The 114,535-nt window shown below is 36.4% G+C and overlaps 8 protein-coding genes across 12 annotated transcripts; 2 read left to right on the forward strand and 6 right to left on the reverse strand.

Annotated features, from left to right (window-relative positions):
* Positions 1-1,575: 1,575 nt before the first annotated feature.
* Positions 1,576-12,119, reverse strand: rod (kinetochore component rough deal). The gene is made up of 2 exons (XM_028179296.2): positions 11,213-12,119; positions 1,576-6,718 (listed from the first exon to the last, which is right to left on the reverse strand). The coding sequence occupies exons 1-2, from the start codon at positions 11,966-11,968 to the stop codon at positions 2,021-2,023; spliced, it is 5,454 nt and encodes a 1,817-aa protein (XP_028035097.2). The 5' UTR covers positions 11,969-12,119; the 3' UTR covers positions 1,576-2,020.
* A 1,401-nt stretch (positions 12,120-13,520) lies between these two features.
* On the reverse strand, positions 13,521-19,884 carry Dbp73D (putative ATP-dependent RNA helicase Dbp73D). Its single transcript, XM_028179333.2, has 7 exons — positions 19,622-19,884; positions 18,957-19,260; positions 17,049-17,330; positions 15,961-16,138; positions 14,248-14,902; positions 13,980-14,160; positions 13,521-13,759 (listed from the first exon to the last, which is right to left on the reverse strand). The coding sequence occupies exons 1-7, from the start codon at positions 19,642-19,644 to the stop codon at positions 13,559-13,561; spliced, it is 1,824 nt and encodes a 607-aa protein (XP_028035134.2). The 5' UTR covers positions 19,645-19,884; the 3' UTR covers positions 13,521-13,558.
* A 3,008-nt stretch (positions 19,885-22,892) lies between these two features.
* Cand1 (Cullin-associated and neddylation-dissociated 1) lies at positions 22,893-40,255 on the forward strand. The gene is made up of 24 exons (XM_089727631.1): positions 22,893-23,164; positions 23,250-23,419; positions 23,883-24,096; positions 24,191-24,325; positions 25,093-25,250; positions 25,373-25,535; positions 25,979-26,149; positions 26,982-27,090; positions 27,659-27,792; positions 28,288-28,448; positions 29,287-29,489; positions 30,090-30,283; positions 30,410-30,538; positions 30,615-30,746; positions 30,935-31,106; positions 32,591-32,739; positions 33,726-33,886; positions 34,813-35,011; positions 35,456-35,575; positions 35,657-35,794; positions 37,083-37,271; positions 37,841-38,084; positions 38,879-39,025; positions 39,422-40,255. The coding sequence occupies exons 1-24, from the start codon at positions 23,123-23,125 to the stop codon at positions 39,553-39,555; spliced, it is 3,768 nt and encodes a 1,255-aa protein (XP_089583757.1). The 5' UTR covers positions 22,893-23,122; the 3' UTR covers positions 39,556-40,255.
* Positions 39,921-71,748, reverse strand: LOC114246676 (uncharacterized). Of its 4 annotated transcripts, none has more exons than XM_028179339.2 (40): positions 71,424-71,748; positions 68,687-68,799; positions 66,926-67,075; positions 65,265-65,371; positions 61,492-61,650; positions 60,464-60,601; positions 59,783-60,037; positions 59,026-59,189; positions 58,686-58,839; positions 57,100-57,270; positions 55,853-55,984; positions 54,138-54,228; positions 53,609-53,736; positions 53,341-53,523; positions 53,148-53,269; positions 52,688-53,072; positions 52,432-52,585; positions 52,038-52,361; positions 51,796-51,956; positions 51,588-51,713; positions 50,946-51,170; positions 50,392-50,709; positions 50,128-50,299; positions 49,813-49,939; positions 49,613-49,727; positions 49,378-49,536; positions 48,539-48,760; positions 48,311-48,442; positions 47,462-47,626; positions 46,869-47,024; positions 46,545-46,643; positions 45,828-45,980; positions 45,618-45,755; positions 45,003-45,154; positions 43,491-43,611; positions 43,067-43,176; positions 42,153-42,315; positions 41,969-42,066; positions 41,202-41,319; positions 39,921-40,679 (listed from the first exon to the last, which is right to left on the reverse strand). In XM_028179339.2, the coding sequence occupies exons 1-40, from the start codon at positions 71,612-71,614 to the stop codon at positions 40,617-40,619; spliced, it is 6,414 nt and encodes a 2,137-aa protein (XP_028035140.2). In that variant the 5' UTR covers positions 71,615-71,748; the 3' UTR covers positions 39,921-40,616. The 4 variants fall into 4 exon arrangements, with proteins under 4 accessions (XP_028035140.2, XP_089583754.1, XP_089583756.1 ...); XM_089727628.1 differs by lacking the exon at positions 54,138-54,228 and adding an exon at positions 54,358-55,132; XM_089727630.1 differs by lacking the exon at positions 50,946-51,170.
* A 1,354-nt stretch (positions 71,749-73,102) lies between these two features.
* Positions 73,103-78,691, reverse strand: NANS (N-acetylneuraminic acid synthase). The gene is made up of 5 exons (XM_028179248.2): positions 78,266-78,691; positions 77,319-77,534; positions 75,692-76,039; positions 74,546-74,696; positions 73,103-73,632 (listed from the first exon to the last, which is right to left on the reverse strand). Exons 1-5 carry the CDS (start codon positions 78,392-78,394, stop codon positions 73,427-73,429), a joined length of 1,050 nt encoding a protein of 349 aa, XP_028035049.1. The 5' UTR covers positions 78,395-78,691; the 3' UTR covers positions 73,103-73,426.
* Positions 78,692-78,736: 45 nt separating this feature from the next.
* On the reverse strand, positions 78,737-85,587 carry Hmgc (hydroxymethylglutaryl-CoA lyase). 2 transcript variants are annotated; one of them, XM_028179249.2, is made up of 6 exons: positions 85,407-85,587; positions 85,000-85,145; positions 84,653-84,776; positions 83,015-83,227; positions 81,873-82,061; positions 78,737-79,156 (listed from the first exon to the last, which is right to left on the reverse strand). In XM_028179249.2, the coding sequence occupies exons 1-6, from the start codon at positions 85,473-85,475 to the stop codon at positions 78,881-78,883; spliced, it is 1,017 nt and encodes a 338-aa protein (XP_028035050.2). In that variant the 5' UTR covers positions 85,476-85,587; the 3' UTR covers positions 78,737-78,880. The 2 variants fall into 2 exon arrangements, with proteins under 2 accessions (XP_028035050.2, XP_089583759.1); XM_089727633.1 differs by lacking the exon at positions 81,873-82,061.
* Positions 85,588-86,103: 516 nt separating this feature from the next.
* On the forward strand, positions 86,104-92,059 carry LOC114246667 (protein KRTCAP2 homolog). Its single transcript, XM_028179330.2, has 4 exons — positions 86,104-86,225; positions 86,308-86,462; positions 90,465-90,592; positions 91,900-92,059. The coding sequence occupies exons 1-4, from the start codon at positions 86,222-86,224 to the stop codon at positions 92,006-92,008; spliced, it is 396 nt and encodes a 131-aa protein (XP_028035131.2). The 5' UTR covers positions 86,104-86,221; the 3' UTR covers positions 92,009-92,059.
* A 1,490-nt stretch (positions 92,060-93,549) lies between these two features.
* On the reverse strand, positions 93,550-97,445 carry Rip11 (Rab11 interacting protein). The gene is made up of 2 exons (XM_089727632.1): positions 95,889-97,445; positions 93,550-95,327 (listed from the first exon to the last, which is right to left on the reverse strand). Exons 1-2 carry the CDS (start codon positions 97,281-97,283, stop codon positions 95,301-95,303), a joined length of 1,422 nt encoding a protein of 473 aa, XP_089583758.1. The 5' UTR covers positions 97,284-97,445; the 3' UTR covers positions 93,550-95,300.
* Positions 97,446-114,535: the final 17,090 nt, after the last annotated feature.

Consider the following 114,535-nt stretch of genomic DNA (forward strand, 5'->3'; position numbering starts at 1 on the left):
GGTGTTTCGCGTTCCGATCCGGCAGCCCTGGTGGTCGGGCGTCCTAGGAGTGGTGTCTTTTTTATTCTATTGCTTGGGTGGGTGGACGAGCTCACAGCCCCCACCTGGTGTTAAGTGGTTACTGGAGCCCATAGACATCTACAACGTTAATGCGCCACCCATTTTGAGATATACCTAAGTTATAAGGTCTCAAGTATAGTTACAACGGCTGCCCCACCCTTCAAGCCGAAACACATTACTGCTTCACGGCAGAAATAGGCAGGGTGGTGGTACCCACCCGCGCGGACTCACAAGAGGTCCTACCACCAGTAATTATGCAAATTATAATTTTGCGGGTTTCATTTTTATTACACGATGTGATTCCTTTACCGTGGAAATCAATCGTGAACATTTGTTAGAGTACGTATTTCATTAGAAAAATTGGTACCCGCTTGAGATTCGAACACCGGTGTATCGCTTAACACGAATGCACCGGACGTCTTGTCCGTTAGGCCACGACGACTTCAAATATCGACGTCTAGTTATAGTGTTGACCGCGGGAACTCCCTTACTCTGACCTGGTTCTGACCCCGGGTGGAGATCGGACGTCGGGTGTAAGAGTGCAGGGGAGTAGTGCGCTAGGGCCCTAAAACGTCCTTGGGTCCGCGGTCTGCTCCCAAAATCTGCAGATCGTCAAGTCCCACATATCCCGCCCCTTAAGCGCGGAGACCTCGGAGGTTCAGCCACGGCCCGAAAAATAAAGGTTTGATGAGTACGGTAGCCGAGGCAAAACTTTCAACCCTATCCATCCTAACCCAAACTTGTAGCTTAGAGACCGTCTGTTGTGCTAAATGAGCTGCTGCTACCTCAGATAGATTGAATATAGTGAGTTTCCATTATCGCCTTCAATTCGTTGTTGTTGACTTTAGTTTATTCACGATCATGGGGCTAATTTTTTAAATCAAAATTTCCATGGCTTAAGCGTTCAAAGCACCCATACGTATTTTACTATAATTTGTGACAAGAATTACCACATTTGTGAACTTCATTAATAGGAGGCACAATTTCCACCCCGTGGTTCGTCCGTAACATCGACCTGCACGACGACCTGGACCTAGAGTCCATCAGTAAGTATCCACAGTCGGCATTATATGTGTCGATAAAGCAGTACGATATGAGAATTTTCTCATTGTGGCCGTCGGAAACTACATAGCCGATCCTGCGGACCAAATGGTAAACAGTCGACGTCGTCCAAAACACGTCATTTCGGATCCTCCCGATCCACCAACGGTACTTTTAGGTACCCCAAGCACCGGTCATCGTTCTCGTCGAACCCGTCACTTGCGACGAAGGGCTCGGCGAGTAAATTTACCCACAGCCCACTGAGTTTCTCGCCGGATCTTCTCAGTGGGTCGCGTTTCCGATACGGTGGTAGGTTCTGCAAAACACGGCTCTTGCAAGGGTTCGTGTTAGCAACATTAGCAACGTCAGGTTTGAGCCCCGTGAGCTCACCTACTAATTAAGGTTACGCTGATATGGTCTCTCTAGCTATCAGATGAGGTAAGAAAAAAAGCAATTTCCAAAAAAAAACACTTATTACTTGGTACTTTTATTCTGATTATGTAATAATAATAGGGGTAAAATGATGATCACGTTTTGATATCGAGGATGAAAGACAGCTTATGAAAACATGCGAGAAATAAAATAAACCTTTGTTGTTTTATTTATTTAACAGTTTTGTGTAATCATAAAATATAAAAATTAGGTATAAAGTTAAAGTTCTAAATATATATTTTTTTCTACAATAACTAACAAATAGTATTCTTAATTATTAGTATCATAATTTAGTAGTTTAGTAGATATTAAGATTATGTACATTCTTAACATTAAACATAATTCATGAAGTTGCTATAATATGGTCTGAAAGTTAAGTGATTCAGTGTTACGTTTCTATGTTATTTAAAAATTGAACTTTAATATTTAATTACATTTGACATTTCAGGATTCTTCGTTATTATTATAGCATTAGCTGGAAAAGTGATTAGTTTCTGTATGTTTTTTGTGTCATGTTTTCTAATACAAACATTGCAGCAGAAACTAAATAAGAGTGTGTGTGTAAATTTTTCAAGCTTGCTATTAGACTCCTCCTATCAATTTTTAACAATTCTGGTAATCCTTGTCTCGTTTTAGCAGTCATATACGGCAAAGTTAAGCAGCCAATTCCTAAACACTTGCATCTAAAACAATGCTTCCAAATTTCTATTAAATCATCGTCTTTAATAACTGGACACACCGGCAACAAGTTTACAGCATTTAAGCATCTTTCTTTTTGAGTTTCCGTCAAGGGATAATCTGCACGTTGAAATGGTGACAAAAGAACCGCACGCCACGCCGCGCAGATAAGACTAGTAGGAGGATTACTTGCCGACTTTAGTAATAAAACTAAAACTTCATCGTACAAATTCGTTTGCAATAAAAGCGGCATTATTTCTGAAATAACTTTCGGGGTACCATATCTAGTAGCTAATTGTGTTGTTATTTTAAGAGCTTCAGTATTCCCTTTAGCTGCGTTTAGAAGTAATTCCAATGCTCGTGTTTTATCGTGCATAAATGTTGGTATAACCCATGGCATATCTACATTTTCTAATTTTGTTGTAAACAACAAGTCCAAAAGTGACATCCAAAGTTCGTCTCTGTTCCGATTAGTAACTTTAATTGCTGTTTCAATATCTGTCACACTCATGAAACATTGAAGAGCTCTTAATTTCTTACATTTATTAAAATCACTTTCATCGTCAAAAGCTATTCTAGATAAATAAATAGCTCCCATTTTTGGACAAGTGGCTTTTAAAATATATTTCGCAGTTACCAACTCCTTAGTATTTAATGCTAAATTATTTATCAACTTATTCTCCTTTTCGGATTTTCCTAGAAGACTCTCTAAAAGTTGAATCCGTATGGAGCTTACATTAATGCCGTTCTTATCCGCAATTTCATTGGCAGCGCGATTTATATCGCAGTGAACCATTTTGTCTACAAATTTAGGATGAAGATACAAAGCCTGTATTAACTGTGCAGGTTCAGTTGTAAGTCGAAGTAGTTCGTCAGAAACCCACTTTATCTTGTACAAAGCATGTCTTGTTGATAATGTAGCATGGAGTCGTTCCATTTGACGAACTGCTCGGTTAACTGGTTGGAAAGCCGCCCAACGTTGTGCAAACTGATAGCAGAGCTGTGCTGCGGCGACTTGATCGGCTCCTCGAGAACAACCTTGCAGTACATAGAATAGACAAGCCCCAGCCCACTCCATGTTAGCGATGTACCTCACACATTTATGAGCGGTACGAAGTAAAGGTTCTTCTTGGCTAATCAACCTCCATGACTCCAATTCCTTTTTATTAGAATCACCATCTTCAGAACGGACTCTGGCGGTCATCGTTTGTTTAAGGGCGTTACTGCAAATCATATCTCTAGCTGTTTGTAGGTCAGAATCTAGGGACAATAGAGGGACAACAGGCAACCATCGTTCATAGGTTTCTAAAGTGATTTCACATTTCAAGTTAGACCACATATCTTCTCTCATAAATAAATGGAAAGGTAGACGAATATAACCGATTTCTGGAAATATTCCTTTATCGGAAAACCATTCAAATTCATATTGCTTCGGACTGCTTATCCTTCGATAATCTTTCAAATAATTCAAAATTAAAAATTCCTTAAGATATTTTGTTTCGGATAGAGAGCCAGCAATTAATTTGTGTATACACAAAAAAACTTCATAGTAGTATGGGTTTATTGAAATTAAGCGTCCGTGTAATGTAACTTCTCCATTTTTCCAAAAATCTGTTAAAATGTCTGTAATAAATACTTTGCTGCTAATGTTGTCCCATATCGTCAGACATTCCTGCAACTCTTTATCTTCGTTTTGTAATATTAAACGACGACACCCATATGCATCATGGGTGACTTTGTAATTTAAGCTCCACGCAGACAGTAACGAGATCAATTGCAAAGATAAACCATCGTCAATGACAATATTTAGCGTCTGACAAATATCTGATAGTCGTTCAAAATTTATGTCCGGATTATGTTTCAAAACGTAAAATAAGATAACCTTGACATCCCAAGTTTCTTCTGTGTGTTCCGGAAGTAATATTTCGGACAAATTTATATTAAATTTAGATTTGAGTATATATTGGGGTGAGTACGCACCATTATTTCCGACTAAGTTATTATCAATGGTGAATGTTTTTAGCATTGGTGGTGAAGAAAGATAATACACAATCGTTTGTGGTAATAAATCATTCGGACCTTTCAAATTGTCCAAAATCCAACTGATATTTTGATTATCTTTTGATGTCTTCAGGAACAGTAATAAATTTAGAAAAAATACCTCGTCAACATTTTGTGAGGTGCTTAGCTTACTGAGTAACTTTTTACAATTATTTTCTCTTAATTCAGCGAATTCTTGACTTCCATGGGACGATTCAAGATCTACTACAAAGTGTGACGTCATTCGAATAATGAGAAAATCAGAGTTATGTGAATTATTATGGTCGATTTTGGAAATCATATCGAGCGATTGAGTGTTGTAGAAATTTATTAATTCATTTATATCAACAGTTGATAAGACAGGTAAGTAAATGTAGTGGAACTTCCATGCGACTGTTAAATTTTTCACCATAATGTTACTATTCATAATTACATTTAAAATGGAAAGAAGCTTTAGCAGTTGGTGCATTTGCTCTTCTCTGCAAACCATAACGACTTGAACTAAAGTATTGAAAACTTCTATTAAAAAATCAGTATTTTGTCCGTTCATAAATTCTAATAAATACGAATATGCCTGCTGAGTTCTCGCGACGTCGCTAGTAAAATTAATAATTAAATTCTCCACGAAAAGTCTAATTCGGTAACTTGAAGATATCCGACGCAACGCACGTAATGTTGTATTATGAATTCTTTTTCCAGAATTAACCGTCGTTGCATTACATAATTCACGACTCGATATTTCGTAACTTTGTCTCTGGCCAAATAGTTCAACATTTCCATACTTTTCGTAGTTAGCATTATCCAAGTTTGAGTTCTTGAAATAGTACATGGATTCAATAAATTTTATTTCGATCGCTTTAAGCATTTTTGTCCCTTTAATGAAGTCTAAGTAATTTCTTTCCAAAGTTACGTTGTTGGCAGATCTTTTGATTAGTTGTTCAAATTTCGATGTGATTGTTTTTAAAATCAGCAGTTGAGATTTTTTATCTAATTTCTGAAAATAATCAAGCGCCGCTCGAATATCGGTGTCGTGCAAACATCTGTTTATATATAATATGCACCCGTAATTTGAAAAGGGTTTTGTGAGATTCGTTATCACTTTTAAATCATTTAAATCAACTGATGCAGCCTTTGTTATTTTTTCCAAAAGTAAACTGTAATCTGTACAATTTAGTGAAAAGTTGTATTTTTTTAAGATCACTTTAACCGAAGCATAATTTAATTCATTTTGTATTTCTTCTGCTACTGCACGGTCGGAGACAGAAAGAGTGAAATCTTTTGTTATTGACGAAGCAGCTGTTGTGGCCAGTTCAAGGACAGCCGAATCCCAGGGCACTTCTAGCAACTTTAACACTCGGAGCAAACAATTTAATTTGCCACAGTGGGTATAGAAAGCATGAAGTAAGATTTTTAATCGCGTGCCATCAATTTGACCTCCGCCGCTTACGGCTTCATTTTCAATAAATGCCCGTAATATGTCGTCTAAGTCGATGAAGTGTTTCGATGCATATGCCGACAAATAATTTAGCAGAAATGACTCTAAATCTTCTGTATAACATCGTCTTAACATTATAAGGCTGACTTCACATGGGCTCTGCGAGTTAAATTCGTTAAGCAGTATATTAATTTTGTATTTGTCTTTTAATTCTAAAATATTATTAAGTTGATCCTTCAGCACGACAATACCGTCCATAGATACTGGTCTTATGGAAATTGTTTTAAAAGAAGACTCCAAAACCAGCACAACTTCATCTAAAAACTTTATAGCGATTTTTGGCCAGTATGCAGACTGCTCAAATTTGAAAACTCTGTCAGTTGTCCATCTAACAAATACATCAATATTGAAAGGATATTTTTCCAAGAGCGAAGGAGAAAAATTTTTTAGCCACATAATTATAGCTCCCATCTTTGTATTAGAAGGTATTGAGTTTAAAATGTCTAGAACATCATCACTGCTAATATTCAGGTACATTTCTGAATACTTTAAAAGACAAATAGATGCTAAATCCATGTCCATTTTTCTTAAAAATGTGATACAAAGATCTTTAAAAGACAGGTCAAACAAATTTATATTTTCATAATTATTTTGCTCTTTAAAAACTATGTACTCCATTATATCTGTTTTATTAATAAGATCATTGACTTTACTATATAAAGCGGTTTGATTAAGATTGTATATTTTTTTCTGAAGTGGATACAAAAGCGATTTAAAAGAAACATTGTGCTGACAAAGCCTGTAACTTATTTCAATCAGAAAAGAGAGATCTTGAATTTTATCAAAAAGATCGTGTAATTGATTGAGTTCTTCGATCCCATCAGTTGCTATTAGTAATGATTTTACTAACGAATTTAATTGACTCTTCAAATTTTCTTGACACACTGAAGGATGAATAATATTGTTAGACTTATCTGAAGTTATTTGATTTCCAAAATAATCTGTAGAAATGAGTGCGCTCCACACTTGAACCTGAAACAACATCGGTGGCGTTTTATTTGTCTGAAACTGAAATAATAAATCTGAATGTGAGCGTCTTGCATTTTATAGTGAATATGGCAATAATCTAATTGTATGACCTTTAGAGGTATTTAAATAGAATTATCAGGGACGTGCCATTTTAATACAATTTACAAGTATGTAAACTTTACATTTTCTACAGTCATGTCGTTTTCGGACGTCTTGTGAGTCCGCACGGGTAGGTCCCACCGCCTTGTCTATTTCTGCCGTGAAGAATTAATGCGTTTCGGTTTGAAGCAGTCGTTGATTGTCGCTGTACTGTTAAAACAGAGACCTTAGAGCTTTGTCTCAAAGCGGTTGGCGGCATTTACGTTGTAGATGTCTATCGGATCCGGTAAACACTTAACACCAAGTGGGAGGGGAAATAGTTCATCGATCTATGCAAAAACTGTATTGCGCGGACTAGCGCGTGATGAGGATCTGAATCTATATTGACCATGATGGGAGCCATTCTCCAGACTGAGCCACCAGGTCGATGCTTATTTTAGTTAAATAAAATTTTGATAGATATATTTCGAGTGTCTATAATAACATACTGTACACATTTTCCAATATATTTGTGATTAAAATATATAGTGTGCCCGAAATGCGAGCTTTGCTTTTGTATTTTAAAATAAATTTAGATATAAATATGAATGAAACCTAATACCTATCAGTTCCTAAAAAGGTTTTTGATTTTACAGTATCAGTAAAAAAAACCCCTATTAGTGAGCATATTTATTAAGAAAATATGTTCCGGAACTATAATCATTTTATGTACCTACGATATATGTACATATGTAATGGGAACTGCATTTTTTCTCCGTCCCGGAGCGGCACATGAAGTTTTTTTTTATTGCCCTTGTAGGCAGACTTGAAAACCAAGAGCAATCTTGTACGCACTTTAGTGTTCTCCATATTCTTATATGGGGCAGTGAACTCGACCATGAAGAAAGCTGATCGCGATCGAATTGATTCATTTGAGATGTGGTGCTGGCGAAAGATGCTAGGATTTCCCTGGACAGCACATCGCACCAACGTGTCGATCCTCCAAGAACTCCAGATAAAGACGAGGCTTTCTACCATATGCCTACGTAGAGTTCTGGAATACTTTGGCCACATTGCAAGAAAGGATCACGGCAGCTTGGAGAAGCTAATGGTGACTGGCAAGGTGAACGGAAGAAGACCACGAGGTAGAGGCCCGACACGTTGGACTGACCAGATCCGCACTAGCCTCGACACCACAGTTTACGATGCTCTACACTCGGCGGCAGATAGAGGCAAATGGCGTGGAATGGTCCGTAGTAAACTCTTGTTGCGAGAAGGTGGTCACGACCCTCAGTATTGAGGAAACCGAAGCAAGAAGAAGGCAGACTAACATACGGCCCACCTGATGGTGAGTGGTTACCGTCGCCCATGGACTTCAGCGATGCCAGGGTCAGAGACAAGCCGCTGCCTACCGTCTGATTCTGATTGGTATAATCTGTATGACTACTAATTAGAAGATGCGCGTATGCGTTTCCGATTTTATCAAGCTGACGCTATTAGGAATGCACAATAGCAATAAATGTAAAAACTCTATCTCCTTTTATTCGCCTCGAACTCTTTTTTACCAAACATTTATGAGATGGGCCTTCATGTGCCTAAAATTCATAGTAGGTACGCGAGTCTTAAACGCATAAACATCACTGAGTATTTAGACTACGGCGTTGTTTTCAAAGGTGTCCGGTTCCGGTAAAGCATTTATCATTGTAGAACGCCAGATTTCTGATATGATTATGTAAAACCTTCACCCACCTTTAGACATGAGATCGAAAGTCTCAATTGCAGAACAATTTTATTTGTCAAGTTTAGTTGTGGAATGTTGTTAGAAGCATCTGTTAACAAATAACGCCACAACAAAAAGTGAAAACAAACGATAACAAATAACCCTATCTAGTAGAGTAGGCAATGACATAGAATTATCTACTTTGGAATTATCTACCTTACTAGAAAATATATAATGGGAGGAACATTTACAAAGGTATGACTGCATTATAAAGCCTTATATGAGGGCGAAGAAGTGGCAGCACAGCCGACACTTGCATGACTAAATAAAACTTACAATCCCGCTTTCGAAACACTGTGATTTGTGAGGATGTAGATCTATAAGAAGATCTAGATCGAAACTCTGCACATTGGTCAACCTGATTCACTCTCAGTGCAATTAAATGTTACTTGTTTTAATACTAGCAACAACCTAAATACTACATATTTGAAGGATATTTTTATACCCTTCTTCTTTCTGGGTTAAGGAAGAATATCTATTTGTATAATTAAGTCTCACAGTTCGCATTTTTGTTTATTTTCATCTATCCTTTGAATTTCATACTGGTGATCAAGTGTATATCTGAGTCGTCTATTATCAAAGGTGGCAATCTGTGCATTTGGACAAAAAAATGTTATTGATATGTCAATACAGATTGATTTGAATATAATCGTCTCCTTCAAAGAATACGGTTCAAAACCTGCATTAAATAAAGGTTAATACTTAACCTGTTATTTATCTAAGATGTCGTTCAGAAGAGTTTTGTGACTGCCAATGGAATACAAAGTCAATAATTCGTTTTTCTGATTTACCAATAATTGTCCAAAAGTCACATTGCCGGCTTTGATAATAGTCGACTCATCTAAAGCCTTCGTCAAACAGAACGCGTACTTAGCGCGCGTCAGAGCGCTAAGCTAACGCCGCGCTATGACGCCGCGATGTGTTGTACTACTATGGTAACATACCGTCAAACAGAGCGCCAGCGCTATAGCGCTTATTAGGTATGTAAACCGGTTCGAAGAAAACCGGAGAAAAACCGGTTTTTATACATACCAATAAATACCGGTTTTTATTTAATAATACCGGTTTTTTACGCTTTACATTCACAGTTCACACCAGTGCTACCAGATCAAATATACAAGCTACAAATATAAAAAAAACCGTGTTTCAGAAACAAATTGCCGTGCCTTACATTTAAAAACTACAGTGCAATAACCACAATATGGTTGGTAGACTTTTAGCGTACGAAATGAGTACCGTGACCCAAATATCCACATATCTGCACCCAACACTCAGAAATGGCTTTCGCCAACCAGAGCACATGTTGTCTGCAAAAGTAATAATAATACACAATAAAAAAAAAAGTAATAATAATCGCTTTATCATCGGAACAGCTAGAAAAAAACCACAAACAATTTTAAGAAACCTGGTATTCTGGATTTTTTGCATTCGCGAAAACGGCATATTCCGAACGCCAAGGCGGCCGCAGTGAATATAGTGCGAATGTATATTAAGACTGAAGCCGCCACAGTAAACCACACCGAAATTGCTGGCACGTGCTAACATCCAGAAGGAGCAGGCTTCTGAATGACGCAGTGGACCAACTATGCCTCTTACATCAAAATTTTGGTTTAATACAATAGTATTAAATCAAAAATAAAAAGCTTTTTATTATTGGATAATATATATGATCTTTAAAAGCCTATATAAAATATGCTCACCCAATTAATTGTATGAAGAAAACTCTTCGTTTGTACGTAAATTTGTTTTATTTAGGGATTATTTAGCCTTTATGGAAAAAACCTAAAAATACCTAAAAAAACCGGTAATAAACCGGAGCCAGAAATTGTAATAGGTTCACATCGCTAGCGCTTATAGCGCTGGCGCTCTGTGTGATGGTATGTTACCACAGTAGTACATCACATCTCGGCGTCATAGCGTAGCGCTCTGACGCGCGCTAATTACGCGTTCTGTTTGACGAAGCCTTTAGTGTATAAGTGTAAGTGTATATGTGTATAAGTGTAGGTGTATATGTGTATAAGTTGCTACAGCCACTCAGCATTGAATATATTGATGAGAATTATTAGTATTTCAATGATTTAAGAATCAAATCTTCAAGTATGATCATAGCCCTTAATAATTTACTTTTCATTAAAATTTTACATTAATTAAAAAAAACAGGCAAAAACTAAAATGAAGCAATTACATTTAGGCTTTTAAGTTTTTAATATTGCAACACAAGAGATTGATGGAATGAACAAGAAGATGTTGATGGCTTTTAAAATCTTATTTATTACCAGTATTTTTTAGATATTATAGTGTTGCCGAAATATCCTACAACCCTTTTAACGTGATGACGTTTATTAACTTTTCTTTGATGATTGATAGTGTAGGGATAAAGTGATGATAAAACAACTTTGATTCCTTAAAAAAACTTATCAGTAATCATTTTGGAGATACTCTGATTTATGATTTTGTACTTTGGTGAGTTCTTTTTTCTATTGCTTAGATTGGTGGACCAGCTCACAGCTCAGCTGATTGTGAGAGGTCACCATCGATAAATGATATCAAAAATGCCAGAGGCACATAATCATTAATCATTACATTTTTTGCTATAGTGCAACTGTCTTAAAATAAATTTTGCTAGCATGAAAGCTTACCTGCGTTAAATGCTGTAGAGTGTAATACAGCACATCTTTATTTATAGCTAAAGGACAATAATGACCAGGAGTTTCGAATTTGTAGATAATTTTAGAGTCTTGGGTATGTATTATCCACATGTTTGACTCGTCTACTAAAACTAACATGTTGTGCCAAAAATCTACATGTTCTAATAACTGATTTACGGAAATCGTTTCTGATAGTCCCGTAACTGCACATTTTGTTTTTAAAATTCCTTTTTCAATAAAAATGTTCAATTCGTTTAACTGAAAAGTTTCATGTGTTTCAGAATCTAGTAAAAATTTACTAGATTTCTTCAAAGGTAAGCAAATTTCTTCAACTCCTTCTTCAATTTTTGCAGAAAGTTCTTCTGTGCTCCAAGGGACATTTAAACATTCACCACTTTCCGTGACGAGTTGAATATTATTTTTGATGACTACAATTCTATGAATTTTATAAGTATCGTTTATGATTTTTAGTTTTATATTCCTCCTCACATCTACGACTAGAAGATGACCGGTATTCAGCACAATCCAAAGAAGGTGATCCTTTAAAATAGAGTCTACGATTTCATGTTCTTCAGCGTGCGTTATTCCTTGATTAAGATCTTTGTTTTCCACCGATTCTAAATCCAACAATACGAAACTTTTTGGGTTTTGGAATATTGCAATTTTGGGATAAATGCATTTATTGTGCAATTGTGTTCCTTTCCTGACAAAATCACAGTTAAACAATTGCGTTTGTTCTACAAACATTTTTGTTAAATATTCTTTCACAGGACAGTGTGATATTGGGAATTCAAGTGGTAACCACGACCAAAGATCGATTCGTACATACAGTATAGGTAACAAAATATTACACGACTTAGAAATCCAGAATTAATAGAACAGTTTTCATTTTTTACTTTAAACAATTTAACTGTAGTTTTCGTAACTTTATTAACTATTTTCAACGTACTTTGTTTTCAAAATCTTTGTTTTTTTTTATTTCCTACGTACCTGCAACAGAACATAGCCCATTCAGCCAATCTTTAGGATTAAAAAATCGAAGCTGTGTCTCAAGAAGGGACATGGAACCAAAATAAAATTAATATTGATTATTGTATGAAATAAAATGGTAATAGCAATAAGATGCTATAATCTCTCAGTGAAATGTTAAGAAGAAAAATATCGGCAAACTGTACTGTGTTATGATCCTTGAGACCGACATTTTGAGGGGTATTCTTCATTGGAATCATCTGGAAAGCTAAGTGGCCTTTTATAATGTTCGGAGTTTTCAACAGACCTGTATTTTTGTCTGTATTTTTTGTGTCATAATAATAATATGTACAGTGCTCTGAGGCATGGTTTGAAATCATCGCGTCGTATTGCTATCACACCACCTGCAATTCTTAAAAGCACTGCGCTCATCCAATACATTTCAAAAATAAATTACGAACCAACTGTATTTTGAATTAACGCTCCACTATGATATTCCCCGAGCGCTTTTTTTTTTTGGTCAGGAGGAAATCGCCGGTCTTCCGCCCTCCACTGGGGTGGAGGGCGGGGCATGTCGGAGTCGAACTGACTGAACCTCCTGTCGCTCAACAGCTAACGTCCAAACCTCGCATGAGACAGAACTCATGAAAAGGCAAAGGGGGAAAGTGAAGCGTTTAGTGCGGAGCACATCTCTCCCATCACCCTCCCCCTCGGGACACCGTACCGGCGGTTGTCGGCGCCACGACCACCAGTCCTCTCGGTATTCCCCGAGCGCTAGGATATGTTCTTTCAAACAGTTTGAAAATTTTTACCAACGGCGAGTATTAGCTTCACTTGCGCCTGGCATTGCTTATATATATATCTATAAACGACTAACGCCACTCATCATGTAGCAGGCCTCGAGGCAATTTTGGGCTTTTTATCTCAATAAGCCCTAAATTGAATTAAGTCGTATAAGTTTAAATACCTATTCACATGTTATTTATTCGATTTATTTGACCTTCTGAAACACTATTGTAGGGTGACTATGTAGGTCCGAATTGTAGGGTGTAATACTCGTTATAGAATACTATTTAGACTTGGATTTCGAATTTCAAAGTGGGTTATGAAGTCTTTAAGCATCGGTAAACATTTAACACGAACCAGGACGTAGGCCCCAGGTAGTGATCACTTAAAAATAAGATTTAAAAATTAGGAACATAAATTGGACACTAGGATTAGAATAAGAAAAAATAGATCATCTGATCAAAGAGATAGTGATGTGAATATGCAATGTGGTCAATGTTATAGATTGTATTCAGCCTCAAAGTTAATCATTAAAATAATAATATTTATCTATCTAACAATATTTATTCTATTAATATAACACTATTTTTTTCTCTTTTGAATTTTACTTTTAGCACTTCTTTTAATTTCTATTGAGTTTTTAATTTTCAAGATTAGCTCTGAATTAATTTTTTCTCTCGTTGTGTTCATGGCAGATGCATAACTTTCGAATAAACGATCAATTACATCAGTATTAATTTTAATTTCCGGAATTTCCTCTTTTCCTCCTGCTTTTATAAGATCCTGCAAAAAAGAAAAAATACATAGTAACTAAATTCTTTCTATGTTTTTATCCTTTCAAGTTTAAACAGTAGTATTTTGATTGAACTTATAATGTCAACATCTCACTAACATGGGATTATTGTTTATTTTTAAAAGAGTTTGTCTCCTGGTTTAGTTGAACCCATTGTGTATTATTGTCTTTTTAGTGGAGTTTCTTGTGGATAGATTAATTGTTTGTTACCTTAAATAAGCTGATTTGACTTGGCAATAGCACAGTTACTGCTTTACCAATCTTTCCAGCTCTTCCTGTTCTACCAACTCGATGTATGTATGTTTTTATGTTCCGTGGAGGATCATAAGATATTACGTAGTTGCAATCTGGTATATCGATACCTCTGGCTAATGCATCAGTGCTGATTAACCTAATAAATTTAAAGTATGTATGAAAAATTCAGTATTTTCTAAGGAAAAAAATGTGTTGCTTAAAAAATAATTAAAAAAAAACTTACACATCAATTTCAGAGAGCATGAATTTCTTTAAAACATTTTCCCTCATTGATCTATCTAAAGCGGCTGACAATTCAGCTACTTTTAATCCTTTACAAGCCCATGTGTTTAAAAGTACAGTTAGCCTGTGAGTTGTTTCAGCAGCATTTGTAAAACATAATACTTTATCCCATTTTTGTTCTACTAAAAAATTATAAAGTACAAGAGGTTTGTTCTCTGCTTCACATACAACATAGTGTTCCTTAAGTTCTGCAGGTGTAGCATATTTTCTGATTTGGTCTTCATCTTCAAAACATTCATTAGTGGCAGCAGAAAACAATTTTGGTTGAAATAGCCCCCACTGTTCCAACTTCTCTGGATCTTGGGATAATGTGGCGGAGAAGAGTAATTTTTGGGGTGCTAATTTTTGTTTACTCACATTTTTCCAATTTAAACTCTGAACTTTCCCTGTCATCAATTCACTCCCTTGTTTGATATGATGATCAACATGGTAGAGCCAATCATTTTGTATGTTATCCATAATTCGGTCAGCTTCATCAATAACTAAAAACTTTAAATGTTGTAAATTGAAACCTTCTGTAGTCTTTAAGTGCTCAACCAATCTTCCTGCTGTACATACAATGATTTCTACTTTACTGACCCATCCTACTGATTCAGCTGAAAATAATGCGTTACATGTTAATGATTATTCATTACTGGTCAAATGTTGGAATGTTAGTTGACGCAGCGAATTTATGCTGCTATATTTTGCCAATTTTATTCGAAAATGTCGCAAACACTCTGTTCCCACCATAAACTAGCTAAAATCACAAACATGATAATTAAATTTACTTATTCAATGGTGTCACCATTGTATAAACAATTAAAAGCTTCTTTGGCGTAAGCGGAAAGCCACACGATATAAGGACTTTAGAAGTGGGCTGTGAGATCCTCTACCCCATAATAAGTAAGCAGCAAATAGATCTACAATCTAAATTCAAATTTAACAAAAATTACAGCAAACATTAATGGATAAAATCTGTTCAGATCAAATCAAATCAAAGCTGACAATCTTATGAAACGATACCATTTACATTACGGTGCTATTGACGGAAGCGTTGATAAAAATCGATATTTTATAAAATTTACGTTTACATTACATACTTAAAATAAAGCAAATATGAATGCGGTATATTCTTTAGTACGCTTTCTTATAATGTCATCTTTAGCTTTGAAATTGAGGATTCATATTTTCTTTTCTTTTTTATTATTTTTTATTGCTTAGATGGGTGGACGAGCTCACAGCCCACCTGATGTTAAGTGGTTACTGGAGCCCATAGACATCTACAACGTAAATGCGCCACCCACCTTGAGACATAAGTTCTAAGCTCTCAGGTATAGTTACAACGGCTGCCCCACCCTTTAAACAGAAACGCATTACTGCTTCACGGCAGAAATAAGCAGGGTGGTGGTACCTACCCACGCGGACTCTCAAGAGGCCCTACCACCAGTAATTACGCAAATTATAATTTTGCGGGTTTGATTTTTATTACACGATGTTATTCCTTCACCGTGGAAGTCAATCGTGAACATATGTTGAGTACATATTTTATTAGAAAAATTGGTACCCGCCTGAGATTCGAACACCGGTGCATCGCTCAACACGAATGCACCGGACGTCTTATCCTTTAGGCCACGACGACTCTAATATCTTGATATTTTGAAGAAGTACTTACTAAATCTGACAACCTCTTGCTGTTCCTGTTGAAAGGGAACTGAACCACTCAAGAGAGCAACTTTCAGATGAGTTCTATTGCAATACTTCTTAAATACTTTAGCAACTTGAGCAGCTAACTCTTGTACTGGTAATACCACAAGTGCTCGTATTTTGCAACCCACATCTTTCATTAGAAGCTAGAAAAGGAATTATACCATCAGGCAATTACACCTTTACACCAGTTTTGGTTTTAAACTAAGAGCCCTAGATAGGTAATATATCACAAGATATGCAGTAAATTGGCATTGGAGCATTAAGTTTTTTTAATATTTTTATTTATATTGACATATATATGTATCGTTAATAATTTGATTTTACTCAATTTGTGGATTTTTCAGTTTTCCAGGTTGATTAGGGAGCCCCATTTTTTTATCATTTACGTTTGTTTACCATAATCTTAGTTTGAATAAATATTCAAGTTTGTTGATCTTATACCTTTAAACGAGCAATTCTTGTATATTAATATATATAATCTGAATCTCGGAAACGGCTCCAACGATTTTCATAAAATTTAGTATACAGGGGATTTCGGGGGTGATAAATCGATGAACTACTATTTATTTTCAGAAAATGTTGTTTGATTCGTGTTTTCAATAATCAACTCTTCCCGACATCTATTGGCGAATAATAACACAATTTTTCTTAATTGAGGGCAACTAACCGCTTTAAAGACACAACAAGATGGCGTTATAAAAAAAACCAGCAAATCTCGGTCATCATCTAGTCAAATAATAAGGTCAGTAACAACATTAAACCAGTCTGATGGTTTTTTGAACAATAGTTTTTAATGAAAGAAACAGGCAACTGAAAAAGGCGTATATGCCTTAATATGTGACATATTCATCATCATCATCATGCTTTCCTATTACCCTCTGCTGGGGTGTAGGGCTCGAATCAAATTTTTCCATTTGTATCATTATAATTTGTAATATTTTTAATATAATATTTGTATAATTTTGTCATTATTATGTGACATATTAATTATCAATAATGACTTCATGACAATCAATACCTCAATATACTTTATTTGGGATATGTGAAGTTTACCTGCACTATAGGTATGACAAATGACAGTGTTTTGCCACTTCCGGTTGGTGCTGAGACGCAAACGTCACGAGGTTGAAATAATTTTGGCAACATATGCTCATTTAAAATGAATGGTACCACTTGATTTTGAACTGGGAATAGTTTTGTTATGCCTTCGCTCAATAAAGTAGACTTTATTACTGGGTGTAGCCATTCTTGTTCTTCAACTGGACAAGATAGTTCATTTAAATCTCTTGATACAACTGTAGGATGCGATAGCCAGTATGGTAATATTCTCTGCACCTGAAAATTTATTAAATAATTTGTCAGATTTCACTCTAATCTTCATGTGAGTTTAATATTTATTATATTCATGTTAATCTAAATTACTTTTTCACAAAAAGTTGTTTGGTAAACTGGATGCAGTAATACACTGGACAACCTTAGTTTGGAAAACACACAATGAGGTAGAGGATCCTTCATTAGGTTCCATAATGCAAGGTACATATTAAACAATAGAGAATATTGTATTCCAGAAGTGTTATTATTATAATTATATAATCTAACTCATCTATATAAAAATATAAATAAAATAAAAGATCTTCCAATATTAGATTTTCTGTTTTTCAGGAATTGTGACAGAAATGTCAGATTCAAAGAGTGAGCAATGAACGACCAGTGTCTTTGCTGCTGCAGAAGAATGCAGGAAATCATTATTTTATCATTAAACTATATATTATATTTGAATTAAATTTTGAAAGTTTAATCAAATTAAATGTTTTGTATGTAACTACAGCTTTTCTTCTTGTAAAAATTCTATATCTCGACTAAATTTCTTTTTTTCATTCATTATCAATTTTAAGTTCTTGGTAGACACATCGGAGAATAATATTTTGCAAATTCAGTTTCGTTACTTATTCTTAGTTTTTATTTTGTTACCGATCTAATTCTCATTTCAGTTGAATTACATTTTTTTTTTCCTACCTAAGCTGATAGCCTGAGAGGCTATTTCAGCGTAACCGTGGCTAGTAGGTGTAGGTCACGGGGCTCAAACCTGATGACGATGCTAACACGAACCCTAGCAAGAGCCGTGCTTCGCAGAATCTACCACCGGATCGGAAACGCGACCCACTGAGAAGATCCGGCGAGAAACTCAGTGGGCTGTGCCTGAGAGTTAATTTACTCGTCGAGCCCTTCGTCGCAAGCGACGGGTTCGACGAGAACGGTGACCGGTGCTTGAAGTACCTAGAAGCACCGTTAGTGGATCGGGAGGAGTTGAATTACAATTCAATTTGTGTTACCTACTTTGTGATTATCATTATTTTTATACTACTTGTTATGAGTAATTAGTAAAAAGTTCCCATTAAGGGGATATTTTAACATTTTTGACTTTATTTTAAATTGGATTATTAATTTTAATTCACCCAATAGTTTAGTCACAAAATAGGACTGGAATTTGCTCACTATTTAAGTAAGTACAGATTGGATGACAGAAAATCCTTTCCAATAAAATTGAGACTTTGAACTCATGGCGTAAGGGGCATGAAGAATTTTGTGTTTTGGTGTCTACGGGCTCTGGTAGCAATTTAGCACAAAGTGGCCATGAGCTCATACACTAATCTAAAGCAATAATAATACAAATAAACAACTAGCAATCTTCAAACAGAAACTGGATAAAATTGATTGTATTCTGATCACTCAGACTGTCACAACTTTTAATAGCTTGTTTTACTATTCATACACATTTTATAAATGTATTTTCACTACACCCTGTAGTTTATATTGGAGGTACATTTCACTAAGTGTAATTTTTTGATAAACACAATCATTTTCTTTATTAAGGTTTTCAAACTTTACTTTGAGAATAGTCAAACTTTTCAAGCTTTTTATTAAGGTTAATTTCCATGTGAATTTTATTCACCAACTCACCTTAGATTTTTTTTGAAAGTCACTTGATCCAAGAACTTTAAATTCTTTTTGTTTTTCTGCAGATTTTTTTTCTTTTGGTTGTAGAGGTGTATTTGGTTTTGGTATTTCCGTTGACAGCTCATCATTAGTAGAAACGGGAAGGTCAGGTAAAATTTCAGTTTGTTTTTCTTCTTTCAAAGTAATGACATCAGACGATTTTTTTACTGAAAATGCTTTTCTACGTTCTTCAATTCTTTGCTTCAATTGTTCTAGGCGTTTTGCTTCTTGTTCTATTATATGTGTATCATCATTCGTGTCATTATATCTGGAATATAAACTTACCTAAATCTTGAAACCTTTATTATTATGATCTAAATATATAAAGAATATCAATTTGAATTGAATGTTATGAGTGTGGGCTATTGTTGTAAGAAGTGGCCTTCTAATTATATGTAACTATCATAGGTTTATTAAAAAGAATAGTTGTTGCCTAGGAACAAGTAGTTAGTTGTGTACTCATGTAAAAAAAGGTCAGTTTAAGCATCCGAAGTTTGTTTTTATTATCAACCACAATTGTATCCTAAAATTTCGGAATCTAAATTTATACGTGTACCTATCTGTTGGTATGTTAATTGTTAGTTTTCGTTGCTACATTTTTTTAATGATAATGATAACTTGTTTCAAACCTGTTAATAATAAACAAATCCATGGTGGCGATCTGAAATTAAAGACTAAAGCTACGCAACCTCAGAACAATTATGATGAGAAATCTTGTTACGGTTTATTGAGATATTCTTTCAAAAATTTGATAAGTAATTCATTAATTTAAAAATAATAAGGGTTACACATGTAAAAACTTCATTGTTTTCAAAAACATAACCTCTAAGTACATAGTTCAGTTGATTTGATCTACTTAAGAGGCACAGGGAATATGGCCCATGTGTTCCTATGTAATGGAAAATAAATGAGATGAAGTGGGCAATCTAGGTACTCAGAATCAAAAGACTCATTTGAAAAATCTATTATATCAGGCGTAGTATAGAACTCGTCGTAGACTAAAGTATAAGATGCTCAGTGCATTCGTATTAAGCGATGCAACGGTGTTCGAATGCCGCAGGCGGGTACCTTTTTTTCTAATTAAATAGGTACTTAACAAATGTTTCCGATTGATTTTCATGGTGAAGGAATAAAGTCGTGTAATAAAAAAAATGGTGGGCATGCAACTTGAGACACGCGAAAAAAGTGTAACTTCTTTTGCCATGTGTACTATTGTGGTTTTTTCCATTTTTGAAAATCAAATCAAATTTCTTTTGTAATAGCGAATGCTGTGTATAAGAGAAGCGACCTCTTCACCATTTATAAATATTTTAAATTATATAAGTATATAAAACTATTTTTTTTAATCCTTAATTATAAATATTATTTAATTATAATATTATATATAATATAATATATACATTAATTAAAAAGTGGCAGGGTGGTGGTACCCACCCGTGCAGACTCACAACCTACCACCAGTAGTTATGTAAATTATAATTTTACTGGTTTTATTGAAGTGAAACTACTTTGGGCGCATTGAGAGTAAAATTTAACTCACGATAGATTCGTAACGACTAGAGAGAAAAGAAACAATTTAGGACCAGCGAGAGGGAGAAAATATACAGAGCGTCTCGCGAACCACACGACCTTGGAGAGAGAGAGAAAGCGAGCTAGATTGTTTTTCTTATACACATTCTGTTTACGGGCGTTGGCCACTAGATTGCTTGTTATTAGTTTTTCATTGCTCCTGTAGATGGCAGTAACATATTATCTATCTGAAATTTTATTTTTAACTATGGATTAAAAAAATATATTTTTCTATATATAATTTAAAATATATATAAATGGAGAAGAGATCGTTTCTCTAATACATAGTATTCCCTATGGCAAGAAAAAAATGATTTAAGTTTGAAAAATGAAGAAAACCGTAATACTACACACTCCAAATTTAGTTACACTTTTTTCACGTGCCTCAAGATGCACGCGAACCTTTTTGAAGTGAAAACTTCTTTAGAATCGTTGTGATTTCAAACCGGATGCAACAGAAAAAACGACAGGTAAGAGACACAAATACAAAAATGTGTAGGATGAAGCCAGCAAAGAATGAGACAAATATACATACTATTTAATACAGCGCCATCTGTGAGATTTTTTAATACTAACGTGTGTATGAAAGCTCTTGTAGTGAATTTTAATTTAGGATTATACGTGAAATTAAAATATCAATTCACAGAGGGCGCTACCTTACAATTATTTACTAATGACAAAATTTTACATATACTTAAGACGTTTAGGATAATTGTATTTTAATTTTGGAAGGTTTCACTTCTACCACGTGTGAATTGCACACATGTATTTTTTTTTTATTTGTAATTCACAACAAATGTAATAGGATAATTTTGTTTATTAAAAAAAACTCATTCATCAACAATTGTATTTATAAACATCCTAATTATATTTATTTCCAATTAACAACAACTTACTTCTACAATCTGCATATTTGAAGTTATAGTAATAAAAGCAGAAAATAATGATAAATTATTTTCATACTTGGCGCTCAATATACAGGGTACCAGAAAGAATTCATAATCCTGAAACACCTCATAGTAGAGCTATTGGGGAATAAAAATAAAAAAAAATCATAGTAATGGTCTCGATGCCTTTGGCTCGTAATAAAGGTGAATGAAGTTAGCCCCTCAAAAAATTTTTTTTTTCCTATTTTATACTTATTTTCTATTAATTCGTTTGTTCATCATTTGTTCATGATTGTTCACTGTTAATAATTGTTTGTTCTGCATTTATTTATTTAAAAAAAATATTTAAAAATATACCTACAAGTTAGCCCCTCTAATGCAATTTTTAATACTTTTTCATCCTTAATGACTCGTAAATATTCATTTTCGATTGTTCTTATATAAAACATGTTTGTTCTCTTTCGAAATTACTCGTTTTTTGTTTAATTTACTATTTTTATTAGTTGAATAAATGTATGCAAAATATGTGTACTGCGCATGCGTTAACTATAATGCCTAAACTTTCCACACGGTTTTAATCGTGAAAAAAAAAACAAATATAAATCCTGAAGGAGCAATTAATTGGTATACAGTTTAATAAAATAAATTTAAAAATAAATAAATGAAGTAATGTGCATTGGCGTTAAGTTAGACCAAATATATTTTTTCCATCCTCCTACTTATTGTTATGAAGGTATAAAAAAGATAGGGAGTTCACATAGGTAATATAAACAAATAAGTAAATATGTTCATTATTTATCTTTCAAGAGATAATATAGGTATACATTATAATAACTTTTTTACACAGTCGAAATTATATTCCTAACATTAGTAAAATAACATTTTAATACGATAGGTAAGAGGATGGAAAAAATGTATTTGGTCTAACTTAACGCCAATGAACATTACTTCATTTATTTATTTTAAATTTTTTTTAATTAAACTGTATACCAATTAATTGCTCCTTCAGGATTTATATTTGTTTTTTTTTCACGATTAAAACCGTGTAGAAAGTTTAGGCATTATAATTGACGCATGCGCAGTACACATATTTTGCATACATTTATTCAACTAATAAAAATAGTAAATTAAACAAAAAACGAGTAATTTCGAAAGAGAACAAACATGTTTTATATAAGAACAATCGAAAATGAATATTTACGAGTCATTCAGGATGAAAAAGTATTAAAAATTGCATTAGAGGGGCTAACTTGTAGGTATATTTTTAAATTTTTTTTTTAAATAAATAAATGCAGAACAAACAATTATTAACAGTGAACAATCATGAACAAATGATGAACAAACGAATTAATAGAGAATAAGTATAAAATAGGAAAAAAAAAATGTTTTGAGGGGCTAACTTCATTCACCTTTGTAATAATCTACAGTGAGTACCATAGATTATACACTTAGTAGGTGAGTACTGTTCAATAGAGGTCTGTGTACCTAGAGCAAAAGAAAAAATTGACAAAAAGGTCTATGGTCACATAAATGAGGTTTTAGTTTTACCTAGTTTTTTGCAAATTTTTTCTCGTGTGAATTAATGTTGATTAAACTGTTCTCAACTAATTAGCTCTCGTTAGGTCTTAATATTTTTAAATTATTTTTGGAAGAGACACTGATAGGATTTGCACAATGGCTAATGTGTCGTATCATATAGCACATCTTCTTGAGAAGGTAAGCCGGTTAATTTGTTAACTAGTTCAATGTTTTCATATCTAATAAGCTCGCATTCATTGAGGATTTTCTATTTATTTCGTAGATGACATCCAATGATAAAGACTTCAGGTTTATGGCCACTAATGATTTGATGACAGAGTTGCAAAAAGACAGTATCAAGCTCGACGATGATTCTGAAAGAAAGGTAGTAAAAATGCTTCTACGATTACTCGAAGACAAGAATGGTGAAGTTCAGAATTTAGCTGTGAAATGGTTCGTTTGATATGTCATAATTCCAAGCACAATAAATCTGAGTATCAATCCTGCATGTGATTTAACTCTCAATTTTTTAAGTTCTATTCAAACTACTTATGAAAAAGTATGGTAGAAGATAAAATTTCAATATTCGTTGTCGCAGATTTTTGTCATAGTTTTATGAAATTAGATAAGTTTCCTTTACAAAGTCGTCTAATAGTCTCAGTTGTTCTGTACTTTTATCGGTGTTAAATTTGTAAAACTACATAACTTTTTTTCAATTTAAACCAAATTCACTTAGGTATTTCAACTTTCTCATACAAAAAAAAAATATATGTTAATCTTTTGCTCTATTGCTGCATGAAAGAAGCACACACCAAAATATAGACTTTCCTGATGATAATATTGTTATAGTCATAATTTTATAATACTGTATACTGATATTAACAAACCAGTACCCTTGACAATAATTCACTTTCAGCCTCGGTCCTCTTGTAAACAAAGTAAAGGAGTATCAGGTGGAAGGTATAGTTGATACACTTTGTGCCAATATGCTTTCGGATACTGAGCAGCTAAGGGACATCAGCAGCATTGGATTAAAGACTGTAATTTCTGAACTCCCACTGGGTTCCAATACTCTTGCTGCCAATGTTTGTAAGAAAATAACTGGTAAATTGAGTAGTGCTATAGAAAAGGTACAGTATAGATGTTTAGATATTTCACTGGATTGTTCAATTTATTGCTATCTTCAAAAAATAAACATGTCATTATTCTTATTAATTTTTTCAGCAAGAAGATGTTTCAGTTCAACTTGAAGCACTTGATATTCTTGCTGATTTATTGAGCAGATTTGGTGGTTTATTGATATCATTTCATCCTATGCTGCTCAATTCACTGTTGCCGCAGCTTGCATCTCCCCGTCAGGTATACAAGTAACAATGAAAACACCTGTGATCCAATTATATATTATTATGTATCCAAAGTTTGTAGGCTAACTTTTGGTTGTCCCGATATTTCAAAGTTAAAGGAGCCTACAGGAGCAGCTGTTGCTACCTTCATTGTCCCATTTGGACTCTTGATTATTATGTTTCTTGGTGGTTGGTCATACATTTCGCGAACACTTTATTGTTTACTATCAACATATAAAATAATAATGGAAATATGTAATGTAATAAATATTAAAATAAAATGTTTCATGCTGATAATAATTATATAATGCAATAGCAAGTTAAAATTTTATTTAATCAAATTATAAAGGTTTTTTGTTTTGTGAGCTGTGGTCAACTCTTACCAAAAATGAAGATTTAAGGAAACCATAAATTTATTTGGAAAGACAAGTAATTAACTATCTTAACTACCTATCTTACCTAACTATCTTAATAGGTAATTTGTAGCTGTTATGGGTTAGGTACTTTGACTGTGTGTATTGTTAGCAGACATCTCAAATATACCAGTTTGAGCTATGGGTCAATTTAGGGACAGTATAAATTCAAACATTGAAGCTATGTCTTTTAGTGGGTGGCTGCATTCACATCCTAATATCTTTCAAACTCGTAATGACATAGAATTAGGTAGGTGGTGAGCTATCACCTAACGATATAGTCCATTACAAAAAAGTTATGAAATATACAGCAAAGTATGAATGTGTACATTGATCCAAAATTACGTAATATAATATTAAATAATTCCAGGCTGTTCGCAAGCGCACCATAGTTGCGTTGTCACATTTGGTCATGTCTTGCAATGCTTCGCTTTATAACAAGTTAATAGACCATCTACTGGAGGGTCTGAGCTCTTCAACTTCATCAAGTGTCAGCCGAACACACATACAGTGCATTGCTTCTATATGGTATGTTGTGAGTTAATTGACATTGTTGTTCATTCATATTTTAATTTTGCAGCATGTGTAGGATCTAGGCAAGAAAAATTATATTAATTAGACTAAATTCTCTTGAAATTTGTTTATTTTAGTCGTCAAGCTGGACACCGATTTGGTGAACAATTGTGGCGTGTGGCACCATCAGTTTTGGAATATTCAAAAGATACAGATGAAGAATTACGGGAACATTGCTTGCAGGCTCTTGAAGCATTTGTCCTCAAGTGTCCTAAAGAAGTCCAACCACATATACCTACGGTAAATAGACCTAATTGGATTTTTTTATTTTCATAGCATATATAGATGAACAAGCTCAGGGGTCAACCTTGTGTTGTCAGTTATTGGAGCTCATTTACGTCATGTACATGTACATTCGTACAAGAATGAAGCTTTGAGACAGGAGGTTTAAGTCTTAATTGCATGGGATAATAGTTGTCCCATCCTTCGAATCAGAATGTATTATTCTTTCGTTACTGTAACAAATTTAGAAAAACCTTTGAAAACCTTTACATTTTTACATTGTTGTAGGTTTTTTTCTCAAGGTGCCTCTGCTAGTGTAGGTTGATGGTTAATAATGCAAAATTGTTGTTGTAATTTAATTCTATCTATTCAAAGTAGTTCTAGATGCATGTTAGATAAAAGCAAAGCATATAAAGATAGATAAAACTTCAAGATCTAAACTGATAACTATTTTGTTTAAGATAATTGATCTATGCCTAAAGATGATAACATATGATCCAAATTACAACTATGAGGATGAAGAGGGAGTGTGTGATGATGATGAAGAAATGGAAGATGACACATACTCACCTGATGCGGATCCTGAATCTGACTCTGAAGAGTATTCGGATGATGATGACATGTCCTGGAAAGTATGTAATAGAAATAATGCAGTTATCACTACTTTATTTTAACAGTGTATACTAAATATGCAATTGTAATGTGTATTAAATTATTTATGGATGAACTCCATTGCTGACTATCATGATGGGGGATCTTTCAAAAGTGGGCCTAGCATGTTACAATTCATAGAACAATATGAGAAACAGATGCTTTTTGCAAATATACAAAATGTCCGAAGGTCTGAGGATAAGGGATTCTCCAGCGGCGACTATTCAAATTTTCACAACAGAATAGCATACAATCAAATAATAATAAAAAAATCCGATTTATTGTAAACATCATTCATTATTATCTTTTAATAGATTACAGTTCATCATCTGGCTTATTAGTTTAATTCAGTTTTCTTTTAGCTGTCTTTTATTTTGAACCTTCTATTTTGGCCTTGTCATGACTATCTATCTTATTTAGGCGTATATGTAAATAGTAACTTTCTCATTTTTTGATATTGTTTCAAGTGATTTTGATTTTGTACCTCATATTATTATGCGTTTGAGTGGTGTTTTCTTCCTTTTTCGTGAGTTGTAAATGTAATTAAAACTTCATTAATGGTTTAATCTCACTTTTCTTATTGTCATTATAAAATTTCCGTCGTTTCGAATACCTTACAATTTTTGTGGTTACAGACGAGATTAAATAGTAAAAATAGTTTTAATTATTACTTTAAGAGTAAAAGTTGAGGATTTTGTTCTTTTTGTTTATGATAACTTAATGACATATAGTACTTTCAACAAATGAGTGTACGTGACGGCATTCATTGCTTCATGCATAATAAGAAATAAAAATTAAGATTTATCTTTTCAGGTGAGACGTGCTGCAGCTAAATGTCTTGAATCTGTGATAGCTACGCGTCACGAGCTCTTAGCCGAGATGTACCATACAGTTTCGCCAGCTTTGATTGCTAGATTTAAAGGTAAATATATTATCTGATAGATGTATCGTCTATCTATAGACTAATAAAAAATGAGATCAAAGTCATCGTCTCAAGAATAAGATGTGCGGGGTAGCGATGCGACCACGCCGGCACTTACATCTCGCTGAGATTTACCAATTATCCTAATAAAATACGTACTTGATTTATGTTTGCAAATGACTACTTTTTTACCGGCAGTAGGACCTTTTGTGAGTCCGCGCGGGTAGGTATCACCACCCTGCATATTTCTGCCGTGAAGCAGTAATGCGTTTCGGTTTGAAGGTTGGGGCAGCCGTTGTAACTATACTTGAGACCTTAGAACTTACATCTCAAGGTGGATGGCGCATTTACGTTGTAGATGTCTGCGGGCTCCAGTAACCACTTAACACCAGGTGGGCTGTGAGCTCGTCCACCCATCTAGCAATTAAAAAAAAAAGACTCCCACGCAGATGGAATCTTATCTTATAAAAAAATCAAACCCGAAAAATTTAGAATTCGTGTAATTACTGGTTGTATGTAATTAAAAGGTAAAAATCTTAAATGTAATTTAATATCTTTTTACAAACAGAACGCGAGGAAAATGTGAAGTGTGATATATTGAGCGCCTACACAGCTTTACTGAGAGCAACTCGACCTCCACCAGCCTTACAACTCTCTGGGACCCCGGCTGATAACTCACCACAGGCTTTACTAATTCAAACGGTTTGTACTATTTGATCTTTGAGTTTTTTTTTTATCCTACCTAAGCTGAGCCTTGAGAGGCTATTTCAGCGTAACCTTAATTAGTAGGTGAGCTCACGGGGTTCAAATCTGACGACGTTGCTAACATGAACCCAAGCAAGAGCCGTGTTTCGCAGAATCTACCACCGGATCGGAAACGCGACCCACTGAGGAGATCCGGCGAGAAACTCAGTGGACTGTGTCTGTGGGTTAATTTACTCGTCGAGCCCTTCGTCGCAAGCGACGGGTTCGACGAGAACGATGACCGGTGCTTGTGGTACCTAAAAGCACCTTGAGAAATAGTGTTTGCTTTTAACACCTTTGTCTTGCATAAATAATCAACAGGACACTTCTGAGATTATTTAAATAAAGAGACCTATGCTCCCACGTTGCCTGTGGTCGGTGGAGCATAAATTGTGATATTTCATGTTGATCGTGTAAGTGAAGGCACGGCTGTAAGTGTACGCGTTTGTCCAGGTGAGCAGCATAGTGCGGGGCGCGCTACGTGTGATACGCGGGCGCAGCGTGAGGGCGCGCGGCTGCGCACTGTCGCTGCTACGGGAGCTGCTCGCTGCGGCGCCGGGTTGTTTGTACGACCACGTGGCGCGGGTGGTTCGCGCTCTCACACCAGCTCTCCTGTAAGTCTACTGTAGCCCTCTGTAGTGCGTATAGTGTAGGAGTGTGTCTAGAACAGGGGCTCCCAAAACCTATTTGGTCTTCTGCCTACTATGAGAATAAATTATTTTTTAGCGCCCCCATTTTTTCATCTACTTAAAAACCACTATAGCGAGAGCTCAGTCGGTGTCTAAGAGTCCTCTTAGTTGAAATTACACATCGCCCCCAAAGCCTCTACACAATGCCACGTTTTTTTTTCTGGGTCTCTTACCGCCTCCCTTTAGACCTGCAGCGCCGACAAGGGGGCGTTATCGCCCACTTTGGGAAACGCTGTTCTAGAAGTATCGTGAAGTGTTGATTATTTAATTTTATCAAATTACTTGTTTTTTTTTATTATTGCCCTTGTAGGCAGACGAGTATACGGCCCACCTGATAGTAAGTGGTTACCGTCGCCCATGACCTTCAGCAATGCCAGGAGTAGAGCCAAGTCGCTGCCTGTTTTTTTGTATCAATATAAGTTGACTATTTGAGTTGAGCTTTGCCTTCTCGAGCACTTTCGAAAAGTGTATTGAAGTATATAAAATCTTATCATTTTGCGGAGGATTATTGTTAACGATTATTAGAACGACTTAGGCAAAAAGTGGAGTATTCAACGGTTTACCTATTTTAAAGGATGGGGTGGTGACTGGGGTGGCCAAATCGTTCAGATCGCAAATTATTACTCACTGGCAATTCTCATATTAATTATAGTGCTTTTGCTACTTTTTAGATCTGATATTAATTTCATTAACGACTCTCAATATTGTATTTGAGATTTTTTCGAACATGGTAAGGATACATGGAAAGATTGTATTCATGTAGGGACAAGACCACAGCATCATCGATGAAGATCGAGACGTTAGTGTTCATTGGTTGCCTGGTGCGCGGGCAGGGCGCCGGTATGCGAGAGCACGCGGCGGCGCTACTACCGGCCGTGCTGGCCAGCGTGCACGACCCCTTCTACAAAGTTACTGCTGAGGCTCTTAGGGTGCTTCAGCTTCTGGTGAAGATTATGCGTCCTCTGGGTATGTGGCCTTCTGATTTTGTATTTTGTACTTTTGATTCTGTATTTGTTCTAACACCTCAATTAACATTCAAATTGTGCTATTCATTGTACTAATGGTCGGGCAATGAACAAAATTCGACCATAACTACTTATACATAACATTTATTTTATATATTGCATCTCCTTTATATTTAAATATGTATTGGAAAAAAATATAATATAATTTCACCATTGTATTGATCATACTAAAGCTAGTCAATAGCTAAATACAAAAACAAAAGAAAAAAAAGATAATTAGTCAATAAAAAGAGAAAAGTTTATTCGCTTTATTGTTATTACGTACGTTTATTTGCTTAATAATTAAATATTAAAAAAAATGAATATTAATTTATTACAAAAAAAAAACTATTGTTTTTTTTTTATTGCCCTTGTAGGCAGTCGAGCATACGGCCCACCTGATGGTGAGTGGTTACCGTCGCCCATGGACTTCAGCAATGCCAGGGGCAGAGACAAGCCGCTGCCTACGAAGTTTCTGATTCAGATTCAGATTCTCATTTTATAATTATTTCATTAATCAATGTATCTACAAATAAATAATGTTCTGTGTTTTGTACAAAAGACAATGTAGAAGGCGCCGATGGTGAAGTAGAAGTTGCAGTTGAGCCTCCTCCGGAAGAGTTGAAACAGTTTATACCTGCAATGTACGAGTGCAATCTAGTGAGGCTGCGGGCCACAGATATGGACCAGGAAGTAAAAGAACGAGCTATAGCTGCTTGCGGACAGCTCTTGTGTCATTTTGGAGATTATTTACAGGTTTGTACATTGGTTAAATTCACTACTACCGATACCCTTGTTATTTCTGTGTTTAAGTTTTAACATTAGAATAATTCAAGACTAATATTAAATTAAATTGAAATAATTGTATAAAATGTTTTGCAGAACGAGCTCCCTGTGTGTCTTCCAATATTTTTAGAGCGACTTCGAAACGAAATAACTCGCCTCACTACCGTTAAAGCTTTGACAAAAGTAGCATCGTCACCGTTGAGGATCGATCTCACTCCTATTTTGGTAAGTCAACGTACATTTAATAGTCTATGGTAATTTTTCAATTTAAATATTGTATTAATGAATATTCCTTTTTTAGTCTGATGCTGTACCTATTCTCGGGTCATTCTTAAGAAAAAATCAAAGAGCATTGAAATTGTCAACACTGGTCCTTCTAGACACTCTGGTACAGAATTATAGTCATGCCATCAGCATTGAACTTTTGAGCAAGGTGAGTTTGGAATATATTTTGTATCAATTCTCAGCAGAAAATTTAATAGTAATTTTTTTTATTGCCCTTGTGATGGTGAGTGGTTACCGTCCCCATGGACTTCAGCAATACCAGGGGCAGAGCCGAGCCACTGCCTACCGCAAATAAGGTTGCGACAGGAATGCCAGAACTGTGTGTTGTTTGTGCAGGTGCTGATGGAGGTGCCGGCCTTGGTGTGCGAGCAGGACCTGCACTGCGCGCAGACGGCTCTGGCGCTGGTGCGGTCCGCCTGCCTGCGCTGTCCCGCCGCCCTCACAGCGGACGCGCGTTACGCCCTCACCCCCAAAATACTCGCGCTCGCCAAGTCGCCGCTACTCCAAGGTGCTGCTACACTACGTCCCACTAACATTCTATTTAGTGCCGTACCTATGTATGCGTAAGCCGCGCCAATAAATAAATGAATCGAAAATGGCGTCTATGTGCCTGCACTGAAAGATGGTAAGGTAACAAATTAACGGCCGTCTGGTGTAGTGGTAAGTGACATGGTCACTACACAAGGGGGTCGCGGGTTCGAATCCCGCCAAGGGAAGATATTTGTATGTTAAATATAAATGTCTTTTCCAGGGTTATGGATGTCTATTAAATATATGTATGTGTATAATAAAAATCTTACATTTATATCCTTTATCTGGTACCTGTAACACAAGTTCTTTACGAACTTATCACGGGACCAGTTAACGTGGCGTGATTGTTAGTAAATATTTATTTATTTATTTATATACAATATCTATATACAACAAATAAAAAGAAAAATAGAAAGAGAAAGTTGTTTGTTGTAAAAAAATATAAAAAAACAAAAATGAGAATGTGCTTTACTTTACTTTGGTGCCCTGGCAGAGGGGGAGGTGTAAAATAAATAACAAAATAACCACGAAATAACGAACAAATGCAACAAATAACAACAGAATTTGAGAGATGTTGTCTCTGAGCATGTCTGAGAATAAAATCAGAACTGATATTTTTTTGCATGCAGTACGCGCCGTGTGCGACTAAAGACAGCAATAGTTTAGAGCGAGAGCGCATGATCGCCGCCGCCATTTTAGATTCGTTTCTTTATTGGCGCGGCTTATATAGGACAGACACATCGATCTCAAACGACGTCTTAAGCGTCACCGCCCAGCACGAGACATACACTTCGGTTTCATAGCAGATGTTACATATGAAAGAGAATTGAAATTGATTGAAAAAGCGAATTGACATATGAAAGAGATGTTCCGTATTTCATGAAATGTTATTTTTCAAACGATTCTAGACTAATCAACTTGGATGCGACCATTTACGACAAAATATTTGTTCTCCTACCTACGCCAAAAGTTCGGTTTTCATCCCGCTGTACAAGGAAGAAAGTGTAACTTTTCCTCCCGCTGTACAAGGAAGAAAGTGTAACTTTTTCTCCCTGGGTACAAGTGCGCATGTGCGTTAGTGTCTACGTCTGCTCTCACGCACCAAAAATTCTCCGGCATTGTTGTGCTCGGATAATTTGCAATATTGTGTTTAGTGAAAAAGTGAAATAAACAAAACTTAATAAAATTTAATAGTGAACTATTAAACAAAGATGAGTTCATCAGACAGTTCTTATTCAATTAGTAGTAGTTTATTTAAAAATAAAAAAATAGTTAAATTGTTTTTTTATGAGTATGAAAAAAGTAGGACATCTCATACTACTCATACTACTCATACTACTTTTCTCCCTTGGTGCACAATGTACTATAACAATAACCTAAATGTAATGTAACAATAAGGTTATAAGGACTATAATCCAGTTCATAAAATGAATTAAAAATAGGGACATTAAATTGGTACAGGCGGCGCTCTCAAAGCAATGTTGGGCGTCCTGAGTGCGCTGGTGTCGGCCGACGTGGCGGGCTGTTCGCGCCGCGAGCTGCTTGCCTTGTTGGTGATGCCCGTGCGTCGCTTGCAAGAGCACAACGCTACCGCACACCATATCAAACAGGTAATTTACACACTTACTAGTTAGCGGTCCCGCAGTAGTCGAAATTCGACTAAAATTATTGAAATTATAAGTTTGAACATTATTATGGTTCTATTGTCAAATATTATTTATTATACTTATATAATAAAATCACAGATTTCGCCAAAACTAAACAATACATAAATAATAATAAAGACACGGTATTCATCTTTTTTTTAAGGGATATTATGATCTGGTATCTGAGACCTTTAAGCCATGTCTTATTTTAATTTATGTTCATATTTTTATGAAAAATGATATTATGGAGTGAAATGAAATGAAGATGATTAATTTGAGACATTAACCAGCTGGGATGAAATGAAATGAGATGATATGGGATGAAATATAATCTCAGTAAAATGGTGGTCATTTACTAAGATTTTTTCAGTGGATTTTTTGGAGGATCCCGAGAAGTTACGTCCAGCGGCTTTGTTTCATTTTCCCACATTTGTGCACTTTCACAGATATTAAACAGTTAATAAACCACCATTATTACACATTTAAACCTGAAGAAACACTAAATAGACAAAATAAAACAAATCACACAACTTCACTCCTCGCGTTCCCGCCAAAAAGTTCCGGTATTCATCTATTCTCAATTTGACCACAGAGTTTAAACACTAACAAAAGTTTGACAATTGACAATAAAGAGTATATTTATATATATGTGTTGTGTCAAATACATGGTAGTGTGTGTAATGTTTTCTTTATTGATTTAATGTATCTTTTATGCATTATTTTAAAAAAGTATTAGCATTGTGCACTTCTTCTCTATATTCTTTCTCTATAAGTGTGGAAAATTCCATACTCCGACCGCGCAATTTTCGTAAAAAGTTATTATATATATAAGTACATGTTATTTACCCTTTGTTTATTGGTTGGAGATACGCCGGGGAAGGTCCTAACATGGTCACTCATCTCTGCTACAACCTAACACAAAGAGTTAATACAAGAAGTAATGTGCGCAGGCGTTCCATTCGTTGTCGAAATGCGTGGCGGCCGTGGTGGTGGAGGGGGGGCCGGAAGCGGGCGAGGCGGTGCGAGGCTTCCTGCGCGACGCCGCACACCCGCCCTCCGACGCGCACCACATGTTCTCGCTGCTCGCGCTCGCTGAGATCGGACGACATCTGTGAGTCCACTCTTTCTATTCACTTCCACCAGCCTGGCGTAAACACATGCAACTTCAACAGAGATTTTGAATTTTCGAATGTGGCGGAAATTGAAAAGTATTTTTTTTTATTTTATTTTTATTGCATAGATGGGTGGACGAGCTCACAGCCCACATGGTGTTGTGGCTACTGGAGCCCATAGACATCCATAACCCAAATGCCGCCACCCACCTTGAGATATGAGTTCTAAGGTCTCAGTATAGTTACAACGGCCGCCCCACCCTTCAAACCGAAACGCATTACTGCTTCACGGCAGAAATAGACAGGGTGGTGGTATCTACCCGTGCGGACTCACAAGATGTCCTACCACTAGTAAAGTTGAGACGGTTGCTGAAGTCGAGAATTTTCTTATCTCTATCCTGAGGTTTGAAATCAACTGTTATCGTTCTCACAGCGTTCTGTTGTTAAGGTGTCATGATACTCGTAATATGATGAAACTACAGGACTTATCTGACAATAATTTAAATTTTACTTTTAATGCATGAATATCTATTAGATTTTACTAAAATTACATCTATAGTCACATTGCTGGTCTTTTAATTTTCTTTTTGGTGATCGTACCGTTTTGAAATTATAACTGGTACAGAACAGTCACTAGTTGCTTGTAAAATGACACAGCATGATCCAGTTTGTATTTGTGTACCAATTCAAATGTATATAGCGTCGTCGCTAGCCTTTCATACCACACACTATTATTATCTCAGGAAATATCTTTTAAATGGCAACCCTATTATGTACTAGAAGTAACATTTTTACTTATAACAATTTTTTTATTTGTTATTAGAATAGGTAATTAAGAGGTAGGTTTGATTGGTCTTTAGAATATAGTTTCGTTAGAATAGGTACTTAAGAGTAAAACTGAAGCTATAACTATATTTATCCGCAGAGATTTGAGCTCGGTTCCGAATTTGAAGGAAGTGCTGCTCAATTCTTTTACGCCGTCTTCGGAAGAAGTGAAGTCCGCTGCTAGTTACGCCCTCGGCTCCGTTGCAGTGGGTAACCTTCCAGAATTCTTGCCCTTCATCCTGGGGGAGATCGAGGCTCAGCCCAAACGCCAGTACCTCCTGCTTCATTCGCTAAGAGAGGTAAATAACTTTTATAAACCACTAGGTTTCGATTACAAAAAAATCTAGGCATTAATTTAAATTATTGTGGAAATGGAATTGTATAGCTACAAAATAGTTTTTAGGAAATGATGTATGTGTTTAAATAATTTATCGCCTGATTTGTGAATGACTTGGAAATATGAACAATAGTTGGGTTTGGTTGTAGAATAAAATCGCAATATGTATTTTTATTTTCATTGCTTTCAAGAATGTGTACAATGCTAGTAGTATATAACAATATGTTTAATTTAATTTATGGATAAAATACTGTAATAAAAATATTCTCAATATAATTGTAAGTTTTTGTAGTTTACTCAATTGTAAGTTTACTCAATTGTAAGTTTTTTTTTTGTACAGAAAGCTAATTATTAATTTTAAGATATTCTAAGGACAACAGATTGTTAAATTTTAATAATCTTTCAGATCATCTCATCAGAGTCATGTACTCCGGAAGGCGTGGAAGCTTTACGACCCTTTATACCACAGATTTGGGTACAATTATCTAAACATTGTCAGTGTGCTGAAGAAGGATCTCGGAATGTAGTAAGTTTGATTTTCTAAAATCAACTATCTTTTTATCCGTCTTGTCATAAGCTGTGTTAATAAATTATGAATGATTTTCAGGTAGCTGAATGCTTGGGTAAATTGTGTCTCCTTGAACCAGAGGAATTGTTGCCACATCTAAAAGAGTTCTTAAAGTCACCAGAGCCTTTGACTAGAACGACTGCCGTTACTGCTGTTAAGTTTACTATATCTGATCAGGTTTGTATATTATAAATAGTTTTAACCAGAGAATAAAATTTTAGGACCTTGAGAAATGAAAATTGTGACTTGCTCTTAAGTCTAATAGTGTCTCTTCCAATAGAAAATTAAGAATGTTTTTCTGCTATAATAGGCAAAATTAACGTTTACAACACGTTAAACCAGCAATTAAGCAGAAGTATTAATTTAATGAGTAATTTATATTTCGGTTAAATTATGTAACATATGATTGTGGATGCGTACCACATGAGTGCGTGCGTTAACCCTCAGTTCGCGAATTATGGAGAACAACTGTCGTGGCCATAATATTCAAAGGTTCCACATGACCACGACTGCTATGCCAAGATTAACCGACTATGATAATGACGATGGTTGTACGTGTAAGAGCCCGTTCACACCGTTTCACTGGTCCGTTTTGTCGGATACGTTTTTTTTCATCGATGGAGCTGGAGCTGTATGAGTGACTTCACATATGGTACAGTATTCAGTATACAGTAAATAAAAACTATCCGGTAAATTATGATATTCCGTTTTGTCATCGAATACTGGATGAACGGTAATACGTATCCGTCATGTTTCCGTACAATTTTACCGGATAGAAACTGTGCGGGGGTGAGGGGGCCGGCGGGCGGTGCAGCTAGACAAAGAAGTTTCATCCTGGTAGAATAGCGGCGGTATGCTACGAATTTTCTTGTGGACATCGTATCCAGTAATGACGGATACGTTGAACGTTATACGGTGCCTATGTGTGAACAAAGCATAATTTTTTGTCGTATCCGTTAAAACGGGTACCGTATACACGGAGACCATGTGTGAACGGGCTGTAAGTGCGTATGAGGGGTCCGAGGACTTTTTGGCGGGATCGCGAGAGTGAAGTTTTGTGTTTTGTTTTATTTTGTCTATTAAGTGTTTCTTCGGGTTTAAATGTGTAATAACGGTGGCTTATTAACTGTTTAATATCTGTGAAAGTGCACAAATGTGGGAAAATGAAACAAAGCCGCTGGACGTAACTTCTCGGGATCCTCCAAAAAGTCCACTGAAAAAATATCAGTAAATGACCACCATCTTACTGGGATTATATTTCATCCCATATCATCTCATCTCATTTCATTTAATTTCATCCCAGTTGATTAATGTCTCAAATTAATCACCTTCGTTTCATTTCACTCCATGTTATAATTTTTCATAAAAATAAGAATATAAATTAAAATAAGACATGACTTAAAGGTCTTAGTTACCAGGTCATAAAATACCTTTAAAAAAATGAGGGGTTCGACGGTGTCCGCAGCCGCAAGCCATAGACGGGTTGCTGCGCGGCTGCATGTGCGAGCTGCTGGTGCCGCTCCGGGACGCGGAGCTGGGCGTGCGGCGCGTGGCGCTCGTCGCCTTCAACTCGGCCGCGCACAACAAGCCCTCGCTCGTCCGCGACCTGCTGCCGCAAGTGCTGCCCACCATCTACGCTGAAACCAAAGTCAAGGTATCTCTACGCTCATAACATCATCTAACCTTTTACAGGCAAATTTAAATTGACGATTACACTTCATATCTCCATATCTCAGTCCAATATCAGTGACAACACTATAACGTGACAATCTTCTTTTTCTGCACCTTATCCCACTAGGTGGGGTCGGCACATTTCATTTCACTTCCATTCTCTTCTATCAGCCGTAATCTCAACACTCACTCCTCTCTCTTTCTCTCCCTCTCTCTCTCCCTCCCTCTCTCTCTCTCTCTCCCTCTCTCTCTCCCTCCCTCTCTCTCTCTCTCTCTCTCCCTGTCTCTCTCCCTCCCTCTCTCTCTCTCTCTCTCCCTCTCTCTCCCCCTCTCTCCCCCCTCTCTCCCTCTCTCTCCCCCCCCCTCTCTCTCTCTCTCTCATATCGTCATTCACGCCTCTTACCTTTACCTCTATAACGTGACAATAACAAACACAAATTATCTTGTACTGATTTAATTGTTTCTTTAATTTTACTGGAGGCTGAGGAGCCTACGTCACAATAAACTGCTACTTCTACAAGTAGCCTAATAAATCGTTAATACTATTCACAGAAAGAACTGATTCGTGAAGTGGAGATGGGTCCGTTCAAGCACTCGGTGGACGACGGTCTCGATCTCCGTAAGGCGGCCTTCGAGTGCATGTACACGTTGCTGGGCACGTGCCTGGACCGCCTCGACGTGTTCGAGTTCCTGCGCCACGTGGAGGACGGACTCCGCGACCACTACGACATCAAGATGCTGACGTACCTCATGTGTGCTCGTCTGGCGCAGCTGTGTCCGGCCGTCGTGCTGCAGAGTGAGTACAACTGAATATGCAATTTCGAAAAGGGCACATGTCGCATATTTTGTCAAATACGTTTTTTCATATACATGTAGTTTTGAGGCATACCTACACCCGTATTATAATAATTTCAGTAATTTTCAATTGCTAATTAACACTAAAATATATCTCAAAAGTTAATATTTTAAATTTTACACTGCTTTAGAAAATAATCAGATTTTTTCATTTCCTGTACATTTTACATTTTCAGAGATGTGCCCTTTTCGAAATTGCATATTCAACTGTACTAAATGAGGCCACTGGGCTTTATAACTATTGTTGCCTAACCGGTCCAAAAAAGAAACAAATATAGAATTGGCTCAAGATACACGCGGTTACATGCAGTGGTTATCGAAGCCCGAAGTTCGTATCTAGCGATCCACCGGTGTTCGAATTACGCTAGCAGATACCAATTTGTCTAACGAAATACGTAATTAACAAACGTTCACGATTGACTTCCACGGTGAAGGAATAACATCGTGTAGTAAAAATCTACAGGACCTCTTGTGAGTCCGCACTGGTAGGTAACACCACCTTGCCTATTTCTGCCGTGAAGCAGTAATGCGTTTCGGTTTGAAGGATGAGGCAGCCGTTGTAACTATACTGAGACCTTAGAACTCATCTCAAGGTGGGTGGCGGCATTTACGTTGTAGATGTCTATGGGCTTTGGTAACCACTTAAGGTGGGCTGTGAGCTCGTCCACCGATCTAAGTACCTAATAAAAAAAAAGTTTATGGTTTAGGTTATTAACGATTGTTCTTTGATCTTAGGGTTAGAAAGTCTAGTGGAGCCGTTGAGAGCGACGTGTACAATGAAAGTCAAAGCTAATTCCGTGAAACAAGAATATGAGAAACAAGATGAATTGAAACGGTCCGCCCTCCGCGCTACCGCTGCCTTGATGCAGATTCCAGAAGCAGGTAAAATTAAGACTTATCTTGATCACTATTGTTCAATACTACTATTTGTTAAATTTTAAAGTAATAAACACAATTTTATTTCGTGGGCTCGTAATGGCGCTTCTCGTGTTTCCTGGAGAATGTATTTCGCGTAGCAACAAATGTTGTTATGTATGTAATGCTGTCTTCTGTTTTGAAAGCGATTTCAAAACACTATATAAATTCCATTGGTCAAAAGGAAACCGGGTCATTTATGAAGGCACTGTATTCATATGACTGTTATGAGAAACGCTCATTTAAATGCAAAATATACTTGTACATAATATATAAAGCTAAGTCAACTGAATCTGTTGATCGACGAGCAAACAAGTAAAAAAGGAAGTCATTTTAAACTCGATTGTAAATAAAAAATTTTAGATAAAAATCCACATCTTATGGACTTCGTGACTCAAATTCGATCACTGCCCGAGCTTCAGCCGATCTTCGAGTCTATCCTGAAGGATTCGAGCGGGGCGGCCGGCCTGGACTCGAACCTCATGGACCAAAGCTAGCCAAGCACCTCACAAACGTCTCTCCGGGACTCACCGCAGTCCTGCCAGGCCAACGTGAACTTAATGGAGAAATTACGTGATATTCAGTTGGAATGACTACACTTAAAAATCATAAAAATCGAAATGTGTTTTAAACTAACATGAACAGTGCAATAATATTTTGCTTCTCTCAAAGTGCTGGTAAGATTATTACGGTGTTTTCAAATTTTGCATTTATGCATCGAAGTTTTTAGGTAAATATGTATTTGTTTTATCGTGTTTTCTTTTAAACGTGCACGAGTATGAATAAATTGTAATAGATATTTTTTTTTGTAAGCATATAAATAAGTTGTAAAATTATCGAGTGTAATAACTAAGAAATGTAGTTTAATTCAACAGATTTATTACGAAATTACAAGAAAATATCTTAAACACTGCTATGTTTCAAAGAGAACTTATGATAGTACAACATAATCTCAATGCTCATTAAACTTAGGGACTAAAGACTCCGGGAATAAGACGTCACTTCACATTACACTGTGACGCAGTGGGCGGCCAATTTGTATAACTATCGAAACTGCGCTATCGATTCGAGTCGATAACTTACATCGTCTGAAAATTATATTCGAATGATTGCTAAATACTTAATCGATACCACTCGATGTTTGGTGACGTAATGTTGGAAGAGATCTTGTTGACAAGTAAATGATTGTGTTATATATTTTGTTTGTATTATTTTACTATATTCGTAATCTTCAAGTAAGACTATAGTGCTTTCTGTTTATGTAATTTATATCATTAAAAAAAATTATGTTGATAAGCGAACCTAAGAGAGGTAGATAGATATATTAAGTACCCAATTTCCATCGGCTCTACTGGATATGAATATGTGAATACGTATTTATTATAACATTATTATCTGCAACACGCAAAGGTACTTGAAAAGGTTTTCTTTGCGAATAACGACTATAATGTATATCGATAGTCATACAAATTCTGATATGTGTGATATTACATGCTATGTGGAAGATACTTAGGAATTAAAAATACATTGCAATCAACACAATAATATTGAGTGTCCGTTATTTTCCTTTTCTTTTCGTCGCCGGAGTGGCACTCGATGATCGCGTACTTGAGAATTCGTTCTGAAAAAACGACATTACATTATTTATACTAATCAATACGTTTGATTCAAATTTGGGGGTAGTTTTCGAAATATTTAGTATTTAAATAAAGGGACTTTTTGGCGGGAACGCGAGGAGTGAAGTTCTGTGATCTGTTTTCTTTTGTCTATTTAGTGTTTGTTCGGGATTAAATGTGTAATAACGGTGGTTTATTGTAACTGTTTAGTATCTGTGAAAGTGCACAAATGTGGGAAATGAAACAAAGCCGCCGGACGTAACTTCTCAGGATCCTCCAAAAAGTCTACTGAAAAAATATTAGTAAATGACCACCATCTTACTGGGATTATATTTCATCCCATATCATCTCATCTCATTTCATTTCATTTAATTTCATTTCACTCCATATTATCATTTTTCATAAAATTAAGAATGTAAATTAAATTAAGCCATGACCCTAAACGTCTTAGTTACCAAGTCATAAAATCCTTTTAAAAAAATAATTAATAAATTGAAAGATTTTAATTCTGAAGTACAATGCCGTACCGGTTTGGCGGGTGAGGTTCGCGTCAGCGTTGTAGTACTCGTATTGCGTAGCATGGTACGTGAGGCGCTCGTAGTGCTTCCCATTGCGCTTGCTGGTCTTTCGGGACTTAGTTCTTTACTGTAAACGAACATTTATTATTAAAATGCTATTTATTTTAAACTTATTGTACACTAACGACTATAATTTCGGGGACTATAATATATTATTGATTTTATTTAATTTTCTTTTATACAAAGCTGAACCTGAGAAAATTATGTACATATTTCCATACAAATTTTCATTACCTATTTCCTATTGGTATTTTACACTCTTCAGGGTAAAACTTTTACAAACTTTAAATGTCATATTTATTAATATTGAATCCACAGCCTAAAAAATAGGGTTTTCAGGATTTAGCTCTAAAAATGACGATACTTCCATACAACTTTTCAATCACCCCTTTCAACACTTTACAACGATTTTTTCGCATTAAAAAGTATTTTTTTTAATTTTTTTATTGCCCTTGTAGGCAGACGAGCATACGGCCCACCTGATGGTGAGTGGTTACCGTCGCACATGGACTTCAGCAATGCCAGGGGCAGAGCCAAGCCGCTGCCTACCGTTCCAAGCCGCTGCCTACCGTTAAGTAGCTTTTAGTCTTTTCTCAGGCTCTAGACTATCTGTGTACCGAATTTCATTTAAATCTATTCAGTATTATTGGCGTGAAAGCGCGTACTTTCGCATTTATAATATTAGTATGGATATTGATCCATAAATACAAACGAACCTGTTGCCGCGAGAAACCTGTTTCCTGCTGAACATATCTGAGAGTCGTCCACGTAAGTCGCGTTTGCTTCCAGCTGTGCTCATGTCGGAATCGGAGCCCTGATAAAGTTTAATAAGAATTAATATTTTAGAAATTAATAGAATATTAATCTTGACGGTCACGATGGAATATAATATTTATTTACCTGCGATACGGTACCGATAGGTCTGAAATCGACAATTTCGGGATCGGCTTGGTCATCGATGGATCGCGATTTAGTCAGTTTCTTCAATTTTCCAAAGATGCTTTTCTTCTTCTTTTTGTCGTTGGGTAAGACGTCACTCTGAGCCGACCCGCCGGACAATCGACTGAAAAGAGTTAAAACTTTCTTTGTTTTCTTAGTTTTCTGGAACAGTTCTCCCTTGCTTTACCGTTCCATATTTGGATGACAGAGCTCACGATCCGTCTGGTGTTAAGTGGTGCCCCGTAGATTACCACACCGAATGCCGCTAGCTACCTCAGCCTTCCACCTCAACTTTTTTCCTACCTAAGCTGATAGAGAGGCTATTTCTGCGTAACCTTAACTAGTAGGTGAGCTCATGGGGCTCAAACCGGAGTGTTGCTAACACTGAGAGTGCTTCGCAGAATCTACCACCGGATCGGAAACGTGACCCACTGAGAAGATCCGGCGAGAAACTCAGTGGGTTGTGTCTATGGGCTAATTCGCTCGTCGAGCCCTTCGTCGCAAGCGACGGGTTCGAAGAGGACGGTGACCGGTGCTTGTGGTACCTAAAAGCACCGTTAACGGGTCGGGAGGATCCGTAATGACGTGTTTTGGGCGACGTCGACTGTTTACCATTCGGTCTACAGGATCGGGTCCTCAATTATAATGTACGTCTCTCTCACTGTTCCCTACGAAACGCATGACTCCTTCCCGGCAGAAATAGGGAGGATGGGGGGGGGGATTCATCGGATTCGTTACACATCTTCCAAGCCAGTTCGTCAATTAAATGTTGAAGTATTAATATAATACATATTTAAAATAACATAATTTTTTTTTATAAAATGTATGTAAATATAGGTCTTAGTAATATTTTCAATGAAATTAATTTTACTGACCTGTCGAGACTGGTATCCCGAGGCATAGTGAAGTGACGATGATCATTGTCTCCTTCCAGTGATTGCAACGACGACACACTACTCTCATCAACAGACTTCCATATCGAGCTCTGGAACAAACATGTGGAATTAAAGAATTTAAAGGCAACTTAACCTAATAGGTGTATGGCTCTAATAAAGAATTAAAAAAAAGAATTTAATACATTTTCAGTTCTAATTTCTGACTTTCTGGCTGGTAGCTCTAATTATCTAGGGTTGTGTCTATCTTATTGTCTGACTATAACCTAATAGAATATTATGTTAGAAAGAGACCAATAACTATATTTGTTACAACAACAACTAAGTATATTATTTCGTTAATTATATATACAGTGCTTCGCAAATTATTGCTCTCATATTTGGGATTTTTTCCCACAGCTTTTACCTGTTCCTTAGTTGTCTGTTCTAGCGAGATGGATCGCTTCTTTAACGACGGTGCCCGAGATGGGGTCCGGCTCGTGGCTGGCGTCACCGACAAAGTATCACGGGGCTCCGTCGACATTGCTCTAAAAATCAACACGTAAGTTCAAATTAGAGTACACACTATTATTTAAACGTACATAATTTACATTGAAAATTAATCAATACGTATTTTATTATATAACTAGCTACCCGCCCTCGCTTCGCTTCGGAAACATTACATTTTATTATCGACGATGTTACCCGCGGTTATTGTCGTACCGCTGGTGAAGCCGCGGGGCAAAGCTATTCTAAAAAAAGTAGCCTAAGTTACTCCTTATATCATCAGCTACCTATCAGTGTAAGTCCCGTCAAAATCAGTTCAGCCGTTCCAGATATTAGCCGGAACAAAAAGACAGACAGACAGACAGACAAAAATTGTAAAAAATGTTATTTTGGTGTATGTACCGTATATATATTCATATGCATGTAGTGAAAAGAGGCTATTTCAATATTACAAACAGACACTCGAATTTTATTTATATGTATAGATTTGTATAATGAGCGGTCTTATCGTTGAAGTGATCCCCACCAGACATTCCTTTTCATGTAGTTTCTGAAATAGGGCTTTCATGTTGCAGTTATACTATGACAAATACACAATCCCATTCATGCCGTCATTATATTATGCATTATCTTGGTCATTCTAGGTCATCGATAAAACAGTATCGTGACAAACAGACAGTCAACGTATGTACACCTTCAATTAGGGATTTAGGGATTTGGTACACAAATGATAGATGAAATGAAACTTACAATTAAGAAAAAAGGAAACACTTAACTCATAATATGTACATGTAAATCCAATCTATTAAAATAGCGTATAGAGAGACATAAAAATGTAATTCTGCGATGCACGAATATTACTGTGCTAAAATAATAACGAATTTTGAAGGTTTCACTTCTACCACGGGTGGATTGCACACGTGTTTTTTTTTTTGTAATCAAATGTCCGTTTCGTTTGGTATTAGTATCAACAGTTCGATGGTTTTAATTGAACTTCAATTAAGTTTACCCCGTTCAAATATAGCTTAAGAAGTGTTTTTGTTAGTCGAATTTTAAACTTTAAATGGCTCTAATGCAGCGGTCGGGGAACCGGGGTAAATTACCCCAAATAGGGTAAAATGAAAATTTGGGGGTTAAAAATGAAACTTTTGTGAGTAAAAAGTACAGTGAAACTTCTTTAGAACCGTAAAATTTTTAGTTATTGTTTTCTTTTCAAAATTATCATGGGGCTTTAATATGAAAGATGCTAAAAAGAAGCGATTTCGTTTTTTTTTTATTCATCGCCATGGGGTAATATCAACTTACACAAAAATATTTTGGGGTAATAATTAAAAAAGTTCCCTGACCACTGCTCTAATGTATACTCGTAGTTGAAGCAATGTGGCTTAAACCAAATAGCTATTCACTCCTCGATCTGTTGTTACAGTTTTACCTCCTTGCGCTGGCTTGCTGTCGCCGTTGTCGCTCGGCGATACGAGAAGCCCTTAGTTCGTCGGTGAGTCTGCGCAGTCTGGCCGCCGTATCTTTCGCCCCGGCTGCTTCGTTAGTCTCGGGAGTTGCTGACCGGGAACGAGATTTCGAAGACTACCGAAACGGAAAAAAAGGCCATTAAGTAGGTACGACTAGGTACGACGCCATGCTTGTAGAGGGTGTGATCCCAATGCTTCCATACTTTAAGACTTGAATATATATTATATTATTTTATCTTTAGTTTTATTACTGATGTTTTGTGTAGAATTGGAAATTACAAAAAAATATATATTGTATAAAAACTTGTCAAAATATACTAGAAAAAATAGGATCGGTTGCTAAACCTAAGAGAAAATAACTATATAATATATACTTAATTTTCTAGTCTACTCTTTGTCCAAAGCGACTTAGACCTTATATACCAAAACGGGAAACGACATTCATGGTGTGGTATTTATGAGCTTCTTTAGCCGATTAGCACTAGATAGCGTTTAACATATTATTATGTAGGTACGTTAGATATTTTTTTGTGGAATATCACCTGTATTGTTGTTACCGTGTTTTTCTGTGAACTCACCCTGTTACGACGAGGCGGTGTTGGTGTCATCAGAGTTTTCTCCGGTTTAACGGGAATTTCAACGCGGAATAGATCAGGGCTTTGCTTCATCAGATCGTCTATTGTTTCTAAGAGCTGTGCTATCACCCTGTCGTCCTCCTGGAGAACAAATTTAAATGTTAATAAATTAATTTCAAATGAACATTTAGCATTGATTTTATGCTATTGTACCTGTTGAGCACGTTTCAATGAAGCGACAAGTAATTTGTTCTGGTCGCGATCTCGATCGTGCCTCTCTTTATCGCGGCGCAACTTCTCATTGGTTGTACGCAGCTTGGCGTGTGCGTCGCGTAACTCCAATAAGTCGCACTGTAACTCCGTCACCTATAATAAATACATTAGTTATTTATTTATTTCAAGGTAAAACTAAAAGCTTAGATTAACCTAATAGAATAACGAATTTATTATATTTTATGAAATTATCAATGTCATGTTGCATGTAGGTAATGTCAATGTTCAACAAATTAGAAAATTCTATATTATGTTTTAATTATTTATTAAATTAAGTGAACGACCTCCGGCCACTTGCTGTTGTGGTTGTCGGAGCTCACAGACCTGACAATGTGAATGCACGCTAACATACCTTGAGAAACGAGGTTTATGTTTCATTTGCATATGTATAGCTTCGCGGCAGAAATGTGGGCTTAAAACATGCCTCACCATCAGCATCATGCAAACCATCAGCAAATGCTGGTTAGCGATCGCGCTACGCTGGTATAATACCCAGAACGCTGCTGCTCGTTCTCGGACGATTCTCTTAGTATCCTTATACGACACCCACGGGAAGAGGTGAGGTGGCGATACTCCAGGCCGATATTACACAGCTTGGTATAAGGCATACCATATATATGAAGTAGTGAATAAGTAAACTTATATATTATTATGTACCTTCTTTTTGGCCTCTTCGGTTTCTTCCTCCGTGGTCCTCTTGAGCTGATCGATTCGTCTCTTCATATCTAACCTCTCTTTTTCACGCTCTCTTTCCAACTGTCATAGTTAATTGTATATTGTTTAATAGCGCAAAACACAATAAAATACTTATCGATCAAATAATGGAGATTAGAAAAAAAACTAAATTAATTTTTATTCCAGTCGTATAAAGTCATCAACGGAGAATAACAAAACTAAATAATTATGTTCTTGTCAGAGGTTCAGAGACTATAAGTAAAAAAGATGCAATAGAAAGGCAATAACAAGAGAAGACGATATTACCTCGAAGAGAGTCTGCCTCAAGTCTCTGGCGAGCGTGGACGTCTCTTGTAACAGCCGCTGTTGTTCATCGCGTTCCTTGTGCCACGCCAGTTCCATTCGGGTCGCGAGACCAGCCACGCGCGCTCTTCCCGACGACAATAGTCTCTCTTCCTCGTACTGAATAAAAGAATGTGTTTCAGTAATGTTAGTAACGTTAAAAGTCAGCGTAGGATCCTTAATAGAACCCTTGTATTCTCTCATATCCAGGTTAGACTGTATTTCCATAAAGCTCCAAAAGCTTGGCCAGCAGATTTCCTCCCGGTGTTAGGGTAGGCGTAACGATCTTTATCGAGACATGCTGTTCAGAGATTTGGTTTTTATGAATGAAATTTCTATTTGCCGTAGTTCAAAGCTTCAAATTGTTGATTCCATAGTCGATAGATGTAGTGTTTAAATATATAAAAAATAATCAGTTCTCGTATTGGGATCGTGGTTTTAACAAAAGTGGAGTCAAACTATTTAGTAAGCAACCTTTCCGTCCCCCAAACCACAAGTCGAGATCACATCGACACTTTAGAGACTTTAAGAAGCATTTTTTTCGAAAAACAAATTACCTCATTTAGTCTGGATTGCATTTCCGCGAGGCGTACTTCGGCAGATGACTTTTCGCTAACAAGCTCCGTGTTAAGTTTTGAAGCTAGTAGCCGCGATTCACACAACTCATCTTCGAGACAAGCAACCTGTTGTTCCAGCAAAGCGACTTTGTTGCGATATTCTTCCTAAAATAGGCGATTGGAATGTGATTATTAACAATGTTTAAATTAGCTTTTTTTTTTTTATTGCTTAGATGTGTGGACGAGCTCACAGCCCACCTGGTGATAAGTGGTTACTGGGGCCCATAGACATCTACAACGTAAATGCGCCACACACCTTGAGATATAGTTCTAAGGTCTCAGTATAGTCACAACGGCCGCCCCACCCCTCAAACCGAAACGCATTACTGCTTCACGGCAGAAATAGGCGGGGCGGTGGTACCTACCCGTGCGGACTCACAAGCGGTCCTACCACCAGTAATTACGCAAATTATAATTTTGCGGGTTTTGATTTTTATTGCACGATGTTATTCCTTCACCGTGGAAGTCAATCGTGAACATTTGCTGAGTACGTATTTCATTAGAAAAATTGGTACCCGCCAGCGGGATTCGAACACCGGTGCATCGCTCGACACGAATGCACCGGACGTCTTATCCTTTAGGCCACGACGACTTCAGGCCACGACGACTGGTGATGCGTTTTGAAATCCACTGTATAGCATACAAAAATGGAACAACTTTAGATCTAGATTATAATATTAATTCAACTTCTACAGCTATAAAAAGACCATAGTTGATGCAGAGTTGCTATAATGCGCAATAATCGTATAGTTAGTACCATATCAGAATCTATCATGACAGGCAACTTACTTCATCTGTGCTGGATATTGAGTTACGATGAATTCTAGCGCTTTTGTCTCCATTTTTAATCTCAGCCATCGACTTCTGTGCAGCTTCGAGCATTTGCTTATAGTTATCTCTTTCTCTCCTAAATCTCGAAACCTGCAAATTATTTTTATATTATCTGCATTGTTATTTGCTTTTTTAATTACGTGCTATTTGAATGAAAATACGATTTCATGTACCAAATTGTAGTACCTGGTTGTGTAAGGATTTGAGTTCATCGCGCATTGTGTTCATCTGCCCTTCGTATCTCGTCTTAGTGTCCGTGATTTCGGCCTTTCTAGCCTTTTCGGATTGTTCTATTCTATTGTTCAAAGCTGCCAACTCCCGTTCCAGTTCTGCATTTTCTGTTGTAAGATTTCTTTGTATTTTAGAAACTCTTTCGTAATCTTCCAATTTTTTTCGGGACTCCTCTAGCTGCAAAGAGTTGAATTAGTTTTATTGACTCATCTAATATTTGAGAAATATTAAAACAATATATTTTTTTATTCCTTAGATGAGTGGAAGAGCTCAAGACTCACGTGTGTGTTAAGTGGTTACCAGAAGTTATAAAGAATAACAACGTAAATACTGCCATCTACTTCAGACATGAGTTCTAAGTCTCAGTTTTATAATACGGTGGCTGCCTCACCATTAAAATCGAAAAGCCTTAGTCCTTCACGGCAGAAATATGGTAGGTGGTAGTACCTACTCACTCGGACTAACAAGCTAGTCTCGACACTAAATTGTGTCTTATAATGTAATTTCTAAAGACGTTAAATGTAAACTGTGAATATAATTTATAAATTTAATTGGCTTTACTTTATGCCAGGAGTCAAAGGAAAAAAAAGGGAATAATATAATTTTAGGTTGCATTAATTGTTAAGCGGCTCATTGTGCACGTGCCGTTGGGACACCGAAGTTCATACACATTACAAAGTAAACACGACTGCTCATCTAGGAACATGCGAATAATTTCCCTATTGCCCTTGCATAATGATTATCATATCACCGTTACCGCTAGTAAACCAGTCCTAAATAAATGCATTATTTACCTCTTTCTTGGCAAGGTCGTGGTGATGTTCGAGCACATCACGTCTGTCGTTGGCAGCTCGGAGCTCCCGTTCTCTCTGGTCCAGGCGTGCGTTGAGACGGGCACGCTCGACCTCCCACCCTCCACCGCACAAACGTTCTTGCAGAGACGCTATCGAGTTCTGCGGAGTAAAAAAATTACAATTCGGTTTCCTATTCCGTCAGCAATTCACACAAAAATCAAACGCATAAATTGACCTGCATTTCCGTTTTCTCCGTATTCCATGCTGCTGCTTCAGTTCCAAGTTTTTCTTGCAGTGTCTTTATTTCACCTAAGGCAGTACTTAATTCTTTTTGTACATGTAAAAGTTCTCTGAAAATAAAATCGGCCCTCAATATAAATATCTTATCTTTATATGTTACGGTATTAGTTAAAACAAAACAAATAAACGAGTTACCCCTGCGCTTGTTCCTTTTCCACAGTCAGTCTTGCTTTTGTGACCACATGTTCTTCCTCTAATAGTTCATATTTTCCTGTTAGCTCCTCATATTCTGCCTTTTCAAGAGCTAAAGAATGTTCAAGTTCTGAAAATTCAAAAACAATACTTTTAAGCTAAAAAGAAAAAAAGCCAATGCGACATGCTTTATTTACAAAGAGACGTTACATATAATCTAATTCAGATTCACATGCATGACCCAATCAAATTAATAAACTGGACCAAAATACTACTTGTTACAGACCCATAGCACACAAGAAAATATGGTATACAAACTTTTGACTGTCTCTTCATATTCTTGTTTCAACTCCGTGATTCTCTTCGCTCCTGCTCCAGAATTTTGTTCAAGAATCTTAAGTTTACCCTTGAGCGTCGCTAGCTCTGCTTCTTTATTTTTAACATCTTTGTCATGAGCAATACGCATCCGGTCGAGTTTCTTGCGCTCCGACTAGAATTTTTAAACAACCAATATTATAAAGTAACGCTTTATTTTATTATTTTGTTCATAGTTACAATAGTTTACAAGATTTCCCATATTACCTGCAGGTCAGTGTCGAGTTCTTTGGCTTTATTTTCCCAATAACTGGATTCCTTCTTTTCAGCTTGCACCTTTTTCTCTTGTTCCTTATATTCGTTTTCTAATTTCGCTAAGTCCGATTTGAGCTGTGCCATTTCAAGTTTCGCAGCGGATGATTCTGCTTCAGTCTTTTCTAGTTTAATTTTAGCATTGTTCAATTCATCTTGCTTCTCTTTGAGTTCTTTGCTAGTCTTCTCAAGCTTCTCCCTCATTTCTACCATCTCGACAGGTGATGTTGCTTCGTCGTATTTATCATTAGTAGTTTGCCTTAATGCGTCTTCCTGTAATTTTAGTTAGCGACAGTTAGCAGGTATTTAACTTTAGTTATTACTAATAGTCTGTTTTGCTCTAACTTCTAAAGGATATTAATGGGTGATAACATTATTGCAGACTTTTACATTGTGAATCAGGATAAACTATTCATATTAATGGATTGTATATACGAGGGTGCTAAGAGGTTACATGTCAGATCATGCTGGGTGGAAGGGTAAAGTCATTCCATCTCAGACTCGTATACCAGTTGCTTAATATGAACGTCTTTAGCGGCTATTGTTGATTCCAGAGAAGTGATTTTATTTTCATAGTCAGCTTTCAAATCTCTCATTTCGGCCTCTAACGTTATGAATTTACTTTCGGTTTTAATAAATCGTGCTTGTAGTTCATCTTTCTCGCTCGTTAATTCGATTGATAGTCGTCTATGTGTATTGGCCAACACGACTGCTTGTTCTTTTTCTTCCGAAAGCTAATGAATATCATGTTAATGTTATTAATTATTCAATGACTTTACTAATCGAAATGCCCACCAATATAAATTAAATGAAGTGTAATATCAATGTTATCATAGCAAGTCACATAATGGAATTTCTGTAATTTTTGCTTTGACCATGACCATACATATACAGTCTATTGACCATGGACATTAGGAGGAGGAACAAAAATCCACGTCACTTACACAGGTAAAAAAAATTGGCACTCATTGATAACTACGATTAATGTGTATATGCTGTTCAGTCGATAACATATGATTGACATAATAGTCGGATCCCAGAAATCATAATTGAAAATTTAAAGTAACCGCCTGCTCACAGACATGTAAATTTATTCAACAATTTAACCTTTATGAACTTTGGAAATAATTAAACTAAATTAACTGTTTTACCTCTTTTTCAAGTTTGGTTACACGATCTTTACGTGTCGAAAGTTGTTTCTCTATACGTTTACATTTTTCTTCTGCTTCCTTTAATTTCTTTTCTAAATCGCCTATTTTTTTAGTTTTATCGCCAACCTAAAAGTATATTATATTAGCGTGTTCTTAAAATTATCAATAATCTTTTATTATTTACTTATTTTATTGGGGTCTAATTTACCTCTTTGAGCAACTTATTCTTATCCTGGTCTATTTTTGTATAATTGTCCACTTGTTTTTTTAGTTTTTCTATATCTTTGTCTTTGCTATCTATTTCTTTTTTCAGATCTTCTATTTTTTTCATACAATCGGACATTGTGGTTTGAAGAGATGTTACGTTTTCTATAAATCATAAAAAATATATATTTGTTATAAATTAAATTTGTAATCTAACTTAACGAGCCTATATATTATTAAACTTACTGAGATCAGCACTCAATTTGTTTATTTGAGCCTCTCTATTTTTCATTTCTTCAGTAAGCGTTTTGCACTGATTGCTTAAATTGCTGTTTTCATTTTCAAGAGCTTTATATTTATTGGCAAACACATCTTTATCACCTTCTAATTTAGCATTGACATCTTTTAGTTTTGCTATTTCAGTTTGTAATCTATTCTTTTCGTTTGTGAATTCTGAGTCGTTCTTCGACAGTTTGGAACGAATTTCATCTATTTCTTTTTCTAATTTAGTTTTTGCGGTCATTTCCTTACCAGATAATCCTGCGTTTTTCATCACAACATACATCTCCCCTAAAACATAAATCAAATATTGTCAGAATTTATAAGGTTTGTTCTTAGAAATCTACTTATGGAATCTTACCTATTTCACATTCCAAATCTTCAACCATTTTTTTGAGTTGAAGTTTAGTTGTTAAATCAGTTGGTTTCTTTGGAATTCTTGGCTTAAAAGATTTTTGTGCATCATCTTTGAGTGATTTCAGTGTTGCTTGAAGCTTCAAGTTTTCTTTTTCTAACTGCATTACAAATAACAGGTAAACAAAATTATTAAAAAATACGAATTGAGGTTAATTGAAATAAACAACTAACTCAAACCAATAAAAATGAAAAAAATGTACCTTGCTAAGATTTAGTTTTAATTTATCTAATTCATCTTGTTTTGATTTCAAGGTATCTGTTTCTTTTTTAGTTGCCTCAGTAAATCTTACTTTTTTTTCTGATTTTTCATCTTGACAAATCATTTCTAGTTCTTTTATTTTAGCTAAAGCTTCTTTGAGTTCGTTTTCTAGTTGAGTTGTTTTTTTGGTATTGAGATCTAATGCTCTATCAGATCTTAATGACTTCGCATTTTTCAAAAGCTGTAACTTTTTATTTTCTGTCTGCAATTTTTCGTTATCAGCTTCAAGACTTTGGGTTTTGGCTCTCAATACACTGGCCTCTTGTTCTATTACTTGCAGTTGCCGCTTGAGGTCCACATTCTGTTGATCACTAGCGTCTAAGGATCTGTAATGTGCTTATAAATTACTAAGCAATACTTATTTTACAATGGGAAAAAATACATTATTTTAAATCAAGTACCTGCTTTTAATAAGTGTTTTAGGTTTCTTCTGCGCCAAACTGAGTTCAGCGTGTAATCTTTCACAATCACGTTCTTTTTCTATAAGCTTTTTCCTTACTTCGTCTATTTCATCTTCTAATACCTATAAAAGAGAATACGTGTGATTCAAAAGTTCCATCATGTAACATCGTGAATTTATCCTCACGTTTATACCTTAACACGCTCTTCTGCTAATTTATTGCTGTTAGTAGTCAAACTACGTCGCGCGGTGGTATTGGACCCAGCACTAGTTTTAGTCACACTTGAAATCTTGCTAGTTAGCTCCTTGACTTGTTTCTTAAGTGATTCTTTATCTTGTTCCAATTCCTCGACTTTTCTTCGCAATACTGTAGCCTCCTTCAATCAAAAATAACATTAAAATACAAATTGCGATTTGTTATCACGTCTTATTAATATCAAAATGTATTGTATTTATTGTTACCTGTTCATTAAGTTCTAAAAGTAATTTCATCTCCGCGGGGTCCGCTTCGTCGGTTTCTTTTTCATCATTATCATTAGCTGTTTCAATGCTAAGCTTGTTGGCTGGAGGCGTAGGGGACAGTTTACGACCTAGAAGTTCCCAATAATATTTTGAATACATATGTATTTGGAGTTTTTTTTTTTTTGGTAAAATGTAAAGCAAGTGTCGACTCAATTGTTATTTCGGTTAGATTAGGAATTGAATGATTTCTATTTGCACCAAATCGTATTGTATTATGGTACATAAAAAAACTTGATTATATACAGTCAATGATCAGAAAAAAAAATTACGAACTGGAGAAAATGGCTACCATAATTATGCCTACGAAATTTTAATACAACATGGACACCATATTAAGCTTGTTAGTGGAACAATGGCCAGAGTAAAGTGTTAAGAGGTTTGTTAATTTAAGATGTTTTGCGAGGTTCTCATGAAAAATACAGGAAAGGTTTTGCTCAAAACACAATATTCTCCATAATAATTGACGTACTTCTGGCTTTGGTAGCCATTTTCTTCAGCTGTAGCAGTAAGGACTCATTGTCCTCTTCTACACGTGCCGCTGTTTTACGCAAATTATTTGCCTGAAAATATTCGTTAGTAATTATTATTGGACAACTAAAACACTGCACTACTCTAGATAATATATTAAAATAGTTAAGTTCAGAACAACTAAATCAACATTTTGTTATTGTAATATTTCATAGAAATACCTATTACTGGCAACCTAACCGCCATGTGGTTGAATATAGAAAGGTAAGGCAAATCGAAATGGAACTGCGTTTCTTCCGTTGTTTTATCTATGGAAAGTGGAGGGCTATCGGACTTTTCTTTGGAAGATGGTGTAGATGCAGCGTGAATCATTTTGTTTTGAATTGAATTCGTAACTGTCTCAGATTCATGGATATCACATGTAACTATATTGTCAGTCATGACTTGTTTACCCAAGAACGTTGATGGGTTAACTTGTTTACAGTTCGCTGTCTGCAAATTTTGGTCATGCCTCAATAAAATAACAGTTTGCGCGGTAGCATTACGGACTTTCTTAGCGTCAGTCTGTGTATAGTTATTTAAAAACAAGGAGTCGGTTTGGTTTATTTTGTTTTTTTTAAAAACAGTTTCTGTTTGAGAATATTTTTCTAAAGTATCCTCGTCACACTGCACTGTAGAATCTAATGTAATTTTTCTAGTATCAGTTCCGACATCATTCATATAAATAATGTCGGTTTGAGATCCTTGGCAGTAACTTTGTAGATTATCCTGGGGTGATTGAACTATTTTGTTGATACCAATAGACATGTGACTGACACTGGCCGATGATAAACTTTTTTCTATGGCTAGTTGCATTTCTAAAACTTTTTCAAATTGGGTTACTTTAGTTGTTTTATCTGTATCATGAATTTGGGTTATGGCTGTGTTACAATTTTGTTGGAAGTTTAATGAAGATGAAATTCTTCTATCTTCAATGCTTCGGCGGATTCGGTCAGCCTGTATGAAGACAAGAAGGAATTGAACTAAATAAAAATTATATGCATCGAAGTATCTTTTGAAGCATTAATAGGTTATGTAAGTTATTGTTTAAATTTAGTCGTTACGCATGCTTTACTTAAATATTTCTGTAATATTACTTAACTATAAGTACTAGGTGTTGAGTATCGATTGCTTATCACTATATAGGCTGCGAGTTTTGCCCATCTACAGCAATTAAAACTCTAATTCCTTTTTTTGACCAACGCCAACAATAATTATATACATTTATTATTGAATCTGAGTTTGCACGCGATAAAAAAATTTGAAAGAAAATAACTTGAAAATGTAAATATTTGTAAATTAAAAATATTTGTCCCAAAACAAATACATTGTTTCTAAATAAAAACGGCTATTTACGCGTAAAATCAATTTCCTTTATTAATTGTTTTGTCTTGATGAAATTACTCACTCGGTAATAACCAATTCGTAAAATTTTCGAAGAAAAAAAAAGGACTTAATATTTTTTATTGCTACCGTAGGCAGACACACACATAGCCCACCTGATGGTGAGTAGTCACTGTCGCTCATTGACGTCAGCAATGGTAGTGGCATTGACAAGTCGCTGCCTATTATTACTGTCAAAGTAAATGAGCATGCCGCCCAACTGTATGTACTCTTAAATGAGATAAACAAATTGTTCTTTGACCAATGTTAGTTTTTAAAGTGTAACGAGAATACCTCTTCTTCTGCATTGCGTAGTTGCTCCCGTAAGTCTGCTTCTCTCTCTAAAGAGTCCTGCAGATCTCTAAGAAGCTGTGCGGGGTCTTCTTGGCTACCTCCTCGAGTGAGTGACGATCGGGACACTTTAACCTAATGGTGTTAACAGAAAACTATTTATTGAACACCACAAATCACAAAACATGAAAACAAACACATTTAGTATGTTAAGTCATATTTTATTAATATGAAAATTCAGAGGAAACCTTCGTGATTGAAAATGTAACATATCTATATTAAATCAAATCAAATCAGGTTGTACGAGTAACTTGTCATATAACTAAAAATAATACGAATATGAGCAATGACGTCAGTGCAGTGATATTTCAATGTTAATTTTTTGGAATTATTGCGTATTATTTTGGATGAGCTCACGGCCCGCTTGGTTTAAAGTGGTTATCGGAAGCCATAAATCTCACAATGTGAATGCTGACACCCACAGCGGTACGCTGCCGAACTCTCAATTGTATTGTATTACTGTCAAAAAGTCTTACTACTAGTTAACGTTTGAATTTTGTAATTTGTTTTTTTAGTACGCAATCACGTATGTAAAGAATTCGAAACAAATGTTCTTTACTCATTCCATCTTAACAACCATATCCAAAATCTTTATTGTTAAGTTACGCTGCAACTTTGTGCTTAGATGTTTTGTTCACAAAAAAGGCCACTTTAATTGAATTTCTTACTATAGCATAAAATATTTTCCGCACTCAAACAGATAATTTATTTGTTTTTTGTTCTTTTAATCTTTTCACTCTAATACTAACCTACGATAGTTGAAGCCATCAGCGCAAAAGTGGCCTAACCCACAGTTTTTATATTGAAGCTTATATGATGTATATTGGAATTAATATAAAATATAATAAATTCTGATGCAAAACCAGCCTATCCATAGTTTCACCCATAGATAATACATAGCTTTGTAAACATTATTTTTGCGCGTATTGTTTTTTTGCCTACTCAAATTCAAATTCATGAAAATTCAAACCCAATTGCCTCCATCCATACTATGGTAAGCTTAGGCCACTTTTGCGCTAACGGCCTCAATTATGCATGCTTTTGAGCAGTTTTGTGTTTTATCACAATATATTATTATAATATTTCGTTAAAGGGGATTAACGTTCTGCTGCATAGATTTAAGTTAATTTGAATTTTTTTGGGTCAATTCGTCGGAAAGTTGATATTTTACGCTATAATGTCGTGCTTACTGTTTCGGGTTGGGGAACCTTCATGAGGCTTGGGTTTGATCCGGTGAACTTTGAGTTTGCTTCAGCCAGCTCGCGTTGTAGCCTTAGCGCCACCTCAGTAGATCGCGCAACTTCTTGTTCCAACTCTTTAATCCTATTTTCGCGCTGCATGCCGTCGGGTCCTCCGACTATCTGAATATCATGTAATATTTTATTTATTAGTTATCGTCGTACCTAAATGAACATACGACGACTTTCAGTCCATCAATAGACCATCATATTTCGCTTTAATAAGTTTCTCGCAAATTCCACAATGCCTTTTTTAATCAAATGTTTTTGTTACTCAAAACTAACATAAACAACCAATAAAAACTGTTTGTGCATTAAATAAATGTATTATAGTATAATAAAATAAAATCTGGTCTTTTTTCCTACCTATACTGATAGCCTTGAGAGTCTATTTCAGCTTCACCCGAACGTGTAAGGGAGCTCTTGGGGCTCAAACCAGAACTGTTGCTAACACTGGCCCTAGCAAGAGCAGTGCATCGCAGAATCTACCAACGGATCGGAAACGCGACCCACTGAGAAGATCCGGCGAGAAACTCAGTGGGCTGTGTCTATGGGTCAATTTAATCGTCGAGCCCTTCGTCGCAAGCGACGGGTTCGGCGGGGACGGTGACCGGTGCTTGAGGTTAACCTAAAAGCACCGTTAATGGATCGGGAGGATCCGTAATGACGTTTTTAGGGCTATCATTTTAGTGAGCTGATATACTCCTCGTCTATGAATTTGTTGTTGATTATGATGATATTAATTAATGTTGTTCCTTCATTATAGTTAGATAGGTACATAATTGTATTTAATAAAGATTGGTAGGTTAGTATTGAACTGGGGCGGGTTATCTACTACGATAACTACGCATGTCTATGTGTCAGATGGGTGTCTAGCCCATTAGTTGACAGATGTTTCGGATAATTTCAAAAACCTCGATAACACTGCTCTATATTTAGAATGTAGGACTTCCACACTTGTTTTGGCGAGAATGCGAGAAACGAACTAATTAGAATATTTTTATTTGTTTGTAAAGATTTAATCGTGTAATAACGGGGGCTTATTGATTGTTTAATACGTGTGAAAATGCTTCTCGGGTTCTTCCAGGAAGTTAACTGAAATCCCATTTTTATTTTATTAAGATATTGTTTCGTTTTTACTCCGTTTCATTTATTTTATCCAAATTAATGACAATTTCAGATCAATTAAGTAATATTTCATCCGCTCCATTGAATTTTTTAACTAACGTAGTATTATATGTAGTAATAATAATAGTGGAATTAACTTGACGCTGGCCAATTAACACTTTTTTTTTTTTTTGGTCAGGAGGAAATCGCCCTTCCCTGGGGATGGAGGGCGGGGCATGTCGGAGTCGAACTGACTAAAACCTCCTGTCGCTCAACAACCCGCGTCCGAACCTCGCATGAGACAGAACCCATGAAAAGGCAAAGGGGGAAAGTGAAGCGTTTAGGGCGGAGCACATCTCTCCCATCACCCTCCCCCTCGGCCAATTAACACTTAGAAGCCGATAACTGCATAGAAAAGAAATAACAAGTACCTCCAATAATTTCTTCTCGTGTTCAGCTTTTTCTTGTTCTAATTGATCGGCTTTCCTTTCAGTCTTTTTTAATTTAAATGATAAAACTCTGCAATTTTTAATGGTCTGCTCTAATTCGCGTCTCAGGGATGAATATTCGTCGGCCTGATCTTCTCTAAAATAAAAATACAGGTTTACCATTAAGACTAATTTATCGATGATAAGACAAATAACAAAAAAGCATTACTGCTTAGTTTTTAGATAGATTAATGGTATTTTCGAATAAATTAGTAATCATCTGTAGTAGTTATTTCGTGCAAATGTTATGCGTTTTTCAAATGAGGTCTATAAACCAACCAACCTAAAATTATCTTGCATCTCTTCGATTTCTTCCTCAAGGTCCCGTAGTTCTTTCTTCATATCTTCATTCTCATCCATCAATTCTTCACATAACGTTTCGGCCGCCAGCAACTTGGCTCGTAGCTGCTCAATCTGACGGGTCTGAGCTTCAGTTGACGGCCGAGTCTAATGAAAGTAGTCAAATATTAAAGACGACAATATTTATTTATTATTATATTATATATTAAATTATATGTATATATAATTTGTCGTGGCCTAAATGACAAGACGTCCGGTGCATTCGTACGTAGCGATGCACCGGTGTTCGAATCCCACCGGCGGGTAACAATTTTTCTAATGAAATACGCACTTAAGAAATGTTCACGATTGACTTCCACGGCGAAGGAATAACATCGTGTAATAAAAATCAAACTCGCAAAATTTTAATTTGCCTAATTACTGGCTGTAGGACGTCTTGTGAGTCCGCACGGGTAGGTACCACCACCCTGCCTATTTCTGCCGTGAAGCAGTAATGCGTTTCGGTTTGAAGGGTAGGGCAGCCATTGTAACTTTACTTGAGACCTTAGAACTTATATCTCAAGGTGGGTGGCGCATTTACGTTGTAGATGTATATCGGCTCCAGTAACCACTTAACACCAGGTTGGCTGTGAGCTCGTCCACCCATCTAAATAGAAATAAAAAATATATATAAACCATAAAGTTCAGAAAATTATCATCATCATCAATAATATTATAAATTGAGCAAAATTTGTAGATACCTCAAGCTCACTCTCAATTTCCCTAATTTTCTGGGTTAGGTGTTTTTTCTCATCCCTGAGATCCTCATTGTGCGTAGTTAATTCGTTTACTTTCTGTTGTAGTTTTAGTACTTCCGAAGATCGTCCTGTCGTGTATTTATTCGCAGTGTCGATGTTAGCGAGTCTGCGTAGAAGAATGTCGCTTTTTTCTTTTTCCACTCTTTCACAACGTTTCCTTAAAATATCTACTTCTTGTTTTAAGCCCTCTATTTGATCCTGCGAAAAAAAATGACATGAGTTTTCACATCCTCCAATCAAATTCGATTACAAAACTAGTTTTACTTGATAATTATGGTGCACCCCCTCTCAAACACTACTTAAAACTTTTCATTTCACTAAATGGGTGAATGAGCACACGTTCTTCTTGGTGTTATGTGGTTGTGAATTCTCAAAGATATTCCAACGTTAATGTCGCCACTTATCTGATGACATGAGGTCGCAGTCTAAATTGTATTGTATAAATTTTTTCCATCGGCCAAATGGCAATAGATGACTACTTCGTTGAAAAAATGGGTTGGAAATCTTATATGTTTATTATAAAACAATTGAAATTTTTAGTTATATTTGAACTGAGCTAACTTTTTTTGGTTATAAACACCTCAGAGAGCGACTAAATTATACATATAACTGTTTCATTCTAACCTGATATTCTTTAACGTTGGAATCCACTAAAGTAGTTTCGGTGGTGGTGCTCGTTTCATCATCAGACTCATCTTTGTCCTTAGACGGACCTCCTCGAACGGGGGGCTTCAAATTCGTTGAATTCCGAGAATTCTTTACCTAATAAATAATGGAAAACAGTTTGAGGGTTCTTTGAAAAAGCGGCTTGACATGATAACCCCCTTATCATGGCCGCCTCTGATTACACACTCGACCCAAGCGACCGGACAACACACAGCTGCTGTTATTTTGGATTCTCCCGATTCACTCTCGGTGCATTAAGGCATTCCGAGCACCGGTCACCGTTCTTGCCGTACTCGTCCAATGCGACGGAGGATTCCATATACCACATAACCCACAGCTCACTGATTTTCTCGCCGGATCTTCTTCTCGATTGCGATCCGGTGATAGATTCAGCTTTTTTTCCTACCCATTCGCTGGTAACCTAATTTGCTAACACTAGCCCTAGCAAGAGTAGTGCTTCGCAGAATCTACCACCGACTGAGAAGATCCGGTGAGAAACTCAGTGGGCTAATATTCAGCGAAGCACTGCTCTTGCTCGGGCAGATGTTAGCTTACCCGTCTGGCGAAACCAGAATAGTCCTTCGAGGCTACTGGTGATCCAGTAGGAATGAAAGAAATTTGAGGGTTTAATGTCACTTGACACATTACAAACCGCAGATTGAAATATTGACACAATACGCTTCTATGGGTAATCAGAAATGTTTGTAAGTTGAAGTGGTAATGGGCGACACACACAACGCGCAGAACCGACGGCCTTTTGAGGCTGATCATTTCTACAATGGTAACCACGAAATGACATTCGGCGTGTGGGGCCCCCTTATCAAGCTTGGCGGATTATTTGACGGATGATGGCAAATCGTTATGACGGAAGTTTCATAAATTACTTTGAAAATCGGGAACACTATGATCAACAGTGAATATTTCGTATATTTCGCTTATATGACTATAATCCACCGGAAATTTATTAAAATAACTATGTTCTTTACCTGCATTAAAAAGTTTACATCATCTTTGGTCGATGACCGTTCGTCTTTATATCTAGCAGTCTTTTCATCTTCTTTACTTTTGGACAAACTTCTTCGCTCTCTTTCTTTCTCTATACTTGGCTCCTTTTCAAAACTATTCTGCGTTTTTAACAGCTGCATCTGTAAACACATCGATGCAAAATATCTTAACAAATAAAGAACATGTACTTCTCGTGTACATGTTAAATATAGCTCAATGATATGTAAATAGTTGTGAATACGACTTATTTTAAAATAAACATTTTTTTATTTTACGTTTTTACAGGAATTACTTTGTTGTGCTGAGTTGTTATCAAAATCAGGTTGCAGTTTTAATAGATATTTGTATTATAAATAAATAGACGAGATTTTAGGGGAATTCGGTGTTAAGAACTTTTTTCCGATTTAATTGCGATTTGATTCTTTCTGACATCGACGGCAATAAGTGCAGATTCGAATGGTCTTCAAATTGATAACAATAAATTTAATTATTATTTAAAGTTAAAAAAATTGTAGCCATGTGTGATAAAAGTATTTTATGGATTGTTTAATACTACACGGTTATCAACTTTTAAAAAACCCTTTTGTTGTCTATCTGGTCTACTTGTCATTATAGCGATTATAGCGATAGTGATTATAGACTATATAACAGTATTTATAATGATAGTTAACGTGTCGTTAACGTCGTGTAAGGCCACGAAAAGTAAATCGCAACATCACAATGTAACCATATAATCGTATAAGAACTTGTTACACACTTGTCTACTGGCTGGGACGCCGCCTTGGGTTCTGGAAGCGGAGGCGCTCGCCGCTGACTATAGGTGGCGGGCTGAACTTCGTGCCCGGGGCGTGGCGCGTCCCAGCCCCAGTGTGGTCAGAGCACGGAGGGCCCAATCTCGGCGGTCCGTGCTGGAGTCGTGGTCCAGACGGCTGGCTGATCCTTCGGCTGGTCGTAGGACCGTCGAGGCGATTCGCCCGGTCCTTGTGGATTGGGTGAATCGTGACAGAGGACGCCTCACTTTCCGGCTTACGCAGGTGCTCACTGGGCATGGTTGTTTCGGTGAGTTCCTGCACCGGATCACAGCCGAGCCGACGGCAGAGTGCCACCATTGTGGTTGCGACTTGGACACGGCGGAGCACACGCTCGTCGCCTGCCCCGCATGGGAGGGGTGGCGCCGTGTCCTCGTCGCAAAAATAGGAACCGACTTGTCGTTGCCGAGTGTTGTGGCATCGATGCTCGGCGACGACGAGTCGTGGAAGGCGATGCTCGACTTCTGCGAGTGCACCATCTCGCAGAAGGAGGCGGCGGGGCGCGTGAGAGACGCACAATCCCGCCGCCGTCGAGCGGGGGCCAGGGAGGCGGATTTCGCCCAAGCCCTGGCCCTCTAAGTGTTTCGGGTCCCCCTCACATGTCGGTCTGGGGACCGGCGAGGGGGGCCTAAGAAGACGACGTGCAAGCTGCTCTGCACGCGTTTTACGCAAGAGCATCCGGGTGATGGAAGGCCGGCTATCCTCGACCCACGCTGGTTCTGGCCCAGCGGGGTATTCCGTAGGGTAACCCACTCTAACCGGCGCCATCTAGGCGGGCTTCGGACAGTCTGCCGACCGAGAGGGCTGGTGGTCGTGGCGCCGACGACCGCCAGTCCGGCGTCCCGAGGGGGAGGGTGATGGGAGAGATGTGCTCCGCACTAAACGCTTCACTTTCCCCCCTTTGCCTTGTCATGAGTTCTGTCTCATGCGAGGTTTGGACGTTGGTTGTTGAGCGACAGGAGGTTTTAGTCAGTTCGACTCTGACATACTCCGCCCAGTATCCCCAGAAAAGGGCGGAAGTCCGGCGATTTCCTCCTGACCAAAAAAAAAAAAAAAACACACTTGTCTAACATGCGAAATATTCTTCTTTAAATAAAATTTGAAGAGAATCCTCATCCTAATCTCATGCTTATGTTTATTTTAATTATTATACATAACATCTCTGAATAAGAAAAATAAATAATTCTAAAATTGTGTAAAATATTGTGAAGGTAAGTTTATAGTATTCGCAGCGTATGGAAATTATAAAATGAGCTGAACAAGTAAGAATATACATATGTATGTATGTAATCGTGAAACTGCTTTAAAGTCACTCGTGAAAACATAAAAGGCACTATAACTTATTACACCTTCCATTACAAAATAGATTAATAACGGGTCATTTCCTCAATAAATATGACTGATCCTCTTCTCTTGCCAGACACTAAGTTTACAAGTGACCTTTTACGTTTATTTCGAGCTCCATGCCGAAGCAAGCGAACAGAGTTGCTACAGTAGTCAGTGCTCACGACTTGACCCACTTAAAGCTCTGAATTCCAAGGTGAAAAAATATATACATGTACACATCCCGATCCCGGTATTAGAACTTATAAAAATTGTTTATTTATGGCGTATTATAATTCCAATAACATGTACACACAGGGTGTGCTACTATTGATTCCAGATAAATAAAAATAGTGTTCGAAATGTTTATTACCATTCTTTATTAAGCTGTACGTAATGTAACAATAATTAAATTAATCTGCACGTAATGTACCAGTTTCATCTGGACAGGTGGGCGAGCATAGGCTCAGCTAAAAGGGATGGGATTTGTTACTACTGGATCAGAACCGCGATCCACTGAGAAGATCCAACGAGAATCTTAGCGGGCAGATGCATGGGTTAGGTTGAACGTCGAAGTCTTTGCCGAGTTCGACGAGTACGGTTACCAGGGTCCCTAAGCCTGCTCCTGGTGCTAGAGCTGAAGGCGTCTAATGCTAGAGTTAATGGATCTCACGGATCCGTAAGGATGTGGCGAAGTAGTTACGTTTAAGCTCGTTTATTTATACTTACCTCACCAAAAAAAGATTGCTGTCTTAGGATCTTTATACATATACCTTATTTGCGCATCGAGAATTTTTACATTACACCAAGTGTTCGATGCACATCATAACATGTATCTCTATTTCAAATGTTGCTGCCACAGTCAGAAGAATTAATATAAGTGAAATTCAAATGTTGCAATTCATTTTCAATTCAAAGGTTGTAAGGACGCAAATGGGAATATATCAAATTTATTTCAATCTGGATGTCATTGAACGAGTTCATTTTTTTAAGTACATGAATGGTTTGAGCTTATCTAGAGTTATTTTCAAGTTACGTGAAATGTGCACGCGCAGTAGTGTTTGCTAGTTATTTGCTTTGTTAATGGCATAAACAATGGTTGTCCTTGGGCAATCTCCTATTCTTATAAAAAGTTAGTAAAGGTGAATTAATCATCAATAATATACCTAAGGGTACCTCTATACATCGTATTAGGGTAAATTTGGTATATGAGTCGACTATTATCAAAGCCGGCAATGTGACTTTTGGACAATTATTGGTAAATCAGAAAAACGAATTATTGACTTTGTATTCCATTGGCAGTCACAAAACTCTTCTGAACGACATCTTAGATAAATAACAGGTTAAGTATTAGCCTTTATTTAATGCAGGTTTTGAACCGTATTCTTTGAAGGAGACGATTATATTCAAATCAATCTGTATTGACATATCAATAGCATTTTTTTGTCCAAATACACAGATTGCCACCTTTGATAATGGACGACTCATATAACCCATAAAAATAAAACTTTAGTGACAAAAACTTAAGAGATTTAGCTAAACTTTAGCGTTAAGGTGCGAAACAAATCGTATTCGATGCATGTTTTATAATTCCCATCCTTACAAAATAATAATGTGTTTACCTTTCGCACACGTTCAGCGAGTGAGTCATTCTTGGTTATTGCGAGCTGAGTCTGGGAGCCTGCGGACGGGGGCGGCGATGGTGACGGCCGACGTAATGTAACTGTGTCTATTTCGAAACATTTTATTATTTACTAGCTGACCCGGCAAACGTTGTGTTGCCTTAAATAAGATTTCTAGGGAAATTCTACTGTAGAAATAAAAACCTCATTTAACCACATAATACCTCATTATAAACAAAAAAATATATCCAAAAAATTAAAATAAAAAATAAATGTTTGGGGTGGACAACCCTTTTCACTTAGGGGTATGAAAAATAGATAGTAGCCGATTCTCAGACCTACTGAACATACTATTGATACACAAATAAAACCAACAAAACATGGCTGAAAAATGTATAGTATTGTATAGCTCTCAAATATATTAAGTGTATAATCTATTATGTATAGTGAGTAAGTAAGACAGGAGAACGGCTTCGTCCCCATCCCTACTACGTGATGTTTGCTGGATCAGTGGTGACACCTGGTGGGGATAGCTGATCGATTGATAGTTGATCAGTAGTCGACAGGCGAGCGCGGGAGATCAAATTCAAAAAAAATAAAAAAATCATAATTAAAGGAACTTGAAATTATAAACTCTGAATAAGAATTTATCGTACTACAATTATAATATTTGATTGCCATCTTGCAACCTTATTGCGGATGGAAAAATAGGGGTTGATCGTATAAGAGTGAAAATTGAGAGTCATATGATTTTTTTTATTTTAAGTCATGATAAAACTAAATAAAAAACTTGCCAAAAAAATTAAAGTTTATAATTAACAAAAAATAGGGGTTGATCATAGAGGGATGACAAATTGAGAGTAACATCAGATTTTTTATTTTAATTCATGACAAAATAAAAACAAAATTCTCGCAAAAAAATTTAAAGTTTTTAATTAGCAAATAAAAAATAAGGGTTGATCGTAGAAGGGTGAAAATTGAGGATTGTATGTATTTTTGTATGTTGTATCATAAAAAAATAGAAATTAAAAATTTTGTCTAAAAAATAAAAAATAAATTTAGGGGTGGACTACCCCTAACATTTAGGGGGATGAAAAATAGATGTTGGCCGATTCTCATAGATACCGGATAAGCACAAAAAATTTCATCAAAATCGGTCAAGCCGTTTCGGAGGAGTATGGCAACGAAAACTGTGACACGAGAATTTTATATATTAGATATATAAAACAAAAATTACAATTTTAAAAGTATTTATATGCTTTTGAACTATTTTCATTCATTATAGATTTTTATTTGTAGAAGAATCACAAATAGAATTACGAATTGACATAGAAATATATTTATGAAAGCTTAGGAATAATACAATCTTGCTTTGAAAAGCTCATTCAGTTCAATTAATTATTTATTTATTAATTATTAATTTAATGCAACTGAAACTTTCATCTAATGCCTCAGGGTGGATCGATCAGGTGGATTTATAGACTGCAATAAGCGCCTAAAATCAGGTAGACCGTGTATCTTATTTAAAAACAAATTGTAAGTGTAATTATTATCACAGTTATAAGGATAAATTCATTAAGCGAAACCTACACACCTTAAGAAGCAACTTGTTATGAAATTTCTGTTTTACATACAAAGAGATAATCGTAATGTTTCCATACCATTAGTTGTTTGGCCTGTGTCCAAATCCGGTAATGGGCCCGTAAGGCGTCGTTTGGGTAGCTTGAGATTGACTGTGACGGCGTTTGAGTCGCTGCCGTCAGCACCCAGATCCGGCGTCGATGTCCAAGACGTATTGTTTTTATTGAATCCTACACAAACAATAACAACATAATTCTGAGGTCATCGTGGTCTAAACAATAAAATCGAATTCATATCGAGCGATGCGATTATCGGTTCAATCGGTCGGTTCAATTTACTTTGAATTAAAGTCAAAATTTAGTTACTTAATTTAATGATCTTATTTGTATTACCAGATGTTCTTCCTTGGAAGTAGGTATATCGTAAAAGTCTTAAGTATGTATTTCATTAGAAAAAAATGGCAGTTGCCTGCGTGATTCATGAATCCTATGAATGAATCTCATACGTTCCGCCTTGAGGGGTGGGACAGATATGCGAATTCGTACTTCCAGACATGTTACGGCATTCTGGATATCCTCTCTGTGGACTCTGGTAACCACTTACTCCTTGCGTCACATAATTTTAAGAAATAAACAGAACCACGTTGTCCATTTTTTGTAACAAAAATATATATTTATATAATTAAGTAAAAAAAGAATAGAATAGAAAAGATAAAAAAAAGGATTTTTTTTAAGGTGGGACTAAAATAGCTAATTTCTGTTTAATTTGCTTTTAGTTTACATAGTACGTGCAGCTCAGAATACATTTTTCTGTAATACATTTTTCTGTATTCTGAGACGTGCAGTTGCTGGGTGTCAATGAGATGTCAGAGTTTATGGAAGAAATTGTATTTTGGAAATAAGCTATAATCATTATTAACTCACAGATGTCCACTACTGGACATAGGCCTCCCTCAAGGCTTACCATAATCACTGGTTCTGCATAGAATGTATCTAGTCGCATCCAGCGGCTTTTAATATTATTATATTTAAATTTACATTTTTAATTATGGCCGTACTAAGTAAACAGCCTCATATTCTACATTCGACAGAATCCAACCTTTACCGTAAATACAACTTTGTGATATCTGTAATTTTGGGGAACTACGTAATTGGCTTGAAGTTTTGATAAATCCTTATTATAGGCCTATTATGTAAAAATGTATTTAAAATATCGCAATTACGCTATTCATTAATGGCTGAATAAAAGTTTCAAACACTCGTATTCGTACGGATGTGTAATTACTGATTAAAAGTGCAAGTTACTGTTCTATAATATTGTTATAATATTATTATTATTTTTATTGCACAGATTGGTGGACGAGCTCACAGCATTCCTGGTGTTAAGTGGTTACCGGAGCCCATCCACAACGTAAATGCCACCACCCACCTTCAGATATTGAGTTCTAAGGTCTCAGTATAGTTACAACGGCTGCTCCACCCTTCAAACCGAAACGTATTAAATTATTAAATTAAAGCTTCACGGCAGAAATAGGCAGGATGGTGGTACCTACCAGTGCGGACTCACAAGAGGTCCTACCACCAGTAATTACGCAAATTATAATTTTGCGGGTTGTATTTTTATTACACGGTATTATTCCTTCACCGTGGAAGGCAATCGTGAACATTTGTTAAGTACGTATTTCATTAGAAAAATTGGTATTCGCCGGCGGGATTCGAACCGGTGCATCGCTCAAGACGAATGCACCGGACGTCTTATCCTTTAGGCCACGACGGCTTCAAGTAGATCGTAGAGTATCGTGAGAGGAAATTATTCCTTGAATTAATACATTAAAATGTAACCTGTGGAAAAAGTGTCCTTTTTGGTTGACTCGATGGAGCTAAGGTTGGTACTCGAAGCCCAACCCCGGCCAACCTTGTCCCCTTCTGCTGCACCATTCTCTCCGTCACGGCTTCTGTTTATTTAAGAAAAGAAAAACAATCGTTATTACAAACAACAACAAGAACAACAACCCTCAGGTGTCACTGATGAAATGGAAATGAAAATAAGAAAAAGTAATACAGCACCACTTCGATAAAGCGGCAGGACATGAGAATCCTCTCATCGTGGCCGCCGGAAACTACATAGCCGATCCTGCGGACCAAATGGTAAACAGTCGATGTCGCCCAAAACACGTCATTTCGGATCCTCCCGATTGACGGCTCTTGCTAGGGTACGTGTTAGCAACATCGTCAGGTTTGAGCCCCGTGAGCTCACCTACTATTTAAGGTTACGCTGATATGGTATCTCTAGACCATCAGCTTAGGTAAGAAAAAAAAAGTAGGCAGCGATCCCTGGCATTGGTGATGCCCATGGGTGACTGCGACTACTTACAATTAGGTGGATCGGACAGCAAAATGTTCAGCAAACGCCTTTACGAGCAACTGGTTCTTTATTGTAAATTTTCACCAATATAATTACAGATTACAACAAAATCATTCGAGATTATTACTAAATTATGCGGTATGTAGGTACGTATAAGATATTTATAATGACGGTCGACTTTCCTTAATTGACAGTGATAGAATGAAACACCAAAAAATTATGTAGGTATTTAAATAGCAGTAGGGCATTTAGTGAACACATGATGTTAAGCACTATCTCGTTTATTTCTATGACTATGAAGTAAGTAATATGTATTTCATTGTGAAGTTTGAAACATGCGTTACACAACACATACGATTGAGGGTTACTGACTATGGCTTAGTCATAATATGAGTGGTGTCATTCAGAATCTGTGGCCTCTAGTAGACGTTTAACATTAGGTAATCCGCGAGCTCACTCACATATTTTCATAAAACGAAAGCACCAAATGGAAATACGGTTGAAAAATGAACATTCTGAAACAATGTAACTAAGTCTGAAATGATGTCTAGTGAACGAACGGCTTTACACATGGGTTTAAGTCAGATTAGGATTATTTTGTAAAATTGCTTGAAAAAGGTTTTTTTTAATTTTTATTGTCCTTGTAGGCAGACCGGTCCACAGACGGCCCTGATGGTGAGTGGTTACCGTCGCCCATGGACTTCAGCAATGCTAGGGCCCGAGCCAAGCCACTGCCTACCGTTTAATACTCTCCACAAGCCTCGTTTGAAGGACATGTCATAGCACTCGGGAAACACCGTGGAGGGGAGCTCATTCCATAGCCGGATGGTACGTGGCAAAAAAGACCTCTGGAAACGTACTGTGGATGACCGTAGTGGCTCCAAGTAGTATGGATGAACTCTACTCCGATGGCGGGTGGTGCGATGGTAAAAACGAGATGATGGTATCATCTTGGATAATTCCTCAGAGCACTCCCCATGGAACATATGGTACAAAATACAGAGGGCACCGAAAGAATTTTCACTAAAGTTAAATCACAATTTTCGACAATCAATCAATCGACTCTAATTTACCAGAACTGTTTATGGCAATGTGTTATTTAATTTAACGAGAAATTGCATTGTCTTTTTTATGTAGGTATAGGTGGATAAAGTACCTACTGTTTATGCAAAGCCAGATCGGAGCCGCGAATTGCGTCAAACGTCAGGGAGCAATACAAACAATTCGCAAAACGTTGAGGAATTTGGATTCGTGCCACAGTATTCTTTTTGTTCATAGATAAAACAGCGTACTATAAATTCATGTGTTTTCACATAATCAACTAACATTTTGGCTGGACACCTTAGCAAAAGAAAAGTGAGAAACATTTAATTGTATAACGAATTAAATATATCTTGTTTTTCATTCCCTAAGAAGAATCAAACTAAAATGCTCTGATGACGAGTGATTGAAGCTAGTAGGACGTATTCAAAATGTATTCATAATATTCGTATTCGTAATAATTCAAAACGTATACATTCCAAGTAATGATGTCCAAAACCTTCTTGTATCTGGTATCTTCTTCTTCGTCATCTGATCGCGTATCTCAATAATAATATCAACAGTTTTTACTGGTAGGTACCACCACCCTGCTTATTTCAGTCGTGATGCAATATTATTGCGTTCCAGTTTGAAGGATGGGGCAGCCGTTGTAACTATACTGAGACCTTAGAAATCACATCTCATGGTGGGTGGCGGCATTTACGTTATAAAAGTCTGGGCTCCGGTAACCACTTAACACCAGGTGGGCTGTGAGCTCGTCCACCAATCTATGCAATAAAAACATGGTAGGTGGATATATTGTTTTTATACGCTACACTACTATGCGTAAAGTACATACCTACCTACCTACCTCAATTGTAATAATTTTCTATAAATTTCCAATTTAGAAAGGGGAAATTCGATAAAGTAATACTGAAAAAGAATGGTGGCTGGTGGTAGTGCTCTCGTGCCTTGCTAAGCATGTTCATATTCGAATTATTTTTCGGCCGTTTACTTCTGAAGACGTCTATGTGTTTCTGATTTTATTCGTTCCAAGATATTGTTCCACACGGAGCAATTGCTAGCAAAATATATAGATAAATGTTTGAAATCGAAATTGAAAGCATACCTAAGTACATATTATATTCATATGTAATAAATTGCATTTGAGTAAAAATATATCTATTAACTGACCGTGATGTCGGTGAGTTCCAAGAGGAAAGGCTGGGTGTGGATGCGGTAAAATCATCATCTTTTTTCTTGCCGCCACCGTGTTCCTTATAGTCGCGGAAACAGCGTTTGCAACGCGTCGGCCACCGCACTTGCGGGTGGAAGCCTAGCGGACACAGCGGGTCTCCCTTCGCCAAAGGGTACAAGTGATGCATTTTCACCACACAATTCACAAATGCACTAAAGAAATGTTAAAGATTTCAGCTAAATGCCACTTTTGTATTATTTATAACACGAAATTCACACAATTTCACCGCGATGCGTTATAATCTCAGAATCTACATAGCCGATTCACATGAAACTTTAACTAAAGATAACCAGGAACAACTAAAAATACGAAAGTGTTTATGGAATGGACTTTACGGTTCTACTCTATAAATAATAATTTATTTAACCGCCAGCGTGCTCAGGCGCTCGTACGCCTGCACCCATCAGTTGTAATAAAAATATCTCGCTGCTAGCACTGAACCGGGCGACCTAAATCGGCTGCTCTGAACCCGCTACTGTTTCGTTGTCCGTCTGATATGTAAACACGAGTTCCTCCGCCACATACGATCTATAGGTACATTAAAAGTTCACACGATTATTAGAGACGCGTGTTTGAGGTGTGACGCGGGTGACGAAAGCAGCGGACGACGCAGGAAAGGATTTCGTGATGTGGTAGGGTCACGGCACGCACGGGTGCAGGCGACGGTCGGATCGGCACTCCGGGGACTGGCGCGCTGCCGACGTCGCGGGCACCGAGCCAACACTCGCCGCGCCACTTATGTCCTACACACCACGCGCCACCACGCCACCGCGTCCGACCCTCAATATAAATAAAATCTTCTCGACAATATATTACGTCAAGGATTTTTTTATTGCTTAGATGGGTGGACGAGCTCACAGCCCACCTGGTGTTAAATTAAGCTCTAAGGTTTCAGTATAGTAACCGTAAACGTGTGGGGAATTATGTCTATGATTCTCTTGGTAACTGCAAAGTACTAACGGCACTAGTAAAGACGATGAATGTCAATTATTAGTGATTTTAAGCTGGTGTTAAGTGGTTACTGGAGCCCATAGACATCTACAACGTAAATGCCGCCACCCACTTCGAGAAATGAGTTCTAAGGTCTCAGTATAGTTACAACGGCTGCCCCACCCTTCAAACCGAAACGTATTACTGCTTCACGCCAGAAATAGGCAGGGTGGTGGTACCTACCCGTGCGGACTCACAAGAGGTCCTACCATCAGTAATTACGCAAATAATCATAACCCATATTCTAGATAAGATGGGTGGCGCATTTACGTTGTAGATGTCTATGGGCTCCAGTAACCACTTTACTCCTTAGGTGGGCTGTGAGCTCGTCCAACCATCTAAGCAATAAAAAAAAAAAAAAGATACAGCTTTGGGGTTATACTCGGCGTGACCTAAACAAACTGCCCTTTAATCTATTATCCAATATTTTATTTCCTCATAAATTAAAATTTCACTCTCTACGTTTTAAGTACTACCTATCAAACTTTAAATAAACTTTGAAGGCGTCATGTTTTATATGAATAGGTTAAACCTTTGTGCCATACTATCATACAACTCCCCTTTGTCTGAACAAAGAGCTTAACGCTCATAGACCGATTAATCATGGTAAATAAAACGCAATAAATTCGTTATAAAATAATTTATTACCACATTACAATGACAAATGTCCATTTATTTGTGAATATTCCGTTCATGCTATCTTAAATTTTAATTATACAATTTTTTAACATATTTTTTTGTAACTTACAATATATATTATGCGCTATTCAAAAATATATTATTAGTAAAATGTTTTCAATAATTTTCGTAATATTTACATAGCTAACAATCTACCAACTATCATTTATTGTGCAATTATTTTGAGCAGAGTCTGGAATCAGCGCTCTATGTCGCAATAAACTCATATATCTATAGTTATTGTATAGTAATATAAGAAATAATGGCTTCTTTAACAGAAATCACCTTCGTTGAGGGGTTCATCTTCTTTCTTATCGTATACTAGAGTTTTGTATATAACGTCTTCCAAGTGAAGCGCGTTCAGGCCTTTTGGTTCCGCGACCTTGATCTTCACGTCACCCGGATATAATATCTCACCTTTATTTTTAGTTGAGCCCATCACTAGAGATTTTTGCAATTTGTCGATGCATGGTATTTCTGAAAACATTTACAATTATTGTTATAAAGGATTTTTACTTCATTTCGATTTAGAAATTTTAAGGCGGAGCTATAATACTTTAGTAACTATATTTTTATAATTATCATTTTTATGTAAAAATGCAAACGCATGTAATCTGGATAGTTATAAAATAACGTACCATAGAATTGATCTCATAACAGACTCAAAGGGCGAGTAACGCGAGGCGGAATATTTAAAAGGCGTGTTGTTTTTTAGAATTAGTTTGAATGGGTATATCAAGTGACCCACCTGGTGCTATGCGGTTGCCACTTGATATGGACGGCACTGACCATTTGAAGACATGTCTCAAGACACTTGTCAGATACTGAATATTGTAACGTCTACTATTTAGGACACAGAAATATTTACAAAGGCGGTACTGTTGTCAATTTACACATAAAGTTAACTGCCGTCTTTTTAGTGTTGCCAACATAAATAAATCTTGATTTAAGCAATTCACAAGGTACTTGACGTAAAACATTGTGATTATTCTTTTCAATTATATGACATCCATTTAATATGCACCAAGTTTCAAATTTTATTGTTGAACAAACCACGAGATGTGGCGTACAATGTAAAGGTATGACTTAATACGGTGTAGTGTATTTTTTTCGGTTTTAGCGTGTCTTAGACATAATTAAAATTAATTTAACGGTTTAATCTCGCATTTTTATTTATTTCGAACGATGATGTTGAATGAGACAATTTCCTTCTTTGTTTTAACGTAGAGTGTGACCCAGTAAAGTACTTTGAAAAAAATATCGAGATGTAAACCGTAAGAGTACTTTTTACTATATACTATTAAATTACTATATCAAGAAAAAGAAAGCGCCATTAGCGAATCACTTGAGGTTTTTAAATTAACAGTTTTAATTTGAGGGCTTTTTTTACCTGATGTCACTACTTTTTTAATGGGAGTTCCAAGTGAGGCTTCGATGACGCGCACGTCGCGAACCAGTTGCTGAAACTCGGACGGAGTTAATGAACAAACGTGGTCAGTTCCCTTCATGCTTTTATCCAGAGTTATATGTTTTTCTAGCACCTGAAATACGAAGGAGCCGTTTTACAATAGTAATCTGTACTGATTTATGTGTTGTTATTATGATCTGTACTGTAATTAATTATCTATGAACTATGTATGGTGATGCCATCAACTATCGAGGGCGTTCACTGAGTGTATATTACCAAATAAACATTTCCACTATAACGTGTTTTTTTACATCCAGCGGTTCGTCAAATACAATATATAAGTCATACAATGGAACTATCTCGTTTGATAGATAGATACATTTCTGATGAATTTGTGTTAATATGAAAAACGATTTTTCATATATTTTTAAAATATGTAATCACTAGTACTCGAAATACGGAATCAGAATTTAACACATTACCCATTTCCCATTCTCAATAAAATTATAAACAGTAATGTAATGTACTATTACACTACTTTATGTGCAAACAAAATTCCCCTTTATAGGATTCTAATAAATAAAAACTCCAAAACGATATCTTTGTTCAATTCGATCAACGATATTAATATCAGTACTAACGTGCTCCAAACGTATTGTCATAAAAAATAATATAGATATATAAAGCGAAATAAAAATATATACAGCTTACGTTTTGTCTAGTGAGAGTGCTGCGAATGTCGTGCCTTAAGACGGGGTACAAAAAAAAAGATTTTTTGGCAATCACTTAAGCCGAAAAGTATTTTGATATACATATATAAGGTACTAGCTGTATCCGTTCGCTTCGCTGGGCATTTAAAATTAACATTATTATTTCTCATCCCCACAAAGATTCTCATCATTAACGCCCCCGCAACTGGTGTAGGGAGTACAACACTCATATAAATATTAGTCTATCCATTAAGTACATGTATTTTCTACATGGATAACAAGTTTCAAGTCAATCGGATGCATGGTTCAGTAGTTATAACGGAACATCCGTAAAAACCACTGTAGATTTATATATTAGTGTAGATAATTAATATATTCTTAGAACTAAAGATTGGTACGATCGGTTGCGGTTACGTACCTTTGCGCCCAAAGCAACCGCACCCAGTGCGACTGCGGTGCCGAGCTCTTGACCGGAGTATCCGACGGGAACGTCAAAAGTATTCTTATAATCTTGTAAAACAGTCAGATTGCAGTCTTCAAATGGCACCGGATACGCCGATATGCAATGAAGCAAACAGAACTGCTTGTGGTCCGAGGAAATGATATCGTAAATTGTCTTTACGGCAGTTTTGTCGACCATCCCCGTTGATATAATTAGAGGAATCTTTTTCGAAGCTGCGTACTTTAGGAAGAGCAAGTTGTTCGAGTCCCCTGAGCCGATTTTTATGAATGGCACTTTTAGGTTAACCAGAAAGTCAAAAGATACCTAAAAAAGAAACAGTATTTTTTGTCGTTAACAATATAATGAGTCTTATTCTAATTTTGGCTTCTGTCCTACTCTCATTAAGTTAAGTTTCTATTAATTAATTATTTTTGAAGAGAAGTGGTAGCTAAATTGTAAAAATAATAATAAATGTAATTTTACTTTACAAATGACGGTCATAATAGTTTGGTGTTATAATGTGTTAATAGTTTTTTTCTTTTCAATTGTTTTTACTAGTGGTAACCTATTGTGACCGGTGAAGGATTGACGCGTTCTGGTTTGAAGAATAGGACGGCAGTTACAATGCATTGAGACTTCACCCTCATAAACACTCGCCTATTGTCTATGGGTTCCGGTAACCACAGTCGTAAGGCGTGTATTGAACTTGCCCGCGAAAATATGGTAGTTTTCATTCGTATTTACATTATTGTTATAGTTAAAAATGAATAAATTTAAATTGAAGCTCCTATTCATCTAGACAACACAATAAAGTTGTTTTCATTATATCGTTTATTTATGTTTAAACGTCGAGATCCGTGTATTTCTAAGCTTGTTGTTCCGCTTCCGTAAAATTCATTCAATTTCAAACAAACATTTCCTTGTAGCGCAAATTCTAACGAGAAATGAAATTCTAGGCGATTACGGCTTCTGTATTATTTCATTAGTATAATATTTTTATATTATTAAGGTTTTTTTTTCCATAGGAGAAAATCGCCGGATTCCCACCCGCACGGCAGGTGGGGTATGTGGGAGTCGAACCTCACGAAAAACTCCTAACGCTCACAGCCGGCGCCCTACCCCGGATGGGCAGGAACCCAGTCGGAGCTCTATATTAAGGTAGATTAGTTTAAACAATTTTGTATACATTAAGCCATTCTAAAAGTCACATCCATAATAACGACCTACGAATGTTTGTATGTGCTACCTAGTTTCTTTGGAAATTATTGAATAACTCTGTAACGTACTACATATGTGCAATATACCTGCATAAATTAAAAAAAATAATGTGCGTGATTACGAAACGTTAAATGCAAAGGTTTTCCAAACAGCGCCACTTAGCAGTAGATTATGATTTCATAAGTTCATACATGTACTTATGTATGTACTTTTAACTTGTTGATTCGTATTCGTAAATCTGTTATTTTTACTTTTCGAAGCACGTGATTAAGAATAGATGGATGTGATGCTGTTTATAGAACAAAATTTGTTTGAAATGTCAGAATTACAGATACAGTTAGCCGATTTTATAACTCTAGGTATGTTTAATACTAAAAAAACTTACCATGTCCATGGCAGAGGCGGTGAATAAAATCCCGACCTCCTGAGCGTATCTAAACAATTCTCTGTATTGTGTATCGGAGAATTCCAAATGACTTTTGTGTTCTCCGTACGTCTTTCCCCACGAGTTTGGGTTGTCGTAAGGCCTTTCTAGATATTTTTTTGTAAATTTCTCTCCGAGACATGTCTTTTGAAACTTCACGCAGCTGGCTCCAGCTTCCTGTAATATAAAAAGTCTTTCTGCATCAATCGGTTTTACTGTAAAATAAAAAGGTTTTTAATCCAGAATTAATATAGATATGAATATTATCAAATGCACGTCAAATGCACCTACCCATTTAAAATTTTGTCAATTTCAAGTTTGTAGGTGTGTTTTGTTAACGAGACTAGTAAATAATAGTATTTCATTGGTAAAAGACATCTATAAGATATAGGTAGAAGATAGTTTCATCAACACATCATCTTTCAATTTAATGAATCAATAAGACAAAGTGCAATTTATATTTGGCTATTACGCAATTCGTCTGCTGACTAGCTAGCGCAGTTTATCGGCTCTTAATTTACTGTTTGTTTTATTTAGTAGGTGTTTCAATAAAGTTAACTTTTATAATAAAATAAATTTAAAAAGGTGACTTAATTAATATTTTACGGAGCATGTTTGGAATTTAACACTTTATGTGTTCACAAAGAGAATGACAACACAAACGCTTTGGATGATGTTTACATTTGTTGCACTTTAAAACCTCCTTTCACAATTTGTAGTTTTTTATTCTTTAGTAGTATCTTGGTACTGCCTACCTAAAACTATAACACGGAATACAATCTTTAAAGACTCACAATTGAAAACGATTGTAGGTTCGGATAAGTAGTGATAACAAAAATACAATGCAACCGGAACACCTAGCAATTCCTTTGTGTGTTGTTGCTGAGTAAAAATGTAAAATCACTTACCTTAGCAGCTTTTATTAATTTTTTTGCGATCTCGATGTCACCTTGGTGATTCTGTCCCGCTTCCGCTATTATAAAACATGGATTATTGCCGCCAATTCTAATGTCATCAGTTATTTTGACTTCCACCATTTTGAGCGTTCCATAAAAACAAACAAACTAAAACCAATTTCCAGTTCGACTGGATGGCTTGGAAGTATGTTCACACTATGCAATAAAGGTTTATCGACCTCTCGTTCAAGATCAAATTGGATAAATAAGGTCAGCTGTGTACATGTACAAGCGAGCGTTTTGTTGCGCGTCCGCCACACTAGTGCGAGCCCGTTCCAACCACCAACGCTGTCCGTTAGTCCGTACCCACTCTGCATGATAATATAATAATTGATAAAAACCGGTAGGTATATCGGACTGCGTTCAAGACCACTGTCATGTATTTATCGAATAGCAGATTGTAATAAATAATAAGACATCAAATAAAGCGAAATAACAAATCGTTTATTGTATTTACTTAGATACAAAAGTAAATATTTGTTGAGTTGTGTATGGAATAAATATCTTATCACAATTATCAAGTGTTTATTTTTGAGCTTAAACCGCTATTGTAATATTAATTTATCTCTATGAACAATTACAAGACGCTAGTTTGACAATATCTCTGTAATTAGTAAATCTATTACTAATCACCCTATTAACTTTGGATTCTGTAGGTTTTCCAAGGAAATTGGAAATGTATCGACCTGCTTCTATAATCTTTACTAGATCTACGTCAGTATTGACTCCCAGGCCATACAGGAAATAGACTAGGTCTTCGGTGGCAAGGTTACCGCTCGCGCCGCGTGCATACGGGCATCCGCCGAGTCCGGAGATGGAAGAATCTACTGTTTTAATACCAAACTGAAAAACAAAACAAGTTAAATTTATCTCAATGACGTACGTATACAAGTTTAATACACGAGCGTTTGTCGTATTAATAAGAGTTGTTGAATTGTCGAACGAAACATGAATATCATGTTGAGATTGATGTTTGATGACTGGATTTTTTAAAATGAGCTAACGATGGTAGACAGACTCGCAGCTTAAACGGAATATCTCTCCTGTGGGTTTCATGAGCGTTAAGATGCATCCTTCTGCAAACGAGATTAAGGGACCGTACTCAGAGGTAAGATGCGGCTTCGCTGTATCACTTCCATTAGTAACGTCTATGACAGACGTTGACCGTTGGCTAATTAGGTGGGTTACAAATTCGTCTGTCTACGGTGGCTTTAAAAAATATCCCTGAAACCTCACTTATCGCTGCGCCGAGCAGAATTTTCTATAGTAAGTGTACTACCTAGTGCTAGTCTGAAGGCACATTTTAAAATTGTAAATAGTAAAACAATTGTAAAAGTAATGACAAATTACGTTAGTAGCGTCTGTTATTACTTATTTTATTGGTGCCTCCGTTGATTGTCTGCTCTAATAGTCTGTGCTAGTTGAATTTAACTTATGTTTTTAGACATGTCTACTGTTTGTCATAATATGTTACCTTCGCTCATGTACATGGGTACTAGCGAAACAGCCAAGTCTCTGTTCACTGTAATTCCAGCTGTCTCGTATTTTTTTTTTATTGCTTAAAAGACGAGCACACAGCCCACTTGGTGTTAAGTGGTTACTGGAGCTCATAGACATTTAGAAAGTAAATGCGCCACCCACCTTGAGATATAAGTTCTAAGGTCTCAAGTATAGTTACAACAGCTGCCCCACCCTTCAAACCGAAACGCATTACTGCTTCACGGCAGAAATAGGCAGGGTTGTGGTACCTACCCGTGCGGACTAACATTCCTATTCCTTCGAGTAATTAATATAAAATTCCATTGGAAACTTAAATTGAATTGTAAAATTGCACTTAAATCAGGAGGGCCGGCTGGTACATCTAGCCAATATGTAAAGAAGGATAAACGTGGTACGATTTGAATACTTTTCACATATTTTCTTTTCAATATACTATTTTACTATACAATAACTGTGTGGGAAGCTTAACGACAGAGGGAAGATCTTCCACCGACCGGATGATATTGCTCGGTAGACCGACGGTCTGAATGTTGTTGTTCTCTCTGCTCTGCTCTACATAATAATAATATATAAGATACATTATGGTGGTAGATAGACAAGAAACGGGTTGTGAATCTCTTGCGGTTCATCTCCCCTGCTATAAATATATAATCTGCTATATGTATCAAAGGAGCCTATTGTTGTGTTATAAGTTTAATGTTGCATTGAAAATGATATATATGAGACAAGATGTGTGAATTACAAAATACTCTTCTATTTGATGATAACGGTATCAATACAAAGAACAAAACTGTTGTTTTTATCGACATAATGCGTATTAATCTATTTCGATTAGTTTAACGCTAAGTCACGCAAATGTAACAACTGAATTTAAAACAGAGAAGCTAGAATGTTAATGAATTAATCAATCGTCTTTTTTAAGGAGCTATTGTTAACGTGTAATTACAAAATCGTTATTACATTCTAAAGTCTTTTCCAACACAATGCATTCAAAAACAAATTGAATGCAGATAATGATATGACTAGCAAGGCTGTATTACCACAATTGTTAGGTAAAAAATGCTTCAACCCGATAAGAATACAGATAACAGCTCAGAGTGTGTAGATATAAAACATGTCGCTAAGAATGTAAATATTTTTAATATTGAAAGTTTGTTTAAATTTTTGTTTAAATTTTATTTCTTAAATTATTACTTGCTTTAAATAAATTGAATAGAACTACAATTCTACGATACGGTATTTGCCACGAAACGATACCTTTTACACATTTGGATACTTATAATTATTTTTTTTCGTAAGTCTGTTATTGTCTCTTCAATGAAAATCTTGCATGCCAATTCTATTCACCTTTTGGATGATAACTAAATATATCAACACGAGAAACGCAAGGTCGCACGTACTTTGTTCCTTTTCTGTAACTTGAAGTAATCACATTCTAAATATAGTCTACATAATATGTATATGTAAAATACGATTAAAATTTGAAATGTTTAATTTGAAAAGTTTTAATTATTGATAATCGACCTTGTGCTTCCAGGGTCGAGATTATTCATATTACATTGTTTTTTAAATGGCGTAGATAAGACAGACCAACGTACGGTCTATGGGCTGATGTTTGATACACATGTATTATAGTACATAACACACACCCTTACGGATCCATCAGATCCAATAACTCTTGCATTAGATATATTCAGCTCTAACACTAGCAGAAGGCCTAGGGACCCCGGTAACCGTACTCGTCGAGCTCGACAAAGAGGTCGACGTGCAACCTAACCCATGCATCAACTCGCTGAGTTTCTCGCCGGATTTTCTCAGCGGGTCGCGATTCCAATCCGGTAGTAGATTCATACGCGAAGCAGCTGCTCTTGAGTTGTTAAGTTTCCTTCGGAGGCGCTCGGGCAGTTGTTAGCAAATCCCACCACTTTTCGCTAAGCCCACCCACCTGTTCGCCCACCGTGTTTGCTCGCCCACCTGTTCTGGGGAAACTGGAAAGGCCTCCGGGCCACCAGTAATACTTCAATCATAAAAAAAGGTACATAACATTTAACAAACTTACTTCGAGGCCAGCTAGTAAATTGGAAAGTCCTTGTCCGTATGTGTCATGGAAGTGAAGGGCTAGTTGTTCCGGTTTTGCGACAGTGAGGACTTCATGAAGAAGTCGGCGGACGGAGCCGGCCGTGCCTACTCCAATCGTATCACCAAGCGATACTTCATAACAGCCCATCGCAATCAATTGTTCTGTTATCTGTACCAATTATGGGTTTATTATAGCAATTCAGTTGTCTACGTACTTATTTGAAATCAAGTATTGATACGAGATTGTAAGCTTATTCTTATTGCGAATACATAGATTTTTATGGGGCTCTTCTGGTATAGATGGGGTTGCCGACTATCCATATTATTTTTTACTTATTGCTTCGAAAGACAAACAAGCATGCAGCCTGACGAACCGTCGTATCGTGTCGGCCGACGTGTTTCTGAGCCTTCGATTTGCCTCCAAGATTCCGTCGGCCGAGCGTTTTTGGGATGAGCTGCGCAGTAAGCCCCTTATCCTAAGATCGATCTCGGGAAGACATTCGACGCTTCTGCGAGTGTAAGGAAGTCGTTTAGTGGGTTGGGTCCCAAAAACACCTTTGGTCCGCGGTCTGCTTCCAACATGTGGAGACCGTCTAGCCCCACATACCAGGCGAGCCTCTTAGGCGCAGATTCCTCGTGGGAAGTTCGGCTCAAGGCCCATAAAATAAATTAAGGGAAAGTAGAGTAATTTTTAGAATTTATGCTGTCGTGTAGTATATCAAAGAGAAATAAGATATTTACGATACTAAAAGTATTGTATTTTAGTGCATAAGACGCTCACTGTATCAGCTGTATAATAGTAAATGAAATGCTTTTAGATAAAACATAATAAACTGTTGTGTTAACGTGAGTCTGCGGTGAACACGACCATACTCAAAAATGCTTCGCATCATTGTACAACAAGTATATTCTAAGTTAATGTGGTTGCTTCATATTTTCATATGTCTAATTCTAAAACCAGATATTCGAGAAGATCTTCTGAGAATACTATCAATGTGGGCTCTGAAAGTTATGGCGCTATATAGAAGATAATTAGACTCCTTTGCTTATATTAAAAAAGAAACTGGATAATTTCAAAGTAATTGATTCTAAAATTTGCATGATAGACACTGTTTTACCTACCTTAGCAATATTTTTCGGGTGAATCGGTCCATCGTAGGGACAACCAACAACACATGAAATATATCCCCTTACTCGCAAGCCGTCACGAACGGCCTCGTCCGCGACCTGTTTAAACCTTCTAAGACCTTCTTCCACCGAGCAATTTAGATTTTTTTGTGAAAACCCTTCCGAACCAGCAGGAAATATGGCAATTTCTTCTACGTTGCATTGTTTCTGTAATTGCAAATTACCATTTCGTTCTTGACGGCGTAGACGAGTTTACAAACCGCTTCAGCGGTTTGTAAACGGTTTCAGCGGGTTCAAACGGGTTCAACGGTTTCAGCGCTTAGCAAAACCCATAAACATCACAATAAGCTTTTGCCAAATGTCGCGACCAAATTAGATAAATGGAAGAAATCTCAATTTAATTGTCATTTTAATTACGACAGCTTCAAACCGGAACGTACGAGTATCCTGAGGCCGAAATAAGCAGTGTGCTTACTGCGAGTTTTTTAACGTTCTCGATAGCGTAAAAGTCAATTCTGTATGAAGTTGGTACGTTTGCCAATGTTTGCCGCTAGGGGCGCTGTTCCAACTGCATACAAATTTCAGTTAACTTTTACGCTATCGAGAACGTTAAAAAACTCGCACTAAGCTACAGCCATAGTAATTTTAATGCATATATATAATGACAGGAAATTAATTTTGTAGTTTTGACTTTTTATTTTATATTTCATCGTCGATATTATTCATTATAACAATGATATATTTTTATTGTTTAAGTGTTAATCTTAGTTTAAAGTAAAAATATTTTTTCATTAGTACTATTCTGGTTATTGTTTATGTTGGTAGACATGATGATGATGATGATGACCCTAAAGTAATTATGCTTTCGGATATTATACGGAATTTTTGCAATAATTTCGAGGAAGCAATATTTTCAAACAACAGACTTCGACTTCACTTTTAAGATTTAACATTTCATGCAGTATCTATCCGCTCTGGTAGCTCTCGAACATCAGTAAAACAAGTAGTCAGTGAGCTTATCGGCCGAAATAAGATAAATAATGTATCCAAACCATATTTTGAAATTTTCCCTATCAACTGAGTTTAGTTGTTTTAGCTAAACCTGCATACATAAATTAGGTACCTACTTATGCCACCAATATTATTGTATAGGCTTAATTTTTTTTTTTAAGTAAACTACTCTTGGGCTGTAGATGAACACTTTCTGATCATTAAATATTAATATTACATCCATATGTTGAAATTATTCATGATCCACCTATTGAAGGTTGTGCAAAGTTCAATCGCAAATGCAAAGCATAAATAAATAACACCGAAAATATACATTAATCTTAAAATTATTGCTTTTTTATCTTCAGGGTGTTGTAATATTGGTTTTTGGGTGGTTGGAATTTTAAAATTCTGCCTTCGGATATATATATATATATATGAATATAATAAATAATAAATAAATAAATAACTGGGAAAAATCACACACGATGTCTCAAGATGATAACATTGAATTAAATCAGGTCATTATACTGATGACAAGCATTGTTAGAATAATCTGTCAGTTCATTATTATTATGAACATCTAGTTTAACTTTAAAGAATTGTGTATTTGGCTTTGTTATGATTAGAAATTAAACTCACAGCTGTTTCATATCCTTTCAAATTTGGAACAAGTACAGGGTAATTTACTCCAGGCACTCTTTGAATATTTTTCATAACATCAACACTGTCACTCATTTGTTTAACCCATTTTGGACTGACAAAACTAAAAACATACAAAATACTTTATTTATTCTAGTGAATATTTAAAATTTGTAATTAATACTTACTGTTCATCTAAAACATATTACTTTCACGTTTTACTTTTTGAATCGGGATAATGTGCTTATTAAAATAAAATCCTCTATAAAGTTAAAACTATTCAATTGTTTGTGTTGTTAGAATATAATATAACATTAAAATTCATTTACAGCATTATGTAAACATACCTTGCAGATTCTACATTTTTTATACCTGCAGCAACGATTTTACTAATGAGCTCAACTTTAATATCTGTTGGAACAAACTTAGATTCATTTTGAAGGCCATCTCTCGGTCCTACTTCATAAATTCTGATTTCAGGGGCTACTGTACTCTGAAAAAATACTTAGGTTTATACTTGCTTACGTACATTCTACATTTGTAATGTTTTTATGGGTTTGTGTACCCTTAACTTGTTTTGTTTTTGTTTTAATATGAACATTATTAGCTTTATGATGATAAAAACCGACATGAGCCTTCAAATTTTTCTCCTAATTCCTGCACATTCTTTTAATACCCAGATCATTTGAAATATTTAAATGAATGTACATATAATTAAAAGAGCGGTTTTCGAAGGTACATTTCCTGTACTTACAAGACTACGTTGCAAGAAGTTATTAGAACGGAGTATATTAAGAACGCAAGTTTTTGTAACATTATTCATGATTAGTTGGGTATTACGTAAAGCAATGATTGCAATTAATTAAAGTTTGAAATCATTCTCTATTTTTGACATGTAAACAGCAGTTTACTGATAAGATTGTTATCAGCTACTTTTCTTGTTTTTTTTTAAATATTTTTTATGACCTGGTAACTAAGGCCTTTATTAGGTCAAGTTTTATTTTAATTAAAATTTATATTCTTATTTATATAGAGTGAAATGAAATGAAGTGAAGATGATTAATTTGAAACATTAATCAACTGAGATGAAATTAAATGAAATGAGATGAGATTATATGGGATGAAATACAATCTCAGTAAAATGGTGGTTATTTACTGAGACTTTTCAATGGGATTTTGGTGGATCCAGAGAAGCTACGCCCGGCGTTTGTTTCATTTACCAACATTTGTGCACTTTCACAGATATTAAACAGCTAATAAACCACCGTTATTACACATTTTACAGCCAATCCTAACAGAGCCTAACCAGGCTTTTCGTGATTTAACTGAATAAGCTGATTTTTAGCATTATAGGGTCTATTACAAGTATTACATATTCAGAAAGTATTGCTTAGTTACCCTGGACGCTGGAAACGATCTTAAAAGAACCGATTGCCATACTAAAAAAATTAAGATGCTATGAAGTGTCATTAACAATGACAGTTAAACTTAAAATCACAAGCCTGTCATCTAGGTTATAATCAGTAAAAATACAAGTTGTCCAAATTACTTCAAATAAAATACGGCAAAATGGGTATGTAAATAATCAGCAATATAGTTTGTTTATAATTTACGTTCTTAGGAATTGAAAGTTTAACACCTTATTTTATTTTCAGCGGTAAACAGTGCCACGTCCTTCGTACTGTCGTCAATATTAACCCTTTTGATATTTTCTGGAATGCAAATGTACAAACCACAGCTCATACTGTCTCCTATGACTATTATATTCGGAGGCTATCTTGGTTCATTAATGTTTATGTTCTTTGTAACTGTATCCTTTAAGATAGTAATTATTCCTCGGAACCTTAATAGTTTCACAAGTTTAAATAGTAAGTAGGCAAATTTACTGTTGTAGTTGTTTTTTATAGATGCTAATGACTGAATCGTGAGCTTAGAACCTGCCTTTTTATTTCATTTGCTGCATTATTACCATGGGATCTGCTTTGCTCTCGGGAAAAGTGTCATTCCATTCATTTCAAACATTTAAATTGTTACTTTGTGCTTATGTCAACAAGTTCAAATTTCATCTGATGTTATAGTGTTATCAAAGCCCAAAGACACCAAATTATTAATGCTGCTGCTCATATACTACACTGATATACTGAAGTCTTAGTTACATTAAAAAAAAACCATGGAATGACATTATTGTGATTCACCAGATGCAGACAGAACACTGCTATCTACCGACATGTGCACATTAATATTTTATTAATTTATTATAGCACAATTTTGAACTATAAATATATGTTGAGGTATAAATTAGGTTCTCAACTGAATGACAGTGATGGAAATTTAATCTAGTGGTTGTTGATCAGTTGGTGCAGCAAATTAAGAATACAAAAATCCTTAGTTGTTCCAGAAGTTAGACATCAAGCATCTGTCCCAACACCTTTGAAAAGAAGAATTTTCTTGTTAGTGTAATTTAGTCACAGACCTGTCATGATTAGTTTGAGGAATATGTCACTGTTTTCTGGGGTAGTAAATTTTGATGTTCTTCAATGAAGACTTAATTATTTTTTTCTTACCTACGCTGAGCCTTCAGAGGCTATTCCAGCGTAACCTTAACTAGTGGGTGAGCACACGGGGCTTAAACCTGACGACGTTGCTAACACGAACCCTAGCAAGAGCCATGCTTCGCAGAATCTTCCACTGGATCGGAAACGCGACCCACTGAGAAGATCCGGCGAGAAACTCAGTGGGCTGTGTCTGAGGGTTAATTTACTCGTCGAGCCCTTCGTCGCAAGCGACGGGTTCGACGAGAACGGTGACCGGTGCTTGAAGTACCTAAAAGCACCGTTAGTGGATGGGGAGGATTCGAAATGACGTGTTTTGGGTGACGTCGACTGCTTTCCATTCTTTCCGCAGGATCATGAATGTAGTTAGTTCTCGTGTCGTGCCGCTTTATCGAAGTGGCGCATCGACGCCGACCGTAAATACTTACTGATGGACTCGTAAGTCCAGGTCGTCATGGAGGTCGACGTTCCTGACGAACCACGGAGCTCCGACGGCTATCCTGCAAAAACGGGATTGAATGATTTGGAATGATTTTAAGTGAGTGCGGGCCGCGTGAGCGAACACTATACTTGCATAGGTCATGACGGGGCGTATGCAAGTTTTGTAAAGTGTCACCTTATTTCTAAGGGACATTTTACTTCGCCTGCATGTCGTCGGGTAGAGACGGCCTAGTATGAAGGCGGCACGGTCGCGTATCGTCTTTATATGGGGGCGGAATGTCATCCTTCTGTCGAGGGTGTCGCCTAAATATTTGACCTTCGGGGCCCACGGTATGGGCTGGTCGTACATCGTGATTGGGCGAATGGCGGAGGCGGACTTGTCGACGCGCCTAGACGGGAGAGGGATGCTCAACGTGGTGTTAATGTCGATGCGTCACTTCCGGAACCACTGTCCCATGGTGGTAGCTGCGGTCTGAAGTCGCCGATGAAGCAACGCCTTCTTCCTACACGAGTAGTAGATGGCCGTGTCATCGGCGAAGAGCGCCAGATGGGTCTCCGGAGACCGGGGTATATCATTGATATACAAAATGAACAGTAACGGGGAGAGGGCGGAGCCTTGCGGGACTCCGGCTGTGACGTGACGGGGGCGGGATCGCGTTCCCTCTACTCGATATCGGAACGAATGATTCGACAAGTAGTCTCGTATGATGAGCACGAGTCTGTCTAGCACTCCCATGTTATACAGTTTGTATATCAAACCGTTGTGCCAAACTTTGTCGAACGCCTTCGCTATATCGAAGAAGAGGGCTCCTGTCGGCATGGGTTTCCGCCTATTCAGCCCTAGTAAGATGTGCTCCGTGAGGCGGTGCACTTGATGGACGCACGAGCGTCTGGCGTGGAACCCAAATTGCTCGTCTATAAGAATTTTATTCGCGGTAACGAAGTCCCAGAGGCGTTTACGAAGGAGCCGGTCGTATCGTTTGCCTATCGCCGGGAGACTGATGGGGCGGTAACTCGCGGTTTCGTTCTTCGGTTTGCCCGGCTCGTGTATGCCGATAACGTCAGCAATTATTTGTGTTGTACCATTATAGTATAGCTGATAATTCAGAGGTGCAGAACTTTACATTGTTGATGGGTTGCAATCAATGTGAACTGTGCTTTTATACTTTTTTAAAAGCTCTTGTATCTAGTCTTGTCTAAATTTGTATTACTGTGCCTATAAATTTAAACTTCTTTTTCGGGCTGCGGTCCGTTCTCCCTCCTACGAGGTCTGTCCGTCCTCCTATGTGGTACTTGACGATCTGCAAGTATTGGGAGCAGACCGCAGGCTCAAAGAATTTTAGGGCCCTACCGCACTAAACGACTCCCCTGCACTCTTACACCCGACGTCCAATCTCCTTCCGGGGTCAGAGTAGGGGGTTTCCGCGATCAACACTATAACCAGACACGCGGCGCCCCCCGAAAACACCCGACCGACGGGTCGTCAAGGCGATACTCTGCCGACCAGGTTGCTCTTCCACAGTATGTTCGGCGACGACGATAATGCGAATCGCGTCGCAGGCCGCAGCCGCCGACGCGTCGTCCCGTCCTCCTGGTGCCTGCGCGCTAGAGTGATGGTAGCGTGTGGCGCAGCCTTAACCCCCTCAAGCTGCCCCGTGACCGTCACCGGGAGGAGACTGCCTCCTTACAGTGGCCGGAGCTACACAAATGCCCTTTTCCGACCCCGTATCGGGAGCTGCGGCACGGTGCTAAGAGGAAAGAAGAGTTCTCCCTTTCTCGTTCCACCGCCTCCTTCTGCGAGTTCTCTATCGAGCATAGCCTACCAGGACTCGTCGCTGCCACGCATCGTAGCCACGACGCGGCGACGGTGGCAAGCGACAAGTCCGGTCCTATTTTTGCAGCGAGGACGCGGCGCTGCTCTACAAAGCTGGTAGTATGCGAGCGTGTGCTCCGCCGTGTCTTCGTTGCAGCCACTGCAGTGGTGGGACTACAGCGTCAGCTCTCTCCAGGCGATGAGGAGCAGGTAGCGGCCGAATCAGTCGTGTCCCGTGAGCACCTGCGTCGCCCGGAAGGTGAACCGTCCTCGGTCGCGATTCATCCAGTCCGAGACGATCGGACGGCTGGCCTCGACGATCCGTCACCCATAGGCGGGGTCCGCCAGGCAGCGAGACCCCGCCTCAAGCACGAGATTGGAGCTTCCGCGCCCGAACTTCCGCCGCACCGGGACGCGGCTCCCCCCTGGAGCGAAGATCGCATCGCCACGCGTAATCCGCAGCAGACGCCTCCGCCTACAGGTCCCAGGGAGGCGTCCCAGCGAGCACGTCTGCCTCCAACGAGATGGTGCGGTATCCGCGAACCGCCCTGACCGCAATCGCGCGCTGCGGACGACGCAACGCCGCAACATTGTCCCGGGTCAGGGCGTGGCACCACCATGTCGGGGTCCCCGACGTTCGGCAACAGCCGACTCAGCGAGCCGGCGGCCGCCATCAGTCGGGGACCTAATCTTTCAAAGTGAGCGCGGAAGCTCAACGACCGTTCAGTACGAGACTGAGGTACCTCAAAAATTTGTATTATGAGAAGCAAAATATAATGTGTCAAGTGGAATTTCTAATAATAAAAAGATCAATAGGAAACAGTACAGCTCTATGACATTAACTAAGCTCATTATGCAGCGGGTAGGAGAAAATTTTCCCCGAATTTTTGGTCTCCATAAGCTACAGTGACCACCAGGTGGACTGTGGGCTCATTTGCTTACTATTAAAAATAAAACTACAAAAACTAATGTGTAATGATTTTCTTAGCTTTCATTCATAATATAGGCTGTTGGTAACCTCGAGACAATTCTGTTTGGTAAAGCATTCCAATTGAAATTACCAGAAGTAGTACTATCGATGGGAATATCATTGATTGCTGCTGGCATGGTCCACAGGATCTGTTTCACCACATGGTAAATATATTAATATCGAGGGGTGAAAGGCTGGCTTGGGTTAAGCGAGCGACATTTTTGCAACATTACAGGAGAGCCATTTAGTTTAAAATTTGAAAAATAAAATTTAAAAAAAAACTTCTATTTGAATGGAGTAAACTTAATGAAAGTTCAATTAAAAACATCGAACTGTTGATGTTAATACTAAATAAAATGCACCTTTAATTACAAAGATAAATGTCACATATTAAGCGAAATATCGCTTAAGCCAACTAGCCTTTCACCCCTCGATATGTTAACTAAACAAAATGTATTATGTTTTTATTAAAAAGTAGGTCACGCATTCATTTCGGGCCTCTTTATCATACCAGTTCTCGCATTTATTCCTCTCGTACTTTCATTCAGCCATTTTGTGACAAGTCAGGTTGAAGTCTCAAATGTTTTGTATTATCAATTGTCTAACTTTAAATTAGAACACATGACTGCTTTACGGCAAGATTCTAGTACCTATTAGTTTGGGCTTACTAATAATCCACATTAATCTATAATTTTTTGATGGCTCTAAATGGGTCAACAAACTCGTAGCCCAAGTCATTTGTGGTCTTTGGATTCTATAGATCTGCTACACCATGCCCTACATGAGGTCACAGTAAATTATGTACCAGCTGTCCCAGTCTGACCTATCGCACTTGACTGTTTTGCGACAAGTCTATTTGCGGTTGGAGTTTATGACTTCGTTAAAGTTTTACTTGTTTTTGTATTTAATGTGTATGTTACATTTATTTATTTTTATTAACATGATAGGATTATTCATTTTTGTTTATTACCTGTTTATTGTTTAATGCATAAAAATATTATAATATTTGAGTCGTCTATTATCAAAGGCGGCAATCTGTACATTTGGACAAAAATTTTTTATTGATATGTCAATACAGATTTATTTGAATATAATCGTCTCCTTCAAAGAATACGGTTCAAAACCTGCATTAAATAAAGGTTAATAGTTAACCTGTTATTTATCTAAGATGTCGTTCCGAAGAGTTTTGTGACTGCCAATGGAATACAAAGTCAATAATTCGTTTTTCTGATTTACGAATCATTGTCCAAAAGTCAGATTGCCGCCTTTGATAATAGTCGACTCATTTCTGATTTTGCATGTTAGTTCATGATTTATTTAGTTGCACGTTTATCCTATTAAATTTAAACACAGTAGTTGATACCTCTACGAAGACAATGAAGCGTGACCAGATTCAACTAGTGTTATGTATGTAAAACTATCTTTGTATATATGTATAGAACTTTACAATAATAGTATTTTGTTGTTTTAGCCTCATTTTTTGCGTGATAACCATTTACTACATGAATAAGTTATCGCAAAAAAAGTATGCGGTAGTTGCGCCTCAACCAGCAGCAGTGAAAAGCCGTCGACACAAATAAAATAATATTACAATACATCTTACGAAGCAATAAATGTTTTTATAAACCAAACGACTTTTTGTTCGGAAGGAAGAGGAAATATAAAATAAAACCAAGGATTAAAGAAACCATTGGAGTTCCAATTATCACTTTTTATTGAAATAATATAAAGCTATTATTCAGTAAATTGTTACGAGGTTGCACACAGATTTTAAGTTTTCTGTAAGTGAACTGTAAGCATCTATTAAAGTTTATTCTGTTACTCTAGACCAGAGTTCCCCAAACTTTGTTGTCTCGTAGACCCCTTGCCATGTTTTTCCGTGTTGGGTAGACCCCCTACTTACCTGATATTGATTTCCTGTTTTCTAACTGTAGTAAAGTTTAGTGTTAAAAACTTAAAGTAAAAACACATGTTAATTTATACATTTATTAATTGAATTTAAATTAAAACTACTCAAAATAAAATTTTGTATCTGTTGTGTAAAATATACGTAACATAAAATAAACTATAAATAAAATAACATAAGCAATAAGTCAATATTTTTAGTGAGAAGGATGAACCTGATGCTTTAATAATAAATTATCAACATTTGGCGTCAATTTTGTAAGGGTTAATCTTAAACCTCCTCGGCTAATGATGTCTTGATATTATAAGATAGTATGATGTAAGTAAATAGGTACTATCAGTGTATGTGTTGAGATCCACTATCGTGGACCCCCAATTTTTTTTCGCTGACGTAGACCCCTTGCAGGTTGTCATAGACCCCTAGGGGTCGATATAGACCACTTTGGGAATCACTGCTGTAGACGGACAGAGAAGCTCGCAACCGGTATAAGTAATTACTGTAGTATATACACATCATTAAAACGAATTCCGTCCATCACTCATAACAAGACATGAGTCAGTCTTAATTGCATTGTGTAAGAGAATGTTTGTTCCACTCTTCAACCCAGAAAGTATGACTGTATAAGGACCGAAATAGGCAGGCTGGTTACAATTACCCATACGGTACCTGTACTGGTGGTAGGCCATCTTGTGAGTCCGCACGGGTAGCCACCTATTTCTGTCGTAAGCAGTTATGCATTTCGATTTGAAGGACAGCTGTTGTACTGTTAAAACTGCGACCTTACGACTAATGTTTCGAGGTGGGTGGTGGCAGTTACGTTGTAGATGTCTATGGGCTCCGGTTACCGCTTAACACCAGATGGGCCGTGAGCTCGTCCAACCATCTAAACTATATAAAAAAAACATTTAATAAAGTATTTACTTAGAAAAGTAGCTATTCGTAGTAGACGTCGTTGCCGTGAGGTCGGCCTGTGGTTGCAATGTTGACTGCGGTAACTCCTTTACTTCTTCCGGGTTCTCTTGGGCGGGATCGGATGCTTGGACGATAATGCAGGGGAGTCGTTTAAGTTATGACCGCTACTATCTTTGCAGTTACTCATACACCACACATCACCATTAGGACATTCGTATTATTAGATACGAATGCTCTAGGCGTGTTACACATTAATTCAAAATTCAAATAAATATACAAAAAGGTTATAATAAAACAAAAATGTATTGAAAAATCTTTATGGGTTAGCATACAGAAATCCTAGCAAATTTGAAAACATACTTTTCTCTTATCATTTAAACTGAATAAATAAAATTAAGAGTAAGCAGTTTATTAGGAAATAAAAATCAAATAAATAATCCTTAATTCTGGTTACTAATTTCTAACGTAACTAATTATTGCTAATGCTGTGGCTACAGATAAATTTCGTGTTAACATTCGCGTTAGATTAGGGTTTCCATTGTGAGAGTGAAAATTTCTAATTAATATTAAGTAGCATTCAACAAAACCGTATTGTCTATATTTTAATTATTATTTCACAGACGAGTTCCTGGCCCTACCAAAATCCTCTTTACCCACAAAGTGACATTAAGCCGAAATCTTGATGTCGTCGTTAAGCTATCTGGATAGTTTATACAATATTAGCATTGTATTTATTACATATTTGTAGAATTTAGAAAAGGCGTTCATTTATGTTTTACGCCATCGGCTGTCGTTTATTGAACCAAGTTAAATTTTTTTACAATTGTTGGCACTGATGTAAAATTGTTTCTGTCATAATCGATCGCATATTCATTTGAAAAATTTACAAAAATATCATTTAAATATAAATATGAGTGCTGAAATATGTTAATGGTCATAAAAGAACAATCAAATTATAGGATTGAAATTTAAACCTAAGTTTTGGGCCATGAACAACACAGCATTAATCATGATAAAACTAAATATTCTTAGAATTGCGATAATGTAGCCACAACATAGAAAATAATGAATAATTCTTTAAACTATGTAATAACTTTCATACAACCTATATTATAATTTTGTTCTGTGTTTTTTGAACAAAAATATGCTGACACATTGTATATGACACCATTTAAAGTATTTCAGATCACTCCATTTCAGACAACCTCAGTAGATTATTACCTAACATTTTTTGCACAACTCCTAGACTATTACCATGTCTCACTTGACCTTTTAGATGTTTATATTGCACATTTATAAATCTAATCTAAATTTTGCACTTCTTTTACATTTTACTAACTATTAAACATCTATTACATACTTTTTATCTTATGATAAATTCAGGAATCAGTTTATGTGATGGTAATTAATCAAAGACAAAAAAACATGCACTATTAACATAATGATTTTATGTATTGTAGTAAGAATATATTATCATACATTACAAAAAAACAACCAAAACAATCTATATTTTATGTATAATAGATCAAGATGTTAATATTATTTATAAAACATATAATATTATGTTCAAATTGAGTTTGTAACATCTTGAAGTGACTGAAGACTTAGAACTGCATTAATACATTATTTTTTTACGAATCAGTTCTTTAGATAGGTACTTAGTTTACAAACGAGTCATTAAACAAAGCAAAAAAATATGATATGCTTGTTGTTATTTTTTAAATATAAAATATTTAAGAAATATTATCATAACCATTATAATCTCTAGATAGAATAGACATAAACTTTGTAAAAATTAACAAAAACCACCTGATAGGTGACAAATTAGTCATGAGGATTGGAAAACTAGTTTGATATAAAACTATAATTTTGGCACTTCATTAAATTAAAGTTTTGAATAACTACTGTTATTGATAAATATCAGGCAGTGCTTTTATTATTAACATTTGATACATTTTGATATGTTGCTATGATAATACATAGTGTAGGTGATTTCTCAAATACAATCTGATAATATGTCAAATAATAATCCAGATTTTCTTATCAGATCATACTTATTTACGTATTTCACACCTTAATTTCTGAAAAGAAAATATTACAAAGTAAAATATTTGCTTAGTGATTAAAAATAATTTACTATATTCCTGTTAGGATTAAATATATAATGGAGATTTAATTTGAGTTGGACCTCTATTTAGAAATATCACAGTGTAATTGCGATATGTATAAGGCACTACTTCACATCTTTATTATACAAATTTGATTGTTAAACGTTGGTGAAATGAGTGAAAGTTTAACATAAAAGATGAGTATAACAATATGCAGCCACAAATTTGAATTGCAACTTTCTAATAAGCATTAACTGTTTTTGACCAAATGATTTGCTTGCTTCTTATTATTGTTAGTAGCATTTTGAATAATGTTACTATGTTCTTAAATGTAATACAAGTAACAATTTATTGGTTAAATAATTAACACAGGTTTCCAACTATAATTATTAGTATTACACAGGTATTGCAAAGACTAAGGCATGCCACATTAATCATATGCAATCATGCAATAGATAAAGAATGGTTTCATTATATTTTTTTTACCCAATTGCTTGGTTATTTGTTACGAATATACATGCTGTTGTTTCTTACATAGGGATTCTGGAGTATGCGGGGTGTTGTTTCCATTACTCTTAAGAGTAGTTCATCCAAATAGTTTTCCAAGTCTTTCGTTTTCTTTTTCTCCAATTCTGCATCTTTTTGCAAATTGTAAATCATGACAATTAAATCTTCTCGTGTCTTTCCTTCAAACTGTTGCAATACTGTTTTGGGAATGTTATGATACAGAGGATTTACATAGTCTTCCTCAACAATATTTTCTTCACCAACTATAATCCTTTCTTCAAGTAATTTTTTTGGTTTACTGCTACCAACAAACTTCTTAAAGAATTTAGGACTAGGCTTTTCTTTTAAGGAACTTGGACTGTCTAATTTCTTGTTTCTTTCAAGGCTTGAAGATTTCTCTCTATCTATAGCCAATTGACTCATAGATTTTCTCGGAAGCAACTTTTGAGACCATTCATCATTTGAATCCATAACTGGAGTAGGTAATTGTGGAGGAGTGAATGTGTCCAAGCTCAATCGAACAGGTTTTTGTGGAATACTTTTTTCTGGAACAGCTAAGGTGCTACTTGTAGATCTTCTTAAAAATTCTCCTCCACCTAAATTTTCTAAAGATGCATTTACAGGTGATGGTGTATATTTGAAACTTCTGGGTGCATAGCTTGCTTGGACATTAAGTGAACTGCCTGAACTTTTGTGTGACAAATCATCAAAAGCGAATTCATCATCATCTTCACTTATGACACCAGGGTCAGCTTCTGATAATCTTTTAGGTGTTGAGTGGATTGGAGAAGGTAAGGTAGCACCTTTTAGATTTCCAACACTGCCACTTATCGATGATGAGTCATTTTTCTTATCTTTTTTATTGTTTAAATTCATTTTAGAGCTAATATTTTTGGCAAATTTTTTGATACTTTTACGTTTTTCAATACTGCCAATGCTCATGAGGCTTCCACCAACATTTTGTGCCAGGCTGGATAAGGAGGATCTGTGCTTGTCTTTCTTGCTGAGATCCGTGAGGCTGCCTTCCTTCACTGTGAAGGCTATTTTGACTTCTATTTCACCTCTGTCCTTGTCATTTTCTTTGCCTGATTTACCCTGCAGCTTGTACCAGCGGTTTCTTGGCCGCTCGTACACATCGAGGTCTTTTAACGGAATCGATACTTGACCCAATAAATGATCTTTAACAAAATCTTCGTCATAAACTTTAAGTACAACTTCAGCGGTGTTTCCTTGAGTAGGTATTGGTAGTTCGCATTCTTCTAACCATTCCACATTCTGTGTGGCTTTATGTTTAACGGAAGTTTGGAATTTTTCTTTACCGAGGGCAATGGTAACAAAACAGTTATTTGTACCGTTTTTCCCTTTGATTAGTAGTCCACGAGCTTTTTGTACGGTCACTTGAACGTGAGTAGGGTCCCACATCTTGAGATCAACTTTTGTTTATCAACACTTTCCCTATTCAATAATCATGAAATTACTGCAAAACTAATAAATAACGCAACAACAAATTGACCCTACCTGTCGCACAGATTAGTTATGACACTTATGACCCGTCGGCAGTGTGACCAGATTTCATTTGACAAATCTACTGCTTGTGGTGATTAAAAGCTACTGAATTCTACCAAAAGAGAACAAGAAAATACTAAAATTCTATTATTTTTTTTGCTGTCGTGTTACAACGTAAAAACATGAATGTTTCCTTGATTAAATGATAAAATAATAAAAATAACGAAAAAAAACCACCATTAATTAAAGAAATCAATGTTTTTTTTAAAGTTTAAATAAAAATATAATTAAAAAATAAAAATAATAAAATGAAACTTCAAGTTAAAATTCTTCGTTTTTATGTTGGGTAACATTTTTATAAAGTTGTTTTGAGTCTATTCACTTGATAATACTTCTGTCAGAATCAAATCTACAACTTCCACCTTCCTACTGTCGTAGACCCTTTTTTCCATGCATTATTACAGCACCGTTCTTATTATTAAATAGATTTCGATCTTGATCCTATTAATATTGGAAATTATTCTTTCCACTTTAGCGTTTGACAAAGGTAGTATCGTCATTTGCTTCACAAATTGGTGCAAATTGCCATATTTGATTTGCTATTCGCATCAAAGATTTGGCTGCCTTCACTCCGTTTATCCACCTTATAAGTTTCAGACGTCAAACTAGAAGTTGACAATAAATTAGACATGGAAACATTTCATTTTAATTCCATATATTCATTGTCAACAATTTGCATGTTACAACTACAAGGATAATATTATCGTCATGAATGGGACATCACGATATTCTCGTGTATATTTATGTTACATTTTAAAGTGGATTATAAAAATTCTCAGTAAAGGAATTCCCACTAGTCTATCACACTCTGCTTACGGAATTAATGGTAGCTAAAAGAATGAAAATTAAATAGCTCCAATCCACTCGATGAAAGGGGGAATACTCCCAATTTATTCGATACGCCAAAAACGTATTAGAGTACCGTAAAATGGGGCGATTAGGGATTGAGAGGCGAATCGGGAAAAAACCGGGAAAATCTTTCGACACTCAATTTTAGTTATAAATTCGTTGCAAAATCTTCCATTTTTTGTAGTTTAATAGTAGAATGTTGAAAGTTTACAAAACAACTCTGAATATGCATGCTAATAACTGCTAACTTATAAAAAATTGCGTTTCAAATTAACTTTCTGTGGTACTAATTATTTTAGTGCTAGAAACTTTGCTCTCTTTTATTTATTTGATAATAATAGAAGACGACTGTGATTTATAAACGTTATTTAGTGTTTGAACCATCATGCATATTAAAGGTAAGTCTCAGTTGTTATTGGTTTTAATGTATTTGATAAAATAAAAATACATGTAAAAATCTGTTGTTTTTGGGGATATTGGAGACGTCTTAGGTACGAATAACAACGAAAAAGGGGTCAATTGGGATGAGAATACGTGAAATAGAAACGACCTAAGTATAAATAGGTACAGGTTTCTAGGGTTGTTGTAGTTGTAACAATATTTTTTAAATTTGTTGGTAAAAATCTGGTTTATTCATGGTGTTTTTTTGTTTAGAACTTTTATTCAAAATTATCAATGTGTTATTTTATTGTTTGGTAAATATTTATATTATCAGTTACGTATTGTTTTCTATTTTTAGATATGCCTCGCGTGTACGTATCAAAGAGTGCAAAGCCTTATAAGAGATATTATCCCTTAATATTGGCAGCAATTAACAGCAATTGGGAAATTGCCTAATTGGGAATAAGTCTTTAGTTGAAATAGCTAAGCAATTTAATATAAGTAAGTCAATTTTGCACAGACATGTAATAAGAACAATGAAATCTCAAGGTGGACAAAAATGTCTAAGTAATACATAATAAAATATTTAATATTTGTTCAGAGTGTCAGTTTTTCAATGTTTTTTTATTGATGATCACTTTGTTGGTGAAACTAAATAAATTAATTAATTAAAACCAAGTAGTGCCCACCCTAGCAAATTTCTCATTTCGTCCCAATTAACCGCAATTTCCGGGTAAATAGGGATTACACCTATTTTTGCTTTTTTTGCTTAAACTGGAATGCTAGTTGCATAGTTTTAAATTGGACAACAAAGATGCCCCCAAGACTCAATAATTTTGATCCTGATATAGCATTATATACATCAACAACTATGTACCTTAAAATTGGTCATAAAGTTGGAATTTGTCCCTAATCGCCCCATTTTACCGGTAGTGAAAAGCGTGAATTCTACTAAAATGTACCAAATAATTTTTACATACTAAATTCTGCTGCCAGTACCTTAAAATCTACCAAAAAAGTAGAAATCTACTAAATCTGGTCACGCTGCCCGTCGGTTCGTCGGTTCCGTCAGTTTTTTTTTTTGAGTTTATGGCCTGGTATCTAGATTTTTAAACCAAGTCTTGAGTATTTTTATTCGGTTTATTATAATTTCCCCACTGTATTTTGGCTCACTGAATTTGGACCCCTTTTTTTGATTTTCGGTTTTTTTTTTATTATTTGTCCGTCGTTTGTTCGTTAATATTCGAATGTAAAAATGGTTTGTTCGTCTTTTATTCATTTATAATTAATTAAACAAATAATAATATAATTAATTAAATAAAACCCTTACGTTGGCTCTCTTTACTAGATATCTTTATTTTTATCGCTCAGATTAATTAATATTGATCAATTATCGTTTGTTCGACGACTATTGGTTATTGTTCGATCATAAAAACAATTAAATTCCTAATTATTAATTATTTTATATCCAATAGCAAACCATCACCTCACGCCTACATTGCGCATACGCCGCGGCGCCGCGGCGCCGGTTTTGTCAGTCAAGTAATAGTGTTCTGTGGTCAGCTGGTAATGGCCGTATTTACTAGCGTATTGTTAACAAGTGCGTTTACACTGTCTAATTATTTCATCAGATAGATAGTAGATCAAAACAATATTGAAAACTTCAACAATACCTCAACAAAAAAATGTCAGTGAAGACGACAATTAGTCGTTAAAGTACGATTACCGCGGTTTTAATAATTCAAATAAAAAAAATCCGATAATCAAAAAAGGGGAAGAGGATATTTATATACAGAAGGATCTTACTTAAATGGGAAATGATTGCAATGGCCCTGTAATTGCCACAATTTTTCGTCAACCCTTTTTTGTAAAAGCGAATTAAATATTTTTTTGTCCATTCTGTTGGTTAATTTTCCAGTTTTCCGGACGATTAGGTACATATTTTAGATACCTTATCCGATAATTTTCGGCGTATGTTTTTCCACTGCTCTGCATAAATACCGTTCTTTTATTGTCCGTTACTTTGATTAATACGAGTTAAGAATTATGCTATGGTTGTGTTTATTTTAAATAAATCAATGGACTCCTCGAATGGAGGCCACGGATGGGTACAAGGAGCGTGGGGCGTCCTCCAACTAGGTGGACTGACGACTTAGTGCGCACGGCGGGAAGTCGTTGGATGCGGAAGGCGGAGGACCGCATTATATGGAAGGCATTGGGGAAGGCCTATGTCCAGCAGTGGGCAGATAAAAGCTGATGATGATGATGATGATGAATGTACTCCTATGAGCTGCACAAAGCTGAGCCTCCTTTCGCATCAAGTAGAAATCAGCAGTATTTCCTGGAAAAATTTACTTTTGGGACACTGATCATTTTGCTGTTTTCTTGATACAGTACAATCCACAATATTTCCAAACAAAAGTAATTTAAATTTGCATTCGAAAATATTGTAAGTAATGTGATATGGTGCGTAATTTGACAGTTTTAAAATAATAATATTTTGTAAATTGTTTCGAACATCTCTATAAGTATTGACTTAAATAATGGATTTGTAAGATATTAGTAAGATGCATAAAGACCAAAAATTATTTCTATTTAAAACATTTAACATTCAAAACCACGTCAGTGAAGTCGTTATAAACTTAAAGGAGAAGACGTCCGGTGCATTCGTGTTGAAGCGATGCACGGGTGTTTCAATTCCAAGCGGGTATCAAAATTTTCTAATGAAATACGTACTCAACAAATGTTCACGATTGACATCCACGGTGTAATAAAAATCAAACCCGCAAAATTATAGTTTGCGTAATTACTGGTGGTAGGACCACTTGCGAGTCCGCGCGAGTAGGTACCACCACCCCGCCTCTTTCTGCCGTGAAGCAGTAATGCGTTTCGGTTTGAAGGGTGAGGCAGCCGTTGTAAGTATACTTGAGACCTTAGAACTTGTAGCTCAAGGGGGGTGGCGCATTTACGTTGTAGATGTCTATAGGATCTAGTAACCACTTAACACCAGGTGGGCTTTGAGCTAGTCCACCAATCTAAGCAATAAAAAAAAACCGTCAAGGAGCGAAAATAACAAACAAAAAGTATAACATAATCTCTTGATATTTTTGTTTAGCTCCCTAATTTAGGCATTCCGTTGTCGACGAAACAAACTACGACACATCATTCCATTCATTAATTCGTTCCCAAGAGTATTAATAAAGTAGTTTTAGATTAATTCTTATAGCTTAATCTTTTTAGAAATACTTATAGTACATAGAGTAGTTTCATTAAACTATTGTTAGACATTTAATTTTGAAAGGTTTTGTTGCGTATTTATCATTTAATATTTTTTATCTCAGTGCGTTTTATGCTATTGCTCAATTTTATAAATTTTAACCTTTTCTCAAATAAATTATTTTGTACAGAAAGTAATCTTTTTCTTTGTACATATTTATGTAATTTTTTATTGCTAAACACATGAGCGGATGTACCGTATAGTATTGAGCGGACACATACCTAATTATGAATTCTTCAAAACACACGGAAACATCAAAATTAATAAATAAAAAATGGGTATTTTTCATTATTTTTCAAGCTAACTTTGGATTTTAAAAAATAGGTCGCATAAATACAATATTTACAAAACATTTTTCAGTGTTTTATTCTTGCATGAACCAATTGGACTGGAAGACCGAAATTCGGGATCAAATTAATTACTCACATATTGCCATTGAAAATACTAAGCAGATATTATATTAAATATTATAATATTAATAATGAGGACTCCATTGAGCGGTTGGTGGTGCAAGGGAAAGTCGAGGGCAAAAGATCTCGCGGACGATCTCCAACACGATGGACCGACCTCATAAAATCTGTGACTCACTCCAACATAAATGTTTGCTCTCACTCTGCGAAACATCGTGCCACATGGCGTCGCATCGCGAGAGCATCGGTATCGCAGGATCCGACTGATGCATGACCACGACCACTCTGTCAAGAGTGTACGAATAGGAAGAAGAATTATATTAAAACGACTAGATCTCGAAGGAGTATTTGTTTTTAAACAAAAAGAATGAGTTTACCTAACGTCGCCGTTTTAATTAACGTTTTTATGCTAACAATAAATGCTTGTCAACAACCATTTTTACGACACAAATACTTATTATTAGAATGCCTCCAAATATTTTAGCAAATGCCCATAATTCTTATTTATGTGTGTAACTCTAAACGATTATGAAGTACATAGTAATATGTTAACGTGATCTGCCTCGCGAATGGCGTCGTTTCTTTTACTGTGATGATAACATAAACGTCTATAGATTTTTTATGGCTTAGATGAATGAACGAGCTCACAGCCCACCTGGTGTCAAGTGGTTACTGGAGCCCATAGACATCTACAATGTAAATGCTGCCACCTAACTAGAGATATGAGTTCTAAGGTCTCAGTTTTTATAGTACAACGGCAACCCCACCCTTCGAACTGAAACGCATTACTACTTCACGGTAGGAAAAAGCAGGTTGGTGGTATCTACCCGTGCGGACTCACAAGATGCACGAGTAAAAAATTTATGGTTAGATCCGCTAAAAAAAAAACAATTGATTAAGAACATACGTTATGGTCCGTCCATCGTATAAAATTGTCTACAAAGATGTAACTAACATAATAGGTCATTAGTTTATGGTAGTTATAAAACATTTAATGTTTGGGCCAACATTCAGGGGAACATAACTGTTTTATTAGTTTTAATGTTGTTAAGCAGTTTCCATTTAGGCTGAGATAAGCTGAAATAATTCTACTTGATAACAACGTTTGTAACTTTATTTTATTGCTATTCATGGTCAGATGAGTTAGGTACATTAGAACTGTAATGCCGCCATCTTAGGAAAATGTAAAACCAATTTCGCAGACAGTATGTTGCCAATAGTTCCAATTGTTGGAATTCTGTCTTATGCTTCAAATCGGACCTACGGCGCAGAAATACTTAGGATAATTACTTAATCGTGCGACCTCAAAATAATAGAATTTTTTTAATATTGTAAAATTTAATCATAATATGGATTTTACTTATATTTTTTAGCACATCTATTAGAAACATTCCTTTCCTAAATGTCTTCAAAGTGATATGTTAATTTAATTCTTAAGGACAGGTTTGAAGTAATATTTGTTTACCGCAAGGGAAACTATAATTATGTCAGTACTCATAGTGAATACTTAATTAATTAGTAAGTATAATTTAGTGAGTAGTGCGATTTAGTGAGTTTATTAAAATGAAACCATTAAGCTGTGATCACTTAATGTTGATTTTGACCTTAAATAGGTAGAGCATTTACGTTTTAGATTAGGTTTTTACTGTCGTGAATACGATCTACGAAAAGGTTATTTCAGCTACGCCCGGTGGGGTAGGTGAGCTCACTGGTTCAACTCGATGGAATTTGCTAACACGAACCCTAGCAAGAGCCGTGCTTCGCAGAATCAGCAGTAAAAAAAAATAAAAAAATCTACCACCAGATCCGAATCGCGACCTACTGAGATCTGGGGAGAAAGTGAGTGGGCTGAGACAGTTATCCTAATACACAAACGAAAGCCAATAATGCTTTTCCCCTACCTATTCGCTACCTAAGAGGTTGTTCCAGTTACGTGTCCTTTCACGGCATTAATGGGCAGGACCGTGATACACGATGATTAAATGATTATTCTACAATATGTTTCGAAGTTGCCATGGCAGTAAACTAGAAACCTCTTTTTTTTATTGCTTAGTTGGGTGGACGGGCTCACAGCCCACCTGGTGTTAAGTGGTCACTGGAACCCATAGACATCTACAACGTAAATGCGCCACCCATCTTGAGATATAAGTTCTAAGGCCTCATGTATAGTTACAACGACTGCCCCGCCCTTCAAACCGAAACGCATTGCTGCTTCACGGCAGAAATAAGCAGGGCGTACAAGTACAAGACGTCCTAGCACCAGTAATTACGCAAATTTTAGTTTTTCGGGTTTGATTTTTATTACACCATGTTATTCCTTCACCGTGGGAGTCAATCGAGAACATTTGTTAAGTACGTATATCATTAGAAAAATTGTTACACGCCTGGGATTCGAGCACTGATGCATCGCCCAACACGAATGCACCGGACGGCTTATTCTTTAGGCCACGACGAGCTTAGAGTTTTTAAAGTTCAACACAAAAGTTCAATTTTGTAAACACGATACTTCAGAGAAATGTTTTAAAATTGACCTTTTCAATGTAAATTAATGGTCCCAGTCCATTAAATATCTGCTAAAAGGTCGTATTCTCAGAACTAAATTGCAAAATTCAGCAATTGTTTTACATTTTCAGCCAACGATCGTTAGTTCGAAGATGTAGTTTATTGAACCTAAATTCATTTATAGCATTAATTCTTTTCTTAATTTAAAATAATACAATGATATATATGATTAATGAACTGCTTCTCTGTTCTGTAGCACGTGCTATATACAATGTGTCTGTGATAGACGATAGATAATGGATCTCGTATTGCTAAGAGACATGATCAATCACGTTAATTTGATCTCATTAAATCGTACTAATATAACTAAGCTGGATGATTTGGTGAAATATTAATGGTATATAAAAAAAATTGTACGTGTTTGTCTATGACCTGACTGAATCCCATAGACATCAATAACATACATGTCATCAACCACAGTCAGACATGAGTTCTAAGTCTCAGTTTTTAAAGTACAACGGCTGCCACACTTTACAAGCGGAAACGCATTACTGCTTCACGGCAGAAATAGACAGGGCGGTGGTACCTACCCACGCGGGTTCTTAATACGCCCTGCCACCGGTAGTTACTCAAATTATATTTTTTGTGGGTTTATTACACGATCTTACTCCTTCGCCGTGGAAGTCGTTCATGAAGATTTGATAGTTTGCTTGCGGGTTTCCAACACTGGCACAGTCGCATTACTTGATACTAATGCACAAGGCGCCTTATTTTTTAGCCCACAACGACGATTCGAGGCTTTTTTAATTTTTTTTAAAGTAGGTCTAAGTCTGCCAGTTAAATATGAGATGGTAAAAGTGAAATGGTACTAATCAATGGTGGCGCGGCGCGGCGGCGTCTTGCGAACCTGCACACGTAAATACCGTACTTATATCTGCCGTGAAGTAAAAACGCGTTTTAGTTTGAAGGCTTGGCCAGCCGTTTTACTGTAAAATTAAGGCTACGAACTCATGTCGTAAGGCGGCTGGCGGCATTAACGTTTTGATGTCTATGGGAGCGGTTCTGCTTTTGGTACCAGGTGGGCTCAACGCTCGTTTCGTCTATCTAGTAATAATATTTTTTACCTCAGTAGCTTTTAACTCAGTAGACTTTGACATCCTTCTAAGTATCCTTGGATCTCTTAATGTATCTCCACTTGCTCTAACTTGGTTTGACTCTTATCTTCGGGGACGCTCGCAATGTGTCCGCTCTGATGATGCTACATCGAAATGGTGTGATTTAACTGTGGGTGTACCTCAAGGTGGCGTACTATCTCCTCTCCTTTTCTCTATTTTTATTAATGAAATCACTCAGGTACTGACTTCTCACTACCATCTCTACGCTGACGATTTGCAGATTTATATACATTTTAAAGCTGATGATGTTGCTCCAGCTATTGCTGAAATCAATGGAGATCTTGGTAGAATTAGTGCTTGGGCTAAATCTTTTGGACTTCTTGTGATGGAAGTAGATGGAATTCCAATCGCTTATTCTAAAACAGCAAAAAACCTAGGTATCGTTCTTGATTGTCATCTCTCTTGGTCCAGTCAGATAAATTTAGTTAGCAGGAAAGTGCATTGCACGTTTCAGTCTCTCAAGCGTCTTCAGCGTTTCTTGCCCTTTGAAGCTAAAGTCACCCTGGCCCAATCCCTTATGCTTCCTCTCCTTGACTATGCGGATGTCTGCTTCCTCGACGCCGCGGAGGGGCTATGGAACAAACTGGAAAGGTTACAAAATTTATGCATACGCTTTATTTTTGGTTTACGCAAATATGATCATGTCTCGCAGTACAGATCACAACTTAATTGGTTGCCTATCCGACTTCGCCATGATGTACATGTTTTATGTATGCTGTTCAACATCCTCAATAACCCAGCTGTTCCCCAGTACCTCCGTGAGCGCTTCGGGTACCAGATGCCCCGTGGTGTACCCTGTCGTACAAGTAGATCCCTTCTCCTTAATTTTCCCCCTCACTCTTCCAGCCGCTACGGTGGTTCGTTCACTGTGCACTCTGTGCGTCTGTGGAACTCAGTTCCACACTCAATCCGTGCAAGTCCCTCACTTGAAGTATTCAGGAAGGCATTAAAGGAGCACTATCTATCAATTTAGTATTACTTATATGTATTTATTTTATGTATTTCATTATATATGTACGTGTATGTATATGTTTATGTTATTTATGTGTGTAATTGTGTATGTATATAGTTTGATATTATGTATTAGTGTTTATTTTTGTTATTTTTATTGCTAATTAGATTGTACTCATCTACCCACTAATGTAAAGCTTTCCTTCTTTGAGAACGGTTAGCTGGTAGATAACTCAATTGTTGAGTTAAGCTCGCCATTTTTTATATCTTATCCCAATTACTGTATTTTATTAACAGTGTGTACAAATAAAGAATAAAGAAAATATTAAAAATCTCCAACAAACGTTTATACGAATTATGGTAGTGATTTCCGGTCACCGTCCTCGTCGAACCCGTCGCTTGCGACGAAGGGCTCGACGAGTGAATTAACCCATAGACACAGCCCACTGAGTTTCTCGCCGGATCTTCTCAGTGGATCGCGTTTCCGGTCCGGTGGTAGATTCTGCGAAGCACTGCTAATGCTAGGACCAATGTTAGCAACACTCCCGGTTTGAGCCCCGTGAGCTCACCTAACGTCAAGGAAAAGCTGAAATAGCCTCTCAAGGCTATTTGATATAGCATATGTAGGAAAAAAAATGGTGATACAAGCTCAAGCACACGCACTCGCAATACTAAAATGTAATCCCTGTTATTGTTAAAAACATATGAAAATGTTGTGTAAGAAAGAAAAAACAAATATCAAATGGAAATAGAAAAATAATATCAAATAATATCAGCCTCTAGACTGATCCTATAGTTATCTATAAGTATAGTAATAGCCAAAGGTTAAGATTGCCGGGAACCTCGTAGGCGGCGTTCCGAGTACTTTGATTGATGAGTTTGTTGCTTCGCAGAATAATAATTACTGGCTTTCTGCTGTTTCGAGTCACAATCTTAGAACAATCGCGGCCCAAGTACTGTGATTAATGGTTAAGGGATACGTAAAGTCAGCCACTGATGACAGAATAGTGGTGTCGACAGTTTGTTTTAGATAACAATAACTATTAGATAAATATTGTGAGCAAATTTCTTGAAAATCGTTGTTAATTTTGAAAGTATAAGTTCACTATTAAATTACAACAGTAATTTACCGATTAATTTGTAAATTTACGAACACGATACGTACCTACCAATGGTATTATACCGACATCGAAATACTCTCGCGAATTGTAAATTTGAAAATCATTTCTATGGTGCACGCTAACATTGCCTTAAGTTATGGCTGAGCTACTATGTTGTTATGTTACATTATTATGAGAGTGATGATCATGCAATAAATTAGAAAGTTCAAATTTGTATGGGCTTGTGATACATGCCGGTGATCAGAGGTTGATGAGATGAATATTGTGAAAAAAATATCTCACAAGATTGTGGAATATCAAAGCGGGATATAAAGTTTAAAAAACGAATTATAATTATACGTTTTTTTTTATCTTTAGCTGTTTTTTCCCTGCCTATTAGCTGGTAGCCTAACGGGCTATTCTAGCTACGTGCGGACAGGTAGATGAGCTCACGGGCTCAACCTGGGAGGAATTACTAACACTAGCCCTAGTAAGCTAAGTGCTTCGCAGAATCTACCACCTGATCGGAATCGCGACCCACTGAGAAAATCCGGCGAGAAACAACAACCCACTGATTGTGTTTATCGTTTAGTTTACCGTCATCTATGTATGTAAAGTAATCATTCAATGTAATTTTTACTTAGTTATTTCAAGACATTTCTGAAAAATTTGCATATGTGTCTGGGATCACTGGCATAACAATAATTTTTAATTCGGTTTACTATAAAGCGTTTTTGAGTAAACTGGAATTCACAGGCAGTACACAAAGTAAATATTGCCGTCCATCTTGATATGTGTAATTTGAGAATAAATTTAAATAATAGCGATTTTAGCAGAAGCGTGTTACCAATTCGTGTGGAACAAACAGAATAAAATAGATTTCATCTTTAGAAATATTATTTCATTAAAGCATCAAAGTATATCGTCGAGACACTCTTATTAATAAAACGGCTTATTGAAAAGAAAACTAATCTTGGACAATATAATATATTTCAAGTTGGGTATTAGGTATTCGTTAGATAAAACAGCGAGTATAGGATCAATCAAATGAAAGGCTACCAAAGTTCACGGGTCACAGTCGATCGAGCTTGGAATGTAAAGGAATTTATATTAAGCCTAAGACAGATGATACATTAAGCAAATAACGTTTGGTATCTTTATGTGAATTGTTATTGGTTGTTATAAGAACAGATTATTATGTACAATGTACATATATGTTTTTCAGGTTTCATTCATTTCATCTTTTGGAACAGAATAATCACAAAAGCACGTTCTAGTTTTTCAATAATCATTTTTGACTTAATAGTTGAATTTGTTAAAAACAAGTATTATTTTATTTGTTGTTATTTGGATCATTATTTGTTAATATTAGAACTATGGAGACAAATCATCCTATAATTTCTGGCTATCTGCAGCTAAATCACTATTTCTTGTTTATTATAAAATCTTTGCATTTTAAATGAAAATTTTCAAAGAAAAGTAAGTGACCGACATAATCTGGGTTTGTGCAAAACTTCTCGATTTTAACATAGAATAATACATAGTTCAGTGGGTTTTTATTCGGTGCTAAGGAGCTTAAACTTTCTCGCATGTTCGAAATGAAGCGAAGTGTAAGCACTTCATTAGAAAGAAGCAAACTAGTGCCTTCTTTTTAAAATTCTTTACGATGCTTTTACAATTATTCCCTTTCTGTGTGTTTTTTTAAGTAAGGTTTAATTTATCTAGACCTCAGAACAGTTTCTACTGTATCTTCTTATTACTTTTTCGTCTACTCTTTCAGTTTCTGGAGAATTTGTTAATATTCTATGATCTTGAGATATGTTAATCCATAACAGGTTTTAAGAACATATCAAAATAACTTTTCTTCCCCAACGAGGTTTTGGTAAGTATTTTCCGAGTATATGAGCAAGATTTTGATGTTATTATTACATTCAATTTTCCAGTTTGGTCCCTTTCGGTTTTCATGTGGTAATTTTACAAAACTTTGGTGCAAGTTTTTACAAGCGTGGTGCAAGACAGACGATCAAAACTTGTGTCTGAAGTGGAGAACTCTCTGGGGCGAGTCTCCAAATGGGGTGAATTGAACTTGGTTCAATTCAACCCGTTAAAGACACAAGTTTGTGCGTTCACTGCGAAGAAGGACCCCTTTGTCATGGCGCCGCAATTTCAAGGAGTATCCCTGCAACCTTCCAAGAGTATCGGGATACTTGGGGTCGACATTTAGAGCGACGTCCAGTTTCGGAGTCATTTGGAAGGCAAAGCCAAGTTGGCGTCCAAAATGCTGGGAGTCCTCAACAGAGCGAAGCGGTACACGGTCACGCCTGGACAAAGGCTTTTGCTTTACAAAGCACAAGTCCGGCCTCGCGGTGAGTTCTGCTCCCATCTCTGGGCCGGGGCTCCCAAATACCAGCTTCTTCCATTTGACTCCCTACAGAAGAGGGCTGTTCGGATTGTCGATAATCCCATTCTCTCGGATCGTTTGGAACCTCTGGGTCTGCGGTCTCGCTATGACATGTCCTTCTTCAAATGAGGCTTATGGAGAGTATTAAGCGGTAGGCAGCGGCTTGGCTCTGCCCCTGGCATTGCTGAAGTCCATGAGCGACGGTAACCACTCACCATCAGGTGGGCCGTATGCTCGTCTGCCTATAAGGGCAATAAAATAAAATAAAAAAACTTTGTTAATAAACTTTTGCTTTTGAGTTTTTTTCTATAATTACTATAAATGTGCACATTAATCAAAACAAAAAGACCGCACGAGCATGTAAGAAGATGTAGAATAAATTTGTACCTAAACTAAAACATATTTTGAAGGTTAATGAAACACTAGTTTATATTTTATATAAGGTATATGTATATGATAATAATAACTTCATATATATTTATATAATATATTAAAAAGTAGTTTTATTCGTTTATCCAATTAATAAATAGGTACCTATCTAATTAATCCAATGCAGGATTCGTTTAATGGGTGAGAAATATGAGTATAATTATTAATTAGAACTCCAGGTAGCAAGATCGAATTCTTAAATGGACAAGAATTTGACATTTTTTTAAGGGATTTTATGACCTGGTAACTAAGATCTTTAAGTCATGTCTTATTTTAATTTATATTCTTATTTTTATGAAAAATGATGAGATGAAATGAAATGAAGATTATTAATTTGAGACATTAATCAATTGGGAAGAATTAAACAGTTAATAAACCACCGTTATTACACTTTTAACATTAAATAGACAAAATAAAACAAATCACACCACTTCACTCATCGCGTTCCCGCCAAAAAGTCGACAAGAATTTGAATAAACTCTGAGAGAGCTGTAATCTAATCCGTTTTCTTAGTTGAACTCCTGGATGTTGCTTTTTACTATTTCATTAGAGCCACATAATATGTATATTCAGGCCGGTCACCGATGGAAGTACAGAAGCTGTTGTTTTGTGCCAGTCATTGCTGTAGCCGATAGGCAGCCATTTTGTTATGGGATTTTGTCAAGGTCAATACTACATCAGCAAATTAACTTTCACCAGTTTTAATGCTTTTAATTATTTTAGCTACACATCCGGCTGACTTATCTCTTATTTAGTCTTAGTCTTATTTAGTGTGGGTATAATAGCCAAATTCTTGCTATCAATAGAATCCTTAAATCGATCAATTTAAAACTGATTTTCATGGACATCGTTTTTACCTAAATACATTGTTTGTATCTAAATTGTCAGACATTGGCTAAAAATAGGCAGGCAGGCAACATGCGTAGTTTGTAAATTATAGAGTGAATTAAAAAAACAGGTAATATATAATTTGTCAAACCCCTTTGCCGAGCTCTGTCTCAGGCGAGGATCGGGGCAGAGTGTAGGGAAGTCGTTTCGTAGCCACACAAGACGTAATATCTTCTTTATCAGCAAAATAGATAGAATTAGCCAGTGCCAAAGACACAGCATTGTACATTAAAAAACAATTTTTTTAACAAAGACGTTGCTATTGCATATTTATTCAATTTCCTGTTATATAATATGCATGACATAGTCAGCGGGGCGAGCGTAACGTTACAGAGAATACGAAAGGCTTAAGTGTTAATTATCCGCGCGTTCGCATGAAAGTTTTATTCCTCCAACGGAGAAATTATTACTTCGCTGGGAACCCAACCGAGCGGAAACACGACTTTAACGCTATGTTTAAAGGCTAAGACATATTTCCATTCAAATTTTTGTATTTTAATACACATAAAGTAAGATTATCACTGCGCCTGTTCTTTTTGAAATTAGATAGTAAAAGTAATGTTTACTATGTAAGGTTAACATTAGATAGGCGGTGACTTTGTCTGTCCATTGAATTATTGTTCGCCTAATGATCGAAATTCGACTCTATTCTGACTGACATTTCAAGATCGTTTTCCTACAAGATCAATATTTTTTTTTTGTTTATTGAAAAAAAAAAAACTGCGATTTCAATTTTTTTTCGATTACTATAAGAGGAGGGATAAAGGTTTTCGAGCATACAAATGTAGATATTATGTCCAATTGCTTTGGATGCTCTATAGTCTACTGAAGAATTGTGGGAATGAGTTACGGTATATTGTTTTAAGATTGATTGAGCGAAAAAATAATGTATTATAACCATTACTTCATACCTTGAATCCCTTGAAAGATATTGTCGAACTATAACTTTTTATGTATTATGGTGGTCCCGTCTTTTAATGGAATAATGACCACTCCGTGACAGATAATGTAGGTAGGCTGGTAGTCCTACAATAAATAAGGTCAAATATGCAAATCCTCTCTATCGTCAGTAAAAGTTTTTTTTGTAAGATATTTTGCCTACAAAAAACAATCAAGATGGCTGGAAATTCATAGAAAACAATTTCGGCATGAATCTGTAGTCGTTAATTATTAATTTGTTAACTATTACAATAAACAGGGCCTTAGAAATCATAACAGGTTCTTAATTAATTCATTAATCATTATAAGAATTAATTTTGTTAATGTTTTTTGGTTTTAATTGTTATTTTAAAAACCCTTGCTTTCGATCTACGAAGTACTTTAATTAAAAAGAATACGCAAATATATTTAAAAAGAAGAATACACAATTTCGTTTGTAACTAAGTATGTTGCAATCTGTATAATGATTGATTTTTTATTTGTTAAAGTAGAAAGATTAAAAAATAATAACGAATATAATTTACTTAAATAAAATAAAACCCGTGCTTTTAAAACATAAGGTATCAAACACAATCGGTTTAGTTTATTTGTCGAAATTAAGTGAATTTAAAACATTATTTGATAGAATAATCCATCTACATATTAATATATCGAAGTAGACTTTAGGTAGTAATGTTAGCTAATGGTACAAATGTTTTAAACTTAGAAGCTATGCGGCTGTACAGTAAAAGATCCTTATTCGCGCTTCCTTCGTTTGCGTTTTCACTATTCGCGGATGTAATTGCTACATCGGTTTTTTTTCCCAGGGTAATACTGATATAGCTTCTCAAGGCTATCAGCATTACCCTAGCGTGTAAGTGAGCTCTCGGGGCCCAAACCGGAGGTGTTGCTAACACTCGCCCTAACAGTGCTTCGCAGAATCTACCACCGGATTGGAAACGCGACCCACTCAGAAGATCCGGCGAGAAACTCAATGAGCTGATTCTATGGGTTACTTTACTCTGCCGAACCCTTCGTCGCAGGCGACCGGTTCGACGAAAACGGTGACTACTGCTCGAGGTACCTAAAAACACCGTTAGTCTGAACTACCTACTGATGCAGTCAAGCTCCAGATAGATGGTCATGGAGATCCACGATCCTCATGAATCACGGTGCTCCGACGGCTATCCTGCAAAAACGGTATTGAACGACTTGAAGGTGTTTCAAATTAGTGCGGGCCGCGTGAGCGAACACTTGCGTAGGTCAGGATCGGGCGTATGCAAGTTTTGTAGAGTGTCACCTTACTACAAAGGGACAAAATTTTTTTATTGCCTTTGTAGGCAGACGAGCGTACGGCCCACCTGATGGTAAGTGGTTACTGTCACCCATGGACTTCAGCAATGTCAGGAGCAGAGCCAAGCCGCTGCCTACCGTGAAAGCCTTCGCTTACAAATCATCGGATAGAGGGAAATACTGCTCTTGCTACGGCTATTGTTAGAAAATTTGGTAGCCACGAGCTCGCCTACACGTTAGATGAACTTAGTAAAACCCTAAAAACCTTACTAGGAAAGATAAGAAAAATAAAAGGAAAAAACCTTCTTATAGTGAACAAATACGTTATAAATGTATGATTCCTCAGGGGCAATATGTAACGTATGAAAAGTTAAGCGGAAATTCATTTAGCTTATGTTACATCGTCTACAGAAACATACTATGAACCTTATGAATAAATTGGGTGGAAACACAACGCAATTGCTCTAGTCCCCCCTCGTGATATTATGAGAGTGTTCTGTATCTAAATTGAAAAGAATAACGTAAAGCCAAGAG

This window comes from Bombyx mandarina, chromosome 05, assembly GCF_030267445.1.
Source record: "Bombyx mandarina strain Sakado chromosome 05, ASM3026744v2".
NCBI lineage: Eukaryota > Metazoa > Arthropoda > Insecta > Lepidoptera > Bombycidae > Bombyx > Bombyx mandarina.

Excerpts from the sequence above, each read along its gene's own strand:
- Dbp73D (XM_028179333.2), bottom strand. The coding sequence starts at position 19,644 with ATGGATTTGTTTATTATTAACAG. Across the intron at positions 17,331-18,956 it reads ACTTTCAAAAAAAATCTAAG|GTGCAGAGAATATTACCATA; the intron begins GTGAGTTGGTGA and ends ATAAATTTTCAG. Across the intron at positions 14,161-14,247 it reads ATGCTCTCTGAAATTGATGT|GTTAATCAGCACTGATGCAT; the intron begins GTAAGTTTTTTT and ends TAAATTTATTAG.
- Cand1 (XM_089727631.1), top strand. The coding sequence starts at position 23,123 with ATGGCTAATGTGTCGTATCATATAGCACATCTTCTTGAGAAG. Across the intron at positions 24,326-25,092 it reads AGCTTGCATCTCCCCGTCAG|GCTGTTCGCAAGCGCACCAT; the intron begins GTATACAAGTAA and ends AAATAATTCCAG. Across the intron at positions 30,539-30,614 it reads TCGATCTCACTCCTATTTTG|TCTGATGCTGTACCTATTCT; the intron begins GTAAGTCAACGT and ends TTCCTTTTTTAG.
- LOC114246667 (XM_028179330.2), top strand. Across the intron at positions 86,463-90,464 it reads TGTTTATGTTCTTTGTAACT|GCTGTTGGTAACCTCGAGAC; the intron begins GTATCCTTTAAG and ends TTCATAATATAG. Across the intron at positions 90,593-91,899 it reads AGGATCTGTTTCACCACATG|CCTCATTTTTTGCGTGATAA; the intron begins GTAAATATATTA and ends TTGTTGTTTTAG.
- Hmgc (XM_028179249.2), bottom strand. The coding sequence starts at position 85,475 with ATGAATAATGTTACAAAAACTTGCGTTCTTAATATACTCCGTTCTAAT. Across the intron at positions 85,146-85,406 it reads ACTTCTTGCAACGTAGTCTT|AGTACAGTAGCCCCTGAAAT; the intron begins GTAAGTACAGGA and ends GTATTTTTTCAG. Across the intron at positions 79,157-81,872 it reads ATTTACTAGCTGGCCTCGAA|TTTGGTATTAAAACAGTAGA; the intron begins GTAAGTTTGTTA and ends TTTGTTTTTCAG.
- NANS (XM_028179248.2), bottom strand. The coding sequence starts at position 78,394 with ATGGTGGAAGTCAAAATAACTGATGACATTAGAATTGGCGGCAATAAT. Across the intron at positions 77,535-78,265 it reads AATTAATAAAAGCTGCTAAG|GAAGCTGGAGCCAGCTGCGT; the intron begins GTAAGTGATTTT and ends TTTATATTACAG. Across the intron at positions 76,040-77,318 it reads CCGCCTCTGCCATGGACATG|GTATCTTTTGACTTTCTGGT; the intron begins GTAAGTTTTTTT and ends TTTCTTTTTTAG.
- LOC114246676 (XM_089727628.1), bottom strand. The coding sequence starts at position 71,614 with ATGCATCACTTGTACCCTTTGGCGAAGGGAGACCCGCTGTGTCCGCTA. Across the intron at positions 61,651-65,264 it reads TCGCTGAACGTGTGCGAAAG|ATGCAGCTGTTAAAAACGCA; the intron begins GTAAACACATTA and ends ATGTGTTTACAG. Across the intron at positions 55,133-55,852 it reads TACGCAATGCAGAAGAAGAG|GCTGACCGAATCCGCCGAAG; the intron begins GTATTCTCGTTA and ends GTCTTCATACAG.
- Rip11 (XM_089727632.1), bottom strand. The coding sequence starts at position 97,283 with ATGTGGGACCCTACTCACGTTCAAGTGACCGTACAAAAAGCTCGTGGA. Across the intron at positions 95,328-95,888 it reads GCATACTCCAGAATCCCTAT|AAATTAAGGTGTGAAATACG; the intron begins GTAAGAAACAAC and ends TTTTCTTTTCAG.
- rod (XM_028179296.2), bottom strand. The coding sequence starts at position 11,968 with ATGTTTGTAGAACAAACGCAATTGTTTAACTGTGATTTTGTCAGGAAA. Across the intron at positions 6,719-11,212 it reads CTCTACAGCATTTAACGCAG|GTTCAAGTGTGGAGCGCACT; the intron begins GTAAGCTTTCAT and ends ATGTTGTTTCAG.